General features: G+C 51.1%; 4 protein-coding genes across 10 annotated transcripts; 1 reads left to right on the plus strand and 3 right to left on the minus strand.

The window, feature by feature from the left end:
• Window positions 1-4,342: 4,342 nt before the first annotated feature.
• On the minus strand, window positions 4,343-41,411 carry POLE (DNA polymerase epsilon, catalytic subunit). 3 transcript variants are annotated; one of them, XM_073312604.2, is made up of 49 exons: window positions 41,344-41,411; window positions 41,119-41,254; window positions 40,799-40,879; window positions 39,685-39,729; window positions 38,544-38,636; window positions 38,005-38,159; window positions 37,233-37,374; window positions 36,768-36,848; window positions 36,340-36,447; window positions 35,700-35,810; window positions 35,368-35,453; window positions 34,462-34,581; window positions 33,538-33,670; window positions 32,733-32,846; window positions 31,812-32,024; window positions 30,575-30,682; window positions 29,792-29,920; window positions 29,422-29,524; window positions 29,143-29,289; window positions 28,136-28,281; window positions 26,662-26,810; window positions 26,123-26,215; window positions 25,749-25,893; window positions 24,587-24,744; window positions 18,431-18,626; window positions 17,044-17,258; window positions 16,711-16,813; window positions 16,399-16,479; window positions 16,188-16,310; window positions 15,840-16,058; window positions 15,347-15,556; window positions 14,323-14,466; window positions 13,608-13,748; window positions 12,960-13,113; window positions 12,769-12,875; window positions 12,375-12,551; window positions 11,720-11,943; window positions 11,342-11,562; window positions 10,264-10,468; window positions 9,699-9,872; window positions 8,657-8,782; window positions 7,682-7,814; window positions 7,326-7,503; window positions 6,777-6,905; window positions 6,457-6,650; window positions 5,836-6,036; window positions 5,623-5,748; window positions 5,169-5,258; window positions 4,343-4,912 (listed from the first exon to the last, which is right to left on the minus strand). In XM_073312604.2, exons 1-49 carry the CDS (start codon window positions 41,406-41,408, stop codon window positions 4,802-4,804), a joined length of 6,843 nt encoding a protein of 2,280 aa, XP_073168705.2. In that variant the 5' UTR covers window positions 41,409-41,411; the 3' UTR covers window positions 4,343-4,801. The 3 variants fall into 3 exon arrangements, with proteins under 3 accessions (XP_073168705.2, XP_073168706.2, XP_073168707.2); XM_073312605.2 differs by lacking the exon at window positions 5,169-5,258; XM_073312606.2 differs by lacking the exons at window positions 4,343-4,912; window positions 5,169-5,258; window positions 5,623-5,748 and having other exon boundaries at window positions 5,925-6,068.
• Window positions 41,412-41,773: 362 nt separating this feature from the next.
• On the plus strand, window positions 41,774-79,242 carry PXMP2 (peroxisomal membrane protein 2). 3 transcript variants are annotated; one of them, XM_073312254.2, is made up of 5 exons: window positions 41,775-41,959; window positions 54,424-54,540; window positions 55,031-55,193; window positions 55,760-55,879; window positions 79,018-79,242. In XM_073312254.2, the coding sequence occupies exons 1-5, from the start codon at window positions 41,847-41,849 to the stop codon at window positions 79,120-79,122; spliced, it is 618 nt and encodes a 205-aa protein (XP_073168355.1). In that variant the 5' UTR covers window positions 41,775-41,846; the 3' UTR covers window positions 79,123-79,242. The 3 variants fall into 3 exon arrangements, with proteins under 3 accessions (XP_073168357.1, XP_073168355.1, XP_073168356.1); XM_073312255.2 differs by lacking the exon at window positions 79,018-79,242 and adding an exon at window positions 56,331-56,795 and having other exon boundaries at window positions 41,780-41,959; XM_073312256.2 differs by lacking the exon at window positions 54,424-54,540 and having other exon boundaries at window positions 41,774-41,959.
• Window positions 58,732-71,113, minus strand: LOC144929495 (caspase recruitment domain-containing protein 8-like). The gene is made up of 4 exons (XM_078849012.1): window positions 70,422-71,113; window positions 65,876-66,017; window positions 63,264-63,305; window positions 58,732-59,869 (listed from the first exon to the last, which is right to left on the minus strand). Exons 2-4 carry the CDS (start codon window positions 65,949-65,951, stop codon window positions 59,619-59,621), a joined length of 369 nt encoding a protein of 122 aa, XP_078705138.1. The 5' UTR covers window positions 65,952-66,017; window positions 70,422-71,113; the 3' UTR covers window positions 58,732-59,618.
• LOC140898477 (caspase recruitment domain-containing protein 8) lies at window positions 76,452-109,634 on the minus strand. Of its 3 annotated transcripts, none has more exons than XM_073312249.2 (11): window positions 109,173-109,634; window positions 106,723-106,746; window positions 106,165-106,257; window positions 104,862-104,938; window positions 87,452-87,513; window positions 87,149-87,369; window positions 85,590-85,849; window positions 84,151-84,276; window positions 83,716-83,854; window positions 81,940-81,981; window positions 76,452-81,034 (listed from the first exon to the last, which is right to left on the minus strand). In XM_073312249.2, exons 1-11 carry the CDS (start codon window positions 109,441-109,443, stop codon window positions 80,763-80,765), a joined length of 1,587 nt encoding a protein of 528 aa, XP_073168350.1. In that variant the 5' UTR covers window positions 109,444-109,634; the 3' UTR covers window positions 76,452-80,762. The 3 variants fall into 3 exon arrangements, with proteins under 3 accessions (XP_073168350.1, XP_073168349.1, XP_073168353.1); XM_073312248.2 differs by having other exon boundaries at window positions 83,716-83,857; XM_073312252.2 differs by lacking the exon at window positions 106,723-106,746 and having other exon boundaries at window positions 83,716-83,857.
• Between the last annotated feature and the right edge of the window lie 30,882 nt (window positions 109,635-140,516).

Raw genomic sequence — 140,516 nt, forward strand, 5'->3', positions numbered from 1 at the left:
TGGGATCACACGTGGGTTTGCAGCGACAGGCCCATCATTAGGATGGCCTAGGATCTGCTCGAAGCCCCCTGGCTGCCCTCTGCTCCTGCATGGCTGGGCTCTGCCTCAGGACAGATCGGGGGGACGAGGTACAGAGCCTGCGTACAGGAGGGGGCAGCGCCAGCTGGGATGAAACTGACACACCAAAGGTTTCACTCAAAAAGCGGCTTCTCGCCCCAAAGGAGCAGTGGCCGCAGGGCAGCAGCTCTGAGTGTTTATTTTCTTTAATGAAAAAAACCAGGAAGGCCCATTTTCCAGGGGACAGTGTTGGCTCCTGAAAAAAAGCCCCTTTGAACGCCCGCCAGTAAAATATCAGAGAAGTTTGGGGACATTTTCTGAGACTTCAGAATTGTTTCCAAATTTCCCACAAACAGGTGATTTCTGAGCAGCTCTAGAAATGGCAGCTCCTTCCTGCCCTCATCCCATCCCCAGGGAGCGGGTTTGCCATAGGGGTTTGCTTTAGGAAGACAGGGGCTTTAGGACGACCAAGTTGGGCAGCCCAGCGGAAGTGAGCAGGGTAAGGAATTAGGGAGCAGGAACGGGAGGGTCCCTGCAGACTGTTTTCATAACTCAAGGTGGGGCTGGGTGAGGTGAAACTGGCCACAAATGCCTGGGCACGTGGCTGGCCAAAGAGAGATAAAGTGGGTTGCAAAGGGGGTGGGGGTGGCACAGAGTCCGGTGGCTGAAAGGGAGTAGGACATGTTAGGATATAGATATTCAGGCCTGTCTGTAAAGGCCTATACTCTAAAAATTTAGGTGTATTCTTATCACTTGGCTAGTGATAGAGGTATAAAAGAAAGAATCAAAACCACTGTCTGCCAGTGTAAGGGCCTTCTCTTACTGTGACAGTTTGTGGCCCTGTGCTTAGGCTCAGGCCTTTGGCTAAGCAGCAGAGGCAGCCATAAGCTGGGAAGCAAACGGTCACATCCTCACATTCCAAACTAGTCACATTGAAATAAGGTGCTATTGGGCTGTTAGAAAAGGAGTACTTGTGGCACCTTAGAGACTAACCAATTTATTAGAGCATAAGCTTTCGTGAGCTGTTAGGCACTATCAGGACAGGATTGTATTCCTATCACCTCCAGAGAAAGGGAAGTGCCTAGAAAATGTAAAAGGAAACTTAGTTTGATAGCATCCTGTCTGGCAAGAACTCACTTATCAATACTGGGATGTGAAATCCTCACTTCTGTATTGTTTTGTCATTATAGTTCCCACTTTGCTGTTGTTTGTCTGTATAATCTCTGTCTGGTTCTGTGATTGTTCTCGTCTGCTGTATAATTGATTTTGCTGGGTGTAAACTAATTGAGGTGGTGGGATATAATTGGTTACATAATCATGTTACAATATGTTAGGATTGGTTAGTTAAATTTCAGGAAAATGATTGGTTAAGGTATAGCTAAGCAGAACTCAAGTTTTACTATATAATCTGTAGTCAATGAGGAAGTGACTGGGTGTGGGTGTGGGTGGGGGTGGGCATGTGGGTGTGTGAGATGGGAACAGGGAATGGGGGTAAGAAAATTGGAATCATGTTTTGCTAAAGGGGGAGATGGGAACAGGGAATGGGAGTAAGGAAGTTGGAATCATGCTTGGCTAAGGGCAGGAATGGGAACAGGGACACAGGTGTAAGGCTCTGTGGTGTCAGAGCTGGGAAGGAGGATACTAAGGAAGGAAACTGGAATCATGCTTGCTGGAAGTTCACCCCAATAAACATCGAATTGTTTGCACCTTTGGACTTCGGGTATTGTTGCTCTCTGTTCATGTGAGAAGGACCAGGGAAGTAAGTGGGTGAAGGAATAAGCCCCCTAACAGGACACTCAAGATGTTAGTCACATGCACGGATGGGAGGCGCTCAGAGACCCCGATGATGAGAACCTACAGACCAGACCATTCCCAGGCCAGGCTCCGGCACCAGACAAACGAGGCTGCAAAAACAGATCAGCAGCTCCTCCTGCTGGCTGCCATCTGGAAATGCAGGGCAGTCCCACCAGCTGCCCGTTAGCTGTCCCAGTGCCCCGCACTCCTGGCTGGCTCTGCCCCATGGCCTTTTCAAAGGATTCTGCATACAGCTGCAGAGGGGGAGCAGGGCACGAGTTGGGGAAGCCAGTCTCCACTTCCAGGAGTGTTTTTAACATCTAACTTCCCCTACCCCTCCACCCTGAGTCAACAGCCCCACTCCAGCCAGTTGGGCTGGATGGCACCATGCCTGGCACAAGCCAAGTGGTTTCTCAGACCAGGTTCCAGTGGGACAGGCCACCCCACTTGCTAATACTGGGCATTAATCAGCCCTGGCAGTGCCAGTCTCAGCAAAGGCTCAGGATGGACCAGGCTAGGCAGAGCCACCCGGGGGGGAGGGGCACACAGGGAGGAAGCATACAAAGCCCCCACCCATGGTGCACCTGCCCTGGGGGTTTATGGCTGATGCTTACACTGTGAGCCCAGCACCATCACTGTCCTGACTACAGCTGCAATAGCCACCCCATCACAAGCCCTAGCTCGGCCCCAGGGCTCTTCAGCAGCAGAGCTCAGAGCACTTCACCAAGGTCAGCAGCATTAGCCTCACTTTATAGATGGGGAAACTGAGGAAACAAGGCAAGGCCCTGTCCCTTGGGCATGGGTTGGAACGCCCATGAAGATGGGCAGAGGCTGCCGCATGAGGACAAGCCTAGGGCCCGGCAGGGGGCAGCCTGTGCGAAGAATGGAAACACCCAGACCTGCAATCAGCGCCGTGTGCTGCAGCTTCCACTAGAAGAGCTCTGTCGGGGGGAGCTCAGGCTGGAGCGAACAGAGCGAATCCTCCTGCAGCCCAGGCTAGAGGAAGCCACGTGCCTGTGCACCCGGCCACTGGGAACAGCGTCCAGGAGCCGACCTCCCACGGCCAGTGTCCCCCTAATTTTTCCCACCCACATGTGGAATTAATTTTATTTTGTGCACCAATATGAAGGTCGTGTGTCACACAACAAAATTCATGTGGTGGGATGGGGCTGAGGGGGTTCAGTATGTGGGAGGGAGCTCAGGGCTGGGGCAGAGGGATGGGGTGCAGGAAGTGAGGGCTCCGGCTGGGGGTATGTGGGCTCTGGGGTGGGGCCAGGGATGAGGGGTTTGGGGTACAGGCTGCCCCAGGGCTACGGCAGGGAGAGGACTCCCCCCAGCTCTCTCTCCCTGCAGCAGCATCTGGGCTGGGGCTGTGGGATAGGTGCCCCTCCCCCAAGCCATGGCCACTCCCAGGCTGAGTTGGGGCTGGGGGAGGGGTGTGGTGGTTGCGGCAGGTTGAGGACAGGGCTAGGTAGGGGTCAGGGGAAGGGTGCCCTAACTAAGGCAGGTCCTGGCAGGGCGGGTTCTCTGAGCTCCTGCGCAGCGCTTAATAGGCTGCTGCACAGCTGCGCAGTTTACAGGGAACTTAGCCCATGGCTCCTTGGCTCGGGGACTCTCCTGGGAGCAGGGCATTTTATGGCCCCGCTCAAGCACCCAGGCGTGCAGAGCCCAGAGCTGGGGCCCAGCCCCTCAGAAGAGCACTGCAGTCCTGCCCTGCCCAGGGAAAGCAATGGAGCAGTAGGTCAGGCTAGGCTGTGGAAGCAGCTAGCACCCTGGGGAGGGTGGCCTGCTGGCGTGGGGATGGGCACGGCCGGGTAGCTGGGATAGCAGGTGCCATGACAGCTGGCAGGGGGACATGAATCAGTCACCACCCCTGTATACCTTGGTACCGGAGATGGGACCAGGGGATCAGCCTGCAAGTGTGACCTAGGCCCTGCCCCCAACCACCTCGGCCAATCAGAGCACAGAGACTTGCTCCCTTCTGTCCTGCCCCCATATATTCACATCCTGCCCATCCTGTGGGGGTGGGGCAGATTAATCACTCAGCCCCTCACCCACTGCTGGTTGAGGGTCTGGCCCCCAGGAGGACAGTGCTGCTGCAGTTGGACCGAAGGCCCAGTAACTGCCGTGTGCAGCAGGGCCGGGCTCTCCAGTGCCACGCCACCGCTGTTAACATATGGCCAAGGGCCCCGATCCTCTGTGGGGCAGCTGCCTCTCCTCCCTTCCGTACCAGGGCTGCAGCCCAATTTACCCCACAGGGAGCTGGCCCTCTCCCCCCCGCCAGCCCCCATTCTGGGTCCCTACCATTGCACAGCCACTTTCCACACTGCACTACCGGGCCGAGCAGGTAGGAGTTAAGGCTGGCCATGCCCCTGAGCTGGGGGAGGGGAGGGCACTCTGCCTGGGCGGAGTGTGACTCATTTCCCATGTGCTCCCTGCTGCTGAGATACATGCACGCGCTGGCCCCCGCCTGTCCCCAACAGCCCGGCACTCGTCATAGCAACTCTTTATTCACAGACTTATCAAAAACCCTAATAAAAAACCATCAACCCCCATCCCCCCAAGAGGGGAGTCCCAGGAGCCCAGGGCCACGGGTGCAGAAAGGAGCCCCGCTGCGAGGAGGGGCTGCCCCTGGCTTCACTCCTGCTGCTCCCCTACAATAGCAGCCAGCGAGAGCCTACAGTCAGTCAGTGCCAGGGCAGCATGGCGCTGCCCAGCCCTCAGGCTGCCCTGCAGCATGGAGAGCTTCAGTTCCTCTACAGCCTCCAGCATGGCCAAGCTGGTACCTTGGCTTCAGTAACACTCCAGGGCCTCTGAGCTGGCAGCAGGAAAGCCAAGGGGCATGGCTGATGGGTGCCAACAGTTAGTGGTAGGAGCTGCTGCGGCGTAGGGCTCAGAGACCCCCCTGCTCCTGGGGCCCAGGGCAGTGGGGAAGGGGGCTGTTCTGTCATCACCGGAGCTGCGGGTTGAGCTGCAGCAGCCACTCGATGGTCTCTAGCAGGTGGGCCATGCTGTAGTGCCGGGCAATGCTGTGGAAGACGTTGATCTGCTCCCCGAAGGCCTGCGGGCGCAGAGGGAGCAGTCAGGAGAGGTGGCCGGGCTGCAGCCCACAGCAGGAGGCTCAGCACTGCAGCATCGGTGGAGAGCGCATGTGGCAGCAGCTGGGCGGGGCAGCCAGGCAAAGGGCAGGACATGAGGAGCCAGCGGGCACAGGGGAGGAGAGGTTGGGCCAGGAGGGGGTGGGGTTTGCTGGACTCCTGACCATCATTTGCCAGGGAGCACGGTGGGGCTAGGGCTCCAACAGGGGCAGCGCGTACCTTGGTCTGGATCATCAGGGTGAAGTCTCCCGCACAGCTGCAGTAGATGGGCATGTGTGTCTCCTTCACGCCTTTGCACTTCACACAGGCCTGGGAGCAGAGGGCTTTGCTGAGGCCAGGGGATAGCCCTGGGATTGGGCCCCACCCCCCAGCACCAGGCCGAGGGGACAGGCTCGCTCTGTCTGACCATAGTGGCCCGCAGGGCCCTGCAGAGGGGTGCTGTGTGTCCCTGAGGCTGAAGCCAGCCTCCCCTGGTCCCCCCAACTGTGGCTGCTAAGCACACTGCAATTGTGCCGGCCAGAGGGTGCTGGGCTGCCCCATTCCCCCGCCACTGTGCGGAGAGCAGCCCTGTGCCCAGGCTTTTGGGCAGCCCTGCCCCATTTGAATCGGGCAGCAGCTGGACATTAGCAGCAGCGAGGGCCCTGCTGAGACAGCCCCTCCCCCCGCTTCTCACCAGGTCCTGCAGCATGAAGGCCATCAGCTTCTTCTGCAGGGCTTCCACCAGGGCCACTTCGATGGAGCTGTGGTCATACTCTGCCTGGCAGTTGGAGCACACCCAGCTGGGGGGCACAGCACCATCCTAAGGGCAGAGACAGGGTGAGCAGGAGCTGGGCATTAACCAGAGTGCAGCGTGGGAGCCCAGCGAACCTCTATGGCAGTCTGTTACCTGGCAGGGGCTGGGGTCTTTGCAGAGGTCCAGGTCCCTGCAGAAGTTGCAGTTGCGACAGATCACCTCGGAGAGCACGTAGGAGCGGCAGGGGTCCCGGAACTGGGCCTCCTCCGAGAACTCACCCACATCCACTAGGCGCAGCAGGTCCCGCTTCAGCTTATTCACCTGATTGGTTATGTTGGCATCCAAGGACAGCACCTGCCAGAGGGGAGAGCCGCATGGGCCACCAGCTGCAAAGGGGATAGGGGGGTTTGTGCTCCTCTCACAGGGCCATAGCCCCCCCCCACGGCCTGCAAACACTGCCCTGCATGGGCTGGGGAGTCCCTGGGGCAGCGATGGCAGCCAACTGGGGCAGCAGAGGAGGGGTAAAGCCTTCCTGGGGGAACTCGAGGGCTGGAACCCTGCCTCAGGCCCTCCTGCTCTCTGCAGAAGGGGAGTGGCATGGACAAGCTGCAGATTAGAACAAGAGAGACCGGGGATTCCCCGAGCCTGACTGGATCCCAGGAGGGCAGCTGTGCCTCCTCTGGCTGGGGCAGAGTCCTGGGCGCAGGGGGAAGGAGAGAGCCCTACTGACCCAGCAGGCCCAGGGCTCTGCCGCGCAGCGGGCGCACAGCTCACCTTACAGACATATTTGATGAACTCCAGCGCCGGGTTGTTGAGCGGCAGGTGGGAGCCGGGCAGCGCTGGGAACATATCTGAGGGCAGCGTGGCGTGGCGGGAGCCCGTCACCTTCTTCTGGATCTTCTGGGTGATGGTGAAGAAGCTCTGGGTAAGCTCGTTGGAGACGTAGTCCTGCGAGAAGGTGATCACACCTGGGAGGGCGAGGGGAAAGGACGCCCTGAGCCAGACTGCGGCGTGACGGGGCCAGCTCACCTCAGCCCAGACACCAGCATCCGGCAGGCCGCAGCCCCCAGGGCAAAGGGAAGAGTTGAACTCACCAGGCATGGCGCCCGCCTCACCCGCAGCCTCCTGGGAGGCCTGGCTGCTGGCCCTCCTGATGGGCGTGCTCCCCGGGGCGCTGCGCCGCACCTCCGCCTTCATGCTGTGGTACACAGCGACGATGTAGGCTGGGAAGAGGAGGGCAGAGGCAAGGCTCCAATCACAATCCCAGCGCGGCACCCTGGGGTGCTTGGGAGTGGCTCCCGGGCACAGCACCGCCTGATGGGCGGACAGGAGAGAATGCTCTGGCAAGCATGCACCACCCCAGTTCCTGGGAAGCCCCCTCAGCTGGGCTGCCCACCCGCGGGCCCCTTCCAGGGGCCATGTCTGTGCAGCGCACAGCACAATGGCGTCGGGTCTGGGGCTCCCAGCTGCTATCACAACACAGTCAACCTAAGGGAGACGGGGAGCCTCCACTGAGCACCAGGGGGCAGCACTGAGCGTCTCAAGGGGCAGCAGGGAAGAGCCTGGATCTGGCTCCTGTTGGGGGCAGCAGTGAGTGCTTGGGGAAGGCAGCCCCCCATGAGCCCTGCAGGGGGCGCACTTACCTGACACAATCATGAGGAAGTAGTTCTGGCAGGAGGCTGCCTGGGGCAGGTACTGCACGATGTTCCAGTTGTTCTCCAGCAAATCCTCCATATTGGCCTCCCCTGGCTCTTCCTCCTCCTCAGCCTCCTCCTCCTCACTGCCCTCCTCAGCACCCGCTTGCCGTTTGCTGGTGTCTGTCTAGACCAAAGAGCCAAGTGCTGGACAGTTACATGCCTGATTCCTGGCCCCATTTCACCTCCCTCGGGGGCTAACAGTCCCCATGCCCAGCAGTGACAACCCATCCCCCTGCCCCCACACCTGGCACAGCCCTTGCTCCCCTCTCCACAGTATGCCCCAGCCCGCCCTGAGCTCTTACCTCCCCAGAGGGGACACTGGAGGGCATTCTCCCTTTGATGCCCCCATAGTTAGCCGGGTCCATCCAGAGAAGGAACTCCCAGCACCGGGAGAAGGATATGGTCAGGGAGTGGAAGATCTCCTTCGAGTGGATGCTGGAGGGGAAGAGATGGCGGTCACCCAGCAACACACAGAGACTGCAGCCTACCCAGGCTCTGCCTTCTACTCCCCACCTTGGAGGGAAGTCCCCTTGGGGCCCAAGAGAGGAGGGAAGTGTGGGATGTGTGCCCCACGTGGGGGTGCCACTCCCTCAGCCAGCCAGCCAGCTGAGCCCCCTCATATCAGACCCTCTTCAGGGAGTGGGTCTGGCATAAGACGATTGGAGTGTGGCTCTGCTCTGACCAGGGGCATCATGGGTGCCAGGTCTGCCCCACAGAGGCTCCAGGTCTGGGGACGAAGGGGCATGTTTGATCCAGGGGCTCCTGGACGACAACATGCTGTGCTCATCAGGCTGCCCCCTACCCCGAGCACCCCCCAGACCCAGAGGCCAGTGGGGAGCCCCTGCACGCTAATGGCTTGGAGGTGGCCAGCTCCGGCATGCTGAGAAGCAGCCAGGCCGGGGGGTGTAGCTGGCACTGGGGGAAATTCACTAGCCTGGGTTATGCAGGAATCAGACTGGCTGATGCAGTGGGCGAGGGAATATCTTTGATTGGCCCAACCTCTGCTGGGCAGAGACACTGTTACCTCCTGCAGCTGGTCTGCCCAGTGTCCAGGGCCCAACACGGCTACACCACCACTACACAGATGATCTAGTGGGCATGTCTGGTTTTAAACTCCATGAACCACTGACTCCTGCTCTGAGCCACAGAGTCACAGCCCCCACCCACGTCCTGGCTAGAGCCGTTGGCAGCAGCTCTCCGCGTGCCCCGGCTGTGGGGCTTAACCCTGCGCTGCTGGGCCAGGGGAACTTGGCCAGCTGCTCGGGGCCCCGCCGCACCTGTTGGTGATGTACTCCACGTAGGCAATGGCGTCCTCGATGCGCCGTTTCTTGGTGCACAGGATGATGCGGTTGAAGTTGGCATAAACCACGGAAGAGCCGAGCCGCTTGAACTCAGCCACCAGCCTGGGGGAAGGGTGCGAAGGGGAGAGGAGCAAGTGAGGCAGGCGCTGCCCCTGCAGAGAGCTCTGGCCCATACGCTGCCGGCTCCAGCCCCCTCCACGGGCACGCGCTGCCTGAGCAGCCTCAGGAGCAGAGCCCATCGGGCATCGCGTGCTCAGTCCCCGTCTCTGACGGGAGCTCCCGTCGGCAGGGTGCTGGGTAAGGAGGCCTGGCCATGGGTGTGGCCAGTGCAGCCAGCTGGGGTGCACGCACTACGCTTTGGAGAGCACGTCAGCGCCTCAACAGCCATGCAAAGGCGCTGCCATCACCCGCGGCTCTTCCTCTCCTGTGTTTAATGGGAGAAGGCCCCTTCCCCAGCACAGGCCAGGCCCTCCAGGCCCGCTGGGGGCACTCTGTCACCTCAGCACCCAGTACCCTGAACCTCTCAGCACTGATCACCTGCTCTGGGCGGGAAAGGGGGCACAGTGCACTGCAGAACAGGGGATCTAGTGCAAGGTTCCCAGACGGCCACATGTGAGCTTGATCTTCCAGCCCGTCACCTCACAGCCATTGTTCAAGGTGCTGCATGAACCAGTGACGTTTGGGAGCCGCCGGGCTCCAGCACGAGTCCTCCCTCCACCCCCGGCTCCAGCACAGCTCCCTCAGGAGGCCCCACTTGTTGAGCACATTAATGATGCCACCTAGTGGTGCTCAACCTGAGGTGCAGTCCCACAGCTCCGCAGAGGCTGGCAGCGCTTCCGACTGGCAGGCCAGGCCCTCTCCCCAGACCCAGAGGAGAACAGCAGCGAGTGGGGTGACCGGGTCCATTTTGGGGCCTGCCCTACCCACCTGCTGTGGAGCTCAGGGGACCCGGCTGCAGCTGGCACCATGACAGGGTGACATACCGCACCCCCCCGCCAGCCCTTCTGCCCTCACTCACTGCAGGAAGAGCTTCTTCATCATGTTGTGCAGGGTGCGGTGCAGTGCCGGGTCGTGCAGCAGCGAGGAGGGCGAGCGGAGCCAGCGGTAGAAGTGGATCACCTGGTTGTCGGCATAGACGTTGTGGTACTGCGTGATCTCCTTCACCCAGCCCACCACCATGCTCTTCAGGATCCTGCCAGGAGAGCAGAGATCAGCCCCCGCTCAGCTCCCGGCCAAACCCACAGGCCTCAGCCGGAGACTGACCCCTCCAAATGCTGCTGGAGGAACCCAGGGGTGCCCATCCCCCACCCACTCTGGTGTCCCTGCCTCCCCACCACAGCCAGAGGCCAAACCTCCAGGTCCCCTCCCACCGACACCTACAGGCCTGGGGAATGGGGTGGGAGGGGGAAGGTCCCCCCTTCCCTGGAGCCCGAAGTCATGCTCCTGGCTACCCACAGCCATGCCCTTCGAACAGCTGCTGCAAGACACCTGCTGGGCAGGCAAACGCCCTCCAGCCCCTGCCAGGCATCTCCTTGCAGAGCGCCTGGCACAGCCTGGCCTGTACTCCAGCTGCGTGGCCACACCTGAAGGTGTTGGAGCAGAGGGCTGTCTCGTCGTAGCTGGCCGGGATGCTGGCGGCCTGGTTCCCCGTCACCATGTCCTCCAGAGACGCCTGCTGGATCACGTCGAAGCTGATGCTCATGCTGGAGGCTCCCTCCATGTCGTTGATGTGGTGGGACTGCAGGATGGTGTTCACAGCCAGGCTCTGGATGTCCAGCTCTAGGCACACTGAATACAAGCAGCCTGTCAGCTGGAGGGAAGCCCCCTGGCCCCAACACAGCGAACTCCTGGCCCCACTGAAGTCAATGGTTCCACACAATCGAACCCCACATGGAGCTATTGACAATGCAACTGTTGCAGTGTACAGCTACCCTGTGGCTTTGTACAGCACGATGCTTGTGGAGGGGGCAGCAGGGGCTGGTTATCTGGAGCAGCGGCTGCTGTGGAAACGGAGGGCCCTGAACCGTTTCAGACCCTCTGATGAGGCAGGACAGCCGCCTGGGTCCGCACAACCACTAGCCGGTTGATCAGTCACTAGCCGCAGCCAGGATTTCGCTATTTGCTGGCGTTTAAAGAGGCTCGGTGTCTCCAGCCGCAGGGACCCTGGCCCCCAGGCAGGCTGTTCGGTGTTATTCAGCCTTGTTCTGAATGTTTCACAATAATGGGCTGACTTTCTGAGGACAGCCAGGGTGACCATGGGGGTTCTGGAGCCTCTATCCATTGGTGCCAGTAGCACCCGGCTTTCCCTGGGCGTTTTCCATCTCCAGAGACCAGCCCAGCCCAGAGTGCAGACGCAGCCTACGCCGCTAGATGGGGTTTCTCAGTTACCCTCCCTGGATGGCACAGCTGTGTCTACACTGGGGCTATGTCGGCATGGCTGCATGAGGCAGAGGGCGTGGGTTCACAACGTAGCTCTGCCCATGTCACTTTTCACCATAAACCAGCCACAGTATCAACTGCCTTGACCCTGGCTTAGCCAAGAGGATGGCAGCCCAAGGTGGGCCAGTGGCAGGGTGCTGAGCAGTCCCCCAAACACCCTACCCCACCCCCTGCCTCTCACTCCCTGAGCAGCAGCCCAGCCCTCCGCAGCCCCCTCCTCACCAGTGGAATAGCAGCCCGGGTTGTTGATCTCCACCGAGGCTCTGTCGTCAAACTCCATGACCAGCCGGTTGTCGTCCGCCTCCTTGCCCCCGAGGTCCGGGCGGGCCATGGGCGAGAGCCACAGCAGGTGGTTGTGGCGACGCAGGTGGCGGGAGAAGAAGAGGTCAGAGCCAAAAGTGGAGATGTCATCGGGGAGGTTCCCGATGGGGATGTGATAGTACCTGGGACGGGGAAGGCGAGGGGTGCGGCTAGGCAGGGCTCTGACACTGGCCTGTCCCATCTCGGGGACACAGGACAAGCCAGCCACAGCTCCTGGCCTTCCCACTGTGCCAGGCACCCCCCCCCCCCCACCCACGCTGTCCCCAGACAGAGGCTTACCTGCTCATCTCGAAGGCCTGGGACAGACAGGTGTCCAGGTTGAGGTAGTGGCGGATCATGCGGCGGGCAGCATGGCGCTGCCAGTCCAGGACAGCATAGCTGATGTCATCCATCACCCGCACGGGAACCAAGGGGAACTCTTCGAAGACGGGAATCCCACTCGCCAGCTGCTTCACGTCCCAGTTGGACTGCACAGCGATGAGCGTGGGGCCCCTGCGCTCATCCTGCATCGGGGGGGGGAGGGAGGGAGTTGGGGCTGGCTGGGGCACACAGGACAACCCCTCTGGGGGGTGCGGAGGCCTCTGTCTAGGTGGGGAAACTGCAGACTGGTCAGCGAGTGCCCATGGCTGATCACACCCGCCCCTGCAGCGGGTCAGAGCACCCCGCAGAGCTGGCGGGTCCCAGTGCATTCTGGGACCCCTGGGAGCAGAGGCTATGGGGACATGGCCCCAAGGAACAAGTCGGGAGGCCTAGCTGGAAGGCTTGTCCTGCACTGGGGAGAGACTGCACCAGGTAGGGCAACAGCTGGCCAGCCAGGGCCTGGGGGTGGGTGTGAAGTGCTGTGCCGCCCGCCAATGGTCTGCTGCCGTGCCTGTGCGTCTAGCCTAGCCCAGTGGCTGGGGGCAGCCGTGCAGCTCACTCGCCAGGCTCCTACCTTGTAGCCCAGCAGCAGGCGCTGGATGGCCCTGGAGATCGTCTTGAGGTCGGTCTCGGCTCGCACCTCGAAGGTGTGCTTGTCCGGTGGGAGCAGCTCCTCGCCCAGCTTCTCCAGCATGGTGCTGCGCTCCGACGAGTACAGGTTGGCGAGGTTCGGCATCTGGTTACTGCGCACCTGTGCCAAAGGCAGAGCGGGTCAGGGGGGAGGAGCAGGGCCCCCAGTCCTCACGTCCAGGGGCCAGTGGCTCCAGACGCTGCATTTCTCCATGCCGAGAGGGGTTTGAAGAACAGCGTTGCCTCGCTCCTGCTGGAGTCCACTGGGAAGCTACGATCCAAAGCAGCACAGAGTGCCCCAGCCCCTCTAAAGACACCCCGCCTGCCCGCAGCCTTACCGTGTCCAGCACGAAGACAGAGGCCTTGCGCTGCGATGGGATGAAGAGGCCAAAGAGCGCCTTGCTGCCCTGGGAGTTGTGATAGAGATAGATGTGCCGGATGCTCCCTAGGAATGCAGAGCAGACAGGTCAGAGCCCTGGGGCTGGGCCCTGCAGCCCTCCTGCCAACACACCTAACCTCAGGGCCTTACCTGGCTCTAGGTAGCTGAACTGGGCCAGAGAGCGCATCTCCAGGTGCTCCAGGGCAAAGGTTTCAGCCTCGCGGCCGGTGAGATGCCTGACCAGCTGCCTGCTGACCATGCACACGCAGCCTAGGTGGATCAAGGCACGCAGCAGTAATGGCACCTGAGGAGGGGTAGAGCTCATCAGCCTCCCTAGGAAGCCCTAGTCACAGGAAGAGCTGCTGGGCCAGCAGCTCTTCATGTGGGTGGGGGTGGTCCAGAAGGGCAGTCACCGGGGGAGGGGCTGTGGCTTGCTCGGACAGTTCTGTTGCACTGCCCCATTTCCCTGTGTGATCTCACTTGGCGACCTGCTTCCCTCCCCTCTCCCCGCAGCTCCCAGGCAGAAGGGTGGCACATGCTGCTGCATGTCTGTGGAAGGAGAGCCCTGTCGAGCCTGGGCACTGGGGGGGGAAAGCCTGTGTTTTAGGCGCCTCTGGCGACAGGACACCTGATGCTGCAGGCAGGGGGCTCCCAGGCCTGAGGCGGGCTGGGGTAACATCCGAGTGGGCCACGGGAACTTGTGTTCCCATCCCCCACCTGAGGCCAGGTTTGGCCTGCAGTTTAGAAGCCAGGTCTGTCTCTGCGGGAAGAGCCCCAGTGAGTACCAGGCGCAATCACCTGAGTCTCGTACACTCCCTCAATGTCCGGGGCAGACAGGTCGGCATTGATCTCGTTGATGTGCTCTTGATACATGTCCTCGGGGACGGAGTACTCGTACAGGTTGTAGAGGAGATTTGAGCGGGGCAGGACCCTGTTCACCTGCCAGGAAGACACACAACCATACACCAGTCTGCACCCCTCCCGCGGGTGCGGGGAGCCCCAAACGTCCCCAGGAGAGCTACAGAACTACAGCTGCTACCAGAGCTGGCTCAGGCCCTGGCTGAATGGGCCACCCACCTCCCAGCGCTAGCCCATTCCCACATGTAAAGGAGTCCGGTGGATTCATCCACTGTGCACATCTCAAAATCACCATAACTGCCTGCCTCTGCTCAGTAGGCCAGCGCTGGGATAGCAGGGGGCTGCGGGTCGGGACTATGGGGCGCTGGCAGAGCAGTGTGGGGGGCAGGGCTGGGATAGCAGGGGGTCAGGACTGAGGGGCACTGGCAGCGCAGGGGGCAGTGGGTCGGGACTGAGGGGCGCTGGCAGCGCAGTGCGGGGGCAGGGCTGGGATAGCAGGGGCTGCAGGTTGGGACTGAGGGGCGCTGGCAGAGCTGGGTAGAGGGGTCTGCACAGCAAACTGTCCGCACTTCGCCTCTGGCTGACAGGATTTCACTCCCCAGGCAGCTGACTCGTTGCCGTGTGCAGCCAGCGGAGCCGAGGGCACTCCCCTCACCTTCCGGTAGGCGGCTCCCTCCTCTGGCTTGGCCACCCGCTGGTTGACGTAGAAGACCCGCGGGATGCTCAGCTTGATGCAGTGCAGGTCACTCCCGATGACGGCCCACAGCCTGAACAGGCCCGGCTGGCTGGTCTCCGCAACCTGCAGGCAGGAAGGCAGCTCAGACGCTTGGTGGGAGGCAGCGTGCAGAGTTACTCACTCTTCTCCCAGGGGCTTGTCGGGCCCCCTACTCAGGATACTGCCCCTCCCTCTGGGGCCGCTAGCCACATTGGATGTTTTCTCAACCTTTGGACTTGAGAGGGAGGGGCGCCCTGGCCATGCCGTGCCTTCACCCCCCTGATCCCCTGCACACGCTCAGTTACTGCCCCATGGGGTGTTCTCTTCTTGGGGCTGGAGACCAACCCCTCCTAGCTCAAATCCAGGCCCTGAGCCAGGGGAGATCCCCACTGAAGTTTGCTCCACAGGTGCAGCTCAGGGAGCTTACAGTCAGTGACACCACTTCTGAAAGGAGCTGCGCACATGCCACCAGGGCCTTCTGCTCTGAGCGTGTGACAAGGGCCAGCGGCCCCTGGCCAGGCAATCTGTGCTTGGGCAAGGTGCCGATCACTGTCACTTGCTCAGGCTGCAGTTCCAGGCCAGGCAGGAGATTTCAAAGGCCACGACGGGCACTGCAGCAGCGAGAGGCAGCGCTCAAACGGAAGGAGGAGCCCACAGCCCCGAAAGGCTCCAGGCCAAGGTCCAGACGCCATTTTTCTCCCCGCCCCAGGTCACTGGGCTCAATGGCAGAGCCACAGTGGATGAGCCGGGTTCTCCCACCCAGCAATCCTGGCCAAGGACAATGGGTCGAGCCCCCTCTCTGCCATGGGAGCTAGTGTCCACACAGAGCCACCTGGCCATTGGGCTGGGAGATCCCGTCTGGTCTCCCTGGGATTCACCCAGCTGCGGCTCAGGGAGTCTGCAGGAGGGATTTCCAACCGGGGGGCTGAGCACCCGAGACACCCCACCTCCTGCTGCCTGCTACCTGCACGATCTGCCAGGGCAGGTCCAGGATGCTGCGTGCTGTCCTGCGCAGGTAGCTGCTGAGCCCCTTGGAGGGCCCATCCCGGATCACGCCCCCGCCCAGCACCACTTCGCCATCCTCCAGGCGCCGCTTCTTCCGGCGCACTTGGCGCTGCCGTGCCTGCAGCTCCCACTTCTTCTTGTGGTACCGGAGCCAGGCCAGGCGCTCCTCCTGGGCAGAGAGCAAAGGGGGTGACTGGGGCGAGGATCGTGGAGATAGCATTAGCTACTGTGACCAGGAGCTGCAAACATGCCCAGCACGGTCAAGGCAATCCCCTGAGACACGGGTATCTGCTACCACCCAGCCCCTCCTACTCCTCAGCCAGGACAGGCTCTGGGCATGGCCAGGGAGCTGGGCTAAGGCCTGCCATTCCGCCCCTACCGCTCCCCAGACCAGCGTGCTCCCCGTGAGCATCTCATAGTACTGCCCTGCCTCCCACTGGAGCTTGCTTTACCTTTGTGGTGCCAGTGGGCGGGGGCGGGCCCAGGATCTCCCGCCAGGACTGAGTCAGCTCCAGGTTCTGAGACATCTCCTGGCTCTCCCCTGCCACTGGGACCCGCTTGCGCTTACTGGCGATGGGAACCGACAGCTGCAGGGGCTTGGCAGCCCCAAAATCCTCCATGTCAGCAACCTGTGTGCACGGGGTGCCCTCCTGGGGCTGGTTGGCAGTGACCTGGGGTGGGAACAAGGGCAGGGGGGCTCAGCCGTAGTGGCCAGGGTGCGGGAACAGACAGGGCCCCACATGGCCTAGGCAAACAGCATCGGCCAGTCCCCTGCTGTGTCTCAGCCCCACCCCCATTACCTGTCTCTTGCCTTCACTAGTGAACAGTTCGTTGATTTTCTTCTGCTTGTACACATCGTTCTTCTCCAGGAGCTTCTTGTGCAGCCAGTCGGGGTGTCGGACCCGGGGCACGGGGTTCTTCACCTGCAGGGACATGGCCTGTCACTCCGGCTGCAGAGGGGAGGCCAGGGACCCAGCCCCTCCAGGCCCAGCCGCCCCGCCGGCCCCTCACCTGCTGCAGTGCTGCAGGAATGGTGATGATCTTCTGGATGGTGCTGCCCAGTCTCTCGATGTAGTAGTCCCAGTCCAGGATCTGGGTGCAGGGACAGGGTGACAGTTAGCACTAGGGAAGGCAGAGCAGCGGGCTCACTAGCTACACCTTGCTGAGAGGCACAGCCGCAGGGAGTTTGGGTCCGCACAGCCCCTTTGTGCCCATGTACTAGCCACACCCCTAGTCAGGTGCCAGTGACGGGCCAGTCACCCCCACGGTAACACCCAGGAGGGAGCTGCTCCTAGCTGGTACCCGTGTCTCTGGATCACTTACCGTTCGGATGTTGAAGTCCTGCAGGGAGGGGCTCTTCAGCCATTTACGGAGGTAGTGCTTCCGCACAGTGAGCTCGGCTTGAAAGATGGCCAGCGGGATGGCCCTGGGGCACACAGGAACACTCATCATCCACTGGGTGCTGGCAGAACAGAACCCTCTCCCCAAGCCTGCAGGGAGGCCAAGGGCCGTCATGGCTTGTCCCCCTCCCCAGAGTGTCCCATTAGGGCTCATTGCAGCAGACAGGTGCAGGATCCATCTTACCCCCTTGCCTTCATTATGGTCTGCCCCTGCGCCCTCTGTGGTGGGCCCCAGCGCCTCTCAAAGCAGATTTACCTCTCGGTGACTGGTGACCCTTCCGGTTTCTTGGAAATGATGAATCGACAGCTCAGCCCAGCATCCTTCACCATCTGATCCCCCAGGAACTCGGCCAGGCGCTTAGCCGTGCTGATGGAGGTGGATTTCTGCTCCCCGTAATCCTCCAGCTTGCGGGACATGGAGCGATTCTCGGAAATCAGCTCAAATAACTCTGAGTCTGGCATGTTGGCAGCCTGGGGACAGAGTGCGTCTGTGGGAACTCTGTTGCTATTAACTAGTGCTGCAGGAGCATACGGTCCTCTATTGGGGGGGGGGGGGGGGCGGGGAGGAGGGACTATACAAGACGCTCTCTGCCACGGATCTTACAATCTAAGGTATACCGAGAACACACTGACTACAGCTTGCCTTGCTGGAGGGGGCAGATGTGTGTGTGTCTGGGGACAACTCTGTTTTACATTGTCATGTTATGGCAATTTAGGGGCATTTTATCATCTTGATCAGGCATGAGAGCGGCCACTGGAAGCTCCCAAGTGTCCCTTGGGGACCCTGCGCCCCCATTTGTTTCCTAGAGTTACCTACTCTCCCCAATTTCTTGGCTTTGTTGATGTCAGAGCTCTCCGATTCTGACCCAGGGAAGGTGGCCAGACTCCACAGAACCCTCATGGCCACGTCCTACCCTGCGAAGGTCACCGTGAAATGAACCCAGTGAGAGCTGAGCAGCACTGCCCTGCTGGGGGAACGCGCAGAAGAATCAGAGCTGCTACAAAGAGACGTCTACTTAACCACCTGATTCCATCCTTCAGTAATGTCTCTTACGGGGCTGATCAAGGCTGGGCGTGTTCGATCAGGCCTTCCTCCTCCTCCATGGGCGGAGCTCAGGACACCCAGTCTGACACCACCACATCCCTGACAGCCTGATGTCAAACACCAGGTTCTGACCTCCCTGCAGGATGCGGGGAGGGGAACCCAGTCTCCTGGCTCTGCCTTGCTACATGTCTTTGAGATTGATAGCTGGGGAGTGACTAAGAGCGGTGGATGGAAATGACTTCGTGACCCACCTCTGGGCAGGGGATGGGAGGTGCTGAAGAAGAAGGGCAAATATTAGCCCAACACGGACAACAGCAGCCAAGGGAGTGCCGCAAACACAGCCCAACGACGGGTCCTGTTCTCCTCTGACATCAGGAGCAGCAGACAGAACCAAAGCCATAGAGCCAGGATGGCCCTTGGGGAAACAAGGGGACAAGCAGGTCGCTGGAGAGAACGTCTGTCCTCCCCTTGCTGCTCTCCCTTAGCTCCTGGTGGCAGGGCACCAGTGCACCCCTTGTCCTCCCATCCAGGGGGTTGCGCCCATCTCCCCTCCAGGGCCCACATTACAGCACAGAGAAGCAAGAGGCTGGGCGCTCACCTTGCTGTAAAGCACATCGAGCCAGTAGTCAGCCACCTTGGCCACGGAGGCGTAGACCTCCTCCAGTGTGGTGCCCTTCAGGAAGGCCTCGAACACGGACGACTGGAAGATCTTAACCAGCTGCAGCTCCCCACGCCGCTTCACTTCAAACCCCTTCAGCTCAGCCAGGGATCCGTCCTCGTTGAACACTGCGTACCTGGGAGACAGAGCTTGTGAGAGACTGCCCAGCACTCCAGGGGATGTCCTTTCCCTGCCAGTAAAGATGGGCCTTGTTGTGCTCTTGGACACCCCCAGCCGCATTGTCAGGCTGGCCAAGGACTGTGGTGCTAGAAAACAAACCCATATTCACACAGCTAAAAGTCAAGGGGCTGAGTGATAACAGAGCCCTGTTCCACAGAGCTCCCAGAACGCTCCAGGCAAGGGAGGGCCTCCAGGAGTTGTGTGTGGGACAGAACAGGCAGGGGGTGGATACTGAACGGGGCACTGCTCCACACCTAGGAAGCAGGGAGAAGCGGATGGCGCAGGACGGGCGTGAGAAAACCAGGGTAGAGCTCTGGAGAGCTTCCCAGGGGAGGATGAGGAAGCTGCTTGCTTGTAAAGGGGCAGAGGAAGCTGATAGGGTAATCAGAGTGAAGAGATGCTGTAGCATCACTTGTTACAAGGACACATCCCTCCAACAGCAAGCCGTGGCTCTCTCTGCAGTTCGCATCCCCTGCCCTAGTAATCACCAGTGCACGTGGGTGCATACAAACCAGCTCGAGCCTCACAGGGCCATGCTCTCCAAGCAAGCTGGGCACATGGAGAAGAGGTCAAGAGTATCCACATCACTCTGAAGATGCCAAAGGAGGGTCAGTCCCACACCGGGGCCTCCAGGGGAGCGTGAATGCAGAGAATTATGGAAGGTCATCCACCACCTATGTGACTATGGGACATGTTGGCAGGACCTCTGGGCAGCAATTGGTTCAGTGCGTGAGAGGCCAAGGTGCCCACCCAGATCAGCAACTGCACCTGCCCGCATCCTTCAGCAAGTTACCTGCAAACAGGAACTGAGCAGCGTTGAGCAATAAGATGGACCTTCAGTTTAACAGGCGTTGGCAGGCCCCTGACTGGATTCCCTGACTATGAAATGAGACGGGAAGGCAAAAGGAGAATTGTTCTGTGATGCAAATGGGACATCCCCAGTGGGAAGAGAAGATGGCGGGCATTAGGATGGAGTTGCATTGCTGCTAAAGCTGAAGGCAAGACAGGTTCTTACAGCATTTAGCTTGCTATCTCCTTGTACATCGAAGATGAGATTCAGAATCATATCTGAGCAGTTACAACAGTACAAATATGCACCAACCTCAGCAGTGCCCAAGGAAGAAATTGATAAATTTTATAAAGATCTACAGAAAAAACATTACAAGGAGTTTAAAGCAAAAGTAGGATCGGACTGGAATTCCAGGGCTGGAGCAATAGGCAGATGTAGATGAAGAAAACAGAAGAGGAGAAAGGCAGAAATTTAGTAGCCTAAGTAACAGCCTGGTGACAGCGAACACACTATTTCAACAAAAAGTGGCAGAGGAAGTGGACATGGATATCACCCAAGGGGCAAACGAAGAACATGAACGACTTTGTACTTGTGAATTGCAGATATAAATCAAGTGTGGAGATCATCTGAGGCTGTTATCAGATCAAATCATAAATTAGTCCTGGCATCAATGAGGTTGAGAGAAATCTAAAAAGTGCCAAAAACCAAGATCCATGATGCAGACAAATTGAAAGAGCTGGATATCAGGAGAGACTAAAAATACCCCATGTGGAAAAACATCACGTCTCTGCTAAAAGAAGAAATGAATGTTGAAGAGACGTGGGAACCGTGTACAAAAAGGGATTATGAGAGTGGGTGAGTAAGTGTTGGGCTGCAAGGCCAAAGAGAGGAAATAAGGCGGATAGCAGATGAAGCGCTGCAATACAGTGACAAGCATAGGAAGCTAAAGGAGAACAAAAAGGATGATGAACGTTTAAGAGCTGAGTACAGTCGGCTGACCAGAGACACAAAACAGGAAGCAAAGAGACAGAAAAAACTGGATAAGAGAACAATGTAAGAAAGCAGAAGAATCCACAAAGAGAAATGTGACAGGTGTTATATTTCAATGTAAGAGAAATTAGCAATATAGGGGTACAGATGAGATGAAGATGTTGGCAGTGAAAAACAAGTGTGGAATAATAACAGGGGGTGAATAAGCAAAGAGTAAGTGATGGAAAGAATACTTTGAAGAGCTGTAACAAGTGCAGAACACGTGGGGAAAACCATCCTGGAGAAGCTACTCAGCACAAACCAGGGAGAACAGATGCTGGAATTCTTAGAAGTAGCAAAAGAACTTGAAAAGGAAAAAGGTGCCGACATAAGCTCAGAGCTGCTTGTCACGGAGTCCCCGGGTGATGCTTTGGAACTGCTCCCTACGAAGCCAGTCAGGACTGTGGGGAAATCTCCTCTCTGGGAGCAGCCTGTCTGCAGGGCAAAAAAGCTCACAGCTTCCACCTTCCTGGGTCTGTCCTCGGAGTATTCAGCATCCTCTGCCCCTCCGTGCGCTTCCCACAGCGAGTCCGCCCAGGCGGGGTCCTGGGGAAGCCAGAGGGTCCTGCCCCCCAACTCCACAGTCAGATGGGACTCTCAGCCAGCCAGTAAAACAGAAGGTTTATTAGATGACAGGAACAAAGTCTAAAACAGAGCTTATAGGTACAGAGAACAGGACCCCTCAGCCAGGTCCATTTTGGGGGGCAGTGAGCCAGACAACCACATCTGCACTTCACTCCATGTCCCCAGCCAGCCCCAAACTGACTCCCCCTCCAGCCCCCCATCCTCTGGGCTTTGTCCCTTTCCCGGGCCAGGAGGTCACCAGATTCCTTTGTTCTCCAACCCTTTAGCTATCACCTTGCAGGGGGGGAAGGGCCCAGGCCATCAGTTGCCAGAGTGTTGGCCATTTATGTACACTGGCCCTTTGCTCCGCAACAATTACACCCTTTTATCCCACCATCTAGAAACTTAAGAAATGCATAGGGGAAACTGAGGCACCCCTACAGTATTCAGAGGAAATATTAAGAACAGTCCCACTTCGTCACATCGCTGCAAGCAGGCAAGGAACACATGGTGAAGGCGAGACACAAGCCAGGCAGAGATCTACACACAGCAAGTGCCAAGTGAACGGGGAGAAGCGATAACAGGACTGATATATAAAAAAGGAGAAGAGTCAGTGCATCAGTGACGACAGAAGAATCAGCTCATTGACTGCGCCAGGAAAGCATTCCGCAACGCACTGCAGACGAGAACGAAGCTGTCTATGGAAGCAGTGCTTGCAGAGAAATGGGTGGGATTTCAAGAAGGATGAAGCACAATATATCAGTTATTTGTGATGAGCCAGATATCAGAGAAGTACATAGAACACAACCAAATCTGTTACAACAGACTTCAGTGTCTTTTGATTGCATTTGGCAGAGAGGGTTATGGCAAGCTATGAGAACATATGGCATCCATGAAGAATGGAGCAAACATCCACAGCAAGTTTCTGAGTGTGGTGAGAGCAGAAAAGAAGCAAATGGAATGGTGCAGAGCAACTGTAGACGTGAGACAAGGATGGACGCTCTCATCAGATCTTGGTCCTGGAAGCTGTTAGGATACAGATATTCAGGCCTGTCTGCAAAGGCCTGTACTTTAAGAATTTAGGGGTATTCTTATCACTTGGCTAGTTCTAGAGGTATAAAAGAAAGAATCAAAATCATTGTCTGCTGGTGTAAGGCCTTCTCTTACTGTGACAGTTTGAGGCCCTGTTCTTAAGCTAAGGCCTTTGGCTAAGCAGCAGAGGCAGCCATAAGCTAGGAAGCGACCGGTCACATCCTCACATTCCAAACTAGTCACATTGAAAGAAGGTGCTATTGGGCTGTTAGGAATACAATCCTGTCCTGATAATTCCTATCACCTCCAGAGAAAGGGAAGTGCCTAGAAAATGTAAACGGAAACTTAGTTTGATAGCATCCTGTCTGGCAAGAACTCACTTATCAATAGCTGGGATGTGAAATCCTCACTTCTGTATTGTTTTGTCATTATAATCTCTCTGGTTCTGTGATTGTTCCTGTCTGCTGTATAATTAATTTTGCTGGGTGTAAACTAATTAAGGTGGTGGGATATAATTGGTTACATAATCATGTTACAATATGTTAGGATTGGTTAGTTAAATTTCAGGAAAATGATTGGTCAAGGTATAGCTAAGCAGAACTCAAGTTTTACTATATAGTCTGCAGTCAATGATGAAGTGAGTGGGCGCGGGTGGGGGGATGGGAACAGGGAATGGGGGTGCGGAAATTGGAATCATGTTTTGCTAAAGAGGGGAAATGGGAACAGGGAATGGGGGTAAGGAAATTGGAATAATGTTTGGCTAAGGGCAGGAATGGGAACAGGGACACAGGTGTAAGGCTCTGTGGTGTCAGAGCTGGGAAGGAGGATACTAAGGAAGGAAACTGGAATCATGCTTGCTGGAAGTTCACCCCAATAAACATCGAATTGTTTGCACCTTTGGACTTCGGGTATTGTTGCTCTCTGTTCATGCGAGAAGGACCAGGGAAATAAGTGGGTGAAGGAACAAGCCCCCTAACAGAAGCAGTCATGGCTGTAGCACTGACAGATGAAATAGGAGGAGTCATGTTATGTGGTAGGACAGTGCATAGCCTTCAATTAGCGATGATTCTGACTCACAGCATTGACCTAGGATGATTTATAGAGAATAAGTGATGAGGTTAACTGGGACAGCAGAACATTTGGACTGAAGAGCAGCATGGAGAAGACAAATACTATGGCAACTGGAAGACAAGAGAAAGATGTAAAGATCAAACTCGGAGAGAGAACTAGAACAAACTGTGTACCTTAAAGGACTAGTATTGAAGAATGGGATTTGAGAAGATAACATTAAAAAAAAAGACTCTGTCTAGCTGTTACCACTTTGGGAAAACTCTAGATCTTGCAGAAGGGTAAAGACATTTTGATAAAAGCAGAAGCCAAAGTATCTGAGGCACCCTCATGCCAATACTGCTGGAGTATAAGAAAAGCCGATGAACACAAGATTTTGACTGCAGAAATCAACCGGCTGAGGGGAAAACAGAAGACTGCAGAAAACAAACAAAGAGAAGAAAATGGTTAGGGCAAGAAATAACGCTGTTACAGAAGATTCAAGAAAGAGGAGGATGATGGTTTGGACACTTCAAGAAGGATACCACACATGGGGATATGTACCAGGAGTGCAAGGAACCAGAAACAGAGAAAGACCAAGGATACATTGGATAGACACGGTGAAGAATGACAGAACAGAGACGATTAAAGATCACCAAAGCCATGAAGCCAGTACAAGACAAAGTGGTGGCAAGACCTCATTTGGGCCCTGTCGTTGCTGCTGAGCTGACAGACGGGAAATCCAGGAGAAGAATTGCCACAGCACATTCCTGGGGCCAGAAGGCTAGTGGGATTCAAACAACGATCAGATATTTGTGTGGCTCAGGAGAACGGCAGTTACAGGGAATTGGAAGGGATATAAGCCCTCATGTCAAGCTCTCACTGGGAAGGAATATTTCATAGCCACCCAGCGTGAGTTTCCTTGCTCTGTCCTCTAAAGGACACTGGACTAGATGGGTCAACAGTCTAAGCCCATCTGGCCATTCCTACACTGCCAGGTTTTCAATGGGGTTGCTTGGGCTGCAAGTCAAGGGAGAATCAGGTCCAACATAACTCAAAAGATTCTGTTGATGTAACATGGAGGCTGCCCAGTTAAAATCTCTGCCAGCAAACGGAAGAGCTAAGGCTACCCCAGCAATGCTAGGCTCTCTTCTGGCCTATGGGCACGTTTCACACCTTCCTGGGGGTGAACCAGAGTTAACGATAGAAGGTGCTCCCTAGGTCAGGCTCACCCCACTTTACTGCGGGTGAAGTCAGTTCAACCCTGGGGTGCAGTTGAGCCTCGTTAATATTGCAGCTGGAATCTGGACTGTTGCACTTCATGAGTTCTGTGCAGTGCTGAGCAGGTAAGAAAGCAGGGTCTGGCTTGCCTCACGCCCCTATCAGACTGAAGGAGAGCACGAACAGCCAACCTGCCCACCTCCCTTCTTCCCTCTGAGCAAAGTGACACTCACCGTTTCTTCAGTTTCTTGCCCTCCTCCTTGGAGGCTGGGAGGATCATGGCGAGGTATGGCCCGTCCACTTCAAAGAAGATGCTGTTCTCTGAGCGGGTAACGTAGGTGAGCGAAGCTGGGTCCACGAGCTCCTGGTACTGATCATTTGTGAAGCCTTCCTATAAACACAGCGTCATGGGACCACTTCACTGCACTGCTGGCCTGGCAATCCGCGGGGCAAAAGGGGGACATTCCCCCAACACACCCACCTGGAGTGACCCCCCCAAGGACCCGCTGCTCCCACAAACGAGCAGGGAAGGACAGCAAACACTCCCTGCTCCCTCACCAGGGTAATGGGCACCAGCCTGGCACCCCACAGGACAAGCCACACTCCCACGACCCTAGGGTGGAGCACCTCTCTGCCAGCCAGCTGAGATGCCTGACTGAGTCTTGCCTCCTGGTCTGCACTTCAGCAGGACACAAAATAAAAGCTTTACAGAGCACCTCACTCTGATTCCAGCCAGTGGGGGACTGGTATAGGCTGGGCTGGACAGAGAGGAGCAGGGTGCGCTGGGACCAGAGGAGGAGAGGGTGGCGGAAAACTATCCTGACAGAGGCGAGGCAGTAATGGGGTATAGGCAGCCTTCAGCCCCGTGCTGTGTTAGAGTGAGGAGCAGAGGTCAGTCTCTGAAGGTCCAAAGCCAGGCTCTATGCTGGGAACTGGCAGACAGGCGAAGGGGCATTGCACAGGTCCCTGGGGTCATAGTACCATTTAGCCAGCGTGCATAGACTGAAGAGAGCGTGTGCACACACAAATCCTGGGCTCTTGCTCTCTATGAGCTGGCATCTGCACTGTGCTGCAGGTTTCTGGGACTCTCTCCCCCACCCTCAAGGTGCCAGGCTTGTGCTAGTGATTCCACAGGTTGGCACTGGGCAAGCAGCAAGTGAAGCTCCAAGGGCCTGTTCATTCGTGGTGACACAGTACTGGAACAGAAGCTGCCCTATAGGGTGGCCCCCGACACCTGTAATTCTCAACAAAGGCAGAGCAGCCTTCACTGGCTCCATGCGTGGGTGAAGGCCAAGATCATTCTCCCCTTTGGGAGAGCAGGTCCGCTGGAGTCCTCCTCTCCTGTCCTTCCCTCTCCACCCCCTCCCAGCTAGTCTACAGTGGGGCTGGATTTACCTTCACCAGGATGTTCAGCATGGCACCAGGATAGGAGATTGTCACCTTGGGCTTCTTCGCATTGGTCGATTTGATGACAAAGTTTTCTGGGAAGCTGTTGGGAAGGACACACCAGATTCCGTCTGTGTCCAGCTCCAGCGGCCTCCTAGGAAGAGAGAGCACAGCTTGGCAGAGAGAAGGGCAGGGCCTTTCTGCAGAGCACACCCAGTTAACACGGGCTGCTGGATGGAAGAACCTGCAGGTGGCAGAGCCTTTGTAACCCACATCTCTGCTGATTCACAAGCCCTCATGTCATGTGTCCCAACGGGATGGTCCTGCAGCCAAGGCCTCTCCCCCAGTCCTCCCCATGGTCATTAACCCCCTCCGGCACTTACCCAATCTGCTCGATCAGCTCCCTGGCCTGGGTGATGATGTTTGCTCCAGTGAAGCAGACAATCCCAGCCATCTCCATGGAGTACCAGCGGGCCCTAGTGGAGAGAGGGGCCAGATATGAACAGGAGCTGGCAGTGAGCTCATGTCAACCTTTGGGAAAAGGGCATGGCAAGGAGCCCCAGAAGGGAAGGTCAAAGAGCAAGAGAGTGACGCCCAGTGATAGGTTGTATTCCCTTCCCCTCCCGTGACTTGTCTGGTTAGGCTGTAAGCTCTCTGAGGCAGGGACTGTCTATTTCTGGTTGTTCAGGGCCCAGAACAAGGGGTCTTGCTCTGGGTTGGCTTCTAGGTGCTGCCATAACAGCAGTAGTAAGGAGAGTGGTACAGGGAGCACTCACAGGCTTGAAAACCAATGAGAAGCTGGGGAAGGAGGGGGCAGAATCACTGGAGTGACCCCTCCCTCCTGAAACATCTCCCAGCAGGGGGCTGGCAAGGAGGAGCGTGTGTCTAGCTCCCCTCAGAGAGGGTGGCAGGCAGCACCCACCCTTTGCGCATTACGTAGCCGTAGAAGGAGTTGAGGATACACTTATGCGCCAGCTGTAGGGAGTCATAGAGGATCTCCATGTTCTTGCAGCGCTTCACTTCGGTGGCGTCTCCCATCTCTGTGGCCGCAGACAGCTTCTTCTTCCACACCTGAGAGAGAGAAAGAGAGCGCGCGCCACACACGCACTCAGAATGCTCCTGCCCAGCTGCTACAGACATTAGCGGCATCCAGTTATTCCCCAAGATAACAGCCCGCAGTAAGGCATGGGTGCTCTGGGATCAATTGCCTAGACTCTACATTCCTTTCACCGGGACCTAGGGAACAAGATCTCATGCAAGATGGAGAGGAGCTTTTCTGCTTCACCCTCAGCTCTGAAGGACACGATCCTCGCAGATGTCACACAACAGCAGCCGAGCTGCCTTCGATCAGCTCTGCCCCCGTCTCATTGCACAGATGCCAGCAAACTGCAAAGGTGGGAGGAGACGGGATAAATCCAACAGCAGAGCCATATGGGTTGGCAGGGCCTTCTAGCCCAACCCTGTGCCTGGGGGCAGGACTGAGGCAATTACTAAAGATAAGCTGCAAAGCAAAAGATGGTTTGGGCCTTTGCTGAGCCCTTTTGGAGACAGACTCGAGGATCTTTCGTTTTTTCCTACATGCATTAGGAACATCCGGTCCCAACAACCCTCTGCTGGACAGCCCAACTGGTGTTGGGACAGGAGCGTGACATCACAAGAGGAGGACAGCTGACCTGTAGCTCTCTGGGCCCGGAAGTGAGGGGCTGCAGAGTCTTAGGCATCGTACAGCTCAGCAAAGGGAAAAAAACCAATCAATGGGCTTTGATTCCCAGCCCCCATCTCTGTGCCATTCCCTTCGATGAGCACCCACAGCCCAGCCCCCATCTCCAGTAGCTGGGACTCCAAAGCCAGCTCACCCCAGTGCCTACAGTAAAATCCCTCTTGCTGTTTTACTCTGCTGCAGCACTTCCCTGCCTCCAGGGAGGAGGGGAGCCGATCCCTGTCCCCTTTAGAGCAATTTGTATGCTTAGGGTCCCCCTCTCCCATCTCTCCCTCACCCAGCTCTCAGCCTTCCCCTCCCAGCCTGTCTCTAGTCTGCAGCCCTCTCACCTCATGGCTATCTCAGTTTAAATGTGCTGCCCCAAACTGAACCCAGGGCAAGGAAACAGGATGCCTGGATGCAGGGTTGGCTGAATCCCGGATGAACTAAACATGCAGCCACTCAGCTCACTGGTGTAGCAAGTGATTGGGTCTTGGAGCTGTTCATGCCTCACAGCTGCTGCTTTCTGAGTAAGATGGATCAGTGGTGAGACCCAGGCGTGTCCCCTCAGCCCTCCCGGAACTGCCACATGGAGGGACCCATCACTGTTCTAAGCTTGGGTCCGATTCAGCAAGCTGGCCTCAGAACTTGTGGCTACCCCAGTGACACCCAGGACAGAGGGATCCGACCGCCACACCTTGTGCAGCCCCTTGAACTCATAGCGACGGTCTCTGAAGGCTCGCACGGTGTCCACGTAGAACGAGTTCTCCCGCTGGCAGATGGTGGTGACGCGCTCCTCCACCTTGGTGACGTGCAGCTTCTTATAGGCCTTGCGGCAGTAATCTGTGCCAGAGAGACAGCAGAGGCTGCTTAGCCAGAGACCAGCACGCTCACAGGGGCGGCTCACCCCGACAGGTGGGCACAGGAGGATGGCAGCAGCAACTAAGGTTTGCACGGGGCAGGCCATAACAGCAGAGAGAAACAGCACCTGCCAACACAGGGGTCAGGATGGGGGGGCATACAAAAAGAGGGATGGTGCTCACCTCATGCTCCTCTCAAACCCAGGCTTGGCCTACAGCCCTTGAATAGGGGGATGGGTCTGCTAAACAGTGACTCACAAGCAGTAAAAACGCTCACGGTGTTGACATTGCCATTCATCATTAGGTTTCAGAGTTAAAACTCATCAGAGATGAATGCAGCTGATCATGTCTCATACAGAATCCAGAGCACTGTCCACAGACTACAGCAGGGAGCCATGGAGGGTTTTCTTCACAACCCAAAGGGTTAGAAACTCACTGCCCAGCCCCAATGGGGGCCCTCAGAAGAGAGCTGGCGTAACAGCCTGCTGACAGCAGACATGATCTGTCTTGGCACGCAAAGTAACTCCAACTTCAGCAGCTAGGAAGAAGCAGCTGGTTACAAGAGCACTCAGCACATGGACAGAGAAGGGTGTAGGATGATAGATGGAAGGGAGAAAGCCAGTTGTGCCTGCGTAGCCAGTTTCTAAATTATAGTGCCATTACAAGCTGGCAGTGGGTTATCCCTTAGAGCCCGCAGATTGTACCAGCATGGACTAGGCAAAGAGGGGAAGCTAATCTGGAGAAATATCTTTAGGAGAAGCAACCCTTCAGCATCCAGATGGAGCAAACTGAACCACAAGGTGCCACGTGCTCAGACTTCATGTCATTTTAAGCTAGTTCTCACCTGCCAGTCGCTTCTTCTCAAACTTGGCCTGTTCCTCGCGGGACAGCTCATGAAAAGCACGGGGCGGGCCATCTGGGTACAGTGGGGGCAGCTTCTCTGACTCCAGCTGCTGCTGGATGCGGTGGTACTCGCTGCGGCTCGCGGGCACTGCAAGGGAAGGACAGCCATGAGCATGTCTGAGCAGGAGTCAGGGCAGGACTGTTCCTAGGCCAGGCTCCAGGGTCTCCCTGCAGGGTAGCACAGCGAAGGAACCTCTGCAAGCAGCAGAGCAACACTCACTAAATTCCCCTCTCCACTGCCAGGTCATCCGGCGCTGGCAATTGGCACCTGGCTTGTTAAAGTCACAGGCAGCGCACGTGGCCTCGTCCACCATCGCTGAGGGCTGGAGAGAGAGAGAGAGAGAGAGAGAGATCAGAGAACCTGGCTCTAACCCCAGGCCTCTAGCAACTGGGTTCAGAGCTCTGCCTCTTTATGGCTGCCAGCGGGTCAGAGGAAAGAAGCCTATGTTTATAGCAGGCCCTTCCAAATGCCCGACTGTCAGTACCCAGCCCTGCTTCCGCACTTCCTCCTGAGCAGGGAGTTAGCTGCCCTGTCTTTGAGCCGTGTCCCACTGGGATGCAAACCCAGGAGGAGGCTGCCTGCTACCTACCTGCAGCCTGTTCGTAAGGATGATGTTGGGGTACATGGCCCCCACGTCCAGATGGTAAATGAGGGGACACTCGATCCGGTTAGGAATGTCCTTCAGGGAGTTCAGCTTGACTTTGATTTCATCACACACCTGCGGTGAAGGGAAGAGGCAGAAACCAGACAGGAGTGAATCAGCAACTGAGCAGAGCATGCAGCACGGGCTCCCCTCCACAGGGACAAGTATGTCACTCAACTTTCACAGAATCATAGAATATCAGGGTTGGAAGGGACCTCAGGAAGTCATCTAGTCCAACCCCCTGCTCAAAGCAGGACCAATCCACAATTTTTGCCCCAAATCCCTAAATGGCCCCCTCAAGGATTGAACTCACAATCCTGGGTTTAGCAGGCCAATGCTCAAACCACTGAGCTATCCCTCCTCCTACCTTCCTGTGACCACAGAGCGCACGAGGACCTGGAGAAAGAGCTAACGGCGCACGAAGCTTAGAATGGGCTGCGTTCTGATCTTCAGCAGCACTGATTCCCTTAGCCTCAGTCACAGGAGACAGTTTCCGACGTCAACTATTTAATACAACGGAAATGGGACCAGACATAGGTATGCGGGGGAGGGGGTCCAGGCAGGGAAGAGGTGAACTCAGGGCTGAAAATAGCTAAAGCGGTTATATGATGCTAACACACACAAACAGGAAATGGGCTTGTCTAGAGAAACGCCATGTACTACCTCCTACAGGCCCCAAGCCGTGTCACACCCCCACACAGGCAGGAATCAGGACTAGGTCCAAGCTACCTCCTGGAAGTTGGTGACTTGATCCAGTGGCAAACCTTCCTCCTCCTCGATGGCATGCCGGAGGGTTTTCTCTACACGCTGCAGCAGGAAGTCGAAGGCAACAGGGTTCTGGGGGGACATCAGAATGAGTAATTATGAGGCTGTCTCCCGCTCCTCTCACCCAACCTCCCTTGCTGGCCTGGGGAAGGAAAGCAACTACAAACTCCTACCAAGCTGCCCATTCTTCTGTCTGCTTTAGATGGGCCTAGGACAACAGAAGGCATCCATGCAACAAGCCACTCTCCACACTGACCTACAGCTTACTCGAGGATGTGTTTCCCTCCCCATGATAAAGGCCATACATTTGCCTGTGATGAGGAGAGACAATCCAACCCAGGGTCTAACTGCACTGAAAGAGATGGGGGCACAAGCAGATTGTGAACAGTTAAGGTCACCAGCAGACCCTTGGCAGGCACTGTGCATCCTAGACCCAGATCCAGCCAGAGCCCTCCAGGCAGATGCAGCATTTCCCTACAAGGCTCTACAACTGCCATACCGTCTGCCACAAAGCTGGCATGAAACAGGAGGCTTCTCACAGCCGGAAAGCCATGTTCCCAGGATTATGAGCACACCCACACACCCCAGAGTTTCACCTGGGACAAAGCTGACCTAGTCGTCAGCTCCTAGTACACCCTTGCTGTCCCTAGAACCAAAGGGTCAGCTCTAACAAGGAGGTCCTCTTGTATTCAACCTACATGCCGCCCTATCTTCTGCAGCAGGAACGATCATTGTTGGGCTGACCTATTCCATAGCACTAGATCCATACACAGCACATCATACAGACCCCCGTCCCCAAGGATCGTACAGTCTAAAAGCCCAACAAACTCACAGCGAGTGGCATGCACCCAGGACTGCAGGTGGAAAGGGAGGGTGGGCACAGGGAGTGCTGTGGAAAGCAGCACCCAGATGAGAGTGGGTGAGAGACAAAGCAAGGAGAGGCATGGCTGAAGCAGGAGGGAGAGCAGGAGGATCATGACGTTCCCTTTGGCTTGGTTGGTTAGTTCCAGCTGTGGAAAGGTTTTTGCCCGTCTGAGCCATGTCTGGATTCAGGGGCCCAGAGCCAGAGGATCCCAGCACAACAGAAAACACCAAGGAAAGTAACTACTAATGGCCGGGGGGAGGAGTCTCCAGATGGGCTCTCTACACCCCTCCCCACCGCAGAAATGGGGGCGAGGGGCGATCACACCTAGGCTCACACCATTTTAAAGCGGCAGGGGATGTCGCTACGGAAGACCCCTGACTCTAGCGCCTCCACATGGCCCCCGACGTAGGTCTCCGAGTCTAGCACATGCCCATCCTCTGTGAGCTTGTTGAACTCCTGCTCCTGCTTGTTGGGGAAGATGATGTTGGCGTGATAGGCCTGGACCATGAGCAGCGCCTCGCACAGCGTCCCTGAGCCTTTCCGTAGCACCTGCAGGGAGAGACATGGGGGCACTCAGCGTCAGGACACACAGCCAAGACCAAGCCACCCAGGGGAGCCAGCCCTGTCACAGCACCACGTGTCAATGGGACAAGGTGCTTGGCTTGGCAACTCCCAGCTTGTGGTAACAGTGGGGAGCAGAGAACACCCTGCCCCGGAAGGGGATCCCTTAGGTGCCTGTGAACAACACATGGAGTCTTGCAGACTGCACCTCTACTAGTGACTGGGAGAAGGCTGTGGCTGTTGCATTAATGCTGACACTGCTGCCCGCCGGTAGGTGCCTGAACTTGCCCGTGCCCCGTCTCCCAGCCCTCCCATCACCGCCAGCATTCGCGCAACACGGGGAGACTTCCTCAAAATTGCTAGCACAGACACAGCTCCTGCAGGGATCCCTGAGTTACTATGGCCCAGGAGAGTGCCCTCTACTGGGCAAACGCCCAGAGCCCTGTGTAACACTGGTGGGAGCCCGATCAGCACACGCCCCGAGGCTCAGAACTCCAGCTGAAGTTACTGGGAGCTGCCGGTGCTCAGCACCTCCGAGCACCGCAAGAGCCACAGCCACAACTGACAGACACGGGCGCCCACCAAGTCCACCCTCATGTCTCAGCCCCTCGGCAACAGGCATGGCCGCGTTCCACCGGCACAGAGCACTCAGCTCCTTTGCCCGCCCAGCACGGGCTCTGGCTCCTGAGCACTCACCTCGTCGGGCTCCATGGGGATGATGGTGCACAGGGCGAAGATGAACGGGTGCACGTACTTCATGTACATGTAGTAGGTAGCAACAGCGTCGGACACCGAGTAAGTGGCCAGTGTCTGATGGGAAACAGCAAAGAGCTGGATCAATTCAAGTGGAGCTCAGCACAGGAGACTAGCAGAGTGACGCCTGCCCCGTGCCTGTTCCCTGCTGCACATGCTACAGCCTGGGGGGGTGATGTGGGCAGCGGGCAGTCACAGACCGTAAAGGCTGTCTGCGAGCTGTATGCTCAGAGGCCCCTCAGCTCTGAGGGGACAAGGAAAAGGGCCACTTGCCATGTAACTGCCCATATGCCCCATAGTGCTGGAAGCGGGGAGACTGCTTCCTGTCCACACAAATGCTCCATAGCTGATGACCCGCCCTGTCCATGTGTACACAGAGCCTTCCCCCTGCTTTAGTGGAAGTGAAGTTTTGCACCGTCACAGTACTTCTACGGCCCAAGTGCTTCACCTGCGGTAGATGAGTGACAGGTCCCCCGTTAGTGAAATCAACATGACAGCACCAGGAGGGATCCCCTCACCCCTGCCCCGGGCAGGCTCAGCTGATTACATGGGAACCCCATCCAAGGCTGCCAGAAATACAGGAGGCCAAAATGACCCTCCAGCTTCCTTCCATGCCCACTGCATTAGCAGAAGGCATTTATCCCCACCCAGAACTAGCCCAAATGATCAGTGATGCGGACCAGTGCCCCAGGCTTCCCGGGGCCTGTCTCCTGACCACTAGGTCCAGAGGCTGCAGAGCGGAGAGTACCTGAGGCTCTTCTGTAGCCATCCGGCACATCTCTTCGGGGTCCAGCTCTACCGGGTCGTAGCCCAGCTTTGCTTTGGCTGCTGCTTTCAGGTTGTGGCTTCCCACGGGGAGGTAACTGTCTCTCTTCACCCACCTGAGGAGAGGAACCAGAGTGCCGGCCTGTGAACGGAAGCCATGAGCCATTCTGCGCCAGGAAACCCTGAACCACACGGGCAGCACCTTTATAAGTCAGACAAGTGGGGGGAGGGCCTTCATCCAAGGTACCAGGAGCCAGGCCTAGTGTAGGGAGGGGCTGGGCATCTCTGCCAGTGCCCTCAATTCTGCTCATCTGCATTCTCTGCTACCTCAAACCACCACCCAGCCCCAGCCCACCTCAGCCCACCTACATTAAATCACTGAGTGCAGGGGACGTGATCCTGGGACTGCCAGCAGGAGGAAGGTGGCTATCTGGATTGCAGATCCCATAGGAACGGGACTGACTAAAACACTCGTTTCTGTCACAGCTCCCTGTGGAGGATTTGCCTCGCTGCACAAATGTCCCTCCTCCACCTCTCCTGGGTCCCCGAGCTCAGACTGCAGGCTGAAATGTCATCACCCACCAGCTAGGCAATGAGACCAACCCCTCTGGGACTTGTCAGCCAAGCCAGAGCACTAGCAGACATCTCCTGAAAAGAAGGTTGCCAGGTCCAGGCCTTAGCTTGCTGCACCACCCAGACCCTAGCATACCCAGCAATGGACATGGAACAGCCAAATAATGGACTGACCCACCAATGCAATGAGGCACTATGCATGAAGCCAGCAAGCAATGTCTCCTGAGGGGCAGCGTGCCAGCCAGTGTCCATGTTTCTCTGGAAACAGGCACTTTACAAAAGTGCTCCGCTACCCAGAGCCATAGGGGCACAGAATGGAGGCAGCATCTGGTACCTTAGACAGTCCATGTGGATGCACTGGGAGGCTTTGTACTCCCCTTGGCTGTCCTTTTGGAATCCAATCTCTTGGTACATATTCATTCCATGCACTGCTGCTCTGGCTTCCACAAAGGGCCTGGGGAGGAAGGCTGAGATAGTACAGAGGGTTCACAAACACAGGCACCTTCACCCCTCTTCCCCTGGAGAAATGCTTTCAAACCTGGCTTCTTTTATAGACCATGTAAGCCAGAGCTCCTCCCTGCCCCCTTCCCTTTGCGGCTACAGTACAGAGTTTGGACCCTAAGAGTCCCCTTGGCACAGTGTTACACAGAGGATGGGCACGGCTATTCAGTGACATTCTATATCTGGATGCAGGACTCAATGATCAGTCAACCCAGGCTGGCTAGAGCTCCCCAGCTGCTCTCCTCTCCTCAGCTCACTCTGCAGTTTTCTTCGTCTCCTCTCTGTTCACTGCCCACCAGTTTTGGGATCAGCAGCATGTAAACATGGTGGTATTTACCCCAGAGACAAGATGTGGCTGTGCAGGTGGCAGAGCAGGGCTTGGAAAGCCAGAAGTGACTAGATTGGAACATCCAGGGTCACTGCTTCAATGCTAGGAGCTGCTTCCCCACTGTGAGAGACACAGCTCTGCACCCCACCTCCCCCACATTGCAGGACTCTGTAGTCTGGGGTCTGAGACCCACGGGCTTTGATCAGTCTCACAGCATGGAGAAAGAGCTCTTAAGAGAGGGTGTTCCAAGACAGAGGGTGGCTGAATACTCAACATGGATCGGAACAGCCTTGCACAGTCACCTTGTGACTCCCTGGAAATGAAGGAGGGACACATGGTCTAGTGCCTACTCCTGGAACCCCCTGCCCCCCAGCATAGGGACTGCCCTATGGTTTCCACTTCCATCCTTACCAGTCAAAGAAGTCCCCATTGTAAGTGACCATGATGGTGGGTTTGGTCTCCTGGACATGCTCAAACCACCTCTGGATTAAATGGGCCTGGATTTAAGAGAAAGGTGAGACGTGGATATAACGTAACCTACCCTCTGCTCTCCTTCTCGCAGGACCTGATCTGTTCTCGCGTGACTAAACACAGGAAACAAAAGCTGTTCATGTGTTGTGACTGGCACTATGATCACATTGTAATCCCCAAAGGAAGCAGCCAACTCTCTCTGGCCTGCCTAGACCTCAGTGGATGACAGGTAGCAATTTGAATCTCTTGTCTTCCAAACCGAACCTACTCACCTCATCCAGCTCGTTAAAGACACAAAAGGGACCCTCATACTCCGGCTTGGGAGTAAATTCAAAATCTTCAATATCCTCAGAGACGATCTCCCTGTTTGTGATCAGGTAGCCCTAGGAGGCAGCAAAGGAGAAGGGCTAGTGAATGCCTGCACCGCAGTGCAGTGTACTTGGGGAGAGCTCCACAGAGCCAGCTTGGCCAGTCCTTGGGGCTGAAGATGCTGGTGGTACATTAGCCAGTGCAATCAGATTGTTTTGGCCAGACAAGGACCTGTGTCTGTCACCAGGCTTGACAGGTTGGGAGGCCTCAACTCTGGGTCAGTGCTGGGGACTGGGAAGAGACAATGCTGTAGAGTCCTGGATTTTTCCCCACACCCTCCCAGGTATTGCTGCTCATCCAAAGAGGGGGCCCCCAGCCCCAGATAGGAGGAGTGCAAGGTTTTGTAAGAGAAGACTGAAAGGAAATCCCTTGGGAGCCCTGCAGTCTCTGGTGTAGATATTAGTTTCACTCCCTGAGCCATTCCATAGACACTAAGCAATATGCAATAAGACAAAAAGGAGAAGTTGGCTGAAGTCACAGGTGGGCTCGCAGCCTGACTGCTGCTGGAGTGTGTGGAAGCAGCAGCCCTGGCTGGACTGTTACCTGGCCATCAATCATGTAGGAGATCATCATGATCTGGTCTGTCTCTGCATCAGGGAACTTCAGGGGGAGCTTGGTGGTTTCAATGTCAAAGGCTAGCACAACAGGATCCTGAAAAAGACCCAACACATCAAGGTCAGCATGGGAGCCTGGATACGGACAATGTGATTCCAGGCTAGCGCGAGCAGAGATAATGTTCGAGTGAAGTGAGGCAGAAACACTGCTTGATCACATCACCTCCTAATCAACCCAAGCAGCTACCTTGAGCCCATCCTCTAAGCTTGCATTATGATCCCTTTGAAGGCTGTGGTACAAGACCAGCCACGTTTGGGAAAACTTCACCATTTCACTGATGGAAGCCAACTTCAAGCAGAGAATAACCAGCCACGCAGGAGAGGCACAGACTGCCCCACCCTAATCGGAGCACTCACCGGACGCTCCACCAGGTCATCTCGGCGGGTGATTTCCGGAGGGTACATGCTGCCCCGATAGCGGACATTGTACCAATGAGCCTGTCGCAGCAGGAGAGAATCAGAGGAGCTGCGTTAACATGGCGTCTCCCAGTACCATGTGCTGGGTGTTGAACTGACACCTAATACATGCCATATGAAGGAAGGGCAGCACAGGCTAAACGGCCAGAGCAGGGGCCTGGGTGTTAAGGATCCCAATTCTGTCACTGGATCGAGATGTGGCCTTGGGCAAGCCATTTAGCTGCTGTGCCTCGGTTTCCACAGCTGAAAAACAGGGCTAACAGTAATTGCCGACATCACAGAGACTGACTCATTGCCATGGAGACCCTTGAATTTCCATCACCTCTGCCCCTCAAGGGCACAGCACTAGAACAAACGTTCTACCCAGTTACAAGCCCCTCCTGGCACACCAGCTTCTTCACTCACCACATGAATCTTCAGGTCGATGGATAGACGGATGTGGTAGGGCACGTCGTACTCCCGCATGTCCACTATGTTGTCCATCTGGTTGACAGACCTCTTCGAGGGCCCCTCATCATCCACGGTCAGGCTGCCACCAATTAGAGCACTACAAGGCGCAGGGGAGAGGGATGGTTTAAATAATCAGTCTATGCACAGGTCTCAGACTCAGGGGAATGAAGATAAGAAACACACTACAGCAGCTCTAGTCAGTGGGACCTGAACAGGACACTAGGAAGTGCAGCACCAGTAGATGTTAGGGCAGTCACCAGAAGGAACTCTTCCCTATTAATCCAGTAGCCAGCTTCACAAAAGGAAAAGAACAGTTATTTCCCTTAGGGTTACGGTGGTTCTTTGTGGTATTCTGTCTGTGCGGATCCCACTCAAGGTGCACATGCGTCTCATGTGCAAGAGATTTGCATGTAGGAGGCTCACGCTCACCTTGAGTGGGATCTGCATGGACAAAGGAGAACTGGGACATTTGCTGTGGTCACCAGGGCAAGCATCAACTTAGGGAGTTCCCTCCCCATCCAGAGCAACTGACATAAGGACCTGTAAACTTAATACCGAGCAAAGGAAACAGAGCTAGAGTTAAACCCTTTCAGTCCTGATTAGAGAAGAGGTAGGTCTGGGTCACATGGGGAACACCTTGCTAAGCACAGTACAAGAACATAAGGGAATCCTGCTGGGCCCTGGGACCAACCCCTCAAGATGTATTGCCAAAGAGGAGAACATCTACCTGGACAGCATGGACGTGTAGGTGTCGCTCGCCTGGTCCCGCTCCCTGTTCTTCTTCACAGCAGGAGAGATTTCCCGCCGCACCTTCACCAGGTCATCCACAGTGTTGAAAGATAGCTTGATGTAGTTCTGCTTCAGGCCCACCAGGTGATTTGGCTACAAAGGGGCAAACCAGCCAATGAGGAAAAGATAGTGAGAATAGTGGGGAGAGACTGTACAAGCGAGAGGCAGTTAAGAAAGGAGATGGACCAAGACAGACAGCAGGAGTTGGGGAGATGGAGTGAGAAGAGACCACAGAACAAGGGGCTGAGGTGTGTGTGGATGGGGAGAAAGGTAGGGGACAGATAAAGTGCCTGTCAAGAGTCAACATTATTTCCCATGATCAATGTCCAGGCCCTATGCCTGGTATGTGCAGAATACAGGACTGGAATAGAGCATACAGACCTGCCCGCATCCCACTCTCCCCAGACTTGTACACCGCTCCCCCATTAGAGCTGTGCAACCTGCCAGCAACAGGGCAGGGGGTGAGTAGTTACTCACCAAGTCCAGATCCTCTTTGGGAACCGTTTCCAGCTTTGCGATCTTCCCCTGGTACTTCTTGGAGAGGAAGGAGGACACTTCCCGCTCGCAGCCCTGCACAGAGACTAGAGCTTCAAGAGGGCAGCCAAAACCCTGCTCATCAAAGCAGAACAGATTTGCAGATACTGTCTCACCTGGGGCTGTGTCCTGGACCTCTAGATGTTCAGGGGCTTTAATAGTGGCCTGACTAGAAACCAATCTCTTCCACCCTGGCAGAAGAGTTTGGTTTTGTTTGTTTTTTAAAATGTAAAACCCCAGAACTGTCAGCCAAGCCCACAATTTTGCAGCTAACCAGGTGAGTTCTCCACAGGGGCAGAGTGACAGGACAGTGAACCCTCAGCCACTTACTGGGCCATGAACAGGAACAAAAGGTGCATTTAGTCACAGGATTGTGTGCAGAAGCCAAAGAGGGCTGCTGATTAGGTGCTGAAGGGCTCGCTGAGCAAGAGCACCAGGTGGCTGGTACTTTGAGGGGCAGCTCATTCAGAAACACAAGCAACTCTCCCCCGAAACACATCAGAAAGATCATGTACATTTGGTATAGCAACAAGTGCTGAATTCAATATTTTGTCATTTTAATGAATATTAATATTCATTTTAAAACATTTTTTTCAATTTATATTTTCACAGTTGCAGGAAAGTAGGCAAAGGTGACCAGCCAATTATTTCATGACAGGGGATGTTGAAATTCAAGTTTAAGCTTCATAACAGTTAAAACAGAAATTGTCAGCATCTCATGTCAAAATATACAAAGTAAACATCCTTAAATCAAACTCTAATGATTTTTCAAGCAGCAGTTTTCTTATTTGGCCTATCTGTAAATTTCGATTGTTAGCCATGGAAACATTTTTCGTTGGTTTGTGGGTGTTCAGCAAAAATCAGCATTTACCGATAAAAAACTGATCCCTCCAAGCCCAACTATAACCATGGATTTCTGTCTCCCTGGCTAGGACCTCACCCCAAGCTCTCTCAGGCAGTTAATGTGCTGCTGTCCCAGCCCCACACCTGCCTAACTCACATCCCTGATTCATAACCACGTCTGCCTCCACACTCTATCCGAAGCCCTGTTTGCCAGCCCCACAGCCATGGAGTCCATACCCACCTTCCGGGTTGCAATATAGAAGTATGGTTTATAGGGCAGGGCCACCTGGAAAAGAGCAGACACAGTCAGCATGGCACTGGGTAGGTGGGGAGAGGCACGTAGTTCAGCACATTACTCGCTATGTGTTAGTGTGAGAGACACAAACAGACCTCTGGTCTCTCTTTCTCTTGCACAGACAATAGTCTAACACACACCTTCCCATGTACCGTTTGGTCCAGGGACACACACACACCCTCCCCACCCACCTCTGGCTCTCAAGCAGAGTCCAACAGGGGCCCTTCACACTCCAGCCTGTGCAGACAGATTTCCATGGCTGAGTAAATTGCCCACCTTAAAATCTAATCAAGAAGGAATTAAAGCATCTGGACGCCTAGGAAAAGCAGAACTCCTGAGCAAGAACATAGAAGAGACTATAGTAACACCCACTCACGCAGCAATGAGGCACCACACAATGAGACCAGCACTGACCTCCTGCTACCACAGCCATCACTGGCCATTATGAGCAAACCTTGTGCGTATATCCTCACCTGCCTCTGACTGAGGCATCGGATACACAGCAATGCAGGCATATGTTATGCATGGGGCCCAATCCCACCTCCAGCCAACCACCCCTATTTACACCTGGCAGCACAGACGTGAGGCTGGAATGGTGATCAGACAGTTTCCTTAGCTGTATGCGGTGTTGTTGTAGCCATGTTGGCCCCAGGAGGTTAGAAAGACAAGATAGGTGAGGTAATCTTTTGGACAGTTGGTCCAATAAGAATATTACCTTGCCCAGTTTGTCTTTCTGTTTCCTTAGTGTTACTCACAATGTCCTTTTAGGGATTAAAGGAGAACCAGGAAAGAGTCAACTGAACTGCAAGGCAACCTGCGGGGTCTGTACCCCTTAATGCAGCTACCCAACTCCCTTCTGCGCCCACTTTGTCAATGTGACTTGTGCCCTAAGGAGGAGCAGCCCTTTGGTGTTAATCCTCCGGTGTCAGTCAGGAAGTGGTTTCCAGTGTACAGCTCTGCAAAGTCTTCCCCCAAACCATGCAGCCAGACTCCTCTGTGCCCTCCAACGGCAGCTGCTCCCGCTCCTCCGTCCTCTGCACCCAAGGTTAAAGGGACTCACCTTAAACCTGCTCCCATCCTCCTGGATGAAGTAATAATCCACACAGCTCACCAAGCGTTTATCATCGTCCAAGAGCTCCGTCTGGGAGAGGGGAAGACAGCACATCACAGCCCCCCGCCCTAGGGCGCAGAGCCCGAGAACCCCGCAGCCCCCGCCCCAGACCCCCCCACGCCCAGCCTGTCCCGCTGTGCACCGCCACCACAGGCGGCCCCCGCTCAGCCCCCCACTTCCGTGCGGCCTCGTGAGCCGCCCGCCAACGGCATCGCCACGCGCCGCCCCACACCCCGTCCCCCTCGCTCGCCGGGCCCGGCCCCGCCTACCGGGTGCATGTTGATCAGCCAGCCCGTCTTCTCCCCCGGCTCCTTGGCCCGCTCGAACCCGAACTGCGCGTCCAGCCGGTCGGTCCGCTGGCTGCGCTCCAGGCGCTTGAGGGCGGAGAGCCCGGAGCCATCGTCCCTGCGGAGAGCAGCGCGTCAGGCCGGGGCTGGCCGGGGAAGCCCCCCACCCCCGCCCACCCATCGCGCGGCCGCCCCGGCCCCCCTCACCGCGGGATGTCGGGGTCCCCGCCCGCGGGCTCGGCGCGGCGCCGCCCGCTGTTCCTCAGCACCATCCCGGCGCCGGCAGCTCCCGGTCCCCGGCCGGCAGCGGAATTTCCCGCGCTGCGCCCAGCTCCCGCGAGATGTGCCTGACTCCGCCCCCTGCGCGGGCTCCGGGGCCAGTCTCCGCCTCCGGACGCTAGGCCAATCACAGGGCGCTCCTAGCGCACGCCCCTCCGAGAGCCAATGGGTGAGAGGACACCCTCTCCATCGGCCCGCCCCGCCCCAGGTAGGCCCCGCCCTGTAGCCACAACCCCACCTCCAAGCGATGCTGACCCTGGGCCAACACGGATAACCCCGCCCCGCGCGGGTCTGGTCCCGCCCCCGAGCTACCTGCCCTGACTCGAGCACTCGGAGCCGCGCCCCTTGGCTCGCGGGACCCGCCTAGCTGGCCCCTCCCGGAGGCGAAGGGCGCATGCGCAGTAGCCGGCCCAGGGTAGTTCGGCCGCGCGATGTGCCCGGCGCTCTCCAAGGCGCTGCCGCCGGGGCCGCTGCCCCGCAGGGTGCTCGCCCGGTACCTGCTGCTGCTGCGGCTCCACCCGCTGCTCACCAAGGCGGCGTCCAGGTGAGCACCGGGCAGAGAGACTGGGGGGGGCAGTCCCCCCACTCGGAGAACTGCCCCCCCCGGGACAGACCCCCCCCGCCCCAAACCAGGGACCGACTCCACCACCCCCCGGGAGTGACCAGGACCGACCGACCCCCCCTCCCCCACAGCCGGGGAACCGGGACCGACTCCACCACCCCCCGGGAGTGACCAGGACCGACCGACCCCCCCTCCCCCACAGCCGGGGAACCGGGACCGACTCCACCACCCCCCGGGAGTGACCAGGACCGACCGACCCCCCCTCCCCCACAGCCGGGGAACCGGGACCGACTCCACCACCCCCCGGGAGTGACCAGGACCGACCGACCCCCCCTCCCCCACAGCCGGGGAACCGGGACCGACTCCACCACCCCCCGGGAGTGACCAGGACCGACCGACCCCCCCTCCCCCACAGCCGGGGAACCGGGACCGACTCCGCCACCCCCCGGGAGTGACCAGGACCGACCGACCCCCCCTCCCCCACAGCCGGGGAACCGGGACCGACTCCGCCACCCCCCGGGAGTGACCAGGACCGACCGACCCCCCCTCCCCCACAGCCGGGGAACCGGGACCGACTCCGCCACCCCCCGGGAGTGACCAGGACCGACCGACCCCCCCTCCCCCACAGCCGGGGAACCGGGACCGACTCCACCCCCCCCCCGGGAGTGACCAGGACCGACCCCCCCTCCCCAACAGCCGGGGAACCGGGACCGACCCCCCCCCAAAAAACCAGGGACCTACTCCACCACCCCCCGGGAGTGACCAGGACCGACCCCCCCCCCCCAACAGCCGGGGAACCGGGACCGACCCCGCCTCCCCCCAAAAAACCAGGGAACTAGTACACCACCCCCTGGGAGAGACTGGGACTGACCCCCTCCCCCCCAGTCGGGGAACCAGCCCCCCCCGGGAGTGACTGGGACCGACCCCCCCCCACAGCTGGGGAACCGGGACCGACCCCCCTCCAAAAACCAGAGAACTACACCACCCCCCGGGACTGACCCCCACCCCCAGGAGAGACAGGGACAGACCCCTCCCCCAAACCAGAGAACTACTCCACCCCCGCCACCCCCGGGAGTGACCAGGACCGACCCCCCCCCAGCCAGGGAACCAGCCCCTCCCCTGCGGGAGACCGGGACTGACCTCCTTCCCTGCAGCGGGGAGCCAGCCCCCCCTCCGCCCCCCCCCCCCCGGGAGAGACTGGGACCAACCCCCCCTGCTTTGCTGGGATTTGCGCAGTTGCCCTTAGCTGGGCCCAGCTTGCATCTCCCTGGAAGTGGCTGGCCTGGCGTACCCAAGGGCAAAGTCCTGGTTAACATGGTGCCTGCTAACGCTGTGCTCCTCGCCTGCCCCACGTAGACAGAGCGCCAGGTGTCTGGCAGGACTGTTCCCAGGGCAGAGGCCCAGCTGCTGTGGGATTGCAGGATGCTTGGCCCTTGCCCCCTTGCTCTGAGTGCACTCCATGGGGCGTGCACTCCATGGGGCTGGCACGCCACTTGTCAGCCTGTTCTTGTGCAGCAGCAGTCCTCTCACCCATGGGGCTATAACAGGCAGTGAGGGGAAAGCGGGGCTATATGTGTGTATGGGCTGCGGGGGATGTTACCTCTGGGCCGCTTTCTGAGCCAGCTGCATTCAGCAGACCTACAAGATGTCACAGTAGGCTGAGTTCAGCGGCCTGTGAGCAGTGATTTTGGGGGGGGTCTCTCCTGCTCACTCACTGAAGACATCGGCACAGCCTGCAGTGATTGCTCTTCTCAGCAGAGGCACCACGGACGCACTGGGTCACAGACACTGAGCTCCCCTCTAAACCAGACAGGTCCCTGCAGGGCAGGGACGAGATGTGTTGCTGGAATGGGAGAAACTTACCCTGCCCGGGCTGTACCTGCTCTGTCAATAATGGAGGGCAGAGGACTGTTTGTACAGCACCTAGCGCAGTGGGGCCCTGCTCCTATGATTGGGGTCCCTAGGTGCTACCACAGTCTAGATCAGGGGTCGGCAACCTTTCAGAAGTGGTGTGCCGAGTCTTCATTTATTCACTCTAATTTAAGGTTTCGCGTGCCACTAATACATTTTGACTTCTTTTAGAAGGTCCCTCTCTATAAGGCTATATATTATATAAATAAACTATTCTTGTATGTAAAGTAAACAAGGTTTTCAAAATGTTTAAGAAGCTTCATTTAAGATTAAATTAAAATGCTGATCTTACGCTGCCGGCCCGCTCAGCCTGCTGCCAGCCTGGGGTTCGGTTCATCTAGGCCGGCAGCAGGCTGAGCGGGGCCTGCGGCTGGGACCCCTGCTGGCAAGGGGCCGGCAGTGAGAACCCCGGGCCGGCAGCGGGCTGAGCGGGGCCGGTGGCCGGGCCCCCAGGCCAGCAGTGGGATGAGTGGCTCAGCCCGCTTCCTCTCAGCCCGCTGCTGGTCTGGGGTTCCATCCGCTGGCTCCTGCCAGACAAGGTCCCGGCTGCTGGCCCCACTCAGCCCGCTGCTGGTCTGGGATCCCGGCCCTGCCCACGTAGAGTGGGCACCTACCTTCTCCCTGGTTCTAGCCCATTCTCTTCCTTTCTCTGCATTGAGCTGAGGGTGGGAGTGCACAGGGCTGGGGGTGAAGGAGCAGGTTGGGGGTTGGGGTGTAGGGTCTGGCTAGGAGCTAGAATGAGGGGGAGCTCAGGGTTGGGGTGTGGCATGCTTACCTGGGTAGCTCCCATTTGGTGTGAGGGGTGCAGGTGGGAATGTGGGGGGGGCAGGAGCTCCTGTTTGGTGCTCAGGGTGGGGGTAGGAATGTGGGGGGGTGAAAGTCAGGGCATGCGGTGTGGGGGGTGTTGGAATCAGGGCTGGGGTCGTGGGAGGGTACCGGGGTCAGGGCAGAGGGCTGGGAGTGTGTACGGGTCAGGGTAGAGGGCTGGGGGTGTGGGCTAGGGTCGTGGGGCTGCTCCCAGCCCCCTGCCCAGAGTGGCTCACGGCAGGGGGCTGGAGGGGATATGCCCTGATTCTACCCCAGTCCCCTCCTCTTTTCCCTGGAGCCGCGAGCCTGCTGCAGCTCTGCTTCTCCCGCTCCCTCGCAAGGGCCATCAGCTGATTGGTGGCAGGGAGGGAGAGGAGGAGGGGCAGGAACCCAGCAAGCTGGGGGAAGAGGCGGGGGAGGAAGGAGCTTGTCTGCCCTGCAGCAACAGTTGGCAGGACCAAGCTTCTTCACCCTGCCCCCACTGGGGGGGGGGTGGGCAGGAATTTTAATGGCAAGCTGCTGCCTGCCTGGGTCCCGGCCGACAGCTTCACTCAGCCAGCTGCTGGCCTGGGTTCGGCAGCGGGTTGAGTGGGGCCGGCACCTGGGACCTGGCAGGCAGCAGCATGCCATTAAAAATCGGCTTGCGTGCCGTCTTTGGCACGCGTGCCATAGGTTACCGACCCCTGGTCTAGAGAATAACACCAGTGTCCAGAGCAGTCAGGTTGGCAGCTCTTGCCAGCACTCCATGCACCAACTTAACCCTTCAGCTTCATAGAATCATAGAATATCAGGGTTGGAAGGTACCTCAGGAGGTTCTAGTCCAACCCCCTGCTCAAAGCAGGACCAATCCCCAACTAAATCATCCCAGCCAGGGCTTTGTCAAGCCTGACCTTAAAAAACTTCTAAGGAAGGAGATTCCACCACCTCCCTAGGTAACGCATTCCAGTGTTTCATCACCCTCCTAGAGAAAAAGTTTTCCCTAATATCCAACCTAGACCTCCCCCACTGCAACTTGAGACCATTACTCCTTGTTCTGTCATCTGCTACCACTAGAACAGTCTAGATCCATACTCTTTGGAACGCCCTTTCAGGTAGTTGAAAGCAGCTATCAAATCCCCCCTCATTCTTCTCTTCTGCAGACTAAACAATCCCAGTTCCCTCAGCCTCTCCTCATAAGTCATGTGTTCCAGTCCCCTAATAATTTTTGTTGCCCTCCGCTGGACGTTTTCCAATTTATCCACATCCTTCTTGTAGTGTGGGGCCCAAAACTGGACACAGTACTCCAGATGAGGCCTCACCAACGTCGAATAGAGGGGAACAATCACGTCCCTCGATCTGCTGGCAATGCCCCTACTTATACATCCCAAAATTCCATTGGCCTTCTTGGCAACAAGGGCACTGTTGACTCATATCCAGCTTCTCGTCCACTGTCACACCTAGGTCCTTTTCTGCAGAACTGTTGCCTAGCCATTCGGTCCCTAGTCTGTAGCGGTGCATGGGATTCTTCCGTCCGAAGTGCAGGACTCTGCACTTGTCCTTATTGAACCTCATCAGATTTCTTTTGGCCCAATCCTCCAATTTGTCTAGGTCCTTCTGTATTCTATCCCTACCCTCCAGCATATCTACCTCTCCTCCCAGTTTAGTGTCATCTGCAAACTTGCTGAGGGTGCAATCCACACCATGCTCCAGATCATTTATGAAGATATTGAACAAAACCGGCCCGAGGACCGACCCTTGAGGCACTCCACTTGATACCGGCTGCCAACTAGACATGGAGCCATTGATCACTACCCGTTGAGCCCGACAATCTAGCCAACTTTCTATCCACCATGTAGTCCGTTCATCCAGCCCATACTTCTTTAACTTGCTGGCAAGAATACTGTGGGAGACGGTGTCAAAAGCTTTGCTAAAGTCAAGGAACACCACATCCACTGCTTTCCCCTCATCCACAGCGCCAGTTATCTCATCATAGAAGGCAATTAGATTAGTCAGGCATGACTTGCCCTTGGTGAATCCATGCTGACTGTTCCTGATCACTTTTCCCTCCTCTAAGTGCTTCAGAATTGATTCCTTGAGGACCTGCTCCATGATTTTTCCAGGGACTGAGGTGAGGCTGACTGGCCTGTAGTTCCCATGATCCTCCTCCTTCCCTTTTTTAAAGATTGGCACTACATTAGCCTTTTTCCAGTTTTCCGGGACTTCCCCTGATCTCCATGAGTTTTCAAAGATAATGGCCAATGGCTCTGCAATCACATCCGCCAACTCCTTTAGCACTCTTGGATGCAGCGCATCCGGCCCCATAGACTTGTGCTCGTCCAGCTTTTCTAAATAGTCCCGAACAACTTCTTTCTCCACAGAGGGCTGGTCACCTCCTCCCCATGCTGTGCTGTCCAGTGCAGTAGTCTGGGAGCTGACCTTGTTCGTGAAGACAGAGGCAAAAAAAGCATTGAGTACATTAGCTTTTTCCACATCCTCTGTCACTAGGTTGTCTCCCTCATTCAGTAAGGGGTCCACACTTCCCTTGACTTTCTTCTTGTTGCCAACATATCTGAAGAAACCCTTCTTGTTACTCTTAACATCTCTTGCTAGCTGCAACTCCAGGTGTTATTTGGCCTTCCTGATTTCACTCCTGCATCCCCGAGCAATATTTTTATACTGTTCCCTGGTCATTTGTCCAATCTGCCACTTCTTGTAAGCTTCTTTTTTGTGTTTAAGATCAGCAAGGATTTCACTGTTAAGCCAAGCTGGTCGCCTGCCATATTTACTATTCTTTCTACACATCGGGATGGTTTGTCCCTGTAACCTCAATAAGGATTCTTTAAAATACAGCCAGCTCTCCTGGACTCCTTTCCCCCTCATGTTGTTCTCCCAAGGGATCCTGCCCATCAGTTCCCTGAGGGAGTCAAAGTCTGCTTATCTGAAGTCCAGGGTCCATATTCTGCACTCTCCTTTCTTCCCTGTGTCAGGATCCTGAACTCGACCATTTCATGGTCACTGCCTCTCAGGTTCCCATCCACTTTTGCTTCCCCTACTAATTCTTCCTGGTTTGTGAGCAGCAGGTCAAGAAAAGCTCCCCCCCAGTTGGCTCCTCTAGCACTTGCACCAGGAAATTGTCCCCTACACATTCCAAAAACTTCCTGGATTGTCTGTGCACCGCTGTATTGCTCTCCCAGCAGATATCAGGGTGATTGAAGTCTCCCATGAGAACCAGGGCCTGCGATCTAGTAACTTCTGCGAGTTGCCGGAAGAAAGCCTCGTCCACCTCATCCCCCTGGTCCGGTGGTCTATAGCAGACTCCCACCACGACATCACCCTTGTTGCTCACACTTCTAAACTTAATCCAGAGGCTCTCAGGTTTTTCTGCACTTTCGTACTGGAGCTCTGTGTAGTCATACTGCTCCCTTACATACAGTGCTACTCCCCCACCTTTTCTGCCCTGCCTGTCCTTCCTGAACAGTTTCTATCCATCCATGACAGTATTCCAGTCATGTGAGTTATCCCACCAAGTCTCTGTTATTCCAATCACATCATAATTCCTTGACTGTGCCAGGACTTCCAGCTCTCCCTGCTTGTTTCCCAGGCTTCTTGCATTTGTGTATAGGCACTGGAGAACTCGCTGATCATCCCTCTTTCTCAGTATGAGGCAGGAGCCCTCCCCTCTCGCGCGCTCCTGCTCGTGCTTCCTCCCGGTATCCCACGTCCCCACTTACCTCAGGGCTTTGGTCTCCTTCCCCCGGTGAACCTAGTTTAAAGCCCTCCTCACTAGGTTAGCCAGCCTGCTTGCGAAGATGCTCTTCCCTCTCTTCGTTAGGTGGAGCCCGTCTCTGCCTAGCACTCCTCCTTATTGGAACACCATCCCATTGTCAAAGAATCCAAAGCCTTCTCTCCGACACCACCTGCGTAGCCATTCGTTGACTTCCACGATTCAATGGTCTCTACCCAGGCCTTTTCCTTCCATGGGGAGGATGGACGAGAACACACTTGCGCCTCAAACTCCTTTATCCTTCTTCCCAGAGCCATGTAGTCTGCAGTGATCCGCTCAAGGTCATTCTTGGCAGTATCATTGGTGGCCATGTGGAGAAGCAGGAAGGGGTAGCTATCCGAGGGCTTGATGAGTCTCGGCAGTCTCTCCATCACATCGTGAATCCTAGCTCCTGGCAAGCAGCAGACTTCTCGGTTTTCCCGGTCAGGGCGGCAGATAGATGACTCAGTCCCCCTGAGGAGAGAGTCCCCGACCACCACCACCTGCCTCTTTCTCTTGGGAGCGGTGGTTGTGGAACCCCATCCGTAGGGCAGTGCATCTCATGCCTTCCAATCGGCGGAGTCTCGTTCTGCTCCCTTCCCTCAGATGTATCATCTGGTCCACTCTCCGCATTAGTACCTGAACATGAAAGAGAACATGAAAACGGTTGCTTACCTGTATCTGCATTGCTGGTACATGGACACTCCCCTTTCTTCTTCTGTAGGTCACATGCTGCCAAATTTCTTCACCATCCTCCTGTCCCCGCAGTGCAGCCTGCTCTGAATCTTCAGAACATTGTGCCCGTAGAAGCATATCCTGATGTCTGTCCAGGAAATCTTCAGTTTCTCTTATGCAACGCAGGGTCGATACCTGTTGCTCCAGACCTTGAACCTTCTCTTCCAATATGGAGACCAGCTTGCACTTTGTACAGAGAAAGTTGCTTCCGTCCTGTGGAAGAAAGACAAACATGGCACATCCAGTGCAGGTCACAACAGCTGAACACTACCCATCCATATTACCTTCCTTCTACGAGCTTCCTTAGGAGTTGTAGTAACTACTCAGAGAAGCTGGCAAGATGTAAGCCTCAGTGGGCTCTCCCCAGGTGAACTCCCTCTGTTAGGCTCTCTGCTGTTTGCTGCTCAGCTGATTCGCAGCTAACTGGCTTTTTATAACAGTCTGGCCCACTCAAGGCTCACCTGGAACAAAGCACTCCCAATTCACACTTTTCAGACAACCAGTCAAGCACACGGTCAAACTGTCCCCACAACAGACACTCAGATACTCACCAACACAGCCTCCTTTATGCTTCCCCCAGAACAAGAGGAATCTGATTGCCTGGCCAAAGTTCAGACTGGATCCAACCTAATGCCCTGGTCAGAGATCTTAAGGCATTTTCTCTGCTATTGATTTAACCAAGCCTTCAGGAGCTTGTCAGCAGGGCCATGGCTGTGAGGCCCGGAGGTGCCGCTGTCCACAGAGCCTCCTCCCAGCACATGCTGAAGGGGGAATTGAAGTGAAGGGGTCTTGCTCCCATGCAGTACAAAGAGGACTTGCAGGCTCTAAGGATGCACTCTGAAGCTGTGCTACAGATGTATCTGGGTTTGAATGGTGGAGGTGGGGTAACTCCCTGCCCAGGTTTCTGAGCTGGAAACGGAGATAGTGCTGGCGAGAAGCAGATCTGTGTTGAGCAAGTGATAGTACACGTTCAGGTGAGGACATGCCCCAGCTTGTGATTTGCAGCTGATGGGAGCCGAGGAACTGATAGTCAGGACTCCTGGGTTCCATTGCTGACTCTTGTGACAAGTTGCTTCATCTCTGTTTCTCCCAGCTCTAAAATGGGAACACTATTGCCTTGCCTCGCAGGAAGGTTGGGAGCCTTAGGGCAGGTCTACACTACTGCTTAAGTCGATCTAACTTACATCCCTCAGGGGTGTGAAAAAGCTTGCCCCCCCTCCCCCCCGAGAGACACAAGTTTTGCACTGTCCACATGGTGAGAGCCACTCTCCCATTGACATAGCTTCCGCTTCTCGCCGAGGTGGAGTAATGCCGACGGGAGAGCGCTTTCCCATAGCGCGTCTTCACCAGACACTCTGCAGCGGTGCCGATGTATCACTGTAATGTAGACTTGCCCTTAGTGTTTGTAAAGCACTTGGAGATTCCTGACTGAAGGTGTGGTGAAGAGTGAAGTACTCAGTGTTTGCCCCGTGGCCATCTGATACGCTGAAGAGTAAATGGAACCCAGCCCAATGTGAATAACTGGGCTAACCTCAGAGCACTCTCTTGCTTTTTCTTCTCTTGCTGTTCCCCTCTTTAAACCCTCCCCTCCTGTTTTCCCCATCGCCTTCTCCCTTTCACCATCTCCATTGCCATCGGCGCAATTTCCCACCACATGGCCTCTGATTGGGTGGGCCAAAGAAGAAGAGGTGTGGCCTAGTGGTTAGGGTGCTGGCCTAGAACTTGGGGGACCTGGGTTCAAGTCTATCTCCGCCAGAGACTGCCCTGTGTAACTTTGGGCAAGTCACTTTAGTCTGTGTGCCTCAGTTCCCATCTGTACAATGGGGATAAATGGCACCTTCTCATGTCACCAGGGCTTGTGAGGATAAACATTAAAGATTGTGAGGTGCTCAGATGCTACAGTGATGTGTGCCATGAGCGTACCATGGAGAGACAGACAAGCTGCTTCCTCTCACCAGCTACTGCCTATTCTTTCCATGGGCCTTGGACTTTCTTCCCCTCCCTGAGGCACTAACCAGCCAGAGGGAGGGGAAGTTAGGGCTATGCATTTGGGAGCAGGGAGAAGAATTTCTACGTCCATTTCTGGCAGAGACCGAAATGTTGGTACAACAGGGATAATAGTACCTGTTCTTGTAATGCTCTTTGAGATCCACTGATGAGCCACGCTACCCAAGTGCAGAGTATAATCGGTGTCTTGGAGACTGTCAGTCACCTGGGACCATTGATAGGTATAGATGTGTTGTGTTGCTCTCCGCTGGCCCAGCACGCTCCCCAAGGCTGAGAGAGCTGGGCTCTTTCCTTCCCACGCACCCTCCCCAGTAAAAAAGGGCTGGGGCTTGTGATTCCATTGCCCCGGTGAGGTTGCGTAGGTGTATGCAAATGGAATTTAGGGCTGATCAAATGCTCGTTGCGATCAATGCGGAAGGCTGCCACAGGTGTCAGTGAAAGCAGGATTTGGCCCACAGCAAACTATTCTCTTGCCCACGCACAAGCAGGAGCCTTTAGCTCGCGCGCTCTCTCTCTCTCTCTCTCTCTGCTGTGTTGGCTTTTCAGGGCAGCGCAAATTTCCTGTCCCCCCAAGCCTGCAGCTTTGACTGGCACACACCGGGATCAGATCTCATGAGGCTATTTTCAAAGCAGAGCTGCAATTTAAAGGACACTTTCAAGTGAATGGACCCTGCAGACAGCATGGCTGTCAGCTTGGCAGATGGCAGAAAAGCGGCCAGTTTACAGGGGTGTTTAAGACCCTGCTGAATGGATGGGGTTGCAGTCCTCAGATCTGGTCTGCCACAGAAGCAGGACTCAAAAGAGGGAGGGCCTGGGCGAGGTGGTGGAACTCTGCTGGTACCTCATTTGCCACCTCCTTCCTCCTATAATTCTTCTCCTTTGCGGAGTGGTTGCTGCCCTACTATTCTCTTTCCCTGGTAGCTCACATAGAGCGCCAAGGCACATCTAGGAGTGAGAGGATGAAACTGAGAAGGAAAACATGGCTTAAAGATCAGGAAGAGAAGAGCTGCCTAATGGTGAGCTATATCTGGCTCTGGAATTTTCTCACCAAGGTAGAGGGTGAAGGCCCCATCACTGGGGATATTTTAAATGAGGCTGGCTGAAGCAGAGGAGAGCTGTAGGAAATGGGGAACCTGACCGAATCTCTGATTTCCATTGCACTGCATATGTGAACTAGCCAGATACTGTTGCTATTGGTCTGTAGTAAAATAGTTACCAACACTGCCATTTGTTTTTATCATTAATCTTCAGTCAACACATCACTGAGATAAATAGGAGCAGGTCGCACTGGCACTTTGCTGAGTCTGGAAGGCTGCACCATGTGGGGGGTAAGGGGGAAGGGGTCACGTTTGGGCATCCGAGAGTGCTAAAGGAATTGGCGACTGTGATTGCAGAGCCATTGGCCATTATCTTTGAAAACTCGTGGCGAACGGGGAAAGTCCCAGATGACTGGAAAAAGGCTAATGTAGTGCCAATCTTTAAAAAAGGGAAGAAGGAGGATTCTGGGAACTACAGGCCAGTCAGCCTCACCTCAGTCCACGGAAAAATTATGGAGCAGGTCCTCAAAGAATCAATCCTGAAGCACTTACATGAGAGGAAAGTGATCAGGAACAGTCAGCATGGATTCACCAAGGGAAGGTCATGCCTGACTAATCTAATCGCCTTCTATGATGAGATTACTGGTTCTGTGGATGAAGGGAAAGCAGTGGATGTATTGTTTCTTGACTTTAGCAAAGCTTTTGACACGGTCTCCCACAGTATTCTTGTCAGCAAGTTAAAGAAGCATGGGCTGGATGAATGCACTATAAGGTGGGTAGAAAGTTGGCTAGATTGTCAGGCTCAACGGGTAGTGATCAATGGCTCCATGTCTAGTTGGCAGCCGGTGTCAAGTGGAGTGCCCCAGGGGTCGGTCCTGGGGCCGGTTTTGTTCAATATCTTCATAAATGATCTGGAGGATGGTGTGGATTGCACTCTCAGCAAATTTGCGGATGATACTAAACTAGGAGGAGTGGTAGATACTGTGGCAGGTAGGGTTAGGATACAGAGGGACCTAGACAAATTGGAGGATTGGGCCAAAAGAAATCTGATGAGGTTCAACAAGGATAAGTGCAGGGTCCTGCACTTAGGACGGAAGAGCCCAATGCACAGCTACAGACTAGGGACCGAATGGCTAGGCAGCAGTTCTGCGGAAAAGGACCTAGGGGTGACAGTGGACGAGAAGCTGGATGAGTCAACAGTGTGCGCTTGTTGCCAAGAAGGCCAATGGCATTTTGGGATGTATAAGTAGGCGCATAATGAGCAGATTGAGGGACGTGATCGTCCCCCTCTATTCGACATTGGTGAGGCCTCATCTGGAGTACTGTGTCCAGTTTTGGGCCCCACACTACAAGAAGGATGTGGATAAATTGGAAAGAGTCCAGCAAAGGGCAACAAAAATGATTAGGGGACTGGAACACATGACTTATGAGGAGAGGCTGAGGGAACTGGGATTGTTTAGTCTGCAGAAGAGAAGAATGAGGGGGGATTTGATAGCTGCTTTCAACTACCTGAGAGGTGGTTCCAGAGAGGATGGTTCTAGACTATTCTGAGTGGTAGAAGAGGACAGGACAAGGAGTAATGGTCTCAAGTTGCAGTGGGGGAGGTTTAGGTTGGATATTAGGAAAAACTTTTTCACTAGGAGTGTGATGAAACACTGGAATGCGTTACCTAGGGAGGTGGTAGAATCTCCTTCTTTAGAAGTTTTTAAGGTCAGGCTTGACAAAGCCCTGGCTGGGATGATTTAATTGGGGATTGGTCCTGCTTTGAGCAGGGGGTTGGACTAGATGACCTCCTGAGGTCCCTTCCAACCCTGATATTCTATGATTCTATGTTTGCCACACAGCCGTAAGGTTCAGAAGCTTTAATTTAAAAAACAACAACAAAAACCATTCTCTTTTGTTGAAAGTGGTGGACCCCATAGTGGGCTGCTGGGAGCATTTCCCTGGTCACAGGCTGCGAGCCAGTGCTACTAAATCTAGATGAAAGATGTAGAATCCGTGCCGCCCCCCATGTTGGCTGTATTTCATTGCGGAAGTGTGAAGCCTCAGAGCTTGCTGTGCCTATTAGTGAGCGCTCCCACCCTGATCTGACTGGTCCTGGAGCTACTGCACTCTTCTCCAGTGGCTATGCTCAGAGCTCAGGTTCCCTCTTGGACTCTGGGTTATTTGGCTGGCTTCTGATCTCATCCCCTTCCCTCTGCCTGTAGTGCTGTTTTGTCAGCGCTTGGGAGCCTCCTGTCCCAGTTCATTGAGAGGAGCCGAAAAAAGCCAGGGTCATCCAAAAGCCTGGACTTGAGCGGGCCCTTGAGATTCGCCGTCTATGGGTAAGTCACAGGTGCTAGTTACATCACTTAGTGCACCTCTGGAACGTGCTCCAGTACCATGGTGATGGGCGTGAACTTGACCAGAGAGGATGTTGAGTTGGTGGGGCTCTCCTCCTGGAGGGGTGTGAGAAGCAGGATACGCTGCTTTGCAAAGTGCTTCCCCCCTCACTGTTATGGCACCATTAGCATCTCTCTCTGGAGCAAGAGAAAGGATGGTCTGGTTAGAGCAGTAGCACAGTACTTCCCGCCACAGACTTCCTTTGTGACCTTGGGCAAGTCACTTGTCTCTTGGGACCTCAGTTCCCATCTGTACAATGGGGATAAGAGCCCTGCACACAGGGGTGTTGTGAGGATAAACACATTTAAGATTGTGAGGTGCTCAGATACTTTGGTAATGGGGCCAGCTAAGAACCTAAGCTGGGGCTGGATGGAAGCCTGGGGAAGGCTGGAGGACAGTGATGAAGCACAGTCATGCCCTCTGGTTTGCCAGGTTCCTGTTCACAGGGCCACTCAGTCACTATTTCTACCTGTACCTGGAGCAGCTGATCCCATCGAATGTCCCTTTTGCCATGGTCAAGAGGCTTCTGCTGGACCGTCTGGTTGTTGCTCCACCCTTTCTGCTGCTCTTCTTCTTCGTCATGAACCTGCTGGAGGTAGGTGCCTATCTCCAGTGTGTGCTGAAGTCAGGCTGTAGGGTTTGGTGTGTGGTTCTGGATACTGCTACAGATAGCTAAGTTAGACGTAACTGTGTGTTTATGTGCCTGGACGGAATCTAGCTCCTGGTCACCGATGATCTAGGACAGGCCCTGTTGGTCAGAGCAGGGGACATTCTTACTTTGCTGCTGTTTTCCTGTGAGCTCTGAAATAGCTCACTCAGCTGCTTTGAGCCTTGGCTTGCCATGCTATACAGCGGGGATGCTCGTGTTTAACATCAGCCTGGGGTTTGTGATCTCCTGAGCGTGCTGCATGGCCGGTTGCTCTGTTCCCCTCTGCTGGAATGGCCAGCTTTGGCTAGTGTGATACACCTCTGGCACATCGTGTGCACCTGGGTCTCACAGGTGGTGAGTGCTTCTCTCTGGCTGCGCTCTGTTAGGATCTGTGTCTTTGTAACCCCTTTGCCCACATAGCTTAGGGCTCTGTAAGGGCGAGAGTCGGGGCCTCTTCCTCTGGAGTTTAGGCCTGGCCTCCCTGGCCATCACCGGTGTTCCTTGTGTTCCAGGGGAAGGATCTGTCTGCGTTTGCTGAGAAGATAAAGAGTGGTTACTGGGTAGCACTCAAAATGAACTGGAAAGTGTGGACCCCAGTCCAGTTCATTAATGTCAATTACGTCCCTATGCAGGTAAGTCTCTGCCTGCTCACATGATGTCCTTGCCTGGGAATTCTGACCACTCTTGCAGCCCTACATCCAGGTTTATAGCGTGGGCTTTTTTCCCCACTAGTATAATGTCCAGGGTCCCCTTATTGATCGCCCTAAGATCCCCTTCCTTTAATATTTCTGTCCTCCATGCTAGCAACCCCCTCAGTTGCTCTTGTGCCTGAATCTGTTACTGCTCCTCAGCTAGTTGCAGAGCTGAGGGCCCCATTGCCCGCAATCAGTTGTTCAGGTGTGAAGGACTGCACAAATCCAGACAGACGCTGACACTTTTGTCAGTAAGACACAGGCACTCACATCTGTATCCAAAGGGGGTGTCGCGTCCCAGTGCAGTAAGTGACCCAGTTCTGTCCCAGGAACTGCAGTTAGGGGACTGTCAGCCCCAGGCCGGTCTGTATCTTGACACTTCTCTCCACAGTTTCGGGTGTTGTTTGGAAACCTCGTTTCTCTCTTCTGGTTTGCCTACCTGGCCTCCATCAAGAAGCGATAGCATCACAGCTGTAATTTTGGGCTGGCCTGCATCGCCTGTTGAGGCGATTGCCGTTGGTGCTCTGAAAGTCTGCAGCCCCCGCTTCGATCTGGGAGCATCTGCAAGAACTGACACCACTGCAAATCCTCTGGGATTCAACACTGTGCATGCTGCCCTAGTGCCGACAGTGCCTGCTACAATGAGTAAAGCGCCTATCCCTGACCAGGAGCCCTGGGCACTCTCCTAATACAAATAATACTTTGATTCTTTTCTGACTAAGACCTTGAATTAACTGCTTTCTAATGGTGCTTAACAATAACCATAAAATCAACTGGTAGGATAAGAAACCAGCACAAAGTGTTCTGGGTCTTTTACTCTTCATTTTTGAGTATAATAAAATTGCTGTTTCACTCCTTTCTTGCAAAGTTTTATCTTTACTCTGGTGATTTGCTGGTTATGTTGGAGATCTGTGACAGATCTATGCAGAAGTGGACAGTCTTCTTAGTTGCAGGAAGGAATAAGATAAATCTCATATGCAATAGAGAGACAAAGGAAAATACAGGTTCCCTACGTAGCGGGAAGGAGAGCTAATAACTGACTCCATCAAAAAGGCTGATGTGCTTAATGCTTATTTTGCTTCAGTCTTGACTGAAAAGGTTAATGGTGACCAGCTACTCAATACATTAATATTAGCAACAAGGAGGAAGGAATGCAAGCCAAAATACGGAAAGACCAGGTTAAAGCATATTTAAGTAAGTTAGATGTGTTCAAGTTGGCAGAGCCTGATGAAATTCATCCTAGGGTATTTAAGGAACTAACTGCAAAAATCTCAGAACTATTAGCAATTATCTTCGAGAACTCCTGGAGGATGGGTAAGATGCCAGAGGACTGGAGAAGGGCCAACGCAGTACCTATCTTTAAAAGGGAACAGAGGACCTGGGGAGTTATAGATCTGTCAGCCTAACTTCAATAGCTGCAAAGATACGGGGACAAATTATTTAACAGTCAATTTGCAAGTGGTCCCACATGCCATTCTCATAAGCAAACTAGGGAAACGTGGTCTAGATGAAATTAGTAAAAAATTGTCGACAAAGCAATAGCACCTGGCAGGCTCTACAAGGATACTAAAGGCTGATGTACACTATGGGGGGAGATGGATCTAAGTTACGCAACGTGAATAACGTAGCTGAAGTCAATGTACTTAGATCTACTTACCGTGGTGTCTTCACCACGGTAAGTTTGTTTGTTACCTCCCCTTGTATTTTCCTCCTGATGTTCCAGACAAAACACTCCTATTCGCCACCTGGCTTTGTACTTTCACTCCTGATGTTTCAGACAAAATATCACCATTCATCACTTTTGTCACACCATTTTATCGTCTGCTAGCTTGGGGTGTTCTTGTGCTGGCCTGCTGGGATGTGTTTACGTATCCGGTGTGTTTTAGCCATGCCAGCAACACTGGTGCCGAGTTCGTGTACCGGACACTGGCCTGCGGGGGAGCATCTGCTTTCGACAGGGCCTGACTTGCTCAGAGCGTAACTTCTGCTGACTTTGGTTCAGGCCTCAGGCCTTGCACCAGGCCCATGCTTCAGGCTCGCTCTTTCTACTACAGTGCCCTTAAACAATTCCCAATTGTCATTCACATTTTTCTGATTGACTTTTTTTCTCCCAGCTGATTTGGCTCATAATTGTTTTCAGCTTTGTGAAACTGGCCCTTTTGAAGCACCATCATTGGTCTGGACTTTATTCTGTTTGCACATTGTAAGTGTGATCAAGTCATGATCACTTGTATGTAAGTTACCATTAATTTTTAGTTCTGTGATCAGTCCCTCTTTATCTGTCAAGATGAGGTCTAATATAGAATTCCCCTGTGCTGGAGGCCACACTTCCTTAGTTGCACAGGTTCGAGTTCAGCCTGGCCCCTAAGGACCAGTCTGGGGTGGGAGATCAGCAAAGGAGGCACTTCCTGTGTTGAGGCTTTGAGCTGCTGGGAACCAGCTGAAGAGTTCTTGTTAGGGGGCAAGGATGGTGTCAGGGCTGATTCCCCTCTCTGGCACTTGGAGTGTCGAAGGTGGGGGCCTGCAAGGATTCTAAAAATTAATACTGGCCACTCCAGGCTGGTATTAAACTCCCAAGGTTACAGCTTCTCTCTGACCTTGGATGGGTAGATGCTGCCACCACCCAAGTGCAAAAACCCCTTTGAGAACCCAGGAAGGTGCATTTGGGGATTCCTTCCTGTGCGGCACCCTCAAGCCCTTTCACTTTCCCTCCGGGGAAGAGCTGAGAAAGAAAACAAAGGAAATCAGCTGTTGCCACCGGCTAATTAAACAACGTGCACATACCTCTTAGGACACAAAATCCAATCCTGTTCTTAAAAAAGATCAATTTTCTTACAAACAAAAAGAAAGAAAATACATTTGAAAACTCAGGCTATTGCTAGTTTTTAAAAACCCACTTACAAGAATTAAGCATCAAGAATAACCTTCTTGAGGTCCAGCTTAAAGGTTACAAGCAAAACAAAAGAATTTGGGGTTAGCACAGAGGAGTCCACAGGCATAAAGAAATAAATAGAGATAAACCTAATCACGTCTTCCTAGACATTCCTGATCTACTTACATATTTGGGGTTTCAAATTAGTAGTTTCTAGGTATGATTCAGATGATTTTCATACCTGGCCCAAGCTTTGTACAGCATAGTTCCAGCCCTGTCTCTGCTTCTCCCTGAGAACAACAGACAGACAGACAAAGGGGACATTTTTTTCCCAATTTTAAAAAGTTCTAGCCTTCCCATTGACTCTTTTGGTCAGGTGCCCACTCCCTTCCTTTTACCTATGCAGGGAGACTTTTTAACTCTTTACAGGTAAAGCAAGTAGCTAACTGGCTGGCTGGATATCCATAAAAGGGAGCTATCTCCCCTTAATTTATCACAGATGGTTTATCGGTGAAGGCTCTGGACTAGGAGTCAGGGCTGCTCTTAGTTGGGCCTGGTTGCGGCGGGCCCCCGGGGCCGTTGTGAGTGGGGTCAGAGAGTCAGCTATTATGGGGAATCCCCAGCTTGAATGGTCAGCCAGCTTTCCAGCTTCTTTGCACTGCTAGTGTGGCACAGAGTGGTCAGACGTAGGCCCCGCGGCTGTGTCAGAAGGCTTGAAAAGCTCACGTGATGTAAATCATATTGCTCCGTGATGCCTGACAATGGCACGGCCAGGAGAACAGTGGCAGTTAGCAGAATCTCCAGGCCCTAGCTGGATTGCTCCAAGTCCTGTACAAGGTAAGGGTCCGTCTCTCTGAGAGTCTGGTAGAGTTCTTCTTGGGCCCGAGCTCCTTTCCTCTCAACCAGTTGCAGTAAGGCATCGTTCATCATTCGACTTGTCTGTTCACTTCTCACCTCTTCCTCTCCTTCACTGCTAAGTAGCTGGGCCACCCGTAAGCGCACCAGCACAGGCTGGATCTGTCCCATTCGATCACGGTGCTTCCCCACGAAGGCTGCACCTAATGGAGACACCAGCCCTGCATTACTCTGCTGTACATGGGAGATAAAACCCTGCGTTAGTCTTCCTCCCCTGTGCCATTCTGGGTTGCAGGGGCTTTTTCCCACCCCGTACATGAGACTCTTCTAGCCCAAAGCACACAGCCTTTGCAGAAAGGTTATAAAGTCACTTACAGTTGCATATGGTAGGTAAGGACTCCTCCATTTTGACTTCAGACACCGACAAAGGGTTGCTGAACAACCCTGAGGTTCTGGTGCAACAGCCAACACTGCTACACATTCCAGGCCCTCCCAGCAGCCTCTCCCATGGTGGGGTGCAGCTAGCGATGTGATCATTAATGAGCCGGGGAAGGTTTAGGATGTACACCATGAATCATAGAATATCAGGGTTGGAAGGGACCTCAGGAGGTCATCTAGTCCAACCCCCTGCTCAAAGCAGGGCCAATCTCCAATTTTCTCCCCAGATCCCTAAATGGTCCCTTCAAGGATTGAGCTCACAACCCTGGGTTTAGCAGGCCAATGCTCAAACCACTGAGCTATTCCTCCCCCCAAACCATGAAACCAGTTCTTAGCAGGGGCATCGTTAGATTGCAGACTAGTCTCCCTAGCGGAGGAAAGATTGTACAGTGGTTCAGGCACTAGCCTGAGACCTGGGTTCAAGTCCTTGCTCTGCCAGAGATTCCTGGCATGGCCTTGGGCAAGTCACTCAGCCTCTCTACACCTCCGTGCCCATCTGTATAACGGCGATCCTAGCTCTGCCTTGCTGCACAGGAGAGTTGGAGGATAAATACAGTAAAGATTGTGAGGGGCTCCGGTTCTAAGGTCATATGAGTAATGAAGCTAGCTAGCTAGGGGAGTGGTGACATGTCACCGCACTGCACACAGCGCTGCAGAATGGTAAATGCAAGAAGCAAACCAAAAAATGTCAGGGTTTGAAAATAAACCCAAGGCCAGAGAGTTCCAGAGTGTCTATAAATCCGGTTCCCATTTGCTAACTGGCCAATGTCTGCTCTCCCATTCACCACTGTAAGCCCAGGGTCACCCCACTCAGGAGAACTGAGTTATTCCAGATTCATGCCAGCGTGACTGATAACCTAATGTGACAGAAATCAGGGGAAGTCTTACCATTGGTTTTCATGGGATTTGGACTGGGCCCTGTGTGATGTTGCACTCCATATGCTTTATGGAAATATGCTTATGAATATGACATAACTGGAATATGTTTTACACTAAATACCCCATGTATGGTGTCATTAGAAAGCTTGTAATCTACTAAGTGTGTTCATCCTACTCGGTTGCAAGTATTATTTCTATATCTGGAGTTAGGAGAATATGATATAGACTTGTATCAATGATGTAAACATATTAAGTGGAGGCCATTAAGGGTGCTCCAGAAACAATCAGTTGTAAATGGCCTTAGTTACTTGAAAGCCTTCCTGTGTACGTGTGGGCCAGCCCATAGGGAATAGAGACTAGGGGTCTTACAGTGACATGTGACCATGTCACCTGATAATGAAATGCATCTTAAATCTGGTACTTTTCCATTTAGAAGGAGGGGTGGGGACCCAGAGAGACAAAAGATTCCCGCCTTATGCCAAAGATATAAAAAGGGGTGGAGCAGGACAAAGGCTGCCAGTCATGAGAAAACCCCTGCTTACAACCAGAGATGTCTGCTGGATCTTACAAAGGCTGTACCAGGTGAAAGGATTTGGCCCAGACTAGGAAGGAGTCTAGTCTGTGAAAGGAGCTTATTGGAACATCTCTGAGGGTGAGATATTATCTGTAATCAGTTTCTTAATGTATTAAGCTTAGACTTGCATGTTTTTGATTTATTTTGCTTAGTGACTTACTTTGTTCTGTCTGGTTTCAGAGTAGCAGCCGTGTTAGTCTGTATTCGTAAAAAGAAAAGGAGTACTTGTGGCACCTTAGAGACTAACCAATTTATTGGTCATATAAATTTGTTAGTCTCTAAGGTGCTACAAGTACTCCTTTTCTTTTTGTTCTGTCTGTTATGACTTGAAACCATTTAAATCCTACTTTTTATACTTAATAAAATCACTTTTGTTTATTAATAAACCCAGAGTAAGTGATCGATACCTGGGGGAGCTAACAGCTGTGCATATCTCTCTATCAAAGTGTTATAGAATGTGGACAATTTATGAATTTACCCTGTATAAGCTTTATACAGAGTAAAACGGATTTATTTGGGGTTTGGATCCCACTGGGAGCTGGGTGTCTGGGTGCTGGAGACAGGTGCCGAGTGGTTTTTAGTTAAGTCTCCAGCTTTGGGGACGTGGATCAGACCCTAGGTCTGTGTTGCAGCAGGTTAGTGTGCCTGGCTCAATAAGGCAGGGTTCTGGAATCCCAAGCTGGCAGGGAAAATGGGCTCAGAGGTAATTTCAGCACATCAGGTGACAGTCCCAAGGGGGGTCTCTGTGACCGAACCCGTCACAAAGTAGTATAGTGCAATCTCTTTGTCGGGGCGGGGATTCAGTGGAATGGGGGCAGAGCAGGGGTGGGAAGAGCTGGGGTGAGGGTGGAGCATGGGTGGGAAGAGACGGGGCGGGGGTTTGGAGGAAGGGGTGGAGCGGGAGCAGGGTGAGGGGCGGAGCGGGAAGAGACAGGGCGGGCTGGGGCTGCATCGCTCACTGCTGCCAGTGCCAGACCCCCCGCTACCTCCCCAGGCCATCCTGGACCCCGGGTTCCCCTGAAGTGCAGGGCTCTCCAAAGCGTGGGGCTCAGGGTGGTTGCCTCGGTCTGTCCTATGGATGGGACGGCTCTGAAAATATAAGCCCAAACGTTGGTGGAGCCAGGCCCATGTTCCTGAATATTGGCGCATGGGGACCACAGGCCCATATAACTTGCCGCCTCTGAGCGAGCTTGTCACAGCCAGCCCTGTTAGGCGTTGGGTGGGCAGGGGCGGAAAGGTTGTTTTAATTGCAGAAACCAATTTCTAAGTCATGTATTTTCTAGCTCTCCCAGTCCTGACTGATACAACAAAAGCAATTCAACAGGTCAGAATAAAGGGTATGGTAGCACACATGGCAAAGTTAAGGTTAGGATTGGGTAATTATCAAGAACTTTGAACACTTTGTGTTTTTAATAATCTTAAAACTTTAACTTAGAATTTTTTGGCTTTCAGGTTTTTTGTTTTTTTTTTTACAACTCTTGACATTCTGATAAGATTTCAGCAGAGCATTGGGAATTGATATGTCTTTGCAACCTTAACTCTAGCTTACAGGGATTTTGGTCAGAGAGTCGTCACAGCGATGGAGAAGGTGACCTAGTAGGTCTTTTTCCATCTCCAGTGTCTGTGTGTCAAGCAGGAGGACTGGATGTGCCAACAGAATGGATTCAGACTATGGAAACTCAAAGCTCTGTAAAAATCAGACTGACCTGTGAGCGTTTGGGAGGACAAAGCAGAAAGACTAACATCCCCTAGAAGAGAAAAGAAAGGAATCAGTCAAGCAGCCAGTTGATTCTCTCATTTGTGGGAGGCCTGGATAACACTGGAGACTATCAGAGGCTAAGGGCAATCTGAGAGGCTCTGCATTCCAAGAGCCCCTTGGCTAGCCAGGTGTCTGACCTGTCACTAAAGTTGTACTGGATAGCTCCCTTCACACACAGAATCTTCAAAGAGTTGGTTAATTTCCTGAAGATAATTTCTGGAATCTCAGGAGGAACCAGCATCAAAATATTCTGGGGGTGTTGCAGACCATGCCTCTGGAGTAGTGGTTCTCAACCAGGGGTACATGTATTTCTGGGGATACACAGATGTTTTCTAGAAGCACATCAACTCAGCTAGATATTTGCCTAGATTTACAACAGGCTACATGAAAAGCACTAGTGAAGTCAGTACAACCTAAAATTTCATACAGACAATGACTCGTTTATACTGCTATACATACGATACGCTGAAATGTAAGTACAATATTTATATTCCAATTGATTTATTTTATAATTATATGGTAAAATGAGGAAGTCAGCAATTTTTCAGTAATAGTGTGCTGGGACACTTTTGTATTTGTATGTCTGATTTTGTAAGCAAGTAGTTTTTAAGGGAGGTGAAACTTGGGGGTATGTTAGACAAATCTGAAAGGAATACAGTAGTCTGGAAGGGTTGAGAGCCACTGTTTCAGATCACCCCATGGGGTGGGGACATGCACTTCCTCTGTCCCCAACACCCTTCTCTGGCTGCAAGTGTTACTATAATATTGGTCTGCCAAAGGACAGTGGGCGGGGAATGTCCCTCTGGCTACGAGTCTCAGGGGTAGTTCCCCTGTTTCTGGGGCTTATCAGTAGTCTAAATGGAAAAGAGAACAATATAACCATCACATTGTCTCTCAGTCAGCCTAAATTCACCCGCTGTCCTTGTAAGGTGAATGGAGTAACAGTCTCTGAGCAAGAGCTGGGTGGTAACGCCTTGTCAGTCTGAGGGGTCCAGGCTCAAAGAGAAAAACAAAAACCCCAAAGTTAAAAGGTCCCTCTACTTTTCTAGAGAGTCCAGGCAGCAGGATCCCCAGCTGCTCCTCTAGTGGGCAGTCCCTGCTTGGGCCAGGGGTTTGGGAGCTTTGCTGTGGAGCTCTGCTTCGCTCCGAGTGCCAACTCCCACTGCCCAAGGAGCCAGCCTTCTCCAGGCCGCAGAGGCCTCACAGGTGTATCGGGTTTGAGCTGAGTGTGCGCAGAGAAGCTCATTAATCCCCTCCTAGGTTGCATGGTAACTTGCCCCATCACAGGGATTTAGGACTTAACCATTATTCTGGGGGATACTAGAGCATCCTGTGAAATAAGTTACCCTCTCTCTGGGGGTGCAAGGTGGTGCTGTTTAGAGCTCGCTGGACTAACTTCCTTAGGGAGGATGCAAAGTGTGTGAGAGTCTCTTCACACTAACTGTACGATATTGAGAGGGTCAGCAGCTCTTGGCAGAGATACATAGAGATTAGGAACACAAAATCTTGTCTTACATTCTCAGCTGAATTTAACTGGAAGCCTTAATGAGTGCAGTCTCTCCAGATGTTTGAGCAGAGAATTCGTCCCCTCTTAACATCGCTCATCGCACATCAGCCACAAACACAGTGCTCTTCTCTTTGCAATTTTCGGTGACACTTTCCATCCCTAACAGTGTGTTTTCTTTCTCTCTTTTCTCATCCTATCCTGTCCTTTGAGTGCCTGTTCAATGTGTGATACAAGTCTCTGAATTCCCTGCCTGGCATCACTTGCTAGTCGATGCTTTCTCTCCATTGAGTTAAAAAAGTGATGGAGAGTAGAATGGATGATTTTGGATTTTTTTAAAATGGGCCATGTATCGTAAAAGCTGGATATTTTTCTTATCTCTGCCTGTAGTGTGGAACTGCACTTTCCCCCTTGCACTGTGATGTGTATCCTGGTTATTTTATTTTAATTGGAAATTGAATTTAAAAGGTCAGATGCATTGCTATGTATGCACTGGGAACCTAGGAGACCAGCCGTGCAACACCCCCCCACACAGTTGGTTCCTCCCTCCCTCTCTCCTTTGGGAGGTCTTCACATTAAACTCAGGGATGGGACCTGACAAAATTAGGATTCCCTTTCGGGCTCCTTTTCCTTAGTGACAGACTGCTGCCCACATCTGCCCTCCCTGCAGGAACCGCAGCTGATCCCCACCACAGAGCAAGCATGGCTCCCCTCAATGGGTGCTGATCTCTGTGTTGGAGAATAAACTGCCCTGGTTAGAGGGGAAGGGGATTTAGTGGTGTTTGATCCACAGGATTCAGTTCAATTGAATAAGATTATTTGCCTCAGCAATGGAGATTGCAAATCTCTGACAGCTGATTTAGGGCCCCAGCCAAAATCCAATGAAGTCAATAGAAAGTCTCCCACAGATGTTAATGGGCTTTGGGTCAGGGCCTCTGTACCTTTCCCAGATCACTGTGCTTCTGGCATCAGCATGATTCACAATAACCACCCCATCTCCCCTGAAGTTCTGCTCAAAATGTCATCCACATGGAACTACCATCTGCTGATCCTACCTGGCCTCACCAAGGCCTCCCAGACCAAGCTGCCATCATCTTGACCATTCACATGGAGCCTGATTTCCTTCTCCATCACCCTGGTGTAGATCTCAATATATGACTGCTGCTCCACTGGGCTCCAATAGCAGAAGTGCAGTTGCTGAAGCAAAGAGAGAAGGGGTTGGGAGAATCTCCCTCCTCAGCCAAGAGCAAGAATGAACAATCACATGCACCAGGCCACATCTCCTCCCCAGAACAGCGAGAGAATTGCCAGGGGAACATACAGCTGCCAGGACTCGTAAGGGTCTGTCCGAGCTGAAGTACAGCCATGGCAGGGCACCTGGTTACAATGTGGTTGTTCTAGAAACTGTTAAAGCCAGGTTCCAATTTGTATGATAGATGGGATTCAACAGTAAATAGTAAAAGGTTCTACAGCCATATAAATAAGAAGAAAACAAAGAAAGAAGTGGGACCGCTAAACACTGAGGATAGAGTGGAGGTTAAGGATAATCTAGGCGTGGCCCAATCTCTAAACAAATACTTTGCCTCAGTCTTTAATAAGGCTAATGAGGATCTTAGGGATAATGGTAGCATGACAAATGGGAATGAGGAAATGGAGGTAGACATTACCACATCCGAGGTAGAAGCGAAACTTGAACAGCTTAATGGGACTAAATCGGGGGGCCCAGATAATCTTCATCCAAGAATATTAAAGGAATTGGCACATGAAATTGCAAGCCCATTAGCAAGACTTTTTAATGAATCTGTAAACTCAGGGGTTGTACCGTATGACTGGAGAATTGCTAACATAGTTCCTATCTTTAAGAAAGGAAAAAAAAGTGATCCAGGTAACCTACAGGTCTGTTAGTTTGACATCTGTAGTATGCAAGGTCTTGGAAAAAATTTTGAAGGAGAAAATATTTAAGGACATTGACGTCAATTGTAAATGGGACAAAATAAGACATGGTTTTACAAAAGGTAGATCGTGCCAAACCAACCTGATCTCCTTCTTTGAGAAAGTAACAGACTTTTTAGACAAAGGAAATGCAGTGGATCTAATTTACCTAGATTTCAGTATGGCTTTTGATACGATGCCACACGGGAAATTATTAGTTAAATTGGAAAAGATGGGGATCCATATGAAAATTGAAAAGTGGATAAGGAATTGGTTAAAAGGGAGACTACAGCAGGTCATAATGAAAGGTGAACAGTCAGGCTGGAGGGAGGTTACCAGTGGAGTTCCTCAGGGATTGATTTTGGGACCAATCTTATTTAATCTTTTTATTACTGACCTCAGCACAAAAAGTGGGAGTGTGCTAATAAAGTTTGCAGACGATACAAAGCTGGGAGGTATTGCCAATTTAGAGAAGGACCAGGATATCATACAGGAGGATCTGGATGACCTTGTAAACTGGAGTAATAGTAATAGGATGAAATTTAATAATGAGAAGTGTAAAGTCATGCATTTAGGGATTAATAACAAGAATTTTAGTTATAAGCTGGGGACGCATCAATTAGAAGTAACGGAGAAGGAGAAGGACCTTGGAGTATTGGTTGACCACAGGATGACTATGAGCCGCCAATGTAATATGTAATATGTAAAAAAGGCTAATGTGGTCTTGGGATGCATCAGGCGAGGTATTTCCAGTAGGGATAAGGAGGTGTTAGTACCGTTATACAAGGCACTGGTGAGACCTCACCTGGAATACTGTGTGCAGTTCTGGTCTCCCATGTTTAAGAAAGATGAATTCAAACTGGAACAGGTACAGAGAAGGGCTATTAGGATGATCCGAGGAATGGAAAACCTGTCTTATGAAAGGAGACTCAAGGAGCTTGGCTTGTTTAGCCTAATCAAAAGAAGGCTGAGGGGAGATATGATTGCTCTCTATAAATATATCAGAGGGATAAATACCAGGGAGGGAGAGGAATTATTTAAGCTCAGTACCAATGTGGACACAAGAACAAATGGATATAAACTGGCCGTCGGGAAGTTTAGACTTGAAATTAGACAAAGGTTTCTAACCATCAGAGGAGTGAAGTTTTGGAATAGCCTTCCAAGGGAAGCAGTGGGGACAAAAGACCTATCTGGCTTCAAGATTACACTCGATAAGTTTATGGAGGAGATGGTATGATGGGATAACATGATTTTGGCAATTAATTGATCTTTAACTATTCATGGTAAATAGGCCCAATGGCCTGTGATGGGATGTTAGATGGAGTGGGATCTGACTTACTACAGAGAATTCTTTTCTGGGTATCTGGCTGGTGAATCTTGCCCACATGCTCAGGGTTCAGCTGATTGCCATATTTGGGGTCGGGAAGGAATTTTCCTCCGGGGCAGATTGGAAGAGACCCTGGGGGTTTTTCACCTTCCTCTGCAGCATGGGGCACGGGTCACTTGCTGGAGGATTCTCTGCACGTTGAAGTCTTTAAACCATGATTTGAGGACTTCAATAGCTCAGACATAGGTGAGAGGTTTATTGCAGGAGTGCGTGGGTGAGTTTCTGTGGCCTGCGTTGTGCAGGAGGTCGGACTAGATGATCATAATGGTCCCTTCTGACCTTAATATCTATCTATGAGTCTATGCGTGTCCCTGAGCTGTGCCAAAGCCTTGGACAATTTAGGGCTGCTGTACAATTCAGGGATATGGTTAAGATCATGTCTACACTGCAAAATAGAACCAGGCTTTAACTGTGTCAGGAAGAAACTTTTGTAACCAGTTCATGATATGGTAGCACTTGTATAGTAGGTGGGCCCTGACCGAGTACCTTCAGGAAATCACAAATCTCAGTATCAAAGGGTTAGACACAAGATATGACATGTGCCAAAGCCTCTGAAAGGCCAGCTGCTGCAGTTAGTCTGGGACCGAATGTAAAGGTCTATATGAAACCCAGCGGAGAAACACAGAACATCTCCCAGAGCTGACTGTAGGGTCTGATCTCTGTCCAATGCTCCAGATAAAAGTGAACTCCACCTAGGTCCCTGTCAATATAGCTTTGGGACAAATTCCTTCTTGATCCCTGTGTGGGGTATACAAACCCCACACTGGGAAGGAAGGGGTTAAAGGACAATACTGGGCCCAGCTAGCCCCGCCCCGCCCCGCCCTGCCCCTCCAGCCCTGCAGAGCATGCTCCAGCTGGAGACAGGGTTGAAAAGGGAGCAGCCCCGGTCAGAAGAGGAAGGCTGGGACAGGGAGGAATGCAGACATGCTGGAGGCTCATGCAAAGATGTCAGAGACGCCTTCCTGACACCTCCAGGACTGTGTGCTCAGCCTGGTTGGGGCTGACAGTTTGGTTTCCCTTTTATATTTTCTTTCTCCTTGTCTGGGACCAGAAGTGGAGAGAGCAGTGGTAGGAAGCGATGCAGGGATGGTAACACAGGGGGTCCCCAACCCTCCTTGCTGCTGAGCCTCCTGGGTCAGAGCCCAGTGGAGTGGCTGGGCCTGGGCTCCCCTACCTCTACCCCACCCCCAGCTAAGTGGACACTAAGCACTAGGCCACCCAACCCACTGATGACCCTACTACAATCCCAAACCTAATCAATTTAACCCTGTTCCTGGGGACAAAAATCACCAGTTAAGTATCTGATCCCATTAATACCTCACAACACAAATGACTGTCCCTGTTTACTCTGAATACTAGTAAGGTGGATTCTGACAGCAGCTCTGGGGCAGAGAATCCCAGTGTTTCCTGCCTTAGTGCTAGCCCAGGACAGTCCCACTTTCTGTCGGGGTTATCTCAAGATCTGATGGCCCGGACACCTGGTACCAAGACCCAAAGTACAGAGGGTCAGTCTGAGGAGGCTTGGGCACATGCCTTGACTTCCAGTTAATATCATCTTCTTCAACGGCCTGTCAATTTAAAGCATTGTCATTTCTGAGAAGTATGAACAGGGATCATTGAACTGCAGCCAGCTCTCCGTTCACACAAAGCATCAGAAAGGGAAAAGACTACAGTCCACATAGCCCTTTGGTGAGTCTATGTTACAAGTCCCCCACCAGTGGGCTACAGCCATATCTATTAACCCTCACACCTCCCAGTGTGTGACACAAGCAATTAAAATGGTGAAACGTGACCGCAGTGTGGAAAAGCTGGGATTTGTTCTGTCAAGTTATAATTGACCATACGTTTTTAAACTATGAAACTGGTTTTTAAGGATGTTCTTACTCTGTGAATTAAACAATCCAGTTAAAAAAAATGGAAAAAGACTCCATCAGGTGCAGCCATAATGATCCCCACTGGGTCATCAGCAGGGTTTGACCCTCTAGACCTTTCGCTCAAATATGACAGCGATGTGTGGCAGTATTGAACCCTCAGTGAGAGAGATTTCAGATCCCCTGCACAGACCACTACCACTGTTAGAGATGTTTTCTGGTTTCCTTAGTGGCAGTGGCTGGCAGACAGGCCTCTTCCTTTCCCTCTCTGAGCAATGCATGGTGCTTGGCTTTTCAGTACTTTGCTTAGCTGTTTCAGTGTATTTATGTGGCTCATTTTCACTCTAACAGCTGGGCAGAGCCCAGCCATCTTGGCAGTGGGAGTGCTATATAAATCGGATTGTGTTTTACCTTCCTCAGAGAGTGGTCGTTGGGTATCAGGTAGAGGTGGAGAGTTACATCTGCAGCACTGAGTGTCCGGTAGATCAGCACAAGGGAATGGATGTGAATAAATTTTATGGCCGAACGTATCTTTCTCCAAAGCACGCCGAGCTGGGAGAAGCTGGGATTCTCCAGTATAGCAAAGAAATTATTAATTCTCGTTGTCTGGGATCTCACCCAGAAGCACAGCACAAGTTTGAAATACAAGACTGTATAGAGTCAATACTTATAACTTTAAATACAAAAATGATACATGCACCCAGATAGCATAATCATAACCAGCAAACCATAACCTTGTCTTAGACACCGTATATGACCCCCTTTACAGAAGATTTGGTGCCATGACAGGACCTTGGTTGCAACAATGAACTATATGGTCCCAGTTTGTCAGTAACGTCACACACCTCCCCTGCTTTAAATGAATCTAGATAATTGTGGGGCCCGTAACTCCAGGACCATTGTCTCAGCAGCCTTCTGGAGAGGACCCATAACTCTATTACCCCTCTATTCAATTGATTCCTTCCTTGATTCCAACATCAGCCATAGCTCCTGGGGCTACATGACTGAAAGTCCTGAAAAGTTGCAGGGCATCTGGAGTGGACCTAAAGGCCTGAGGTTTGGGCAGGTCTGGCTCCCAATAGCCCCTCACCCAAACACAGACAGGAGACAACATGGGGGTGGTTTTCCCTGCCCTTTGGGGCATTTCCATTGATAATGCTATGTCCCTTTAAGGCCACCATACTGCTGTAATTCAGAAATCCAGGTGGAGGATCCTCTGTGCATCTATTCTAATCAGGGCTCATACTGTGCTCATCACCACCTGAGCACCTTCCAGTGAGAGAGAAACAAGCAACTGGCTAATGGAACTTTCTTCCTTCTGCGCCGAAGGAAGAAAGTAAAATTTCAAAAAGAGAGAAACGCTGATGGGCCTGTGCACTTATCAGTGCAGTGTGCTGAGCACATGGGTCAGATGGGGTGAGGGGTGTGGTGGTTCATGGCTACTGCAGGAATTGGTTCCACTGAATTGACCTGGCTCCCAAGCATGCTCTGGCTTCTGCACAAACAAGCTTCACCCTTGCAATGTGCAATTTGGTTGTGCCAAAGGAGCAGAGTGGTCGATGGTGCTTGATGTCCTTCACCTATCCGAAGCCATGACCATTTAGCACCTTTAAAATAAGGAGATCTTACACTCCACAGGGCATTGTGTCAGAAGACAATGGATTGAGTGTAGCACAGGGGTGATGTGCTTTTGAAATCCCATGTTGCTAAGCATTCTGTACCAGCTGTTGTAGCTTTTAGGCGCAGGTAGACAGCACTGCTCTAGTCCAGGGGGAAAATGTGACTGTTTGGGTATCTGCCTGTACAGTTTATGAATTCTGTGTGAGTTTATGAACTCTGTATCTTTACCAAGCTGCAAACTGCATTTTGAATATGCAGCCCTTTGCATTCGCTGTGGTCCATTTGCCTCCATGTTGGGCTGAAATTGTAAAGGCTGGTGGGGAAAGAATAACAAGAGGGTCCTTGACTTAAAATGCTTGACCATTGAAATGTAATTGCTCTAAACAATAGCGTGCCCCACCTACCCCCATCAGAAGCAGGGCCGGATTAACTTTTTGTGGGCCTGGCACCAAACATATTTGTGGGCCCCCCTGGGGAATGAAGGGGCCAGGGGCAAGAGCACAGCAGGCAGGGTGGATTTGATTTAAATCATGATTTAAATCACTAGTCAGGAAGACTCTATTTAATCATAGAATCATAGAAAATTAGGGTTGGAAGGGACCTCAGGAGGTCATCTAGTCCAACCCCCTGCTCAAAGCAGGACCAACACCAACTAAATCATCCCAGTCAGGGCTTTGTCAAGCTTGACCTTAAAAAACTCTAAGGATGGAGATTCCACCACCTCCCTAAGGAACCCATTCCAGTGCTTCACCACCCTCCTAGTGAAATAGTGTTTCCTAATTTCCAACCTAGACCTCCCCCACTGCAACTTGAGACCATTACTCCTTGTTCTGTCATCTGCCACCACTGAGAACAGCCAAGCTCCATCCTCTTTAGAACCCCCCTTCAGGTAATGGAAGGCTTCTATCAAATCCCCCCTCACTCTTCTCTTCTGCAGACTAAATAACCCCAGTTCCCTCAGCCTCTCCTTGTAAGTCATGTGCCCCAGACCCCTAATTATTTTCTTTGCCCTCCGCTGGACTCTCTCCTATTTGTCCACATCCTTTCTGTAGTGGGAGGACCAAAACTGGACACAGTACTCCAGATGTGACCTCACCAGTGCCAAATAGAGGGGAATAATCACTTCCCTCGATCTGCTGGCAATGCTCCTGCTAATACAGCCCAATATACCATTAGCTTTCTTGGCAACAAGGACACACAGCTGACTCATATCCAGCTTCTTGTCCACTGTAATCCCCAGGTTCTTTCTGCAGAACTGGGCTGAAGGATGCTCAGTGGGTTTCTCAGGGCTTTGGCCTGTAGCTGTCAGTGAAGAATCTGCCTCCTTACCTCCCTCTTCTTCAGGAAAGAGTTGCAGATGTCTCCTGTTCCTCCAAAATGTATGCCCTGCAGGAGTTTGTACTTCATCTGATAGTGGGGCGACCATGAATCACTACTGGCCTCTGTGCCTGGCAAGAACTATCATGAATACACACTGCATTGCTGGGCTTCAACAGCTCCAACACACTAGAGCTGCTGTCATGATATATCTTTTGCTTACACTTACAATGTTCCTTATGGACACCTAAGTCAGTATTGCCATTAGGGTTCACAACTAAGTTAGGGAGTCTTGTTCTCAACTTCCTGCCCAACAATGTCTCTGCAGGTGACAGCCCACGATTCACTGATGCTGCTCTGTACCTGAGTCAGCGGTCTTTTTCAAAAGTCTTTTCACAATTTTCACGCCATTCACTACAAAACGGTTGGCTTGAGAATACCTGGGACTGGAAGTTACCTGCTTAAGCCCATACACTGCAGCCAATTATTTAAATTCATGTCTATCAAACTGTGGACCATTATCAGACATAATCACTTCATGGATTCCATGGCTGGAAAATATGGGTTTCATGCACATTATAACATTTTGATGTGGTATTTTCTAATGAAACAACCTTTGGAGAATGAGAATCATAATCCAAAATCAAAACATAGACTTTACTGCATATGTAACTAAATCCACACCAACATTGGACCATGCCCTTATCTGTTCATTGTATACCAGCATAGGCTCTTCTTTTCTGTTTAGGTTGGTACTGTTGACATGTTTCACACATTTTAACAGTTTTCTCCATCTCATTGTTCATTTGTGGCCAATACAGTATCTCTCCAGCTCTGTGGTTACATTTCTCCATGCCCAAGTGGCCTTCGTGTATTCTTGTGAGCATGTCAGCCTGTAACATCTTAGGCACTATTATTATTCTATTTTCTCTAAACACTACACTATCAATGAGAGACAGTTCTGCTTTGAACTGGAAATGTGGACTTGATACGTGATGTCCTGTCCACCCTGTGGTAATAGCCTTGATCACCCTCTGTAAAGTCTAGTCATTAGCTATAGTCCCAGCAAATTCATTCCACATCCTTTCTGAGCAGGGACAATTCTTTATCAAGTGGACATGCACTCTGTCTGACTTCACCTCTGTTTCTACTCCAGTTTGATCAAATGGTCTGGACAATGTGTGTGTATGAAGGTACTGAGAGATACCATTCCTCTGTGGTCAGAGGCCAGCACCTGGCTGGCTGATTAGCCCCGTCCACGGCACCTGGGGGAAAGAGCTGGCAATTAATTGGCTGATTCTCATAAAAGAGGGCAGCAGGATTTGGAGGGAGGGGGTCAGCAACACTTCCTAGAAAGCTGAGGGGTCACTGGTTTGGAGCAACTGTATTATCGAGGCTCTAAGGGAAGAGGCAGGAACGTTTGGGTTGCTGAGCTTAGTGGTGTGACGGGCAGACTTGGGGAAGTGACTATTCAGCATGTGCAGGCTCTGAGGGAAGAGGCAGTGAAGTTTCATTTGTTTGTTAAAAAGCCTTGAAATAAATTAAAATAATACCTAACTCTGCTGGAAACTGCTTCCCTGGAGTCTGTGAGAGCTTCGATACAATGACCCCAGGGGGTGAGCTGGCTCAGCAAGAGCAACGCCTGGCTGGGTAGGAGGTGTGTCCTATAAGATAGGCCCCAATTCTTTACAGTGTGCTACCACATACTTGGGCATGTAGGAATGAAATCAGGAAGGCCAAATCGCACCTGGAGCTGCAGCTAGCAAGAGATGTTAAGAGTAACAAGAAGGGTTTCTTCAGGTATGTTAGCAACAAGAAGAAAGTCAAGGAAAGTGTGGGCCCCTTACTGAATGAGGGAGGAAACCTAGTGACAGAGGATGTGGAAAACGCTAATGTACTCAATGCTTTTTTTGCCTCCATCTTCACAAACAAGGTCAGCTCCCAGACTGCCGCACTGGGCAACACAACATGGGGAGTAGGTGGCCAGCCCTCTGTGGAGAAAGAAGTGGTTAGGGACTATTTAGAAAAGCTGTACGTGCACAAGTCCATGGGGCCAGATGTGTTGCATCTGAGAGTGCTAAAGGAGTTGGCGGCTGTGATTGCAGAGCCATTGGCCATTATCTTTGAAAACTCATGGCGATCGGGGGAAGTCCCGGACGACTGGAAAAAGGCTAATGTAGTGCCCATCTTTAAAAAAGGGAAGAAGGAGGATCCTGGGAACTACAGGCCAGTCAGCCTCACCTCAGTCCCCGGAAAAATCATGGAGCAGGTTCTCAAGGAATCAATCCTGAGGCACTTACACGAGAGGAAAGTGATCAGGAGCAGTCAGCATGGATTCACCAAGGGAAGGTCATGCCTGACAAATCTAATCGCCTTCTATGATGAGATTACTGGTTCTGTGGATGAAGGGAAAGCAGTGGATGTATTGTTCCTTGACTTTAGCAAAGCTTTTGACACGGTCTCCCACAGTATTCTTGTCAGCAAGTTAAAGAAGTATGGGAAGGATGAATGTACAATAAGGTGGGTAGAAAGTTGGCTAGATTGTCGGGCTCAACGGGTAGTGATCAATGGCTCCATGTCTAGTTGGCAGCCGGTATCAAGTGGAGTGCCCCAAGGGTCAGTCCTGGAGCCGGTTTTGTTCAATATCTTCATAAATGATCTGGAGGATGGTGTGGATTGCACTCTCAGCAAATTTGCGGATGATACTAAACTAGGAGGAGTGGTAGATACAGTGGCAGGTAGGGTTAGGATACAGAGGGACCTAGACAAATTGGAGGATTGGGCCAAAAGAAATCTGATGAGGTTCAACAAGGATAAGTGCAGGGTCCTGCACTTAGGACAGAAGAATCCCATGCACCGCTACAGACTAGGGACCGAATGGCTAGGCAGCAGTTCTGCGGAAAAGGACCTAGGGGTGACAGTGGACGAGAAGCTGGATATGAGTCAACAGTGTACGCTTGTTGCCAAGAAGGCCAATGGCATTTTGGGATGTATAAGTAGGGGCATAGCCAGCAGATCGAGGGACGTGATCGTTCCCCTCTATTTGACATTGGTGAGGCCTCATCTGGAGTACTGTGTCCAGTTTTGGGCCCCACACTTAAAGAAGGATGTGGATAAATTGGAGAGAGTCCAGTGAAGGGCAACAAAAATGATTAGGGGTCTGGAACACATGACTTATGAGGAGAAGCTGAGGGAACTGGGATTGTTTAGTCTGCGGAAGAGAAGAATGAGGGGGGATTTGATAGCTGCTTTCAACTACCTGAGAGGTGGTTCCAAAGAGGATGGTTCTAGACTATTCTCAGTGGTAGAAGATGACAGGACAAGGAGTAAAGGTCTCAAGTTACAGCGCGGGAGGTTTAGGTTGGATATTAGGAAAAACTTTTTCACTAGGAGGGTGGTGAAACACTGGAATGCGTTACCTAGGGAGATGGTAGAATCTCCTTCCTTAGAAGTTTTTAAGGTCAGGCTTGACGAAGCCCTGGCTGGGATGATTTAATTGGGGATTGGTCCTGCTTTGAGCAGGGGGTTGGACTAGATGACCTCGTGAGGTCCCTTCCAACCCTGATAGTCTATGATTCAAATTCTATGATTCTACCTACTCTTTTCCTTGTTTTTAGACTATTTCTAAATCAGACAATTGGATCTGAAAACCAGTCATTGTAACCTGGGCAGAGTGTCCACTAGCCCTTCTTTGCCATTGATATCACAGACTTATGGTCTATTTCTGCAACAACTCATCTTCCATAAATGAACGAACGATCTTTGTTTTACAACCATGTACCAGGGCTAAAGCTTCCTTTTCAATTTGGGCATAATGGCATTCTGTTTTTGTAAGACTGCTGGATGCGTATGCCACCAGTCTCCAGGTGGTGCTCATATTTTGTAGCAATGGTTTTCTACATAAAAGTGCATTCTTGCTGGTTGTTATAACCTTAACACATATTCTTCACAACTCAGAGATAGATGTAGGTTTCATTTTTATACATTTTTAAACAGTGATTTCTTTTGAAAACTTTTCATATGAGTTTTACAGCTATATCAGAAAATAAATGATTGTTTGATTATTTCATTTACCAAAGATAATTGAAGCAGATATTTAGGAAGTCATTGGGAAGTGAACTATCTCCAGTTCAACAGGTTAAACAATAATATTTGGAGGATTTTTTTGCCAGGCTGTATTAGGAGAACATCACCAGACGGACATTTAAATTGTTTTATTTAACTAAAACAACAACGTTAAGTATTCTGGATTTTCTTTTCTTCAACAGCAAACATAATATTTTAACAAAAAAGCTTATGTCCCTCGCTTCTCACATTTATCTCCAGACTTCTTCTACTTGTCCAGATCTATTCCGCCCCCAACAATCTTCTATTCATTGAACTTTTTGAAACTTTTAAAGAGAGGTAAGGGATTGACTCTGTGTACACAAATTTGCAGAGGGACAATAGAGTTGAGGTCTGTTATTTCTCACCTCTGTATATTTATTTATTTAAAAACATTTTTGCTGTTAAGAAGCATGTTACCTCTGGAGACACAAATCCACAGTTTGAGAACTGCAAAACTAAGCATTTCTGATGGTATCTTCTAGACTGAGCACTGAGTCCCACTGAGTAGATAGAAAGATTAACCTAAATAATCTACACAGAAGCCCCTAGCACCCCATAAGATTGGGTCCCTAATCCACGAACTATTAGAACTCATTTACAAAACTTTTCTTAAAGATTACATGAATATATTGTCTCACAGTATAGAATTAGAATTTATAATCCCTATTCCATGATGAGATAGGTTTTTTCCTCAAAAATCCGATTTAAATAAAAATCCGATTTTTTGATTGTTTTTTAAAAGTAATTGATTTTTATCCACCCTGACAGCGGGGCACAGTGCGGGGGAAGGATTGGTCTCCAGCTGGAGTGAGGCAGGGGCCAGGGGCAAGAGCACAATGGGACATGGGGGGGAGGATTAGTCCCTGCTGACTGGAGCAAGACAGGGGCCGGGGGCAAAAGTACAGTGGGGCGGGAGCTAGGGTTGGTCCCTGAAGCACGGGAGGGGCTGGGGGTAAACTGCAAGCGCAGCAGGCTAGGGAGGGGGTAAGAAGGATCCCCCCCGCACCTGCCAACATAGAGTGGGTACCTATCTTCTCCCTGGTTCTAGCCCATTCTCTTAGTCTCTCTCTGCACTGAGATGAGGGTGGGGGTGCACTGAGCACAGGGCTGGGGGTGCAGGGTCTGGGAGGGAGTTAGGGGGCAGGAGCAGGCTGGGGTGCAGGGTCTGGCCAGGAGCTAGGGTGAGGGAGGGGGCTCAGGGCTGGGGCAGGAGGTTGGGGTGTGGAGTGCTTACCTGGGGCAGCTCCCATTTGGTGCTCAGGTTGGGGGTGGGGATGTGGGGGGGTGCAGGAGTCAGGACTGGGGGCTGGGTGTGTGTGAGGGGGGTGCAGGAGTCAGGGCGTGGGGTGTGGGGGGTCTGGGTATGTGTGGGGGGTGCAGGAGTCAGGACAGAGGGCTGGGGGTGTGGGCTGGGGTTGTGGGGGTGCTCCCTGCCCTGAGCAGCTCACAGCAGGGGGCTGGAAGGGTATGCCCCGATTCCACCCTCTTCCCCAAGGCCCCGACCCCGCCCCTTCTCCGCCTCCTCCCCCAAGCGGCGAGCGCTGCGGCTCTGCTCCTCCCGCTCTCTTGCACCGGCAAACAGCTGTTCGGCAGCAGGGGAATCGCAGGGAGGGGTAGGGGCAGGAACATGGCACGCTGGGGGAAGAGGTGGGGGAGGAGCTTGGCTGCCGGCGGAGCCTGCCCTGCTGCAGCAGGCGTCAGCAGGACCAAGCTCCTGCCCGCGGCCCCTGCAGGAGAGAGCGGGGGGCAGAGAAGAGCAGGCCAGGCTGGGGTGCCTTTGCAGCGTGGGCCCAGTGCCATGGTAAATCCGGTACTGACAGAAGAACTGGTTTAGCAGAGCAGTTGTCTTGCCAGGAGGCCTTTGGTCATGTGTTAAGGCTGGCAGGATGTCACCTGACAGAGATGAGTAAAATTTATATACAGGGAGGAGCTGATCTTCCTGGTGTCTTTGGTTCCTCACTAGCTCAAGAGGAGAGGGAGCAGCCACCCAACATGGAGAACTCTGATGAGGCGGGGGACACCCTATCTGCCTTCCGTCCTGAGCCTCGGTGGCCCCCAAGACTTCTAATGGAAGGATGAGCAAGGGAGGGGCATTGTGTGTAGGATAGTTGGTGTGTCTAAGTGAATTGTACTCTTTGTGCTTTATCTGTTGGGTATAAAACAGCAATTGTGTTAGGTGATTGTCCAAGTGTCTGTGTGTTTGCTTCACAACTGCTTGTGTGCCGCTGAGAGAGAGAGAAAGTGTAAACCAGAAGCTTCCTGCCTTGGGGTGGAGTTCTGGGAGGAGGGTGTGTTTAAGTACAAGGGAGTCTGAAGGGTCAACACTGAGGCCAGGGGCGAGGCAGCTGGAGAGCAGGATCCAGTTCTGAGAAGGGAGCATTAGACAGCAGATTTGCATGGCAGCAGCATGCCTACGGACCCCAAGACTGGGGCAGTGGCTGGACTCTGTTCAGGCTCTGGAGGCTTAAAACACCCTGGGATTCAGGGAGAGAGGCTTGGATTCCCTCACAGCAGAGCAGGGGGTGACTGGAAGAGGCAGCCCAATCGGAGCTGTGACAGAAGGTAACACAGGCGTGTGGCATTGATACCAGGTTATCTTGGGATTCCCTAGGAGAAGAAAGCCCTGCCCTCTACAAGGTGAGGTTTCTTGGTATGAGGGTACCCCCACAGAGCATCCAGGGGTTACACTTTAGATGTAGGAGGGACAGACTCTGCTAACATTAATTTTAGGATGATTTTCTTACTGTAAACTAAACAGAAGAGGGGTAGATATGTTTTTTGTGAAAGCTCTCCGGGGGAGACAGCCAGGCCTTAAAGGCCACAGGACAAACCCATCAAGGTGCAGCAAAGTGGCCATTAAAACACTCAGACAATAGCCCCAACCATCACCAGTGGCCTAGCCCAGTACCCCTCCGAGCTGGATGGGCTGGGTTTGGAGAGGAGCCAGCAGGATCTCTCTAGAGACAAAGGAGGACAGTGAAATAGGAAACTGAGTCTCTCCTTGGGTAAAAGGCCGTTTGCTCTACTGAAGAGTGACACTCTGAAAGGCATGGGGATGGTCCCACACAAGAGGGTGGGTGCTGAAAGACTGCTGGGCCAGACCAAGGAGGTCAGCTATAGCCTAGGTTCTCTGGGGCAAGACATGGATAGAAGGCTAATCTGTCAGCTGGATCATGTCAGAACTTTCCTTGTCTTCCTCCTTTTCTGCAACGGAACAGGAAAAACACTTTTCTAAAATTTCAGCTCTCATTTGGATATGAGAAAAAATGATTTATATTTATTTTAAAATGTTCCTCTTTCATTCCAAATAGAGCTTGTTTAACTGAGAGATCTGCTGTATGTTTGGAAAGATTCAACCCGTTCTTCCCTCTCTGAGGAGAAAACGTGCAGAAACCTTGCACAAAGGGGTCTACAAGGTACTGATGGCCAGGAGCCTAAGACCCCTATTTTGTCTAGAGGGTAGAGGACAGAAGGATCTGCTCTCCCCGACTGTGAGTAGGACAAGATGAGAGCAGGTAGATCCCAAGAAGAAATGCTGAGAGACCAAGGAAGAGTGAGGTAGAGCTGGCCTAAAGGACACAGTGATGAAAAGCTCCTCGTATCAAACCAGCTTTATGTTGCTGCGTAAGTAACAAAGGTAAGACTATGTTCACACCCCAGACTGGCAGTGGCAGGAGCACAGGTAGCTGTTAGCGGGATCTCCAGGCCCTAGCTGGATTGCTCCAAGTCCTGTACAAGGTAAGGGTCAGTCTCTTTGAGACTCTGGTAGAGTTCTTCTTGGGCCTGAGCTCCTTTCCTCTCAACCAGCTGCAGTAAGGCATCGTTCATCACCTTTCGTCTGTTCTGCATACTAAGCAGCTCCTCCTCTTCATCACTGTTCATTGCCTCTATGTCCCGTAAGCGCGCCAGGATGGGATAGATCAATCCCATTCGATTACGGAGCTCCTCCCGGTGCTTCTTCACAAAGGACACGCCTTGAGCTGAAGGAGACACCAGCCCTGCATTACTCTTCTGGGTACGGGAGGTACAACACTGGGTTATTACAGTCCCACTAAATTACCCCATGTCATTGTGGGGTGCAACAGCTTGCCCTGTACTGTAGGGCTGTTCTAGCTCAAAGTGTGTGATCAGTTGCATGAAGTCATTCATGTTGGAATAGGGGGGTTTGTAAAGACCCATCCACACTAACACCTGCAAGGGGCTGAGGCTCTGATGCAGCAGCCCGCACTGCTACACATTCCAGACCATCCCACCAGCCTGTCCCAGGGGTATAGCGAGGGATAAGGAGATGACACTGAGGAAAGGAAAGCTTGGGATGGACCTCAGGAGAACAACTCTCAACAGTGACGTACAGAGGGATCCTTTTGTGAGGATGGGGTGGAATCTGTGCGTCACTGCACTGGACAAAGGCAAACTTGAAGGTCTTTCTCCATGTCTAATGTCTATGCTTCAAGCAGGAGGACCGGGCGTGTTAGAGAAGAAATGGAATCCAACTAAAGCTTGTCAACATTTTTCAAACTTTTTTCCAAGTGTTTTTTTTTTTTAATAAAAATTCAGTTTTTATTCTGAAATTGTCCGTTTTTTTTCAACAACCTCCTTCCCCCTTTGGTATTTTAGTCATCCCCTCCCCACCCCCTGCCTTCCCTTCACTCAGCACCTATTTCTAATTTTGCCACTGAAAAACGTGTGTGAGGAGGGGAGGGAGAGGAAAGGGTAATACTGGACAGCTTTAAAGTTTGGGGATTCCAGGTTGAAGAAAATCAGAAAATTTTCATGTAAATGTTTGAAGAAAACCCCTAGAATTAATTGTTTTTTCATTGAACAAACTGTATTCTGACCAGCTTGAGATTGAGGAAACTGAAAGCTCTGTTAAAATAATACTGACCTGTGAGTGTTTGGGAGGATGCTGCAGGAATTTTAACGTCCCCTAAAAGAGAAAGGGAAGGGATCAGTCAAACATCCTGTCACTTCTCTCATTAGCAGGAGGGGCCAGCAATATTAAAGACCATCAGAGGCAAAGGGCAATCAGAGAAGCTCTGCATTCCCAGAGACCTTCTCCTCCTTTGCTAGCAGGTGTCTCAGCCTTCTCTAAAGTTATACTGGAGTTTTTCCACCTCACAAGGAATCTTGAAATACTTGAAGATAATTTCTGAAATCTCCAGAGGAGCCATAATCAAAAATCCTAAAAGTGCATTTAAACCACAGGACTTTTTTCAGTGGATTAAGATTTTTGCCATGGATAATGAAGATGGCAGAGCTGAGACACCTGATTTAATGTACATCTCCTGCCTCTGTCTGCCCCCAACACACCTAACTTCGATACCTGGGAAGTTCTCATGATTCAACAACCAGTTTGCACCAAGAGGATGATAGGTTTATAAGGGACAGCCAGCATGGATTTGCAAAGAACAAAGCATGCCAAACCAACCTAATTTCCTTCTTTGACAGGGTAACTGACTTAGTGGATAGAGGGGAAGCAGCAGATATGCCATATCTTGATTTTAATAAGGCTTTTAACACAGTCCCTCATGACATTCTCATAAGCAAATTAGGGAAATGCGGTCTAAATTAAATTACTATAAAGTGAGTGCACGAGTGGTTGAAAGATGATACTCAAAGAGTAGTTATCAGTGGTTTGCTGTCAAACTGGGAGGGCGTATCTAGTGTGGTTATACAGGCGTCAGTCCTGGGACTAGTCAATATTTTCATTCATGACTTGTATAATGGATTGGAGAATATGTTGATAACATTTGCAGATGACACCAAGCTGGGATGGGTTGCAAGAACTTTGGAGGACAGATTTAGAATTCAGAATCACTTTGACAAATTGGAGAATTGGTCTGAAATCAACAAAATGAAATTCAATAAAAACAAGTGCAAAGTACTCCACGTAGGAAGCAAAAATGAAATGAGACCTATATAATGGGGAATAACTGGCTAGGTGGTAGCACTGCCAAAAAGCATCTGGGGTTATAGTGGATTGCAAATTGAATATGAGGCAACAATGGGATGCAGTGCCAGTTGCAAAAAAAGGCTAATAGCGTTCTGGGATGTATTAACATGAGTGTTGAAGCACTGATGAGGCCTCGGCTGGAGCACTGTGCCCAGTTCTGGGCACCACACTTGAAGAAAGCTGTGGGCAAATTGGAGAGAGTCCAGAGGAGAGCAACAAAAATGATAAAGGTTTAGAAAACTTCACCTGTGAGGAAGGTTAAAAACTGGGACTGGTTAGTCTGGAGAAAAGACGACTGATGGGGTAACCTTATAACAGTCTTCAGATATGTGAAGGGCTGTTACAAAGAGCACAGGGATCAATTGTTCTCCATGTCCGCTGAAGGTAGGACAAGAAGTAATTGGCTTAATCTGCAGCAAGGGAGATTTAGGTTAGACATTAGGAAAAACTTTCTAACTATAAGGGTAGCTAAGCTCTGGAATAGGCTTCCAAGGGAGGTTGCCCATCATTGGAGGCCATTAGGAACAGGTTGGACAAACATCTGACAGGGATGGTCTAGGTTTACTTGGGCCTGCCTCAGCACAGGGAGCTGCACTTGATGACCTCTCAAGGTCTCTTCCAGCCCGACATTTCAGCGATTCTATGAGCTTCAGTCACCACGACCAGCTGCCCAGAAGTTCTGCTTCAATGTCTTACATGTGATCCTACCTGGCCTCAAAAACGTCTTCCAAACCAATTTCCCATCTTTTCTGTCTTTCATGTGAAGCTTGATTTCCTTCTCCATATCCGTCATGTAGAGCTCAATATATGACTGCTGGTCTGCAGGGCTTCTATAGCAGAGCTCCAGCTGCTGGAGTAAAGATAAAATGACTTATGAGAGTCTCCCACCTCCGGCAAGAGCAGGAGTGAACGATGCTCATTGTTTGCTGTGCCCATTGTGGTCTCTTGGCTTATACTTAGATTGGAAGCTCTTTGGGGCAGGTCCATCTTTTTGTTCTGTGTTTGTACAGCACCTGGCATAAAGGGGTCCTGGGTGACAACTGGGTCTCCTAGGCACTACCACCATACAACTAATGCATAATAATAATTAATTGTTCAGCTCGTTTTGATGCCTCAGTGGAAGTAGAGGACAATTCTACTTACGTCAGGTGTTATCTTTAGCTCTGATGTACCAGACACCTCATACTGAGATCCAAAGTACAGCGCATTGGTCTGAGGAGGTTTGGGAATGTGCTTTGACTCCAACTTCGTTTCTTCTTCTTCAATGGCCTGTAAATTTCAAGCATTGTCATTTCTGAGAGATACAAACAGGAACCCCTGACAAACAGCTCTGCCTTCATTCAGAGCATCTTCAGTCGGAGAGGGAAAAGGCCTGTTGGGTCACCTTGTCCATTCCCCAACCAAAGCAGGCACCTTCCCTACACTACGTTCTGCTGGAATCTGGTCCAGCCCAGTCAAAAATAACGCAGGTTTGGGGCTGTCACCATTTCCCGGCTGGGAACCTCTTTGAGAGCCTACCAGACCTCACTCTCAGGATGTGTTTCCTCAGACAAACCTGATCACCACTGAAAAGATGGAGGCCTCTGCTTCTGCTTAAAAATACGATGTGATCAAGTAAGGAAAGACTCTCACAATACATACAGACAAGGGAGCAGAGAGAAGGTTGCAAACAGCAATCTTAATTCTGGCATTCTCCAATGATGATTGATTTTGCAACCTTAACATTGTTCTTTTAATGTGTGTGTTTTCCATAGTAATAACAGGCTATAGGATCTACAGACAATGTGGGGTGGCTCCTGGGGTTCTTGCAGTGATCATGTGGTCGCAGCCACTGTAGCTAATGTTGAGTTCTAGCTGCCAACCTAATCCCCTCATTCCCTCGCTCAGAGTTTTCATTTTAACCTGGACTCTCCAGTGCCCCAAGGTGACATTTTGTAAAGAAGATTTTTCACTGCTCGGAAGCTCAGTTATACATGGAATATCCCAAGGTGGGGAATGAGGCTCTGGAGAGAACAGCACCTCTTAGTGGGTGCTGGAGGGACCTGTCCTTTAGCTTCAGGAATCACTATGCTGCTGAGTGGTGTGGATATTACACCACGGCAAGCCCGGCCCTGAGCTATTCCTACCTGTCCGCTGCTGCAGACGGTGCCCCGTGAAGCTTGGTCACACCAACAATATAGTTCTCTTCATTTTTGCCTCCTGCTTGAGCCTCCCACGACAGATGAGGTATCTGTGCTGTGAGACCCCCTATCCATTGGAGTCCCACCCACATGCCTCCTGTTAGCTAGTGCTGTGCATCCCTCGGGAGCTCAACTCTCTCTCCCTGGGTACGTGCCACAGCCCATCACGCACCACTATTAAAAACACAGGAAAACCTGGCTGCTGAGGTGCCTTCTATTTCAGTGACAGTCAGCGTGTAGGCCTCTGCCCTCTCCTCTCTGAACAATGCCGTGCTGCCTGGCGTTTCACTGTGTGCTTGGCTGTTTGGGTGTATTGATGTGGTTCATTCTCACTCTATGGTCATGCAGTGTCCCAGCAATCTTGGTGTTGGGCTCACTGTAGAAATAGGATTGTTGTTTTACCTTCTTGAGTGAGTGGTCATTGGGTATCAGGTAGAGATGGAGAGTTATGTCTGCAGCCCTGAGCGCCCGGTAGATCAGCACAAGGGAATGGACGGGAATAAATGTTATGGTCGAACGTATCTTTCTCCAAAGCACGCCGAGCTGGGAGAAGCTGGGATTCTCCAGGACAACACGGAAGACATGGATTCTCGCTGGAGTTTCCAGGGTCATGTGGCCAGCTTCAAAATGGGCGATTTTGCATGAACTTAAATCCCCTCCGCCTGCAGATGGGATAGGGAGGAGAATGAGATTGAAACACCCTGAGCTGGCAGCACCTGTACAATGACTTACACCAACACACAACAGCCATCCCAGATGCCTTACAAGTATAAACAACTGCAGGCCGTGCGCAGCCCTGCCATCGAATCGGGTGCAGAGAGACGGATGGAGTGAGGAGAAAGGGAAGAGAAGCAACAAAAGGGAGGGGGAGGAAGAACAGACTGTGAAAAAGCCAGGTGAGGGCTGGGAGAAGGGTACCCAGGGAAGGGGTCACTCGGGAGGCTTAAGAGACAGGAGAGATAACAAAAGCACAGCAAGAAGGAAACCAAACTATTTGCCCCCTGAATAGGAGAGAGAAGGGGAAGCTGTGGGTCTGGGCACAGGGCAGAGGCAGGGCATGGCCAGCGAGGGGAGATCAGGAGAGCTGGAGGAAGGAAGCACGGAAGCAGCTGGGAGCGCTCCTGGATATCACACAGAAGAGTTCCCCTGAAGGGAACCACCGGCCCAGGGAGTGATGGCGGGAAATGAAGCTTGCGAGATCCAGACAGGAAAATGGAGAGGTGGAAGGCCAGGGAAGGGAGAACCAGGGACAGGGACACAATGGCCTGAATCTCCTGTGGGCTTTCTCCCCAGCCCAGCCTGCCTGATGGGTGTGTACTGGGCATGGAACCACTTCCTGCTGTCTTCCTCCAGCCCCCTGACACACAGAACCCCGGGGGTCTGCCACAGGCTCCCCCCATTCCCCTCCTCTGCTGCCCAGGGGGTCCTTGCACTCCTGTGTGACTGGCACTTGTCTGACGCTCAGGTGTTGGAGGATCTACCCACCATCCCCTGCAGGGGAGCCACACTCTCGTCAGGGTGCGGGATCTACACCCGAACTGGGCCGGACTGTGCTTGGCCCTGCACAGCGAGGAGGAGGAGAGAGAGGCAACCAGGAGCCTTCCTCTCGGCTGCCTGCTCCCCAGAGCAGGGCCAGGCAGAGTCCCTGCTTGTGCTTCTGTTTCTCACAGACCAGGGTGACAAGCCCTGGCAGCACAGACGGACCTCCCCCCACCCTAGGGGACCACTGGAGGATGTGCCTCAAAACCCACACTCGCCAGTGGAGCCGAGCTGGAGCAGGAGCCAGGCGGGGAGCGGAGAGCACAGTGCAGAGGCCCCTGGGCCCCGCACTCCCACAGTGCTCCAGGAGTTGCTGCTGGAGCTAGACCCCCCCAGCCCCACTGGCTGCAGACTGTGGCTCAAAGCCTCCATCAGCCCCTGACTCCAGCATCTAGCCCAGTGATGCCCCGTTTCTGCCCTACCTGCAAGGCACACGAAGTGGGGGAGGTGCACGGCTCGCACCGTGTCGGGCTCGGCCCTGATGTGGAACAGGGGGCCAGCGACCATCCACTCCTGCCTGGCAGATGGGCTCAGACTCTCCGCCCAGGAGCCATATTCATACTCGACGGTCACTGCTGTGCTCACCTCAAAGCCAAGCCCCGTTTCGGAGCAGCGGAAGGAGCCAGCACTGGGGATGCGAGCTCTGGGGGGTACAATGAAAACGCAGAGGTCAGGCTTGGACACGGCTTCTAGGGCCACATCCTGCAGCACCCTGGAGCTCCTACCTGTAGATAGTCTTGTTCTCCTCTGTGCCTGGAACAATCTCTGGCGTTACCTCTGGAAGGATCTGAAAGACAGCGAGTTCCAGTAACTAGGGGCTTCATAACGGTTACTTCTTATGACACGTGCACTCTGCCAGTTACGGTAACGCACTGAGTTCCCTGTCCCATCGCTGCAGAGCCTGGCAATTTGTTAACCAGCTGGATTCTGCTTGTCCCAGAAGCCCCATGTGACATTTCTCTGCCGCTAGATGCTCCCAGGCTGGCGGCTGGCTCAACAAGAGGGGAGGGTCTCACAGCCCAGGCTGAAGTCCCAGCCCAAACATCTGCACTGCTATTTTTAGCCCCAAAGCCCGAGCCCCATGAGCCCGAGTCAGCTGACCTTGCTCTGAGAGTCGGTGCCGTGGGTTTTTGATCACAGTGTAGACATATCCTTAGGATGTATTTTGACAGGTTTCAGAGTAACAGCCGTGTTAGTCTGTATTCGCAAAAAGAAAAGGAGTACTTGTGGCACCTTAGAGACTAACCAATTTATTTGAGCATGAGCTTTCGTGAGCTACAGCTCACTTCATCGGATGCATACCGTGGAAACTGCAGCAGACTTTATATACACACAGAGAATATGAAACAATACCTCCTCCCACCCCACTGTCCTGCTGGTAATAGCTTATCTAAAGTGATCATCACTTTAGATAAGTTGGGCCATTTCCTGCACAAATCCAGGTTCTCTCACCCCCTTGGGAGCGGGGTGAGGGGGTGAGAGAACCTGGATTTGTGCAGGAAATGGCCCAACTTGATTATCATGCACACTGTGTAAAGAGTTGTCACTTTGGATGGGCTATCACCAGCAGGAGAGTGAATTTGTGTGGGGGGTGGAGGGTGAGAAAACCTGGATTTGTGCTGGAAATGGCCCAACCTGATGATCACTTTAGATAAGCTATTACCAGCAGGACAGTGGGGTGGGAGGAGGTATTGTTTCATATTCTCTGTGTGTATATAAAGTCTGCTGCAGTTTCCACGGTATGCATCCGATGAAGTGAGCTGTAGCTCACGAAAGCTCATGCTCAAATAAATTGGTTAGTCTCTAAGGTGCCACAAGTACTCCTTTCCCTTAGGATGTAACAATTCATGATACTGCCGGAACAGAGCTCAGACTGAAAATGGAATAGAATTGCAAGGTAGAAGAGTTGTTTCAGAGTAGCAGCCGTGTTAGTCTGTATTCGCAAAAAGAAAAGGAGTACTTGTGGCACCTTAGAGACTAACCAATTTATTTGAGCATAAGCTTTCGTGAGCTACAGCTCACTTCATCAGAAAGCTTATGCTCAAATAAATTGGTTAGTCTCTAAGGTGCCACAAGTACTCCTTTTCTTTAAGGTAGAAGAGATGTCCAACAATCCAGCCTGAGTGAGGCCTGAGCGTAATATAGGGCAGGTAAATGTTAGATGGACACTGGAAGGGCTGATGGGGAATTGGAGAAGAATTACCGAAGACAACAACCAACAAGAAATCCTTGAAGATGCTTGAAAGCAGGAAGCCTGTGACATTCCAGTGAGTCACCAAAGTATCAGGAAGTTGGAGCAATGCTGGACCTTGGAACAGTAAGAGAAACCGTGGAGAAATTGAGTTAATTCTTTGCATCACCCTTCTCCAGAAGGTTTTGTCTGAGAGTTCTGAAGAAATAGAAGAAAAAATTGGCCAAGCTGCTAACAAAAATATGGGATCTATTATTTATTAATACACAGGAAACTTGGTTGTGAAACAAAGGAACAGCTCCACAACCTTGAAAAAAGGGGGCCAAGCATATCATTTCCTTGCTGTTGTGGGTTTATGTCAGGTGTGTTATGTGCGTAGCAGACTTCAAAGCTTCACAATCAAGATTTTTATGTATTAATTTCCTAGGTTGTTGCAGTATTTGAACAGGGGTAAGGGGGAGACTTCTGGAGATGGTTTCAACCAATGGATGGATGGATGCATAGATGGGTGCCAGAGCTGTGCCACGGAAGTTCAGGAGCTGCTGCTGAAGATGGTGAAAATACTGAATAGCTGCTCCTCAAGTGGGCGCCATGTGTTCTGTGCACTGAATAAGGCAGAGGTTCGGTGGAAAGAATAGTATGTGATCATGGAATTGAAGACTGTATCATAATGGACGTGCACAAGGGGGGTGAATTACGTTTGCGCAGACAACCTTATTTCTGGCATTTCCTAAGTAGCTCCAAAGGCCGAGGTGCTAGAGCTGTTCAAAGAAAAGGTCGCCAGAATTTTTTAACATTGGCAAAACAACATATATTCCCCTAGCCTTGTTCTCGGATATGGTTGAACCATTAAAAAAAAGAATTCAGCCTGAGGCAAACACAGGGGATGGAAAATTTCAGACCAAACGGTTAAGGTTTGGCACATTTCTAAGCTGTAACGGGGTGTTACAATGGGAAGTTTTAGGCAACCTTAATACTGGATTGAGTTATCAGCCCTGCCTATCGCACTGATTGCTATAGAGAAGCTAGATCAGGAACTTCTGCTCTCTCTGTCTCATAACACAAGAAGAAGGGACATTGCGAACAGCAGAGCAGCTAACAAAAGGAGTTTGCCTGGGATCTGCCTGAGAGGAGGTACGTTAAGGGCTGCATTAAGGAGGCTGTGTTGGTGAGTATCTGAGTGTTTGTTGTGAGGACAGTGTGACTGTGTGCTGTGTGCTTGATTGGTTGTTTGAAAAGGGCGGGAACTGGGTGTGCTTTGTTCCAGGTGAGTCTTAAGTGGGCCTGACTGCATAAAAAGCCAGTCAGTTGCGAACCAGCTGAACAGCAGAGCAGCTAACAAAAGGAGTTTGCCTGGGAGTTCGCCTGGGGAGGGCCCACTGAGGCTTACATCTTGCCGGATTCTCTGAGTAATTACTACAACTCCTGAGGAAGCTCGTAGAAGGAAGGTAATATGGATGGGGGGTATTCAACTGTTGTGACCGGCACTGGATGTGCTATGTTTGTCTTTCTTCCACAGGACAGATGCGACTTTGTCTGTACAAAGTGCAAGCTGGTCTCCATACTGGAAGAGAAGGTTCAAGGTCTGGAGCAACAGGTATTGACCCTGCGTTGCATAAGAGAAACTGAAGATTTCCTGGACGGATGTCAGGATAGGCTTCTACGGGCACAAGGTTCTGAAGATTCAGAGCAGGCTGCACATTGGGGACGGAAGGATGGTGAAGAAATTTGGCATCATATGACCTCCAGAAGAAAAAAGGGGAACGTCCATGTACCAGCAGGCCAGATACAGGTAAGTAACCGTTTTCATGTTCTCTCCACATGTACTAATGCGGAGAGTGGACCAGATGATACGTCTGAGGGAAGGGAGCAGAAAGAGACTCCGATTGGAAGGCATGAGATGCACTGTCCTAGGGTTGGGGGTTCCACGACCACCGCTCCCAAGAGAAGGAGGCAGGTGGTGGTGGTCGGGGACTCTCTCCTCAGGGGGACTGAGTCATCTATCTGCCGCCCCGACCGGGAAAACCGAGAAGTCTGCTGCTTGCCAGGAGCTAGGATTCACGATGTGATGGAGAGACTGCCGAGACTCATCAAGCCCTCGGATTGCTACCCCTTCCTGCTTCTCCACGTGGGCACCAAAGATACTGCCAAGAATGACCTTGAGCAGATCACTGCGGACTACGTGGCTCTGGGAAGAAGGATAAAGGAGTTTGAGGTGCAAGTGGTGTTCTCGTCCATCCTCCCCGTGGAAGTCAACGAATGGCTACGCAGGTGGTGTCAGAGAGAAGGCTTTGGATTCTTTGACCACGGGATGGTTTTCCAAGAAGGAGGAGTGCTAGGCAGAGACGGGCTCCACCTAACAAAGAGAGGGAAGAGCATCTTCGCAAGCAGGCTGGCTAACCTAGTGAGGAGGGCTTTAAACTAGGTTCACCGGGGGAAGGAGACCAAAGCCCTGAGGTAAGTGGGGAAGTGGGATACCGGGAGGAGGCACGAGCAGGAGCACATGACAGGGGAGGGCTCCTGCCTCATACTGAGAAAGAGGGGCGATCAGCAGGTTACCTCAAGTGCCTATATACAAATGCACGAAGCCTGGGAAACAAGCAGGGAGAACTGGAAGTCCTGGCACAGTCAAGGAATTATAATGTGATTGGAATAACACAGACTTGGTGGGATAACTCACATGACTCGAGTACTGTCATGGATGGATATAAGCTGTTCAGGAAGGACAGGCAGGGCAGAAAAGGTGGGGGAGTAGCACTGTATGTAAGGGAGCAGTATGACTGCTCAGAGCTCCAGTATGGAACTGCAGAAAAACCTGAGAGTCTCTGGATTAACTTTAGAAGTGTGAGCAACAAGGGTGATGTCGTGGTGGGAGTCTACTATAGACCACCGGACCAGGGGGATGAGGTGGACGAGGCTTTCTTCCGGCAACTCGCAGAAGTTACTAGATCGCAGGCCCTGGTTCTCATGGGAGACTTCAATCACCCTGATATCTGCTGGGAGAGCAATACAGCGGTGCACAGGCAATCCAGGAAGTTTTTGGAAAATGTAGGGGACAATTTCCTGGTGCAAGTGCTGGAGGAACCAACTAAGGGCAGAGCTCTTCTTGACCTGCTGCTCACAAACCGGGAAGAATTAGTAGGGGAAGCAAAAGTGGATGGGAACCTGGGAGGCAATGACCATGAGATGGTCAAGTTCAGGATCCTGACACAGGGAAGAAAGGAGAGCAGCACAATACAGACTCTGGACTTCAGAAAAGCAGACTTTGACTCCCTCAGGGAACTGATGGGCAAGATCCCCTGGGAGAATAACATGACGGGGAAAGGAGTCCAGGAGAACTGGCTGTATTTTAAAGAATCCTTATTGAGGTTCCAGGGACAAACCATCCCAATGTGTAGAAAGAATAGTAAATATGGCAGGCGACCAGCTTGGCTTAACAGTGAAATCCTTGCTGCTCTTAAATACAAAAAAGAAGCTTACAAGAAGTGGAAGATTGGACAAATGACCAGGGATGAGTATAAAAATATTGTTCGGGCTTGCAGGAGTGAAATCAGGAAGGCCAAATCACACCTGGAGTTGCAGCTAGCAAGAGATGTTAAGAGTAACAAGAAGGGTTTCTTCAGGTATGTTAACAACAAGAAGAAAGTCAAGGAAAGTGTGGGCCCCTTACTGAATGTGGGAGGCAACCTCGTGACAGAGGATGTGGAAAAAGCTAATGTACTCAATGCTTTTTTTGCCTCTGTCTTCACGAACAAGGTCAGCTCCCAGACTATTGCACTGGCCAGCACAGCATGGGGAGGAGGTGACCAGCCCTCTGTGGAGAAAGAAGTGGTTGGGGACTATTTAGAAAAGCTGGATGAGCACAAGTCCATGGGGCCGGATGCGTTGCATCCGAGAGTGCTAAAGGAGTTGGCGGATGTGATTGCAGAGCCATTGGCCATTATCTTTGAAAACTCATGGCGATCGGGGGAGGTCCCAGATGACTGGAAAAAGGCTAATGTAGTGCCCATCTTTCAAAAGGGGAAGAAGGAGGATCCTGGGAACTACAGGCCAGTCAGCCTCACCTCAGTCCACGGAAAAATCATGGAGCAGGTTCTCAAGGAATCAATCCTGAGGCACTTACACGAGACGAAAGTGATCAGGAGCAGTCACCAAGGGCAAGTCATGCCTGACTAATCTAATTGCCTTCTATGATGAGATAACTGGCTCTGTGGATGAAGGGAAAGCAGTGGACGTGTTGTTCCTTGACTTTAGCAAAGCTTTTGACACGGTCTCCCACAGTATTCTTGCCATCAAGTTAAAGAAGTATGGGCTGGATGAATGCACTATAAGGTGGGTAGAAAGTTGGCTAGATTGTCGGGCTCAACGGGTAGTGATCAATGGCTCCATATCTAGTTGGCAGCCGGTATCAAGTGGAGTGCCCCAAGGGTCGGTCCTGGGGCCGGTTTTGTTCAATATCTTCATAAATGATCTGGAGGATGGTGTGGATTGCACCCTCAGCAAGTTTGCAGATGACACTAAACTGGGAGGAGTGGTAGATATGCTGGAGGGTAGGGATAGGATACAGAGGGACCTAGACAAATTGGAGGATTGGGCCAAAAGAAATCTGATGAGGTTCAACAAGGCCAAGTGCAGAGTCCTGCACTTAGGACGGAAGAATCCAATGCACCGCTACAGACTAGGGACCGAATGGCTAGGCAGCAGTTCTGCAGAAAAGGACCTAGGGGTTACAGTGGACGAGAAGTTGGATATGAGTCAACAGTGTGCCCTTGTTGCCAAGAAGGCCAATGGCATTTTGGGATGTATAAGTAGGGGCATGGCCAGCAGATCGAGGGACGTGATTGTTCCCGTCTATTCGACGTTGGTGAGGCCTCATCTGGAGTACTGTGTCCAGTTTTGGGCCCCACACTACAAGAAGGATGTGGAAAAATTGGAAAGAGTCCAGCGGAGGGCAACAAAAATGATTAGGGGACTGGAACACATGACTTATGAGGAGAGGCTGAGGGAACTGGGGATGTTTAGTCTTCAGAAGAGAAGAATGAGGGGGGATTTGATAGCTGCTTTTAACTATCTGAAACGGGGTTCCAAAGAGGATGGCTCTAGACTGTTCTCAGTGGTAGCAGATGACAGAACAAGGAGTAATGGTCTCAAGTTGCAGTGGGGGAGGTTTAGGTTGGATATTAGGAAAAACATTTTCACGACGAGGGTGGTGAAACACTGGAATGTGTTACCTAGGGAGGTGGTGGAATCTCCTTCCCTAGAAGTTTTTAAGGTCAGGCTTGACAAAGCCCTGGCTGGGATGATTTAGTCGGGGATCGGTCCTGCTTTGAGCAGGGGGTTGGATTAGATGACCTCCTGAGGTCCCTTCCAACCCTGATATTCTATGATTCAATGAAGTTTAAAATGTAGCAAATTCAAGGCTGATAAAAGGAAAGACTTTTTCACACAATGAGTGGTTAGCTTGTGAAACTCCCTGGAACAGGAAGTCACTGAGAACAAAAACTTAACGGGATTCAAATATGGAGTGCACATTTATATGGCTATCAAGAATATCCAGAGCTGTCATAATGAATGACAACAAAACCAAAAAAACTTCAAAAACAGACTCCAAGGAGAGACTGCTGAATTGGAATTAATTTGCAAATTGGATACAATTAACTTAGGCTTGAATAGAGACTGGAAGTGGTTGAGTCATTATACAAAGTAAAACTATTTCCCCGTGTTTATTCCTCCCCCACCCCCACTGTTCCTCAGATGTTCTTGTTAACTCCTGGAAATGTGCTGGAAATGGCCCACCTTGATTATCACTTCAAAAGGTTTTCTCTCCCCCCACCCCACTCTCCTGCTGGTAATAGCTCATCTTAAGTGTGTATGATAAACACCCATTTTTTCATGGTCTGTGTGTATATAAATCTCCTCACTGTATTTTCCACTTTATGCATCCGATGAAGTGAGCTGCAGCTCACAAAAGCTTATGCTCAAATACATTGGTTAGTCTCTAAGGTGCCATAAGTCCTCCTTTTCTTTTTGCGAATACAGACTAACATGGCTGCTCCTCTGAAACCTAACGAAAATCTTGTCTGCTCTGTCGGTCCCAGGATATTAGAGAGAGAAGGTGGGAGAGGTAATATCTTTTATTGGACCAACTTCTGTTGGTGAGAAAGACAAGTTTCAAGCTACACAACTCTTCTTCACGTCTGGGACAAGAACTCAGAGATAACAGCTAAAAAGAAAGTGGAACAGATTGTTTAGCATAAGTACTTAGCACATATTGTAAGGGACCATTCCAGGTAGAGTGACCCGTCAACACCTATGCAGTCATAGGACAAAAGAGGGGGGTTAATGGGTTACAAATTGTTGTAATGAGCCATAAAGCCAGTGTCTCTGTTCGGTCCATGATTTTTAGCTTGTTTCAAAGTACTCAATTTAAGCTCCCAGGTTCCTCTTTTGAAAGGGTCGTGCAGGTTTCCTTTGAGGATGAGGACTGAGAGGTCAGCTATGGAACATTCGCTTTGTGAAAAGTGTTTGCCCACAGGTCATGTGGTGTTTTTGTCTTTTATCATTTCATCACTCAATCATCATCATTTTATCAAGACTACCCCTCACTGGAGCTGAATTGTCTGTACTCTAACCAAAATGACTAGTTAAGGAGGCCAGCCAACAACTCTCCGACACCATAAAGAAGACCCCACACCAAAATTTATCCAGGAATTTGAAGATATAATCAAACTCTTCTCCTAACAACTTGAAGAGAAACTCTACAAACTTATCCCCCAAGAACCCACCCCAGGACCTTCTACAAGCTTCCCAAGATACACAAACAAGCAGGGGCAGCGAGTTATATGGGTCCGTGGTGCCCGTGCTCCAGCAATATTCAGGGCCTGGGGGCCCGGGTCCACCAATGTTCGGGGCCGGGTCTCTCCCTCAGCCCCGCCTGTCACCCTCAGAACCTCCCCCAGCCCCACCTCCTGCCCCGTGCACCTGTCCCGGAGCGTCCCTGCCTGCGCCCTGGGCAGCGGGCAGCTGCCCTGTCACTGCGCTCCCTCGCTGGCCACTGCCACGGCCAGCTACAAAAGGGAGTGGCTCCAGAGGCAGGCTGTGGAGGTTGGGTGGAGGTTCAGAGGAGCCTTGGTCTTGCTTTGAGCAGGGGGTGGGACTAGACAACCTCCTGAGGTCCCTTCCAACCCTGAGATTCCAGGATTCTGTGAGTGACTGCAGCAGCTCAGGGAGCCCCAGGTGGCTGCTCAGCTGCTCTGGGCCTTTTCTGTCCCTTCGTCTCCTCCGCTTTTCTTTTCTTTTGCTAGTTTCCCTTGTGTGTGGCTATAGCCAGGGCACTCTGACACCCCCCACCCCACGCTTTCTCCTCCCCATCTCCACTTCGGGGCAGGGAGAAACAGGCTGCAAACAACTTCACCGCTTCTCCTCCCCCCCTTCCAACCCCACTGAGCCACCTGCTTTCCCCTCTGTCTCCCTGGGTGCAATGTGGCGTCCTGCTGCCCCATGGCCAGCCAGACTCCTCGCTGCACCTCCCGCACATGAGCGGCTCCTTTCAGGGCTTTTCCCGGGGTGCAGCGTGACGTCTCTCCCTGCCCCCAACTCTCTCCGGAGTTCAGGGTGGGGAAAGGTTTGTTGATTGTCAGTTTTCCCTCTGAACTCTTGTCACGCTTGTTTTTGAATGAGGGTTTCTTGCTCCGGGGAAGTGTAACCCCCGGGACCTGAGAGGGGCCCATGGAGCACTTGCAGTGACAGTGGTGCGGGTTGAGTGTCCTGCTGGAGGGAGGGGGGGCTCTTAGAATCATAGAATCATAGAATATCAGGGTTGGAAGGGACCCCAGAAGGTCATCTAGTCCAACCCCCTGCTCAAAGCAGGACCAATTCCCAGTTAAATCATCCCAGCCAGGGCTTTGTCAAGCCTGACCTTAAAAACCACTAAGGAAGGAGATTCTACCACCTCCCTAGGTAACGCATTCCAGTGTTTCACCACCCTCTTAGTGAAAAAGTTTTTCCTAATATCCAATCTAAACCTCCCCCACTGCAACTTGAGACCATTACTCCTCGTTCTGTCATCTGCTACCATTGAGAACAGTCTAGAGCCATCCTCTTTGGAACCCCCTTTCAGGTAGTTGAAAGCAGCTATCAAATCCCTCCTCATTCTTCTCTTCTGCAGGCTAAACAATCCCAGCTCCCTCAGCGTCTCCTCATAAGTCATGTGTTCCAGTCCCCTAATCATTTTTGTTGCCCTTCGCTGGACTCTCTCCAATTTATCCACATCCTTCTTGTAGTGTGGGGCCCAAAACTGGACACAGTACTCCAGATGATCTAATTGCCTTCTATGATGAGATAACTGGCTCTGTGGATGAGGGAAAAGCGGTGGATGTGTTGTTCCTTGACTTTAGCAAAGCTTTTGACATGGTCTCCCACAGTATTCTTGCCAATAAGTTCAAGAAGTATGGGCTGGATGAATGGACGATAAGGTGGATAGAAAGCTGGTTAGATTGTTGGGCTCAAACGGTAGTGATCAATGGCTCCATGTCTAGTTGGCAGCCAGTATCAAGTGGAGTGCCCCAAGGGTCAGTCCTCGGGCCGGTTTTGTTCAATATCTTCATTAATGATCTGAAGGATGGTGTTGATTGCACCCTCAGGAAGTCTGCAGATGACACTAAACTGGGAGGAGAAGTAGATACACTGGAGGGTAGGGATAGGATACAGAGGGACCTAGACAAATTAGAGGATCGGGCCAAAAGAAATCTGATGAGGTTCAACAAGGACAAGTGCAGAGTCCTGCACTTAGGACGGAAGAATCCCATGCACTGCTACAGGCTGGGGACCGAATGGCCAGGCAGCAGTTCTGCAGAAAAGGACCGAGGGGTTACAGTGGACGAGAAGGTGGATATCAGTCAACAGTGTGCCGTTGTTGCCAAGAAGGCCAACGGCATTTTGGGATGTATAAGTAGGGGCATTGCCAGCAGATCGAGGGATGTGATTGTTTCCCTCTATTCGACATTGGTGAGGCCTCATCTGGAGTACTGTGTCCAATTTTGGGCCCCACACTAGAAGAAGGATGTGGAAAAATAGGAAAACGTCCAGCGGAGGGCAACAAAAATGCTTAGGGGACTGGAGCACATGAGTTATGAGGAGAGGCTGAGGGAAGTGGGATTGTTTAATCTACGGAAGAGAAGACTGCGGGGGGGATTTGATAGCTGCTTTCAAGTACCTGAAAGGGGGTTCCAAAGAGGATGGATCTATACAGATCTCAGTGGTAGTGGATAACATAACGAGGAGTAATGGTCTCAAGTTGCAGTGGGGGAGGTTTAGGTTGGATATTAGGAAAAACTTTTTCACTAGGAGGGTGGTAAAACACTGGAATGTGTTACCTAGGGAGGTGGTGGAATCTCCTTCCTTAGAAGTTTTTAAGGTCAGGCTTGACAAAGCCCTGGCTGGGATGTTTTAGTTGGGGATTGGTCCTGCTTTGAGCAGGGGGTTGGACTAGATGACCTCCGGAGGTCCCTTCCAACCCTGATAGTCTATGATTCTATGAGGCCTCACCAATGTCGAATAGAGGGGAACGATCACGTCCCTCAATCTGCTCGCTATGCCCCTACTTATACATCCCAAAATGCCATTGGCCTTCTTAGCAACAAGGGCACACTGCTGACTCATATCCAGCTTCTCGTCCACTATAGCCCCTAGGTCCTTTTCCGCAGAACTGCTGCCTAGCCATTCGGTCCCTAGTCTGTAGCTGTGCATTGGGTTCTTCCGTCCTAAGTGCAGGACCCTGCACTTATCCTTATTGAACCTCATCAGATTTCTTTTGGCCCAATCCTCCAATTTGTCTAGGTCCTTCTGTATCCTATCCCTCCCCTCCAGCGTATCTACCACTCCTCCCAGTTTAGTATCATCCGCAAATTTGCTGAGAGTGCAATCCACACCATCCTCCAGATCATTTATGAAGATATTGAACAAAACCGGCCCCAGGACCGACCCTTGGGGCACTCCACTTGATACCGGCTGCCAACTAGACATGGAGCCATTGATCACTACCCGTTGAGCCCGACAATCTAGCCAGCTTTCTACCCACCGTATAGTGCATTCATCCAGCCCATACTTCCTTAACTTGCTGACAAGAATACTGTGGGAGACCGTGTCAAAAGCTTCTTCCCCCGGAGCTCGCTGCTGCTGGTGGGGAGAGGGCTGGGGGGAGTCCTCCACTCTGGCCCCAGCCCCGGGACAGCCTGCCTGCATCCCAAACTCCTCATCCTTGGACCCACCCCGCAACCCTCACGCCTGCACTCCAACCCTCTGCCCTAGCCCTGAGCCCCTCCCACATCCCAAAACCCTCATCCCCAGCCCCACCCCACAGCCTGCACCCCCAGCCAGAGCCCTCACTTCCCTGCACCCCAACCCTCTGCCCTAGCCTGAGCCTCTCCCACACCACAAATCGCTCACCCCCAGCCAGCGCCCTCATCCCCCCCACACTTCAACCCTCTGCCCTAGCCCTGAGCCCCCTCCTGAACCCCTCATCCCTGGCCCCCCTGCAACCCTCACCTCTGCACCCCAACCCTCTGCCCTAGCCCTGAGCCTCTCCCAAACCGCTCATCCCCAGCCCCACCCCAGAGCCCTCATCCCCCCACACCCCAACCCTCTGCCCTAGCCCTGAGCCCCACCCCAGAGCCCTCACCACCAGCCAGAGCCCTCACCCCCCCCACAACTCCACATTGTGCAATATAGGGAACCTATTAAACACTTACTGTTTCCAGTCCATTTTTACATTATTTTAAAAAATATATATCGGCTTACAAGGCAGGTGTTGGGGGTGGAGGGGTGGAACTTGGACCCGTTCTGGGCACCACCAAAAATTATACAAACCCGCTGCCCCTGCAAACAAGGGAACCCAGGCAGACCCATCATATCTGGCCACGGCACTCTTACTCTTCGGGGGGCTGGGGCACATGACTTACGAGGAGAGGCTGAGGGAACTGGGCTTGTTTAGTCTGCAGAAGAGAAGAGTGAGGGGGGGTTTGATAGCAGCCTTCAACTACCTGAAGGGGGGTTCCAAAGAGGATGGAGCTTGGCTGTTCTCAGTGGTGGCAGATGACAGAACGAGGAGTAATGGTCTCAAGTTGCAATGGGGGAGGTCTAGGTTGGATATTAGGAAACACTATTTCACCAGGAGGGTGGTGAAGCACTGGAATGGGTTACCTAGGGAGGTGGTGGAATCGCTATCCTTAGAGGTTTTTAAGGCCCGGCTTGACAAAGCCCTGGCTGGGATGATTTAGTTGGGGATTGGTCCTGCTTTGAGCAGGGGATTGGACTAGATGACCTCCTGAGGTCTCTTCCAACCCTGATATTCTATGATTCTGTGAAAAAATATCAGGACTCAGAGGAGCCAACCTCAAACCATTCACCACACAAAGAGCCAGCTTCCTCCAGGACACAACCGACTTCCTCCACAAACTCAGCAACATTAACAGTCTCCCTCAGAACAGCAGCCTTGCCACCATGGAAGTCACTTCCCTATAAACCAACATCCCTTGGAATGACAGCCTAGCTGCCTGCCTCAAATTTCTACATGACAATGGACAGCCCTCAGAGATCCACCCCAAACACATCACCAGATTCATCCATTTCATCCTCCCCCAGAACAATTTTACATTCCACAGCAAACACTGTACAAACCATGGGAACAGCCATGGTGTGAGGATGGCTCCCCAATATGCCAATCTCTTCATGCATTTCTGGACAAAGGCATCACCGAACCAACGACAGACCTGAGACACATCAATGATATTTTCATCCTCTGGGCAGACAACTTAAACTCCCTAATAGATTTCCACCACAATTTCAGCAACCACCACCCCTCCATTAAACTCTCTCTGGAACAGCTCCACACCAGCATCATCTTCCTGGACATCACGATCAGCTTCAGCAATGGAACCCTACAGACAACTGTATACCCCCGGATCACTGCACCTACCTTCATAGATCCGGTAATCAGCTGCAACACACCAAGATATGTGTTATCTACAGCAGGCATTCAGATACCACAGAATATGAGCCGAGGAGAAAGTCTGGGATATACACCTTAATACACTCAAAAGCACCTTCACCAAAGAAGCACATTCCACCAGAGAAGTAGATCACATCATGGAATGGACCCAAATACCCACCCAAATACCCCAAGAGAACCTGCTTCAACACAGCAATAAAACCTCCTCCAACTGCATACCCCCCCCAGCTGTCACCTATCCAGGGCCGTCCTTAGGCATACGCAGCATACGCAGCTGCGTAGGGCACCAAGAAATTTGGGGTACCAAATTGCCCCAAATTTCATGGTGCCCTAGGTAGATGCATGCTGCATACACGGCAGCACCAGCCCTGGCGACCAGCCCTATCCCCCGGCCGACCCCCCGCGGGCTGTGCCCACTGCAAGGGGCAGGGCCATCCCTGGCGGGGCGGGCCCGGACAACTCCCTCCGCCCCACCTTTTTCCCTTCCCCCCTCCTCTGCCCCCAGCCCGCCCCCATTTCACCTCTTCCCCCAGTGACCCCACACTCACTGGCAGCGACGGGAAGTGGTGCAACCTGGCCCCAGCTCGCTCCCCTCTGCCAGCTCCCAGCTATGGCGCTCTGCTTCCCGCCGCCGGTGAGTGCGGGGAGGTTGGGGAAAGGATGCCCCCCGCACTCACCAGCGGCGGGAAGTGGAGTGACGATGCCCCAGCCGTGTCGCTCGGGGGGTGTTTGTGTGTTGAGGCGGAGCAACCCGGTGAGTGTATGTGGGGGATCCCTTCCCCCAGTCCCCCTCCCCTGAGCGACACGGCTGGGGCCAGGGCGAGGGAAGCGGAGCGAAGTTTGGATGAACTAATCTCCCAGGCCACTCTGGGCCTGTGGGACCCCCAAAAGTGCCCCCCACAGCTCCTGCCTCCCAGACCCTGGGGTGAGGGCTTAGGGCCACACACAGCCCCCCCCCGCAGGGGGGCTGCGTAGGGCAACCAAATGGCTAGGGATGGCCCTGCCTATGACCCCACACTGAAAACCATGCGGGGTATCATCAAATAACGACAACTCATACTTGATGGGGACCCCATCCTGAAAGAAATCTTTCCGGAACCCCTACTTCTAACCTTCAAACCACCCCCCCACTTCTCCAGGCTCATCCTCAGAAGCAAGTTCCCCACAGACCAGGACACGCCAACTCAAAGTGGCAACAGACCCTGCCAGAACAACAGCTGCAAAACCTGCAGCCATCTCCACTGCTTCAATGATCAACAACCCACACAACACACCTTTCAAGATCCATATGATTGGCATGTGTAGGATCCAACATGTGGGGTACCTCATCCAGTGCACTAAATGCCCCAACAACAACTCTGTGGGTGACACTAGACAATCACTGCACTCTGGAGAGAACTTACACAGGGAAACGATAAAAGACAAAAAGATCCTCTCACCTGTGGGATCACTCGATATCTGATCTATCCGTCCTCGTCCTCAAAGGAAACCTGCACAACACTTTCAAAAGATGAGCCTGGGAGCTTAAATTCATAACTCTGCTGGACACTAAAAATCATGGACTGAACAGACACTGGATTTATGGCTCATTACAACAATCTGTAACCCACTAAAACCCCCACTTTTATCCAATCACTGCAGAGGTGTTAACAGGCCACTCCACCTTGAAGGATCCCTTACAATAGGTGCTAAATACTTATGGCTCAACAATCTGTTCCACCTTCTTTTTAACTGGTTTCAGAGTAACAGCCGTGTTAGTCTGTATTCGCAAAAAGAAAAGGAGTACTTGTGGCACCTTAGAGACTAACCAATTTATTTGAGCATGAGCTTGCTCACTTCATCGGATGCATACCGTGGAAACTGCAGCAGACTTTATATATACACAGAGAATATGAAACAATACCTCCTCCCACCCCACTGTCCTGCTGGTAATAGCTTATCTAAAGTGATCATCAAGTTGGGCCATTTCCAGCACAAATCCAGGTTTTCTCACCCTCCACCCCCCCCACACAAATTCACTCTCCTGCTGGTGATAGCCCATCCAAAGTGACAACTCTCTACACAATGTGCATGATAATCAAGTTGGGCCATTTCCTGCACAAATCCAGGTTCTCTCACCCCCTCACCCCCCTCCCAAAAACCACACACACAAACTCACTCTCCTGCTGGTAATAGCTCATCCAAAGTGACCATTCTCCATACAATGTGCATGATAATCAAGGTGGGCCATTTCCAGCACAAATCCAGGTTTTCTCACCTCCCCACCCCCATACACACACAAACTCACTCTCCTGCTGGTAATAGCTCATCCAAACTGACCACTCTCCAAGTTTAAATCCAAGTTAAACCAGAACATCTGGGCGGGGGTAGGAAAAAACAAGGGGAAATAGGCTACCTTGCATAATGACTTAGACACTCCAAGTCTCTATTTAAGCCTAAATTAATAGTATCCAATTTGCAAATGAATTCCAATTCAGCAGTTTCTCACTGGAGTCTGGATTTGAAGTTTTTTGTTTTAAGATAGCGACCTTCATGTCTGTGATTGCGTGACCAGAGAGATTGAAGTGTTCTCCGACTGGTTTATGAATGTTATAATTCTTGACATCTGATTTGTGTCCATTTATTCTTTTACGTAGAGACTGTCCAGTTTGACCAATGTAAATGGCAGAGGGGCATTGCTGGCACATGATGGCATATATCACATTGGTGGATGTGCAGGTGAACGAGCCTCTGATAGTGTGGCTGATGTTATTAGGCCCTGTGATGGTGTCCCCTGAATAGATATGTGGGCACAGTTGGCAACGGGCTTTGTTGCAAGGATAAGTTCCTGGGTTAGTGGTTCTGTTGTGTGGTATGTGGTTGTTGGTGAGTATTTGCTTCAGGTTGCGGGGCTGTCTGTAGGCAAGGACTGGCCTGTCTCCCAAGATTTGTGAGAGTGTTGGGTCATCCTTTAGGATAGGTTGTAGATCCTTAATAATGGCTAAGTCATTATGCAAGGTAGCCTATTGCCCTTGTTTTTTCCTACCCCCCCCCCCCCAGATGTTCTGGTTAACTTGGATTTAAACTTGGAGAGTGGTCAGTTTGGATGAGCTATTACCAGCAGGAGAGTGAGTTTGTGTGTGTATGGGGGTGGGGAGGTGAGAAAACCTGGATTTGTGCTGGAAATGGCCCACCTTGATTATCCTGCACATTGTGTAGAGAGTTGTCACTTTGGATGGGCTATCACCAGCAGGAGAGTGAATTTGTGTGGGGGGGTGGAGGGTGAGAAAACCTGGATTTGTGTTGGAAATGGCCCACCTGATGATCACTTTAGATAAGCTATTACCAGCAGGACAGTGGGGTGGGAGGAGGTATTGGTTCATATTCTCTGTGTATATATAAAGTCTGCTGCAGTTTCCACAGTATGCATCTGATGAAGTGAGCTGTAGCTCACGAAAGCTCATGCTCAAATAAATTGGTTAGTCTCTAAGGTGCCACAAGTACTCCTTTTCTTCTTTTTAACTGTTACCCTGCTCTGAGTTCTTTGCCCAGACCTGAAGAAGAGCTCTGTGCGTAGCTTGATAGCTTGTCTCTCTCACCAGCAGAAGCTGGTCCAATAAAAGATATTACCTCCCCCACTGTGTCTTTCGAATAAAAATATTGGCAGGGATATTAAACCTTGTGCTTCAGGGCTTAGACCAATCTCTCACTGTTAGGGACCAGGATGCGTCCTAATGTGGGGGCAGATTACCCCACAACTGCCTCCTGTGGGGTTCTTCCTCCTTCCTCAGGAGCACCTGGCAGTGGCCATGCTCAGAGACAGGATCACTCAGGTCTGATCCAGGTTGGCAATTCCTGTTCTCCTGACCTCTATTATTGTCACATTTCCTTTGTGTCCCGCAGTGGGAACTGTTAAACTAACTGACATGTCTTTGACTGTGAGAAAACAGCCCCTTACCACTCTGAAACACCTGTTGCATTTTCCCTTTAACACGACAGAGTATCGAAACGAAGCCACTGCTCTTCTTGCTTGTCCTAGAGAGGGAACACAGATAACATCACATATTGAAAACTCTGTCTGTCGGGTGATATTTGTGTTTCTAGAGCCAGTATAAGGCCGTGGCGTTCACACTCTGGGCGCTGGAGCTCAGCAGAGCACAGGGCTCCCCACCCTGAGCTGGCAGAATTTTCTTAGAACAGGTTTTACATGCAGAGTGGGGTGTCTGTTAGGGCAGACTGGGGTTGCAGGCACTCAGGGCTCCCTCACAACCAGTGCGCCTGCCCCACTCCCCATGAGCTCGTTCTGCTGGGAGAGGCTGGAGTCGGATTTGGGCTGGGATGCTCCGGGTCAATGCCCCAGTCCCTTCCCTTGTGGTGGAATCTTGTGCTTCAGAATCAAACTTTTCATTTAAATTAGAAAATCAAGCCTCTAGCCCCCGTGGTTACAAAGATCAACTTCAAAACATGGCCCAGGTGAACCCGACGCCGTGATGTCTGCCTGAGTCTGCCCACAGCCTGAAACAACAGCTCTGAGAGGGGCAGGAGTTCCATGTTCACATTCACAGGAAGGGGGGCAAACGGTGAAGCTCTCAAGATGACAATTTAAAGGGTTGACACCAATAACCGTTTCACAGCTCAGGAGAGGAGAGGGACAAGCATACAAGGAAGAGCTGCACAAACTATGCGACTGGAAGACCATTTTAGTCTCACAGCTGGGTGGGTTTTGGTTGTGGGAAGCAGCGCTGGAAAGTGAGGGGTCATGGCCCCCTCCTTTTAAAAGTGAGAAGGTCACGCCCCCCTTTTTAACATGGGCTTGTAGTTTGGCTGGGCAATACCGCCCACTTTTCCCCAAACTATGCCATGTTAAAAAGTGGGGGGACATGTCCCCCGATACCACCCAGTTCCAGCACCTGTTGCCCCCCCCCCCACTTCTACAAAGATTCTGGTGCTCTTGGTTGTGGGTGGAGGATGGTAGAATATCACAGTCTACCCTCACCTCGCAATGAACCCTGGAAGTAGGAGAGGGCTCCCCACAGCCAGTGTTTCTACCACCCTTCTGTCTGGGAGAGGCTGGGACTGGAGTACCTGAGGGCTCCCTCACAGCCAAAGCTTCTGCAGCACCTTCTACTGGGAGAGCCTGGTACTGCAATCACAGGAGGCTGCTCTGGAGCTCCTGTCATATTCTCTTGCTAGCATTTCATTGTTTTCTCTGGAGGTTTTATTTCTGCATCGCCCAATTATAATTTCTTGAGGCCCCTTACGTGTTTGTTCCTCAAGTTCTGCTTTGTCTGGAGATGACGAATGTGGCTGGGCTTCCTCTCTGCATTGTGCAGTTCCAGCAGGAAAGTCGTGGACTGGAATGACAGGGAAACTACGATCACTTGAGATCATGTTCTGGGAAATAACCCAACACAGACTGGACACCCAGAGAGCAGTTTGCACCCTAGCACCCAGCGTTTCTGTTGGTAACGCCAGCGCCATCCCCGATCCCACCCCATAACTCCTCTGCCCTCCCACAGCTTAACATTGTATTGCCTTTCTGCTGCACTAACGTCACCCTCAGGGCTTGGTCTAGGATGCTGTCTCCATTTGATAGATGGGGAAGCACGTAGAGGTGAGACGCAGTTACACACCGAAGGCCATACTGCAATCACTGGCAGAGTGGGGAAGAGAGCCCATTTCTTGACTCTAGATTAGAACACAGCCAGGCTTCCTCAATCTGTCCCTGCAGACCCAGGATCCAGCCTGTTGCTCTCTGCCCAAGCAGCTGTTTTAAAGGGAAAACCTTTCAAGTGGAAAAATACAGCGGCTCTTCTTACCTGGAAAACCACCACCACCGCGCACTGCAAAACAAACATCAGAGAGTGAGATAAGGACCCTCAGCCCCCTGAGGAGAAGTATCCCCCTCCCACCTTTTCCCCACTGTCCCAGTCCTGCTCTCAGCCCCTTTAGACAGAAGCCTTTTGCTGTCATATTATGTCCCAGATGGCTGTCCCCCTCTCCTCCACTGAATGGTGCTGGGGCTCTGCTATTTCTAGCCTGCTGGGACAGCAGGGTGAGACCCGTAAAATTATTACCCTGCAGATTTGCTGGTCTCTTACTGGATAGAAAGACTATGGGGTGGGCTGCTGCCTGTTAGATGTGAAAACAGTATCTAAGCTCCTCCTACTAGAGAACAAACCCCGCCCTTCCCTTGGTAGAACTCGAGTGTCTATTCAATCCCACCGTCTCCTTATACCCCAGGCAGTATAATCCATTGGCTCTTCATTCAGCAATCCTGGTTATGCTTTCTTTCGGTTCAGCTGATCCGTCCTCTTTGTAAAGGCCGTCACCAGCCCCTCATAAGGACAACATCACCCAGCTTCCCCCTGTGACACTGCACCCCATAATGCTTTATATAAATATGCTTATGAGTGTAAACATGACATAACTGGAATATGTTTATGCTAGATATGCCATGTGACATATCTTTGCAAAGGTTCTGATCTACTGAATATATCCATCCTTTTGTATGCACGTATTGTTTTTATATCTGAAGTTATGAGCATTGGCTCTATGCTTGTATTTAAAGTGTTTGCTGTAGGAAGCACATAACGCAGATTTTGTCAACATAGTGTGAAGCGATTATTAAAGTAATTGGGAGTCTTTAACTAACAATGGACTTTGGACGTCAATCCACATCTGAGATTTCCTGGGATTTCAAACTAACATGTAAAAAATGGCGTCGGCTTGCAAAAAGCAGAATCATTCATAGACATGTGACTTGCCCAGGTGGCTACAGACTCCACCTTGTCGCTGTGATGTTGCACGAGAGAGACTATAAAAGGCCCTGGAAACCCCTCCATTTTGTCTTAAATCCTACTTTATACAGAGTAAAACGGATTTATTTGGGGTTTGGATCCCATTGGGAACTGGGTATCTGGGTGTTGGAGACAGGAGCACTTCTTAAGCCATTTTCAGTTAAGTCTGCAGCTTTTGAGGGACGTGGTTCAGACCTGGGTCTGTGTTTGCAGCAGGCTAGTGTGTCTGGCTCAACAAGACAGGGTACTGAAGTCCCAAGCTGCCAGGGAAAGCGGGCTCAGAGGTAGTCTCAGCACATTAGGTGGCAGTCCCAAGGGGGTTTCTGTGATCTAACCGGTCACACCCCCCCAGCCCCCAATCACCCACTCTCCTGGCCACCTGTAGCGGGCCAGTTAGCCCACTCCTGAAAAAGAAGAAGAAAGGGTACGCTGATTGGGAAAGCAGCCACAGCTGGGGCCGTGCCCCAATCAGGCCACAGCTAGCCCTATAAAAGGGCTGGAAGAGTCCTCTCTCCAGCCTTGACAGGAGAAGGACTAGGCTGACTAGGGGCAGGGCAGGGCAGGGCATCTGGGGAGCTCCAGCCTGGCAAATCCCCAGGCTGCAGGCCTTGCTAAAGGCCAAACAGGTACTGGGGTTGCAGAGGCTATAGCCAGGGGTTAGGAGGAGGCAGCTGGTCTGACACTCCCTCCCCCGGCCCCCTTGCCAATGATGAGTGGCCTTTTACAGACTAGGAGTACTTGTGGCACCTTAGAGACTAACCAATTTATTAGAGCATAAGCTTTCATGAGCTACAGCTCACTTCCTCAGATGCATATCGTGGAAACTGCAGCAGGCTTTATATATACACAGAGAATATGAAACAATACCTACTCCCACCCCACTGTCCTGCTGGAAATGGCCCACCTGATGATCACTTTAGATAAGCTATTACCAGCAGGACAGTGGGGTGGGAGGAGGTATTGTTTCATATTCTCTGTGTGTATATAAAGTCTGCTGCAGTTTCCACGGCATGCATCCGATGAAGTGAGCTGTAGCTCACGAAAGCTCATGCTCAAATAAATTGGTTAGTCTCTAAGGTGCCACAAGTACTCCTTTTCTTTTTGCGAATACAGACTAACACGGCTGTTACTCTGAAACCTTTTACAGACTGCAGTCTGCCCCAGTGAGTGGGGGCTAGATAATGACTGGCAGTAGCCACTGAGGCAAGGTGGGGATTGAGGGTTGGGGGTTCCCCTGGGAGGGTACTGAGGAGGGCAGAACTCCAGGGTAAGGGGCACTGGGGTCTGGGAGGGAAACTGGGGCCTGAGGCAGTTGAATCACTGGCCAGCAGAGGGTGCTCTGAGCTGGAATTGAGCTAATTCCTAGGATAACCAGCAGGAGGCGCCGCATGGGTGAGTCTTCACTTTGCTACATCATCCCATCCAGTCCCATCTCCTGCACTCTTTTCCCATCATCGCCCAGCACTTACAGCGTAGCAGCAGATCGATAGTGCCGTGATTGGTCACCCCTTGGTGCTGCAGACTCCTGGCATCTTCCAGCTGTCTGCCTCCGAATATCAGTCTAATCTGGTCAACAGTGCCATCAAAAATACCATGTTCAATCAGCTTCCTCTTCAGATCCGCCACGGTGTCATCCCAACACACATCCAGGGCACTCTTTGTGCCAGTTAACTCTTTAATAAAGATTGTGCCGTGTGCCCCGCCCGCGGCTGCAGAGCTCTGAGTGGGTCTGTGCTCCATAATGTCTGAGCCCTGCGTTATGGAGATGCACAGACCCGGAGAGTGGATTCCTCTGAGCCCCCCCTTCTTTCTCTGGATTTAGGGATCTTCTCTGCCCCCAGCAGAGCTCCAACTCCCAGGGACTCTGTCTGAAGCAAGCCGTCGGCTGGCCGACCTTTCCTGCCAGGCCCCAGCTCAGCTCTCGGCTGCTTCCGGAGAAACTGAAACTCTCAGCTGGCCAGGAGCCCAGGCCTCGGAGCTTGGCGGGTGTTTCTGCGGCTGCGCTGTGTAGGGCTCCCAGGGGGATTGTGGCTTCAAACAAAACCCGGGGACTGCTGGCATTTTCTCCTGTGTTGCGTAGCCCCCGTTTTTGTAATCTGCCCCATGTAGGCCCCTCTTCATTTCCCCCACTTCTCATGTTAACCCTCCCTTATGTCTTGCCTCTGCTCCTCTCTCCTGCTTCCTAGAGGTTGTCGGGTTCTCTCTCCTCTCCCTGCTCTCTCCTGCTCCTCTCCTCTGGCCTGCAGAGGGTGAGAAGTAATTTCCTTCCTCTTCCCCCCCCCCCGCCATTCTGGTCCTCCCCTCCTCCAATGTTCTTCCCCCTTCATCTCCCCCAGGTCTTACCTTTGTTCTCAGTTCCCCTCCCTCCTTCCACCGTTGTCTCATTGTTAGCCGACGGCCAAGGATGTTTGGTGAGGTGCCAGCTATGCCCATTTATACCATCCGTGACTTTAACCGCTAGGACGCACTGTCCCTTCGCGGCGGGCAGCCCGGGCTAGGCTGACGGATGCCCCAAGGTCCTAACCACCCGTGACTTTAACTGCTAGAGCTCAGAGCTCCTTTGCAGCGGGCAGTCAATACTGACTGACAGGTGCCCCAATGGCAGCACTAAGAGCCTCTCCACACCCGTGACTTTAACTGCTAGAGCTCAGAGCTCCTTCGCAGCGGGCAGCCAGGATTGACTGACAGGTGCCCCAAGAGTTTGCCCCGTGGAGGCGGCACAACTCAACGCTAGGCTCTTAGTACTCTCACCTAATTGCCAGGCTTTAGAGCCAAAACGGCTGAGGTTCTTTAATTGTGTTGGCTGCTTTACAGTAAACCAGAGAAAACAAGTCAGGCTTATGCACAAATGGTTACCAAAATTTATTAAGCTACATTCTAATCATGTGGTTACAAAATTGCTAGTGCCTACTTATTTAAATGTAGAGATGTTACACACACACACACACACACACACACATACACACACACACACACACACACACACACACACGTTACAAAACTGAAGCCACAATCCCAAAGAAAGAAAACAAAGTATAGAGCTCTGTTTCAAAATATGTGTACACTAAAGATAGGAGATCAGGTGTGGGTGCTTCTTACCCTCCTTGCATCTCTCGATTCCAGCGGTGCCAAGCCAGGATCGGTCACTCAATTCCGCAGAAAGACGAATAAGGGACAAGGCGTAGGGACCCTCTTAGCTGCAGAAGCCTTGGGAGGCTGTCACTTGTCTGACCAGCAGATAGATAGTGAAAAGCACTCAAAAATCATGGTGCTGTAGGTCCCCTACTTATACCTCTCTACTCCTTTATTCTCTTTCTCCTTTCTTATGCCAAATTGAGGCTGGTCTGTCGGGGTGACGCCAGCTTTCGCAAGAGTAGTTTACACTTGCAAAGGAGAGAAACAATAAGTTTCGACTACTGGACATTTCTTTTATCAGGGTAAATATTTTCCCACCTAGGATGTTGGGGTGTGTGCATCACGCTATTTAGTAGGGGCTAAGAGCCATGTCTGTCACAGGGCCTCTGCCTGCTGTGAGCTTAATCGTCGTATCTGTTCCCAGAGGCACATTGTAGCAGCACACCTGTGCTTTCACAGCTTCAAAGGCTGTGCTGGAATATATGTTAAGTGCCCTGTTCCGGCTTCCTCCTGTGTTTCCAGCAATGCTGGTCTGAGAGGGGGGGGGGGCTGGCTGTCTGGCTACACTCATCACTGGCCCGAGGGCAATGTCCAGTGTTGTTGTAGCAATGTGAGGGTTGAAGGATATTGGAGTGACGGGGGTGGGGACGATGTTAATCTCTTGTATTGGACCAACTCCCGTTGGTGTGAGAGACAAGCTTTCGAGATCACAGATTCAGGTCTGGGAAAGGTACTGAGGGGGTCACAGCTAAACACAAGTTCAGACAGTTCAGGGGAAGGGACCTTTTCCCCTTTTGCTCCTCTCCCGAATTGGAGAATTTGCTCCTGTCTCTCCTTTCCCCCACCTGAGGGACCGCTTCTCCACCCTGTGCAGCTGGGAGGCTGAGTTCTCAGGGCCACTGACAGGGAGACAGTGGGGGGCCCTGGGGGAGGGGTGGCTGCAGGAGCCTGGCTGCCTGTACCCGCTGCCCCCCCAGTTCCTGTGATTCGGACCCTGGCTGCACTCAGCCACGCCAGGCCCAGAGTAATTCTCTTTAATTACCTTTGTGATCCCAATACCCCAAGGGCGTTCGCAGTGCAGCAGCTGCAGTGCCCTGTAGAGAGCCAGTGCCCCTGCTGTCTGGGCTCCTGAGGGAGCTTGCAGTGATAGTGAGGCGGGAAAGAAGAAAGGTCTCGTGTCTAAAACATCAATTAAATTTAAGCTGTGGCTGCAAACAGTAAAATGCCTTAATATCTAGGTGGTGGTTGCAGAGTGTTCCTGCAGGGCAGAGTTAAGGCTGTCAGGCTGCATTTCCAGAGTTTAACACATCTGGATTCCTTTAAAGTTCCACCTTGACTCTGAATTTCCATGTTTATAAGGCCTGTTTGCAGATAATTGCAACATCTCTGTAAGGTATTTTACCTTAAATTGCTAACATGTGCTCTCAGCGTTTATTGCATTTTAACATTATTTTTCTCTGGGATTAGGGGAAATGCTTCAAAATAACACTGCACAGAAATACACCAATTGCACTAAGGTTTCTCCAAGCTTGAGAGACTTCTCTCAGCTGACAGCCCCCTGGCCCCCAGAAATCCAGGGTTCTGTCTGCCATTTGGGAACAAAATGACAAACAATATATTTAAATCAGGAAAATGCACCTCCCCTGCTTTAAATGAATCTAGACAATTGTGGGGCCCGTAATTCCAGGACCATTGTCTCAGCAGCCTGTCCAGAGAGGACCCATAACTCTATTACCCCTCTATTCAATATCACTTCCTTGATTCCAACACCCCATAGCTCCTGGGGCTACATGACTGAAAGACCTGAGAAGTTGCAGGGCATCTGGAGGGGACCTAAAGGTCTGAGGTTTGGGCAGGTCTGGCTCCCAATAGCCCCTCACCCAAACACAGACAGGAGACAACATGGGGGTGGTTTTCCCTGACCTTTGGGGCATTTCCATTGATGATGCTGTGGCCCTTTAAGGCCACCATACTGCTGTAATTCAGAAATCCAGGTGGAGGATCCTCTGTGCATGTGTTAAGGCTGGCAGGATGTCACCTGACAGAGGTGACTAAAATTTATACACAGGGAGGAGCTGATCTTCCTGGGTCTTTGGTTCCTCACTAGCTCGAGGAGAGGGAGCAGCCACCCAACATGGAGAACTCTGATGAGGCGGGAGACACCCTACCTGCCTTCCGTCCTGAGCCCAGGTGTCCCCCAAGACTTCTAAGGGAAGGGTGAGCTAGGGAGGGGCATTGTGGGTAGGATAGTTGGTGTGTCTAAGTGATTTGTACTTTGTGCTTTATCTGTTGGGTATAAAACAGCAATTGTTAGGTGCTTGTCCAAGTGTCTGTGTGTTTGCTTCACAACTGCCTGTATGCTGCTGAGAGAGAGAGAAAGTGTAAACCAGAAGCTTCCCGCCTTGGGGTGGAGTTCTGGGAAGAGGGTGTGTTTAAGTACAAGGGAGTCTGAAGGGTCTACACTGAGGCCAGGGGCGAGGCAGCTGGAGAGCAGGATCCAGTTCTGAGAAGGGAGCGTTAGATGGCAGATCTGCATGGCAGCAGCATGCCTACGGACCCCAAGACTGGGGCAGTGGCTGGACTCTGTTCAGGCTCTGGAGGCTTAAAACACCCTGGGATTCAGGGAGAGAGGCTTGGATTCCCTCACAGCAGAGCAGGGGGTGACTGGAAGGGGCAGCCCAATCAGAGCTGTGACAGAAGGTAACACAGGCGTGTAGCATTGATACCAGGTTATCTTGGGATTCCCTAGGACAAGAAAGCCCGGCCCTCTACAAGGTGGGGTATCCCCACAGAGCATCCAGGGGTTACACTTTAGATGTAGGAGGGACAGACTCTGCTCAATTTAATTCTTGGAATGATTTTCTTACTGTAACCCAAACAGAAGAGGGGTAGATATGTTTTTTGTGAAAGCTCTCGGGGGAGCGGGAAGGAGACAGCCAGGCCTTAAAGGCCACAGGACAAACCCATCAAGGTGCAGCAAAGTGGCCATTAAAACACTCAGACAATAGCCCCAACCATCACCAGTGGCCTAGCCCAGTACCCCTCCGAGCTGGATGGGCTGGGTTTGGAGAGGAGCCAGCAGGATCTCTCTAGAGACAAAGGAGGACTGTGAAATAGGAAACTGAGTCTCTCCTTGGGTAAAAGGCCGTTTGCTCTACTGAAGAGTGACACTCTGAAAGGCATGGGGATGGTCCCACACAAGAGGGTGGGTGCTGAAAGACTGCTGGGCCAGACCAAGGAGGTCAGCTATAGCCTAGGTTCTCTGGGGCAAGACATGGACAGAAGGCTAATCTGTCAGCTGGATCATGTCAGAACTTTCCTTGTCTTCCTCCTTTTCTGCAACGGAACAGGAAAAACACTTTTCTAAAATTTCAGCTCTCATTTGGATATGAGAAAAAATGATTTATATTTATTTTAAAATGTTCCTCTTTCATTCCAAATAGAGCTTGTTTAACTGAGAGATCTGCTGTATGTTTGGAAAGATTCAACCCGTTCTTCCCTCTCTGAGGAGAAAACGTGCAGAAACCTTGCACAAAGGGGTCTACAAGGTACTGATGGCCAGGAGCCTAAGACCCCTATTTTGTCTAGAGGGTAGAGGACAGAAGGATCTGCTCCCCCAGACTGTGAGTAGGACAAGATGAGAGCAGGTAGATCCCAAGAAGGAATGCTGAGAGACCAAGGAAGAGTGAGAGGTAGAGGTGGCCTAAAGGACACAGTAATGAAAAGCTGCTCATATCAGAATAGCTTTATGTTGCTGCATAAGTAACAAAGATAAGAATAAAAACAATAAGAACAAAGCCTGTGCCCATGGGAAGGGGCGGTTCAGGCAGGAAAGCAGGATCAGGCCCAGACAAGCAGGCAGGCAACAGAGTGAGAAATTAACTCTGCAGAGGCTGGAGGGAATTAAGCAGTTGAACCTTGTACAAATGTTAACAGAATGCATCGGAATGCATCTGATGAAGTGAGCTGTAGCTCACAAAAGCTTATGCTCAAATTTGTTAGTCTCTAAGGTGCCACAAGTACTCCTTTTCTTTTTGCAAATACAGACTAACACAGCTGCTACTCTGAAACAAAGTCTTATAGAAAAAGAATTATTGGTTTCTTTGCAGCCATTCTGAAGGAAAAATGGGCCCTTTTCCAAAAGAATGTTTTCCAAAAGCCTAGCAAAAAGACAGTCTGCTTTGAATCATTTGACTGAACAATTTAGTCAAATTTGCCAAAAGAATATAAGGGGTTTCTATTGGAACTTACCTGACCCCAAATATATACCAATGTAATCTATGTACAGCTGTGTAAACATTAAAGCAGTGTAAGGGATGTGAAGGAGAGTATGCTTGTGTGTATAGATATACTGTGTAAGTCTGTGGAGTGTTCGGGACCAAGGCCGGTGCTCCTGGCTTGTGACACTCTGTTTTGTGGGTTTAAGACAAATCGTTGTTTGGTTTGGTTTTAAATAACACCACTAAAAAGCCATCTGAATCTTTCATTCAAAGTTGCAAAACTGAGAAACACTTTTTGCCAAACAAAGATGACTAGTGTTTGGCTTTGGTATTTAGCATTTAACCCTTAAGGTACCTCAATGCTTTATACAGGTCAATATTTTTTTTAAAAGACCAAAGTCCTGGCTGCAGCAGGGCAGTCAAACCCAGGAGAATGGGGAGAAATTCTGGATCCTTTTTTTGGTAACAAAATAGCAGATAAGAGCTGTAGTATAAGAAAGGGTGGGGGAAGTGCCCCTCTGGAGCAAGGGCAGGGGTGAGGTGCACTAAAAAAAGGAAGCAACATTAGAAACTGAGCCTTAAGGTGGCTCTGAGTAATCAGACTGTCACTTTGATAAAGGTTCATGGAAACTGTGTGAGCACAAAAGAAACTGTTACACATTCAGTAAAAATTGATATGGCTAATGTTATAGAAGTTAAACTATGAAAGGAATGTGTATTTTTCCCAGGACATGTGCAAAGAAATGCAAACAAAACATGCTACTTAACTAAAATCCTATTAGGGCTCTAAAAGGAGCCACAGTAGATTGTTTTCTTCTTCAGATCACTGTTTTGGAAGCTGAAGTTGAAAGTGAAAAGAAATCAACTCAGGTGGAAGCTGATTGTGTATTTGCAAGAATTGGCCAGGACCTGTCACCACTGGTGGGAAGTGGTGTTGGGATGGTCCCCCACTGGCACAGGCATCCTGAATTCAGCCTTACACCCCATCATAGAATCATAGAATATCAGGGTTGGAAGGGACCCCAGAAGGTCATCTAGTCCAACCCCCTGCTCAAAGCAGGACCAATTCCCAGTTAAATCATCCCAGCCAGGGCTTTGTCAAGCCTGACCTTAAAAACCTCTAAGGAAGGAGATTCTACCACCTCCCTAGGTAACGCATTCCAGTGTTTCACCACCCTCTTAGTGAAAAAGTTTTTCCTAATATCCAATCTAAACCTCCCCCACTGCAACAAGTAATCTTGGGGTACCAAGTAGTAGTGGTTTTTGTTACCAGCCTAATGACATGCTGGATATGGTGCAAAATCCGGCAATTGCAAGTCCCCCAACAGATGAGTCAGTGGTTACTGCCACCGGCACTTGTACCCCCGGGTAAGGAACATGCCAAACTTGCCACCCCTCCCTCAACTGGGAAAGGAGGCTAAGGCGATAGCTTGTCAATTGCTATGCTGGTGTGCTAAGTAAGTTTGCTCGGTCTCGGCTGAGAGCCTTGAGCTTTTGTTGGATCTCAACTCAGGTGCATCCAGAAAGGGGGTGACAGCGATCATGTAAAGGCCCCCTTGTGGAAAAGGTGACCTTTAAGGAGGGGAAACTGTACAGGGAGCCTTTGGTAAACCAGTAAAGTGCCTGAAACTACTATGGCTTTTTACTAAAAGCAGCCAAGTCGTCAGGCTTAGCTTAACCAAGGCAGGAGGGGAAGGGGTTTTTTGGGTGCCACAGAGGGCAGCTTGACCCCACTGATAAGAATTGTGTTGAAGTTGCTGATACATGCATCTAAGAGCAGGATGTGCCCCAGGAATGTCTATTGGGGCCTCAAGGCTGCAAACTCTGGAAAAACCCATATCTGGTTAATCAATCAGAAGGAGCTTGCCCATTGGCACTGCTTGCTTAACAAGTTTTCTTTAAGGGACATGTCATTCTATTACTAATGTATAAATAAGGGGGAAAAAGTTTGAGGTAGGGGGACTCTTCAGGACTGGAGTGTCTCTCTTTGGATGCATCTTGTGTTTCCGAGTGGCACAGCGGCCACTGGGAAACACAAGAGCCACACTCAGCTTTGGTAATTTTACTAACCTCTTGCGGACATGTGTATAAGTGCTTGAGACTAAAGTTTAGCTTTAAGTGAAAGCACTCTTGTGTTGTCCTGTTTGTGCCAGCCGTCTATCAGTCAGACAGCCGTGCCTCCCCTGATTTATTTCCTGACAGCACCTCGCACAGAGTAAAAGTTACCAAGAGCTTTGGGTTGAAAGAACCCCGGGAACACTTCTGCTCAAGAATAGATGTGATCAAGTAAGGAAAGACACTCTCAATACATACAGACAAGGGAGCAGAAAGAAGGTTGCAAACTGCAATCTTAATTTGCAAAAAGAAAAAGGAGGACTTGTGGCACCTTAGAGACTAACCAATTTATTTGAGCATGAGCTTTCTTGAGCTATAGCTACCATGTCAAGGTTCCTTCCCCACTCTGAACTCTAGGGTACAGATGTGGGGACCTGCATGAAAAACTCCCTAAGCTTATTTTTACCAGCTTAGGTTAAAAATTCCCCAAGGTACAAACTATTTTACCTTTTCCCCTTGGCCTTTATTGCTGCCACTACCAAGCATCTAACAGATTATATAAACAGGGAAAAAGCATGCTTGGAAACATCTCCCCCCCCCCCAAACCCTACACCCCCTTTCCTGGGGAACGCTTGATAAAAATCCTCACCAATTTGCTTTTTCATTGTTCTTAAGATCCAAGGGTTTGGGTCTGTGTTCACCTATGCAATCAGGTTCTTAAAAAGAATTTTAATTGAGGAAAAAAAACCAATCACCTCTGTAAAATCAGGATGGTAAATACCTTACAGGGTAATCAGATTCAAAACGTAGAGAATTCCTCTAGGCAAAACCTTAAGTTACAAAAAGACACAAACAGGAATACACACTGAATGCATCCGATGAAGTGAGCTGTAGCTCACGAAAGCTTATGCTCAAATAAATTTTAGTCTCTAAGGTGCCACAAGTCCTCCTTTTCTTTTTGCAAATACAGACTAACATGGCTGCTACTCTGAAACCAATCTTAATTCTGGCATTCTCCAATTAGCGGGAGATTGACTTTGCAACCTTAACACTGTTCTTTTAATGTGTGTGTTTTCCATAGTAATAACAGGCTATAGGATCTACAGACAATGTGGGGTGGCTCCTGGGGTTCTTGCAGTGATCATGTGGTCGCAGCCACTGTAGCTAATGTTGAGTTCTAGCTGCCAACCTAATCCCCTCATTCCCTCGCTCAGTTTTCATTTTAACCTGGACTCTCCTGTGCTCCAGGGTGACATTTTGTAAAGAAGATTTTTCACTGCTCGGAAGCTCAGTTATACATGGAATATCCCAGGGTGGGGAATGTGGCTGCTGGAGAGAACAGCACTCTTAGGGGGTGCTGAGGGGACCTGGCCTTTAGCTTCAGGAATCACTATGCTGCTGAGTGGTGTGGATATCACACCACGGCAAGCCTGGCCCTGAGCTATTCCTACCTGTCCGCTGCTGCAGATGGTGCCCCGTGAAGCTTGGTCACACCAACAATATAGTTCTCTTCATTTTTGCCTCCTGCTTGAGCCTCCCACGACAGATGAGGTATCTGTGCTGTGAGACCCCCTATCCATTGGGGTCCCACCCACATGCCTCCTGTTAGCTAGTGCTGTGCATCCCTCGGGAGCTCAACTCTCTCTCCCTGGGTATGTGCCCCAGCCCATCACGCACCACTATTAAAAACACAGGAAAACCTGGTGGCTGAGGTGCATTTCAGTGACAGTCAGCGTGTAGGCCTCTGCCCTCTCCTCTCTGAACGATGCCGTGCTGCCTGGCATTTCACTGTGTGCTTGGCTGTTTGGGTGTATTGATGTGGTTCATTCCCATTCTATGGTCGTGCAGTGTCCCAGCAATCTTGGTGTCGGGCTCACTGTAGAAATAGGATTGTTGTTTTACCTTCTTGAGTGAGTGGTCATTGGGTATCAGGTAGAGGTGGAGAGTTATGTCTGCAGCCCTGAGTGCCCGGTAGATCAGCACAAGGGAATGGACGGGAATAAATGTTATGGTCGAACGTATCTTTCTCCAAAGCACGCCGAGCTGGGAGAAGCTGGGATTCTCCAGGACAGCATGGAAGACATGGACTCTCGCTGGAGTTTCCACGGTTACGTGGCCAGCTTCAAAATGGGCGATTTTGCATGAACTTAAATCCCCTCCGCCTGCAGATGGGATAGCGAGGAGAATGAGATTGAAACACCCTGAGCTGGCAGCACCTGTACGATGACTTACACCAACACACAACAGCCATCCCAGACGCCTTACAAGTATAAACAACCGCAGGCCGTGCGCAGCCCTGCCATCGACTCGGCTGCAGAGACGGATGGAGTGAGAAGGGGAAGGGAAGCAACGAGAGGGAGGGGGAGGAAGAACAGACTGTGAGAGAGCCAGCTGAGACAGGGCTGTCCCTAAATATTGTGGTGCTGTGTGCATCCCCCTGCCCCAAAGGGGGGGCTGGCCCCAGGCCTCCACAGGGGGTGGGGCTGCGCCCAAGGTCTGTGGGGTGGGGGGGGCAGGAGCAGGCTTGGGGGGCAGAGGAGAAGCCACCCCCCAGTACGAGCCGGTGGAGCAGAGCGGGTTGGGCCATGTTGCTCCACTTCCCGCCGCCGGTGAGTGCACGGCAGGCCAGACCCCTGCTGCAGTCCCCTGGGATGTAGCTCCGGGAAGGGGTGGAGTGCAGGTGGGGCTGGAGCGGAGCAGGGGTGGGGGCTATGGGGAAGGGGTGGAGTGAGCACGGCGCGGGAGCGGAGGCAGCTTTCCTGGCCGACTCAGCCAGCCGGGGATGGGGCTGGCCGCTGGAGCAGCAGGCAGCTGCATAGGGCACCAGGAAATCTGCGGCAATTTGCTGCCCCAAATTTCCTGGTGCCTAGTTTGCATATGGTTAAGGACAGCCCTGGGGTGAGGGCTGGGAGAAGGGTACCCACGGAAGGGGTCATAGGGGAGGCTTAAGAGACAGGAGGGATAACAAAAGCACAGCGAGAAGGCAACCAAAGGGAGGGAATCAAAACAAGTGACGCTGCCCCCTGAGTAGGAGAGACAAGGGGAAGCCATGCGTCTGGGCACAGGGCATGGCCAGCGAGGGGAGATCATGAGAACTGGAGGGAGGAAGCACGGAAGCAGCTGGGAGGGCTCCTGGATATCACACACGAGAGTTCCCCTGAAGGGAACCACCGGCCCAGGAAGTGATGGCAGGAAATGAAGCTTGTGAGATCCAGACAGGAAAATGGAGAGGTGGAGGGCCAGGGAAGGGAGAACCAAGGGCAGGGACGCAGTGGACGAAATCTCTTGGCCTTCTCCCCAGCCCAGCCTGCCTGCTGGGTGTGCACTGGGCATGATACCCTCCTGCTGTCTGCCCCCACCCCCTCCCACACAGAACCTGGGGGTCTGCCACAGGCTCCCCCCATCCCCCTCCTCTCCTGCCCCAGGGGGTCCTTGCACTCCCGTGTGACAGGCACTTGTCTGACCCTCAGGTGTTGGAGGGTCACCCACCATCCCCTGCAGGGGAGCCACACTCTCGTCAGGGTGTGGGATCTACACCTGAACTGGGCTGGACTGTTCCTGGCCCTGTACGGCGAGGAGGGAGAGGCAGCCAGGAGACTTCCTCTCAGCTGCCTGTTCCCCGGAGCAGGGTCAGGACAGTCCCGCCTTGTGGTGGAGCCGAGCTGGAGCAGGAGCCAGGCGGGGAGCGGAGAGCACAGTGCAGAGGCCCCTGGGCCCCGCACTCCCACAGTGCTCCAGGAGTTGCTGCTGGAGCTAGACCCCCCCAGTCCCACTGGCTGCAGACTGTGGCTCAAAGCCTCCATCAGCCCCTGACTCCAGCATCTAGCCCAGTGACACCCCGTTTCTGCCCTACCTGCAAGGCACACTAAGTGGGGGAGGTGCACAGCTCGCACCGTGTCGGGTTCGGCCCTGATGTGGAGCAGGGGGCTGGCGACCATCCACTCCTGCCTGGCAGATGGGCTCAGACTCTCTGCCCAGGAGCCGTATTCATACTCGACGGTCACTGCTGCGCTCACCTCAAAGCCAAGCCCCATTTCGGAGCAGTGGAAGGAGCCAGCGCTGGGGATGTGAGCTCTGGGGGGGGCACAATGAAAATGCAGAGGTCAGGCTTGGACACGGCTTCTAGGGCCACATCCTGTAGCACCCTGGAGCTCCTACCTGTAGTCTTGTTCTCCTATGTGCCTAGAACAGTCTCAGGCGTTACCTCTGGAAGGATCTGAAAGACAGCGAGTTCCAGTAACTAGGGGCTTCATAACGGTTACTCATCGTGACAATGGAACATCTGGTGCTGGTCACTGTCAGAGACAGGATACTGGGCCAGGTGGAGCTTGGCTCTGACCATTCTGGCAATCTCTATGTTGCAACCATGGATGATTGTATTCTTGCCCGCAAGTTAAAGAAGTATCGGCTGGATGAATGGACTATAAGGTGGATAGAAAGCTGGCTAGATTTTCGGGCTCAACGGGTAGTGATCAATGGCTCTCCCCCTCCCCCACCTCCACTTCTCTCTGCACAGGATCTCACCGATTTCTTCTAAGAGAAAATTGACAAAATACTGCGTGGCCTCCCCTCTTCTCCTCCTCCTCACTCTCTTCTCCTTCTCCCCTGTCATGGACGCAGAAGTTTCCCATCTTCTGTCCTCCTCTAACCCCTCCACTTGTTCCAGTGACCCCATCCCAGCTCCTGATCTCTTGCGTGTCCACCCTCATGCCCTCCCTTCATAGAATATCAGGGTTCGATGGGACCTCAGGAGGTCAGTCTTGGTGGGGGGAGGGATAGCTCAGTGGTTTGAACATTGGCCTGCTAAATCCAAGGTTGTGAGTTCAATCCTTGAGGAGGCCATTTAGGGATCTGGGGCAAAAATTGGGGATTGGTCCTGCTTTGAGCAGGGGGTTGGACTAGATGACCTTCTGAGGTCCCTTCCAACCATGATATTCTATGAACCGCCTGCTCAAAGCAGGACCAATCCCCCACTTAATCATCCCAGCCAGGGCTTTGTCAAGCCTGACCTTAAAAAACTAATAAGGAAGGAGATTCTATGATGATGAGATTCCACCACCTGCCTAGGTAACCCATTCCAGTGCTTCACCACCCTCCTAGTGAAAAAGTTTTTCCTAATATCAAACCTAAACCTCCCCCACTGCAACTTGAGACCATTACTCCTTGTTCTGTCATCAGCTACCACTGAGAATAGTCTAGATCCATCCTCTCTGGAACCCCCTTTCAGGTAGTTGAAAGCAGCTATCAAATCCCCCCTCATTCTTCTCTTCCGCAGACTAAATAATCCCAGTTCCCTCAGCCTCTCCTCATAAATCATGTGCTCCAGTCCCCTAATCATTTTTGTTGCCCTCCACTGGACTCTTTCCAATTTTTCCACATCCTTCTTATAGTGTGGAGCCCAAAACTGGACACAGTACTCCAGATGAGGCCTCACCAATGCCAAATAGAGGGGAATGATCACGTCCCTCGATCTGCTGGCAATGCTCCTACTTATACAGCCCAAAATGCTGTTCGCCTTCTTGGCAACAAGGGCACGCTGTTGACTCCTATCCAGCTTCTCGTCCACTGTAACCCCTAGGTCCTTTTCTGCCGAACTGCTGCCGAGCCATTTGGTCCCTAGTCTGTAGCGGTGTGTGGGATTCTTCCATCCCAAGTGCAGGACTCTGCACTTGTCCTTGTTGAACCTCATCAGATTTCTTTTGGCCCAAGCCTCTAATTTATCTAGGTCCCTCTGTATCCTATCCCTACCCTCCAGCGTATTTACCACTCCTCCCAGTTTAGTGTCATCTGCAAACTTGCTGAGGGTGCAATCCACGTAAGCCCTTCAGATCATTAATGAAGATATTAACCAAAACCAGCCCCACAACCGACCCTTGGGGCACCCCACTTGATACTGGCTGCCAATTAGACATGGAGCCATTGATCACTACCCGTTGAGCCCGACAATCTAGCCAACTTTCTATCCACCTTATAGTCCATTCATCCAGCCCATACTTCTTTAACTTGCTGGCAAGAATACTGTGGGAGACCATGTCAAAAGTTTTTCTAAAGTCAAGGAACAAGACGTCCACTTCTTTCCCCTCATCCACAGACCAGTTATCTCATCATAGAAGGCAGTTAGGTTAGTCAGGCATGACTTGCCCCTGGTGAATCCATGCTGACTCTTCCTGATCACTTTCCTCTCCTCTAAGTGCTTCAGAATTGATTCCTTGAGGACCTGTTCCATGATTTTTCCAGGGACTGATGTGAGGCTGACTGGCCTGTAGTTCCCAGGATCCTCCTTCTTCCCTTTTTTAAAGATGGGCACTACATTAGCCTTTTTCCAGTCGTTCGGGACTTCCCCCGATTGCCATGAGTTTTCAAAGATAATGGCCAATGGCTCTGCAATCACATCCGCCAACTCCTTTAGCACTCTCGGATGCAGCGCATCCGGCCCCATGGACTTGTGCTCGTCCTTGCTCGTCTCCTTAGCCTCTCACTCTCCTCTAACACTCTCCCCTCACAGTACGAACATGCTTCAGTTCCTCCCATCTTAATAACGCACCCTTGACCCTGCTTGTCTCTCCAGCTACTGCCCCATCTCTCTTCTCCATTCCATCCCCAAGTTCACTGAACATGTGCTTTACAATCTCTGTCTGGAGTTCCTCTTCTCCAGTTCCTCCTTGGGCCCTGTCCAGGCCAATGTCCACCCTGGCACTCCATTGCAATCACCCTCGCCCAAGTCTCTGATGTCCTCTTCCTAATCAAAGCTCAGAACCAGTGCCCCAGCCTCAGCCTTCTTGATCTGTCAGCTGCCTTTGACCATGCTCTTCTTCTTGAAATCTTGTCCTCCCTCGGCTTCCATGACTCTGTCCTCTCCTGGTTCTCCTCCTGCCTCTCTATTCGCTCCTTCAACATGTCTTACATCACACATAAGCTGCTTGTGTTCACTCTCAAGGCCTTTCATGGCCTTGCGGAGATCAAGGAAGAAGGTGGCAATGCCTCAGGGCCCTATTTCACCCTGGGGTGTTCACTACTTCCCACCACCCAACACAGATGTAATGAGGTTAAATGGTGTCCGTATAGAATAAGCAAGAACTATTAGTTATTCCTCAAGAAAAGCTTTTAATATACTACTATAACATTATATATACACTACTATAACTATACGACTATAATAACAGTATAAACAAAACAAGAAAAGAAAAACCAAAGACCAACACTGAATAAGAATTGATACAAAAGGCAGATTATACTGAAGACAAGCACAAGTATAAGTAATATCGTGGACCATTTGCGAGTTCCTGAACAGTGGCTCTACATATGCTGGTCCTGGGAAGTTATAATAAAAGCCCCGAAGACAAGCATAAGTAAAACTATTGTTCACCAGCCCTATATTCCTGGTGTTTTTAAAGGCAACGTAAAGCTGATGAATGACAGCGCTACATGCATTTGCTAGGACTATGTAAAAAACAAGCAACAACACATGCAAAGTTATTATGCATCAGACATCTATTATTGATTTTATACTATGGTATCGATACGACTATGATCAATTCGGCTTGAGCAACCAGACTTTTTTACGCCATAGACTTACCCTGCATTCGTCCGAAAAATACGTTACTCTTCAGTCGGCCATTTTCCGCACTGGCCAGGTACAGACAGTCGAGAAGTGAACAACCCTTCGGTTCAGGGGGTGTGGGTCAGGTACGACCGATGACACACACACACTCTCGTGCCTTTGCCTTTTTATCTGGTCTGACAGCCGTGTTTTAGAACAGACCACCAATCAGGGTAGGCCACATCGTTTATGTGGTTGCCCTCAGTGTATAATTGATGCATAATTAATTTTTAGGCCTATGTATTTTCTGTAGCCAATCAGATTTTGAATGTGGGTAATTTTGGATTGATAAATACCTAGGAGTCAGCATCAATCGCTATCTGGTCGCCTCGTTTCCTGACCACAAGTCACAAGCATAAGCTTTATTTTTGCAAGGCTTGTATTTTGCAGAATATGAAAGTTTGAGGCCTAACATTTGCAATGCTTCTATTTTGTTCAAGCTTGACATGACACTTGTTCAATTTATTCACAGGCCTGTCCCCCCTGAACCTCTCATCTCTCATTCACTCTCAAGCTGCTGCCCCCCCACCTCTGCTTGGCCACCCTCCAGCGCCCATTTGAGCCATTTTCAAACCAGCATCTTTGTGCTCCCTCCCCTGCTGCCCCTCACGCTTGAGAACAGGGGTGTTATTTCAGAAAAATTTTGGGGGAGGGGGCACAAAGTAAGTTGTGTCAGCATCCCCTATTCCGCCTGCCCGCTTGAGGCTGTTGCTACCTGGGGTGGGGGAGGAGGCAGCAGGTTGGTCCCATTCTGGACGGGGCTGTGCCAGTCCTATCCCCGGGGAAAGAGTGGGTGGAGGGCTAGTGGGGGTGGGTGTTTCACTGATGGCCAGGCTGGGGCAGGAATCAGGGCCCGTGTTCAGCTCTGGTCCAGGCCACTGCAACTGCTTACTGTTCAGCCAGCGGGGAGAAAGGGCCAGCACTGACAATGTGGCAATTAGGAGCCCTGGCCCAGCTTGCCCAAGAGCAGCCTTCACAGGCCCAAGGGAGACACAGCTGGGCCACCTAGGTACAACCATAACACACCTAATAACATACAGTGCCTAGCACACTGGGTCCTGGACAATGGCTGTAGCTCCGAGCTGCTACCATAATACAAATGAATAAGAATAAAAATAATAACATAGATGACACCATATATTTAAAGTGCATCTATCCAGTGGTATTTATTTTTTATAGAGCTGGTATAAGGCCGTGGCATTCAAACCCTGGGCGCTGAAGCTCAGCACAGCACAGGGCTCCCCCCCCTGAGCTGGCAGGATTTCCTTAGAACAGGTTTACATGCAGAATGGGGTGTCTGTTAGGACAGGCTGGGGTTGCAGCCACTTGGAGCTCCCCCACCACCAGTGCTCCTGCCCCACTCCCCATGAGTTCATCCTGCTGGGAGAGGCTGGAGTTGGATTTGGGTCGATGCCCCCGTCCCTTCCCTTTTGGTGGAATCTTGTGTTTCAACACAAAAGTTTTTTTCATTTATAAAAGAAAATCAAGCCTGTAGCCCCCGTGGTTACAAAGATCAACTTCAAAACGTGACCCAGGTGAACCCGATGCCGTGATGTCTGTCTGAGTCTGCAGACAGCTGGAAACAACAGCTCTGAGGGCTGGGGATTCCAAGTTTACATTCATAGGAAAGGGAGGTTAACGCTGAATCTCTGCAGGTGACAATTTAAAGGGTCAACACCGATAACCATTTCACAGCTCAGGAGAGGAGAGGGACAAGCATACAAGGAAGAGCTGCACAATCTATGCAAGTGGCAGCCCACTTTAGTCTCACAGCTGGGTGGGTTTTGGTTGTGGTTGGAGGATGGTAGAAGATCACATTCCCCCTCCCTTGTCCAAATGAACCCTGGAGGTAGCAGGGGGCTCCCCACAGCCAGTATTTTGATCACTCTTCTGTCTGGGAGAGGCTGGGACTGGAATTGCTGGGGGCTCCCTCAGTCAGTGCTTCTGCAGCACCTCCTACCAAGAGAGGCTGGTACTGCACTAGCAGCGGGCTGTTCCAGAGCTCCTGTCATATTCTCTTGCTAGCATTTCATTGTTTTCTCTGGAGGGTTTTATTCCTACATTGCCCAATTTTTAATTTCTTGAGACCCCCTTATGGGTTTGTTCCTCAGGTTCTGCTTTGTCTGGAGATGATGATGGGATGGCTGGGCTTTCTCTCTGCCTTGTGCAGTTACAGCAGGAAAGTCACTGACTGGAATGACAGGGAAACCACGATCATCCGAGATCATGTTCTGGGAAATAACCTGACACAGACTGGACATCCAGAGAGCAGTTTGCACCCTATCGCCCAATATTTCTGTTGGTAACGCCAGCGCCATCCCCGATCCCACCCCATAACTCCTCTGCCCTCCCACAGCTTAACGTTGTATTGCCTTTCTGCTGCACTAACATCACCGTCAGGGCTTGGTCTAGGATGCTGTCTCCATTTGATAGATGGGGAAGCAAGTAGAGGTGAGAGGCAGTGACATACCCAGGCCATACTGCAAATCCTCTAAAGCACCGCCAGCCTTCCTCAGTCTGTCCCTCCAGACCCAGGATCCAGCCTGTTGCTCTCTCCCCGAGCAGCTGTTTTAAAGGGAAATCATTCAAAGTGGAAAAAACTGGCATCTCTCCTTACCTAGAGGAAGGGAGCTTAGATCACCACCACTGCAAAACAAACATCAGAGGGTGAGACCAGGACCCTCATCCCCCTGAGGAGAAGTATCCCTCTCCCACCGTTTCCCCATTCTCCCAGTCCCAGTCCTGCTCTCAGCCCCTTTAGAAAGAAGCCTTTTGCTTCCATGTTATGTTGCAGGGGTCTGTGTGCCTCTCCCCACTGAATGGTGCTGGGGCTCTGCTAAATAGTGGTAGCAGAGTGAGGCCCTGTAGCACTATTACCCTGCAGATTTGCTGCTCTCTGACAGGATAGAAAGCAGACTATGGTGTGGGCTGCTGCCTGTTATAGATGAAAACAGTATCTAAGCTCCTCCCACTGGTGAACAAACCCCGCCCCTCCCTAGGTGGAAGTAGAGTGTCTATTCAATTCCATTGCCTCCTTATACACCTATCTATAATGTGTAGGGGAAACAGCTGTGTGATGATGGGGAACTTTAATTTGAGCAACATATGCTGATGGTCTCATGCTGTGAGTACTAAAACATGCTTGGGATTTATAAACATTATACATGACAATTTTCTAATACAACAAGTGTTGCAGCCAACGCAGGGGAATTCTACATTAGACCTTGTCCTAACAGATTAAGAAGAACTTATCAGAGAACTAAAAATTTAATGGTAGATTATGTACAAGTGATCATGATCTGATCACATTTATAATGTTCAAGCAGAATAAAGTCCAGACCAGTAATATATAAACTTGCTGCTTTAATAGGGCCAATTTCTCAAAACTGAAAACAGTTATGAGCCAGATCAGCTGGGAGGAAGAATTTAATTAGAAAAATGTGAATGATTATTGGAAATCATTTAAGAGCACCTTACTAGATGCTCAAAAAGCCACTACCTAGAAAATAGGCCGTACTGGTTTAAAAAACCAACCTTGTTTAGAGGGGATGTGAAGGCAGATATACAATATATATATATATATATATATAACAAACGGAACAAAGGGGAAGTTGATAGTAATAAATATAAATCAGAAGTCAGGAATTGTAAAAAATTGATAAGGGAAGAAAAAGGACACAAGGCGAAATCTATGGCCAGCAGAGATAAGGAAAATAAAAAGGAGTTTTTAAAATACATTAAGAACAAAAGAATCCTGACAATGGTGTTAGTCCATTACAAGATGAAAACTGTAGAATTATCTATAATAATGGAGAAAAAACGGAAGTGTTCAATAAATATTTTTGTTCCATATTTGGGGGGAAAACAGATAATATAGTCTCATCATATGGTGGTCATAATACTGTTACATTTCTCTGGTATCTTGGGAAGATGTTAAACAGAAGCTATTAAAATTAGATACTTTTAAATCAGCATCCAGATAACTTGCATCCATGAGTTTTAAATGAGCCGGCTGAGGCGGAACTCACTGGACCATTAATTCTGATTTTCAATAAGTCTTGAAGCAGGGGAGAAGCTCCAGAAGACTGGAAGACCACTAATGTTGTGCCACTTTTTAAAAAGGGTAAACGAGATGACCTGAATAATTATAGGCCTGTCAGCCTGACATCGATCCTGGCCTAGATAATGGAGCAGCTGATACGGGACTTGACTGATAAAGAATTAAAGGAATTTAATTAAATTAATGCAAATCAAGGTGTGTTTATGGAAAATAGATCCTTTCAAACTAACTTGATATATTTTTTGGATGAGATTACAAATTAGGTTGATAAAGGTAACAGTGCTGGCATAATATACTGAGACATCTGTAAGGTATTTGACTTGGTACCGCATGATATTTTGATTAAAAATCTAGAATGATATAAAATTAACACGGCACATATTAAATGGATTAAAAACTGGCTAAATGATAGGTCTCAAAATGCAGTTGTAAATGGGGAATTGTCATCAAGCGGGTGTGTTTCCAGTGAGGGATTGGTTTTTGGCACTATTCTATTGATCATTTTGATCAATAACCTGGACGAAAACAAAAAATCATCGATGATAAAGTTTTCTGATGATACAAAAATTGGGGGAGTGGACAGGTCACTGATACAGAGCCATCTGGATCACTTGGTAAGCTGGTGCAGCAAAATGTAAATGTAAACACCTAGGACCAAAGAATGTAGGCCTTGCTTGCAGAATGGGGGACTCTATCCTGGGAAATAATGACTGGAAAGAGATTTGGGGCTCATGGTGGACAATCAGCTGAACATAAGATCCCAATCTGTGGCCAGAAGGGCCAATGCGATCCTGGGATGCATAAACAGGGAATCCCAGGTAGGAGCAGAGAGGTTATTTTACCTCTGTGTTTGTCACCGGTGTGACCACTGCTGGGATCCTGTGCCCAGTTCTGGTGCCCACCATTCGAGAAAGAGGTTGATAAATTGGAGAATGTTGAGAGAAGAGCTACGAGAATGGTTAAAGGATTGGAAAACCTGCCGGGGCAAGGATATCACTGTAGGTAGTTTAACAAACAGAAGGTAAAGGGGAGATCTGATTACAATTTATAAGTACCTACATGGTGTGGAAGTAGATAAAGGGAATTTGGATGCAGGCCTCTATATTGAGCAGGAGTCAGGCCATCTCTAGCTTTAATAACGCGAGATTTGTAGAAGCAGGGATAGTGCGAAGTGAGTGGAAAACAACTGTGAAAGAGGCTGTTGTGACCTTGTATTAGATAAGACTAGAATGCAGACTATAAGAGAAATGGTAAGAAAAATAAGATCTCATGAAGGAATATGTATAAACGATATGCAGTTGTTGCTTATTATTGTCTGTAATAAAGGTATAAATACTTGCTCTAATTGTTTATCTTTGAGAGACCTGCCTAGGTGGGGGAAACCCTGTGTCCGAGTGCACTCTCTCCCTCTGTGCAATTGCTTGAGGTAATAAAGTGTATCTGATTTGCTGCACCCAACCTGAGAGTGAGAACTGTGTTTTTCTCCGACAATTTGGGGGCTTGTCCGGGATGGCAATGCCTGCTGAGACAATGGCAGCTGCTACGGATCATTCCCCTTTGAACCCCATGGTACCACAATAGAGGTAAGAGACCTTTTGAAAGCTCTATTGGGGTATCGGAGGAGGACTGCCCGTGAGGCTGTCTGTCCCTTTTGGGCTTACGCCATCCAAACTTATTGATTGTGCAGCAAGATCAGCTACAGAGCGGTGCTGGGGAACTGTTTTGCCACCCTCAATAAGGTTAGTCTGATGTGGTGCTGGGGACTTAGTTTTGCCACCCCCAATAAGGTTAATGTACCAGTACTGAGGGGTTGTTACCGCCTCACATAAGGGAAAGGTTGTATTAAGTCTGGACATAAGGTAAAGATGCATCGTGGTACGCAGGAACAGAGGCCTTGGTGTGGGTGTGTGTGTATAAGTGTGAATGAGGGTCGCCAGAAGACTCCCAGAACGCCCTGCGAAGCCAAAGGCTCATGACCGGGGCTGTCTCTAACGCAAGCCCAGTGTACTGCACCTCAGTGGATCAGTAAAAGATCCTGACTAGGGGGCTGTCTCAGCACAGCATCACCCTGTGAGCAGCCTGCCTGGGTCTAGAGTTGTGTACCTCTATCCGTCTTGCCCCTTTCCGCCACGCTTATGAGCCACTGACTGGTCTGACCAGCTCACCGGAAGCAATCAGAGTAAGCGGCGCCATCTCTCTGAGACTAGACGACAGTCTTTGCTGAAGGCAGGTGTAGGAAGGTCGTGGACATCCTCGATAAATCTTTCCTGTGTGAGTGATTCGAGCGGAAGAGATATTCTTATCTTATCAGCTCCCTGCTGTGTGTCTAGAAAACGGGTGGGGGACAGTCTAAATATTCCCCCGTATCGCCTAAGGGTACCCCAGCATATCACATGTACGTACATTATGGTCCTAGGACCTGCAGGTATTTGGAAAATTGGAATCTTTACATGCGTGATAATCCAGCTAAACAATTCCCACTAGAAGGTACCTTCAATTTCAATAAAATCATACACCTCAGAGGAAGCCACAAAGAGACTCCATGAGTCTCGGTTTGGAGTCTAAAGGACTCCCAGGAAAAATTAAAAACTCAAGTACAGGCATTAAAACAAAATGTAAAGCATCCAGATGCCTCCCAAATTATTTTTTGTTTACCCCTCGGCTTCTTTATATTCCCAATTAGTTAAGGCTGAAGTCAAGGAGGGAAAGGAACGGGTTAATCTGAAAAGTTAGCTTGGCCTAGAGATAAGAAGAAAGCTGCTTTGCGTTCAAGGTCAAGAATCGACACAGACCATGCCAAGCACAAAAAAACCCACCTGCTTTTAGCCCCAGCTGGCTGTGAAGAAAATATAGACAAAGGTAAAACAAAGGCAAATAAGTTGCAGGACTGAGATTACATTTGTGAAGGTTGGCCACCCACTGAGACCCAATAGTCTGCCTTTGCAACCCTGGAGCTGGTGTGGTTTGGAGATGCTAAAGAAGCCACAGGCAGCCGGCCTGGACTGGAATACCTCCCAAAAGTGGAAGCAAGTTGGAAATTTTTACAGCTTATCTCTGGACAATCTGTGCACAGGATAACCTCCCATCCATCTCTTTCTCTCCGTCTCTCCTACCCCCTGGGCCCGGCCAGCCCAGGAAGCGTGTTTGTGAGTATAAAAGCAGGTCAAGGTTTGAGCATTAACGTTTTTTCTTCCCTTGAGTGCTGTTATTTTATTATTTTATTAATTAATGCTTTAAATTCAGTCACATGGTATGTTCTCTTCATCTCCGTGCTACGATCCTGTCGTCTTAGCCTGATCAACTGAGGCACAGGCAAATTGGTAATGAAAATCCGTCACAGTTTTGATGGAAAAGTGAGGATGGGGAGAACCCTGCAGAGTGTACACAATCTCTCTCTTTTGCCCATGATATTTTACATTTGCTTTGTTTGGCACAGTTGGTATTACATGTTGAGAATTGCATGATTAAAGGTGAGCCCCACTCTCAGCCACAGTAGGTCTGAGAACCGGAGAGGGGTTTAGCATTCCTCTCTCCACCCGGCCGGTGATGACAGAGCACAACTGGATGTAGTCCTGGTTGTAGAAGTCCAGGTTGGTGGAGGGGAGGACTCGGGGAGTCTCGCTCCACGCATATAAAGCTTGGTGCATACAACCTTAACCGTAGCATGCCTGGGGTACAAAGAGGAGTTGGGGTAAGGAAAGAGATGTGTACCTGACAGCTAGAATTGAGCAATTAAAAGTATAGATTATGAACCAAGCAGCAACTCAAACCTACGCCCAGGACAAGCTGTAAGCCTTCAGAAGACTTCCAGGCAGAAAAGGAAGCACTGGCTAAGCAAGTATCAGTCCTTCAGAGACTTGTCAAAATTTAACCATTTGTGCTCAGCATATGCCGTAACAGCAGCGTGTCTGCCATAAGAGGAAATTAAATAGTTAAAATGCCAATTGGCTGTGCGTTCTGTCCAGGAGACAAACCTCACGGGTGAGGACTAGGGTAGCCCTTGTGAGTGAGAATATTTAAGAGAAGAGACCAGGAGGGCTGGGGGCTAGTTAAGAAGCCAACCCTCCTTGTTAAATTGGTAGTGGGACAAAGCTGGTGCCCATGGAAGGGACAGTTCAGAGAGAAAAACAGGATCGGGCCCAAGTGGGCAGGCAACAGATAGAGAGACTGGAAAACAGGTTGGAAACTTGGAGGGCATAGTGAAAAAAGAGGAGTAAATAATTACCGGAATGGGAAACTTAAATCCTGGAATAATACTTGGAATGGTAAAATCTGAGTTGATTGGGTGTTGTTTTGGGAGAAGAATCTTTAAGCTGTAGATAGCTTTGGATCCAAAAGCAAGCCGGAAAGCATCTGGTTTAATGTAAATTACTTAACTGATAAGGTAGAAGCCACTGAAACCTGGGTTGCCTATGAAACAAATACAAGAAAATATGGAAAAAGAAAAGGAGTACTTGTGGCACCTTAGAGACTAACCAATTTATTTGAGCATGAGCTTTCGTGAGCTACAGCTCACTTCATCAGATGTTTACCGTGGAAACTGCAGCAGACTTTATATACACACAGAAATCATGAAACAATACCTCCTCCCACCCCACTGTCCTGCTGGTAATAGCTTATCTAAAGTGATCAACAGGTGGGCCATTTCCAGCACAAATCCAGGTTTTCTCACCCTCCACCCCCGGGGTGGAGGGTGAGAAAACCTGGATTTGTGCTGGAAATGGCCCACCTGTTGATCACTTTAGATAAGCTATTACCAGCAGGACAGTGGGGTGGGAGGAGGTATTGTTTCATGATTTCTGTGTGTATATAAAGTCTGCTGCAGTTTCCACGGTAAACATCTGATGAAGTGAGCTGTAGCTCACGAAAGCTCATGCTCAAATAAATTGGTTAGTCTCTAAGGTGCCACAAGTACTCCTTTTCTTTTTGCGAATACAGACTAACACGGCTGTTCCTCTGAAAGAAAATATGGGTAATTCCTCTGTTTGCCTACAATTAACAAGGGTATTTGTATAAAAAGGAAATATTTTAAGCAATGACTGACTGCCCAGAAGGGGTAGATCTATGTTCTTTTTGTCTTTCAGAAAATCAGAGAAAACTGATGCCAGCTGAAAAGCAATTCAACATATCATGAATTTACTGGCACAATAGGAATTATGTTCTGTGTTCTATGTCCTGTCTTGTGGTGTTTGTCTTGTGGCCAGAATTGCTGTGTTTAATTTTTCATAGGACAGTTTAGTTTAAAACTAAATAGAAGGGTTAAATCAAAAGGCAGATACTTGTTTAATTCAACTTGGAATACAAAGTGTTTGGATAATATCAGGAAAATGTGATATACTAAAGTTTAATACATTTGTTTAAGTAAGAAAAGGAAATTTCATTGGCCAGATCTTTTAATTGAAAAAATTGTTAAAATTTGCACACCAACAGTCTTTGGAAGCAAGGACATGAAAGATTAACCCACTCCCCATATTACACATGGAATCCTTCTGGCTACCTCAGATTTCTAGCCAGGGGGCTGGGGAGGGAGGAAAGCTATTGGACACCAGAGGTTGTACCAAGTGGACTCCTCAAAAGAGGGTGTGCTTGTTCTGGCTTGTTGCTCCAAAGCTCTGTAATAAAGTCATTTTACTAGAAGGGTGTATGTGGCATACATTGAACCATAAGACTAAAGTCCTGTATAATGGGCAATGTATATGTGTTCATTTTTGAACAAAGGTGTGTGAGTGGAAAGTGAAAGTTTCCTTTGTAGGTTAATATAAGCCAAGAAGGGGAGAAGAAAAAGAATGGAGGACGAGTTAATTCAATGCAGGCTTGGTCCAAAGATAAGATGCTGGCCCACTCAAGGACACTGCTCACAGCTAGGATTTGGCTGACAGCCAAGAAAGAGTGGGGCTTGAATGTGCCCAAGCAGCTGTGAGATCTGCAAAGCACTGCCAGACATTAATGAAACGTGTTAGGTCTCTGTATTTACAGGTGAAAGAAGTCCTGCTCCAAGGATCCTGAGCAAACTTGCCATTTGTTAAAACCAGGTGACTGGGTCTACATAAAGGTCCATTAAGGAAAGACTACTCTGGCCCCACGCTGGAAAGGCCCTTATTACGTTCTGCTAACTACCAACCCTGCTGTGAAGTGCCAAGGACTGACTGCCTGGACCCATGCTTCTTACTGCAAAAAGACCCCTTCACCTCGAGATGACTTCACTTTGACTACTGATCAGCCTGTCCTTCCTTCTGGGTTTTTTCTTTCCTCCTTTTGGACAGCACGGGAAAAGACAACTGTCATAAATATAAAGGGAAGGGTAAACCCCTTTAAAATCCCTCCTGGCCAGAGGAAAAATCCTCTCACCTGTAAAGGGTTAAGAAGCTAAAGGTAACCTCGCGGGCACCTGACCAAAATGATCAATGAAGAGACAAGATACTTTCAAAAGCTGTGAGGAGGGAGAAAAACAAAGGGTCTGTGTCTGTCTGTGTGATGCTTTTGCCGGGGACAGAACAGGAATGGAGTCTTAGAACTTAGTAAGTAATCTAGCTAGGTATGTGTTAGTTTATGATTTCTTTAAATGGCTGAGAAAATAGCTGTGCTGAATAGAATGAATATTCCTGTCTATGTGTCTTTTTTGTAACTTAAGGTTTTGCCTAGAGGGATTCTCTATGTTTTGAATCTAATTACCCTGTAAGGTATTTACCATCCTGATTTTACAGAGGTGATTCTTTTTTACTTCTATTAAAAATCTTCTTGTAAGGAAACTGAATGTTTTTTCATTGTTCTAAGATCCAAGGGTTTGGGTCTGTGGTCACCTATGCAAATTGGTGAGGATTTTTACCAAACCTTCCCCAGGAAGTGGGGTGCAAGGGTTGGGAGGATTTTGGGGGGAAAGACGTTTCCAAACTACGTTTTTTCAGGAACCCAGATAAAGTTTGGTGGTGGCAGTGGAAGTCCAAGGGCAAAGGGTAAAATAGTTTGTACCTTGGGGAAGTTTTAACCTAAGCTGGTAAAAGTAAGCTTAGGAGGTTTTCATGCAGGTCCCCACATCTGTACCCTAGAGTTCAGAGTGGGGAAGGAACCTTGACAACAAGTAACCTCTCCCTTGTCCACTGACAGAACTAACCTGCATTCAGTATTTGCTAAAGAAACCAAAGCTCTACAGGGTGATGTGCTAGTAACCTCTCCCCTGTATAATGCAAAACCACGACTGTTCCAAGAGAGAAGAAGGAATGCCCGCCCTGCTGAAACCACCAAGATCCAAGGATTGCTGACTACAAAAGACATTGAGAATTGGCCTTGGTGGCAAAGACAGAGCATTGTACATTGGCAGGGAGGGAGTTGCGGGATGTATTCTTGGGAATATGGAGTGAAGTGGTGGGGTGGGTTTATTCCAGGGGCTGGAATCTGTGCTTATGGGCAAGCACCATCAGAATGCACTGCCCTCCCTAATTGTCTTCCAGATGATGAATACCAAAAAACACCTTACAGCCACGAACATTACTCCCACCATCCCCTCCGCCTTTGCCAAGACTCCTGTAAGTTACCCAAATACAAATGATACTGAATATTCTAATGAAACCTAAGTGATTTATTGAAATTTTGTTCAGAAAATTTATTTTTTAAGGTTCAGAATAGTTCATATGAGAGAACAACTGAATGGAAAACAAATGGATCAGTGGAAATAGAAATATATGATATCACTACAGATGAACCCCAAGAATCAGAAATTGAGATTAGTGGGTTCTATAGCAAAGTAGATATGATGGTCGTTCCTGGAGTCTGTAAAATGTTAGATGAAAGAGGCCCTCATTGTTATTTGGTCACCCAATTAGTGAATAACCAAACATATACCCAAAGAGTTTGTTTTGTCACTGGAAATTTTACCTGTACTGAAATTATTCCAGTAACTAATAATTTGACCTGTACCATATTGCAATATACCCCCTTTTATGCTGTTAGGATATAGATATTCAGGTCTGTCTGTAAAGGCCTATACTCTAAGAATTTAGGTGTATTCTTATCACTTGGCTAGTTAGAGAGAGATAAAAGAAAGAATCAAAATCACTCTCTGCCTGTGTAAGGGCCTTCTCTTACTGTGATAGTCTGAGGCCCTGTTCTTCATAGAATCATAGAATATCAGGGTTGGAAGGGACCTCAGGAGGTCATCTAGTCCAACCCCCTGCTCAAAGCAGGACCAATCCCCAATTAAATCATCACAGCCAGGGCTTTGTCAAGCCTGACCTTAAAAGCTTCTAAGGAAGGAGATTCTACCATCTCCCTAGATAACGCATTTAAGTGTTTCACCACCCTCCTAGTGAAAAAGTTTTTCCTAATATCCAACCTAAACCTCCCCCACTGCAACTCGAGACTGTTACTCCTTGTCCTGTCATCTTCTACCATTGAGAATACTCTAGAACCATCCTCTTTGGAACCACCTCTCAGGTAGTTGAAAGCAGCTATCAAATCCCCCCTCATTCTTCTCTTCTCCAGACTAAACAATCCCAGTTCCCTCAGCCTCTCCACATAAGTCATGTGTTCCAGACCCCTAATCATTTTTGTTGCCCTTTGCTGGACTTTCTCCAATTTATCCACATCCTTCTTGTAGTGTGGGGCCCAAAACTGGACACAGTACTCCAGATGAGGCCTCACCAATGTCGAATAGAGGGGAACGATCACGTCCCTCGATCTGCTGGCTATGCTCCTACTTATACATCCCAAATTGCCATTGGCCTTCTTGGCAACAAGGGCACACTGCTGACTCATATCCAGCTTCTCGTCCACTGTCACCCCTAGGTCCTTTTCCGCAGAACTGCTGCCTAGCCATTCGGTCCCTAGTCTGTAGCGGTGCATTGGATTCTTCCATCCTAAGTGCAGGACCCTGCACTTATCCTTGTTGAACCTCATCAGATTTCTTTTGGCCCAATCCTCCAATTTGTCTAGGTCCCTCTGTATCCTATCCCTACCTGCCACCGTATCTACCACTCCTCCTAGTTTAGTATCATCGGCAAATTTGCTGAGAGTGCAATCCACACCATCCTCCAGATCATTTATGAAGATATTGAACAAAACCGGCCCCAGGACCGACCCTTGGGGCACTCCACTTGATACCGGCTGCCAACTAGACATGGAGCCATTGATCACTACCCGTTGAGCCCGACAATCTAGCCAGCTTTCTACCCACCTTATAGTGCATTCATCCAGCCCATACTTCCTTAACTTGCTGACAAGAATACTGTGGGAGACCGTGTCAAAAGCTTTGCTAAAGTCAAGAAACAATACATCCACTGCTTTCCCTTCATCCACAGAACCAGTAATCTCATCATAGAAGGCGATTAGATTAGTCAGGCATGACCTTCCCTTGGTGAATCCATGCTGACTGTTCCTGATCACTTTCCTCTCATGTAAGTGCTTCAGGATAGATTCCTTGAGGACCTGCTCCATGATTTTTCCGGGGACTGAGGTGAGGCTGACTGGCCTGTAGTTCCCAGGATCCTCCTTCTTCCCTTTTTTAAAGATTGGCACTACATTAGCCTTTTTCCAGTCATCCGGGACTTCCCCCGTTCGCCATGAGTTTTCAAAGATAATGGCCAATGGCTCTGCAATCACATCCGCCAATTCATTTAGCACTCTTGGATGCAATGCATCCGGCCCCATGGACTTGTGCACGTCCAGCTTTTCTAAATAGTCCCTAACCACCTCTTTCTTCACAGAGGGCTGGACACCTACTCCCCATGCTGTGTTGCCCAGCGCAGCAGTCTGGGAGCTGACCTTGTTCATGAAGACAGAGGCAAAGAAAGCATTGAGTACATTAGCTTTTTCCACATCCTCTGTCACTAGGTTTCCTCCCTTATTCAGTAAGGGGCCCACACTTTCCTTGACTTTCTTCTTGTTGCTAACATACCTGAAGAAACCCTTCTTGTTACTCTTAACATCTCTTGCTAGCTGCAGCTCCAGGTGCGATTCGGCCCTCCTGATTTCATTCCTACATGCCCGAGCAATATTTTTATACTCTTCCCTGGTCATTTTTCCAATCTTCCACTTCTTGTAAGCTTCTTTTTTATGTTTAGAATCATAGAATCATAGAATATCAGGGTTGGAAGGGACCCCAGAAGGTCATCTAGTCCAACCCCCTGCTCGAAGCAGGACCAATTCCCAGTTAAATCATCCCAGCCAGGGCTTTGTCAAGCCTGACCTTAAAAACCTCTAAGGAAGGAGATTCTACCACCTCCCTAGGTAACGCATTCCAGTGTTTCACCACCCTCTTAGTGAAAAAGTTTTTCCTAATATCCAATCTAAACCTCCCCCACTGCAACTTGAGACCATTACTCCTCGTTCTGTCATCTGCTACCATTGAGAACAGTCTAGAGCCATCCTCTTTGGAACCCCCTTTCAGGTAGTTGAAAGCAGCTATCAAATCCCCCCTCATTCTTCTCTTCTGCAGGCTAAAAAATCCCAGCTCCCTCAGCCTCTCCTCATAACTCATGTGTTCCAGTCCCCTAATCATTTTTGTTGCCCTTCGCTGGACTCTCTCCAATTTATCCACAACCTTCTTGAAGTGTGGGGCCCAAAACTGGACACAGTACTCCAGATGAGGCCTCACCAATGTCGAATAGAGGGGAACAATCACGTCCCTCGATCTGCTCGCTATGCCCCTACTTATACATCCCAAAATGCCATTGGCCTTCTTGGCAACAAGGGCACACTGCTGACTCATATCCAGCTTCTCGTCCACTGTCACCCCTAGGTCCTTTTCCGCAGAACTGCTGCCTAGCCATTCGGTCCCTAGTCTGTAGCTGTGCATTGGGTTCTTCCGTCCTAAGTGCAGGACCCTGCACTTATCCTTATTGAACCTCATCAGATTTCTTTTGGCCCAACCCTCCAATTTGTCTAGGTCCTTCTGTATCCTATCCCTCCCCTCCAGCGTATCTACCACTCCTCCCAGTTCAGATCCACAAGGATTTCACCGTTAAACCAAGCTGGTCGCCTGCCATATTTACTATTCTTTCTACACATCGGAATGGTTTGTCCCTGTAACCTCAATAGGGATTCCTTGAAATACAGCCAGCTCTCCTGGACTCCTTTCCCCCTCATGTTATTCCCCCAGGGGATCCTACCCATCGGTTTCTTGAGGGAGTCGAAGTCTGCTTTCCTGAAGTCCAGGGTCTGTATTCTGCTGCTTACCTTTCTTCCTTGTGTCAGGATTCTGAACTCGACCAACTCATGGTCACTGCCTCCCAGATTCCCATCCACTTTTGCTTCCCCTACTAATTCTTCCCGGTTTGTGAGCAGCAGGTCAAGAAAAGCTCACCCCCTAGTTGGCTCCTCCAGCACTTGCACCAGGAAATTGTCCCCTACACTTTCCAAAAACTTCCTGGATGTCTGTGCACCGCTGTGTGCTCTCCCAGCAGATATCAGGATGATTAAAGTCACCCATGAGAACCAGGGCGTGCGATCTAGTAGCTTCTGCGAGTTGCCGGAAGAAAGCCTCGTCCACCCCATCCCCCTGGTCCGGTGGTCTATAGCAGACTCCCACCACTACATCACTCTTGTTGCTCACACTTCTAAACTTAATCCAGAGACACTCAGGTTTTTCTGCAGTTTCGTACCGGAGCTCTGAGCAGTCATACTGCTCCCTTACATACAGTGCTACTCCCCCACCTTTTCTGTCCTGCCTGTCCTTCCTGAACAGTTTATAACCATCCATGACAGTACTCCAGTCATGTGAGTTATCCCACCAAGTCTCTGTTATTCCAAT

Source organism: Lepidochelys kempii, chromosome 15 (assembly GCF_965140285.1).
Source record: "Lepidochelys kempii isolate rLepKem1 chromosome 15, rLepKem1.hap1, whole genome shotgun sequence".
Lineage (NCBI taxonomy): Eukaryota > Metazoa > Chordata > Testudines > Cheloniidae > Lepidochelys > Lepidochelys kempii.

Excerpts from the sequence above, each read along its gene's own strand:
- POLE (XM_073312604.2), bottom strand. The coding sequence starts at position 41,408 with ATGGTGCTGAGGAACAGCGGGCGGCGCCGCGCCGAGCCCGCGGGCGGG. Across the intron at positions 11,563-11,719 it reads CAGGCCTTCGAGATGAGCAG|GTACTATCACATCCCCATCG; the intron begins GTAAGCCTCTGT and ends TCCCCGTCCCAG. Across the intron at positions 9,873-10,263 it reads CTCTGCTCCAACACCTTCAG|GATCCTGAAGAGCATGGTGG; the intron begins GTGTGGCCACGC and ends CTCTCCTGGCAG.
- PXMP2 (XM_073312254.2), top strand. The coding sequence starts at position 41,847 with ATGTGCCCGGCGCTCTCCAAGGCGCTGCCGCCGGGGCCGCTGCCCCGC. Across the intron at positions 41,960-54,423 it reads CTCACCAAGGCGGCGTCCAG|TGCTGTTTTGTCAGCGCTTG; the intron begins GTGAGCACCGGG and ends CTCTGCCTGTAG. Across the intron at positions 55,880-79,017 it reads TCAATTACGTCCCTATGCAG|CTCAAGAGGAGAGGGAGCAG; the intron begins GTAAGTCTCTGC and ends GTTCCTCACTAG.
- LOC144929495 (XM_078849012.1), bottom strand. The coding sequence starts at position 65,951 with ATGGAGAAGGAAATCAGGCTCCATGTGAATGGTCAAGATGATGGCAGC. Across the intron at positions 63,306-65,875 it reads GGAGGCCTTGGTGAGGCCAG|GGGATGTTAGTCTTTCTGCT; the intron begins GTAGGATCAGCA and ends TTTCTCTTCTAG. Across the intron at positions 59,870-63,263 it reads GTCCTCCCAAACGCTCACAG|GTGCAGCCTTCGTGGGGAAG; the intron begins GTCAGTCTGATT and ends TGTCTCCATTAG.
- LOC140898477 (XM_073312248.2), bottom strand. The coding sequence starts at position 109,443 with ATGGAGCACAGACCCACTCAGAGCTCTGCAGCCGCGGGCGGGGCACAC. Across the intron at positions 84,277-85,589 it reads ATGACCACTCACTCAAGAAG|GCCATTGAAGAAGAAGAAAC; the intron begins GTAAAACAACAA and ends TGAAATTTACAG. Across the intron at positions 81,982-83,715 it reads GAAGACGTTTTTGAGGCCAG|GGGACGTTAAAATTCCTGCA; the intron begins GTAGGATCACAT and ends TTTCTCTTTTAG.